General features: G+C 45.9%; 1 protein-coding gene and 2 non-coding genes across 11 annotated transcripts; 1 reads left to right on the top strand and 2 right to left on the bottom strand.

The window, feature by feature from the left end:
• Window positions 1–56,047: 56,047 nt before the first annotated feature.
• On the bottom strand, window positions 56,048–92,958 carry Mdm4 (MDM4 regulator of p53). 9 transcript variants are annotated; one of them, XM_059280878.1, is made up of 11 exons: window positions 92,813–92,953; window positions 85,131–85,238; window positions 79,951–80,028; window positions 78,430–78,563; window positions 77,060–77,115; window positions 72,710–72,777; window positions 71,851–71,950; window positions 70,007–70,167; window positions 63,230–63,376; window positions 61,349–61,429; window positions 56,048–56,843 (listed from the first exon to the last, which is right to left on the bottom strand). In XM_059280878.1, the coding sequence occupies exons 2-11, from the start codon at window positions 85,206–85,208 to the stop codon at window positions 56,274–56,276; spliced, it is 1,473 nt and encodes a 490-aa protein (XP_059136861.1). In that variant the 5' UTR covers window positions 85,209–85,238; window positions 92,813–92,953; the 3' UTR covers window positions 56,048–56,273. The 9 variants fall into 9 exon arrangements, 8 of the variants coding, with proteins under 8 accessions (XP_059136861.1, XP_059136862.1, XP_059136863.1 ...); XM_059280879.1 differs by having other exon boundaries at window positions 79,951–80,025; XM_059280880.1 differs by having other exon boundaries at window positions 85,140–85,238.
• A 6,933-nt stretch (window positions 92,959–99,891) lies between these two features.
• On the top strand, window positions 99,892–99,964 carry Trnak-uuu (transfer RNA lysine (anticodon UUU)). The gene has a single exon. It is a non-coding gene; the product is annotated as a tRNA-Lys (tRNA).
• Window positions 99,965–100,349: 385 nt separating this feature from the next.
• Trnak-uuu (transfer RNA lysine (anticodon UUU)) lies at window positions 100,350–100,422 on the bottom strand. Its single transcript has one exon. It is a non-coding gene; the product is annotated as a tRNA-Lys (tRNA).
• Window positions 100,423–122,692: the final 22,270 nt, after the last annotated feature.

Raw genomic sequence — 122,692 nt, 5'->3', positions numbered from 1 at the left:
GCCTTCCATTCTACATCAGTTGGGTCTGCTGTGAAAGTGTGTCACCAGGGAGAAGGCACCGCCACAAGCCAGTCACACCTGCTCTCCCACCGAACACTACCAATGCCTTATCTAGTGTGACTTCACCAGTGACTGCTCCTCGGGGCAGTCACAAGTCACTTGCCTCAGTCTACCTCACATGGTTCTCACCCATTTTTATTTCTGCCCCCCACCCCACCCCCGCAGCTTTCCTTTATTGAAGAGTCTCGTGTGTGTTTGTAGGAAGGCAAGGATGGCTGGCGTTGTGCGCTTCCTGTCTGCTAGTCACAATAGCAGGGATTTCCCGTGTACCCTGTCCTTTTATTCACCATGGCCTCATGAAGTGGCTACTATCATTTTGCAGCTTCAGACTAAGAGCTGAGGCAGGTTAAGTGGGGTCTCCACGGTCCCACAGCCACTAAGTGGTGCCGGGAATTTAAACGCTGTCTGATTCTAGAGACTCTTGCCTTAACCACTCTGCTCTACTTAGTGTATTCAAGTTCATAGACTTCTAGCTGTTTTTGATGGCTCACAGTTTTAATGCCAGAACTCCAGAAGCAGAAGCAAGCAGATGTTTGTGAGTTCAAGGCCAGCCTGGTCTACACGGTGAGAGTCCCATCTCAAAACACGAAAACAAATCCATACACCTTATTAGATTTTGGGTTTTATTTTTGAGAGAGGGTCTCATGTCGTCCAGGCTGACCTCAAACTCACTATGTAGCTGAGGATGACCTCGAATTTGCAATCCTCCTACCCCACCTCCCCAGTGCCGGAGTTACAGGTATGCACTACCATGCCCAGCTTCAAATTCATGTATTTTAAAAGTATGTCAAAAGTTTTTTGAGAACATGAGCCCTTCTCAAAGCTCTGTGCATTAGAGAGTTCCCCGTGCAGCCATTTTATTTTTAGATACTGCCCTCATTTTTTTTTAACTCAGGATAATTTGCAATTTTATTGTCGGGACTTCAGTTTTTCAACCCCTTGAACGATATTATCTTGAGAACCACAGCTGATGACCCTTTCCCCTGAAGTTCTGAACCATGCTTTTTAGAGCTCTTACCATCCTCCCTCACCTTCCCATCCCTGGTTCCTACTAACTTGAAGACTCTGTGGTGGCTCCTCTGGAGAGGCTCTCACTTCCTCATCAGATGAGCTTTGCTCAGGGGCTTCCTTGTGTCTGAGCTCCCATGTTGGCTAGGTATGTCTAGAGTTCATCAGGGACTGGAGACTGAGCAAAGCCATACCAAGTATGCATCTAGATGGCGGAAGGTCCTTATCGCTGCTTCCTCTGCCTCTGGGGCTCTGAGAGTCTGAGCTAGAAAACACAGTATCCATGGTTTCCTTGAAACCAACAATTCCGAAGCCCCCAGAGCCATCCCCTTTCATCCTCATCCAAAGGTTGCTGCTTAAACTTGACCTTTCATTGTCTTGTTATAGTCTTGAGTAAGGACCCCATCCTGCCTCCACCCTTCTGCAAGCCTCTCTGTTCCTCTAGGCTCCCTTCTGTGCATCTTCAGCCAGAGAACCCCTCAACCTTGTTTGTAGAAGCTTCCAAGCATTGCAGCACGCACGCACACAAGCACGCACGCATGCACGCATGCATGCACGCACGCACGCACGCATGCACGCACGCACGCACGCACGCACGCACGCACGCCCTTCAGCACCAGCGCACACGGAAGGACTGTGGTTTGTTGACCACAGTTTGTCTAGCTTCTGGATGCCTTAGAACTTAACAATGTCTTAGCTTCCTTGGCTGCAGGACACTGGTTGGTTGAAGGAGTACTAAGGGTCTATTCTTCATCCTGTTGCCACCCTCAGAGACCCAAAGGACCAGGATGTCAACCTGTGAGAAGCTGAGAAAGAGCCCAGATGCAACCTACAGGACAAAAGTTACATGAGGCCAATGTAGGCTGTGACTCAGCTCGCTGACAGGGATTCTCATTCGCCCAGCAAATCTCAATGAGTCAGCAGAACAGATATTATTATCTCCAGTTTACAGGTGAGGAAGGGTGAGGCTTAGAACATTGAAGTAACTTATCCAAGGTCACACTAACCAAAAAGAGTCAAACTGGAATTGAGCCCAGGTCTCTTGAGTTCACATTCACCTGCTCCGCTCCTTCTCCATGGAGATCCAGGAAGCAGCCTGGGGAGTGGGGTACTGCCTCGCTAGGCAAAAAGAATCAGGTGGTAACTACCGAGGAGAAAGAGACTTACTCTCATCTGAGTATAGGAGAAAGAATCCCGAGTGTGATCACAGGACACACAGGTATGGGCTAGCCAGAGCTGGGCCCCCATGGCTGAAGGATCTGAGAGGCACCCTCCCAGAATGAATTCCTCATGACCACAGCTCAAGTCACCTACTCAAAGACCCTTCTAAGGCAGGCCTATGCTGTATAAGTCTAGATACCTTCGTCTCTCATCATCCAGCAGTGATGAGGTTCAAGGCCGGGCAGGGTTAGAGGCAAGGGAAGATGGAGGGCTATTCCTCACAGCGCCTTCACAACACTGAGTGACTCACAGCTGAGCCATGGGCCTCCGAAGTACTGACAGACCTTCCTGTGTACATGGGTGTGTGAAATGTTCTGGAGAGAACATCTTGGAGTTAGTAGGATTCTGAACCGCCAAGAATGACTGCATTAGAGGTTTGAGAGTTACACTTGGTGCTGCAGGATTCAAGAGCATGGTTGTGAGCTGCCGTGGGATTCAGAGCCACCCACAATTTGAGAGCCTGTCAGAGAGGATTAGATTGATGAGTATCTCTGTCCCATCTCTGCACCAAAATGGGATTTACATTTACTTATATAGCGATCGCCTTTAAAATGAGGGAAATGAAGTGAAATCTCAGTGTTTTTATTAGCAAACCAAAGTTCAAGCTTTTAATCCATCGAAACCCACAAGCTTTCTGGAGCTCTGCTGCACTCGCCAACATCAGCCCCGGAAACCCATATCAAGGCTACCTTCTCCAGTCTGACCAGCATGCACCGGGAAAGGCCGAGGAGTCACGCAAACGCACGTGTAACCTGATGTAAGCCTCTTCCCTCCTTGGTCAAGGAGACCAGAAGCCATCATTGTCGTTCTCCTTACGCCCTTTCTCAACTCCTCAGCTCTCTGACTCACCCCCATGCAGGTGCACAAGCTGTGTGCACACATGCACGCCCATGTGCTCCCATGAACACATACACTTCGTAAATGTCACAGGCAGCTGTGAGCCAATCTCCCGCTCCACACTCCATCTGCCAGAAGCTATTTTAAGCACCTAATAAAACTGTTTTAGAAAGATTCCTGGGGTGATCTGCCCTTTGCTTCCCCGGGGCAAGAGCAATTATGCTCCAAATGGAGCTAAACTTTGCTACAGAGCCAAGACAGGAGAAAAAGACCCAGTGACCCACGGTGAGGAGCGTTTATGTCCTGTGAGGATTATGGGTAAAGAGGAAGGATGGATGGGTCTGGGCACGGGCATTCTGACCCCTGTTCTGAACCTAACTGTCCAGGTTCCCTTGAGCTAACATCTAAGTCTCTCCACCTCAATGATAAAGAAGTGGGTGACTCCTCAGTCTGGGGGTTCCGAGGCTTGAGCAGGCAGTCATCAAAATATCCTGAAGGCATTACATCACAAAGCCTGAGATTCCTATTCCCTAAGTGTGTGGCGAGGCTTGAAGATTTACATTTCTAACACAAGTTCCCAGGATATGGTGGGTTCTGGGACATTCTGTCAGCCACTGGCCTAACTCGTAAGCTCGTGGTGAGACATGAGTACCAGCAATAGGCACATAGTAAGCCTTGGCTGTGCATGGAATCACCTGGGGAGATTTAAAACTCACGATGCCAAGCACCACAGGCCAAAGTCTCTAGAGATGAGATACAGACATTGCTTCTGAATGCACAAGCGTGTTTGTGTGTGTGTGTGTGTGTGTGTGTGTGCACGGAGGCTCACATGTGCACATACTCACATGCACATAAGCAATGTGGAGGCCAGAGGTCAAAGTTACATGTCTTTTTTTGAGATATAGTCTGGTGCTGGGGCTCCGACTCAGGTCCTCACGCTTGTGTGGCAAGCATGTTATAGACTGAGCCGTCTCCTCATCCCCTAAATATTACTTCTTATTCAAACCCCTAGTGAATTACATATGCGGTCAAGATTGAGAGACCATACTAAGAGAGAGCTTAATACCTTTTGTGTGTGTGCCCACTGACACACGCACGTAGTATTTGTTCTGTTTTTTGAGATAAGGTCTTGTTGTGTAGCCCAAGCTTGCCTAGAACTCCGGATCTCTCCTCCCTTCAGCCCCTCAAGTGCTAGGATTATAAGTGGGAACCACCACACCTGGTTTGTAGAGCTCAATAAAATTTGTTTGTTTGTTTTTGAGACAGGGTTTCTCTGTGTAGTTTTGGTGCCTGTCCTGGATCTCACTCTGTAGAGCAGGCTGGCCTTGAACTCACAGAGATCCGCCTGCCTCTGCCTCCTGAGAGCTGGGATTAAAGTCGTGCCCCAACACCACCCAGTGAGCTCAAATTTTAAACGCCCTGTCTGAGATACTCGACCCCCCTCCTCTCAGGAGCTTCCTCCTCCTTTCTCCAGGGCTCTATGTTCCACTGAAGCGCCCACAGGAAGTACTGGAGGGAGGCTTTCTTTGGCTTTGGCACCTAGAGAGGTTACCAAGGATCACATGGAAGAGAAGAGCTAGTTCACAGATGCCCAGCCATATACACCCATAATACTAGCGCTAGGGAGGCTGAGGCAGGAGGATTGCCAGTTTAAGGCTAACCTGGGCTACATAGCCAGTCAGACCATGGAGGTGGGGGGCTGCTTCACCTATTCAGTGGCTTAACCACTCAGTTGGATGGTCCTTTACTCATTCATCAACAACCAGGCTGTGGTGCCTGTAACCACAAGGTACCCGGAGGATACAGGGGTGAATAAAACCCAACTGTATCTGCAGGAGTTTATAGTATAACACAAAACATGTAAAGTAATAGTGTAAGATTTGGAAAGGTCCAACTCTGCCTCCCAGTCAGTCATCCCATTCCCACTGAAGTGTCAGAAAGTGCCTTACCTCACAAAGCAGCCCCAGCCATCAGCTTAACAACTCTACATGTTAGAAAGAGCTTCCTCAGACAAATGGAATCCATTGCCCGATAACCCCCACTCCTTAGCTCTAACTCCGGCACCCCTCATCCCAGGCTTCATTTCCTACTTCTAGACTGACGTCTCGTGCTCTCTCCCTTGGCAAGGAGAGGGAACAATAGGAAAACCAAGGCACATTCCTTACTGACTACCATCAGCGAGTCAGGGCAGCATAGTGGTCCTTCCTACGAATGAGCTCACCAGTCACTGAGAAGAGAAAGTCAGCACACACAGAAATAGTTACCAGTGGACCAGATGCTCTGTAATCTGAACCCTCACGTGTATACACAACAGCTAACCCAGGCTCTGCCTGACCCAGGCCATGCTCTCAGGGGTCTTCGCCAGCTTCTGTGGATTGTGAGTGGCTTAGAGACACAAAAATCACAGGAACTAACTACAGAGCAAAACTGTACAGCCTGCCAACATGCGGATTTTAGTGAAGCTGATGAAATCAATGTCAGGCATCTATTTCAATCACCTGTGAAGCTACTAAAAAAATGTAAGGATCTGAGGAGACCAATTATATTAAAGAAGAAGAAGAAAAAATAAACAAGGATCATGACATAAGAGTCACCTTGAAAGGAAATGATGTGAGGATCAAAAGTCAAGAAAAGTGTATGGGAAGGACATGCAGGTGCATATTGTAGTAACACGAAGACTTTCTCTAGGATTCTGCTCCAGGGCTAGAGAGATGGCTCAGCAGTTAAGAGTGCATACTGCTCTTGCTAAGGAAGACCCAAGTTCAAATGGGGAAACAGAGGAGATCCCCATGAGTAAACTGGGGATGAGGGGGAGTAATGGGGGGAGGGGACGGGGGAGGAGAACATAAGGGAACGGGATGGTTGAGCTGGGGGAGGGACGGAGTGGGAGAACAATGAAAGAGATATCTTGATAGAGGGAGACATCATGGGATAAGGGAGAAACCTGGTGCTAGGGAAATTCCCAGGAATCCACAAGGATGACCCCAGACTAGACTACTCACAATAGTGAAGAGGGTGTCTGAACTGGCCTACCCTGGTAATCAGATCAATGAATACCCTAACTGTCATCACAGAGCCTTCATCCAGTAACTGATGGAAGCAGATGCAGAGACTCACAACCAAGTACCAGGCTAAGCTCCAGGAGTCCAGCCGAAGAGAGGGAAGAGGGATTATATGATCAAGGGGGGGTCAAGATCATGATGGGGAAATCTACAGAAACAACTGAACCAACCTCATAGGAACTCACGAACATTAGACCAACAGCTGTGGAACCTGCATGGGACCAGACTAGGCCCCCTGCATACGGGAGACAATTGTGTAGCTGGATCTGTTTGAGGGGGCCCTGGCTGTGGGATCATGATCTATCCCTGGTGCATGAGCTGGTGTTTTGGAGCCCATTACCTATGGTGGGACGCCTTCCTCAACTTTGATGCCGGGGGGGAGGGGCTTGGTCCTTCCTTAACTGAATGTACCAGGCTTTGCTGACTCCCCATGAGAGCTGTTACCCTTTTGGAAGAGGGGGTGAAAGGTGGGTTGGGGGAGGCTGGGGGGAGCGGGAGGAGGTATGAGAGGGGGATCTGTGGTTGGTATGTAAAAATCAATAAAAACTTTTTTCTAAATTAAACAAAAGACCAAGTTTGATCCCCAGCACCCACAGGATAACACACAACCCCCTGTAACTCCAGCTTCAGGGAACCCTCACCCATAACTACCACAGGCACCTGCACGCACATGCATATACCCACACACAAACACACACTCATACACATAATTTAAAATAAAATAGTTTTCAAATAAGATTCTGCTGTGAAAGTCAAGAAGAAATAGAGTCCATTGTTTGCTAAAGGAGTCTATTGTTAACCAGTAAAAGAACTTCTATATTGTGTCCAAGGCGCTTGTGATAATCAATGATAGATTAAGGAGAATGTGGGTTAAGAGTCGGAGAACCCAGAGATTCAGAAAGCCTTTGCCATGAGAAGGGAGCAAGCTTGTTTTTGAGGAAGACAGGCACCATGGCCACAGCCACCTGTCTCCTATCTCCTCAATAGACACCACTATATTCTAGTCAACTGATGCCCAGAATGCCCAGGCAACCAATGCCCAGGTACCAGTTCTGTGCCAAGTGTACTGAAAATCAAATTGCAGTGCTTATGGTCAATATCTCAAGAGCACAAACGTGGCGATGGATCCTACCACGGCAGATGAAGGCTAAGAACTGAAGGAGCTCTCGGTGGTGAAGGAAGCCAGGCAGGCCCCGTGGCACTTCCAGCCCAGCACACAGAGTGTGCTGCCAGTCAGCCTGTGCCCAGGGGCCTCAGCAGGTCTTTCACCAGAAGGGAACTGGGAAGGACAAAAATCACATTTGAGCAAGAAGAAGATCAGCAGCAATCAACCTTACCCTCCATACTGATGGTCCCATGAGAAGAAAAGGATTTCCTATCTAGCACCCCACCCATCCCACCTCCAGCCAGATTCCAGAAGATGAGCAGGTGGGTGGATAAAGCAGAATTCCTACTTGGGTATAGAACTCACTACTTTCACAGAGAGGAAATAGGACAAGATCAAAATTAAGGGGAAAATAGTTATGAATCTGTACATGGGGGGAGGAGGTACAGCTAGGGGGCGTAGTAGCTGTGATCCCTGACCGTCTGAGGACCAAAGACCCAGCTCTCTCTCCTTCAACTGCCTCTCTGTGTTCTCACCAGTCCCCAGTGAGTGACAGGTTCTGGGAAGCCCAGACCCTAGCCTGGGAGGCAGCACAGGTGTGGGGTCTGAGCACAGCTGACAGTCTCTCACTTCCTGTTGATCCCAGGAAGGAGCTTTGGGTAGCCCACCTTCACCCGGGCATCCTAGCCTCTGTTCTCATGGTTATTATTAAAATGATCTCATTTATTTTACTACTTTTTGGTTATTTATTTATTTATTTGCCTTTTTTTTTTAAAGACAGGGTTTCTCTGTATAGCCCTGGCTATCCTGGAACTCACTCTGTAGACCAGGCTAGCCTCGAACTCAGAGATCCACCTGCCTCTGCTTCCCAAGTACTGGGATTAAAGGTGCATGTCACTACTCCCAGCTACTTCATTTTATTTTAAATTGTGGCTACACACACACACACACACACACACACACACACACACACACACACGCATCATCTAGCCACTTGTGGTGGTACACACCTGTAATCCCAGCACCCAAGAGGCTAAGCCAGGAAGATCAGGAGTTCCAGGCCATCCTGGGCTACATAAAATATATATATATTCCAAACCCTCTGTAAGTGTATGCAATATTTGCAGTGAACCAGCTGCCTTACAATCTGAACCCTCTTGCCTACACTTTCCTCCTAGCCCAGCCTCCGCTTGACTTAGCCTATGATGTCAAAAGTCTTTGCCAGTGCTAATGTGCACGCTACAAACCACTTTCCCGATCGCCTTTCATCTTAAAACCTCAAACTGGGTCACAAAACAGCTCCCTGCTGTCTCCTGCGGCCAGAGCAACAACCATTCTACCTCCTGTCATTACAGATCTGGCTATTCCAGGTACCTCCCTTGCAGATGGACTCAAATCGTATTGTTCCTTTTGTGGCTGGCTTATTTCTCTTAGCACAATGTCCTCAGGGTTCACGTGTGCTGGGGCATGCCTCAGAACTGTCCTCCTTTTCCAGGCTGATCATGATCCCCTTGTGCAGTCACATGGTGTCATATTTATCCACTGTCCGTCAGTGTACAGGACTGCTTTCACCTCCTGGCTCCTGGCTCTTCCCGACTGCTTTCAGTTTCAGAAGGTGAACACTCAGGGGCAGGATTGCTAGATCACTTTGTTAAATGTTTTTAATTGTGGAAGGAGCGGCCATTCTGTTTCCCACAGTGGCTGCCCCATTTTACATCCCGTCCACACCACACAGGAAGGATTCCCCTGGCTGTAGCCGGCTTTGGATTTAAAAAAAAAAATAGTTGAGAGCCAAGGGCTCCCCAGACCTCGGGGCTGGAAATGATAACCCAGGACCTCAGCTGCTGTTCCAGCCCCTTCTCTGACCCTCTTCGGAGAACCCCTCACCTCCCCCACCCCCACCACTTCTGGAGGAATCTCCCGGCATTATTCAGCCCCTGAGGTGTCATGCCTTCCAGCAGGCTTGGGAGGAATAAAGAAAATGAAGGCCTTGAGGGCAATGAATAAAACAAACCCCCAAGAGCATGGCCACCCACTCCTGTGCTCAGCAGGCAGGCGGGGGGGCTTCAGGAGACAGGTGGGATCCCATCCTCCTGACCTTGCCACAGCGATGCATGGTCCAAGACTTGATACGGAGATGAAAGAGGAAAGATCGAGGCCTCTAAAATGTCTCAGCTGGTAAAGGTGCTTGCCATCAAACCTGATGGCGTGAGTTCAAGTCCCAGAACCCTCATAGAGGAAGGTGAGTACTAATTCCTGTGGGTTTGTTCTCTGACCTCCACATGTGTGCATGCACAAACACACAAACCCACCGAATATTCAAGTCTTAAGTTTAATAATTATTAGTCATCATTGTTGATGACTTTTTGTTTTGTTTTGGTGTTTACTGATTCCTTGACTTATTTATTATTTTATGTATATGAGTGTTTTGCCTGTATGTATGTTTGCGTACTGTTTGCACACCTGGTGCTGAAGAGACCAGAAGAGAGCATTGGTCCCTGGAACTGGAATTACAGGTGATTGTAAGCCTCCCGGTGGGTGCTAGGAACTGAACCCTGATCCTCCGCAAGAACATTTACTCATAACCGCCGAGCCTTATCTCCAGCCACGATTTTCTTTTTTTCTTCTTTTTAAATCTTTTAGGCTAACGGGAAAATTGAGCAGAAGGTACAGAATTCCCACCTAGCACCCCCTCCATGTCATGTCCTCCTCAGTGTCCAGCCTCAGGGTGAGCCAACTGTACAGCCTCGAGGGACACATCACTGTCACCCAGTGCTCACTCTCAATGCTTCTGTGCCTCGCTTGGGTTTGGGCAAATGTGTGACGTCACAAGCCTACCACGACAGTGCTGCCCAGGGCAGTCTCACTGCCTGAAACTCCACTGTGCTGAGGTGGAGAGCATGAACCTCATTCTGTGGACGGAGAACCTGAGACTCAGAAAGTGTTTGTGACTTTTACCCTGTCTCAGGCCCAGAGTGTGAGCCAGAGTCCAATGTTTCCAGAGCTATGGCCTCTGTGGCCTCTGGTACCTCCTTCCTTGTGGCGGGTGGTAAAATCTGTTCCCAAGCCACAGCTCACAAGGGGCAGTGTGGAACGGGGGACCAATGCTTCCCTGCCCTGGTGGAAACCCCACGCTCTGATGGCCTTTACCATCCTCTTGATGCCGGGGAGAAAACCTGGGATCATTCCGGCAGAGACGTCGGAACAGAAATCCTCCTGGGTTTGGCAGGAAACCCTGCCGCCCAGGGCTCCTATAGACTGGACCAGGTTTGAGAATCCAAGTCTTCCCTGCTCCTGGCTGCAGGGCCCCCAAGTCCAAACTCAGCAGAGCACAGCAGTCATCACTGTGCTGGAAGGGAGATGGCTACAAGCCTCAGAGCAGCTGTGTATTTGATGCCACAGGGTCCGGCCTGGAGACTGCCGTGCACAGTTCTGCCCACCTGGCCTGACCAGAGCTGAATTCTGCTCCCAATTCCACCTCATTCCCTAAAGTCGGTGTGCCTGGCACTAAGGAATTCAGAGTATTAATGCCCCAGCTCATGAGACTTCCTACTGGGGACCAACCTCACCACCATGACTCTGTAAGCAACCCTGACCCCCACCATAAACTCACAATCATTCTTAAAACTCACAATAAGGGGGCTGGAGAGATGGCTCAGCGGTTAGTTGTTCTTCCAGAGGTCCTGAGTTCAATTCCCAGCAACCACATGGTGGCTCACAACCATCTGTAATGAGATCTGGTGCCCTCTTCTGGCCTGCAAGCATGCATGTAGGCAGAACACTGTATACATAATAAGTAAATAAATCTTAAAAAAAAAAAAAAACTCACAATAAGCCAGAGTGAGAAGGGAAGCCACCACCCCACACCTGCTGGTACAACCACAGCACTGATGCTAATGCCCACCCTAGCACCTTCATCATCCCAGCACCTAACATTACAGACCCTTTCCCAATCCATAGCTCAATACTGTCAGGTGGGCAAGGCAGCATTTCTTTCCCCAGATAACAGATAGATAGGAAACCTCAGTCTCAGAGACATTGGATAATATACTCAAGGTCACACAGCGGAGACCCAAATCTAGACCTCTTCCTACTACCACACACAGACTTCTTTATTGCTGGCAAAGCTGCTCCCCAGGTCCAGGCAAAGCACCTAGCTACTGAGCTCTGATGCTTACAAACTCAAACACACATAATAAGAGAAAAAGCACCCCCTCGGGGGCAGGGGCTCTAAAGTTCTCTGAGGGGTCAGGCTCCTCAGACTCCCTCTCTCATTGGCCACTCTGGAGGCTAGACAGCATCCAGGGCAGAAAAGATGAGCAAATGCCAGAGAGGAGGAGAGCTGAAGCCTACACGACCTTCCTCTGCCTGCTGCACACACTAGGGTTCCCCCGGAACCCCCCATTGGAGGACTCCAGAAGGTCAATGGAGTCACCATCAGGAGCCACATGCAATCTCAATTAGGAGGAAATCAAAGGCAATTATCATAGGCTCCATGGGAGACATGCGTTACAGAACTGAAGCCACCTGCCGGCAGTCAGAGGCTGGACAAGACCTGTTCAGCGGTGCCGGGCCCTAGGGCTTGGAGCCTGCTCCAAGTCCTGCCACAGGCTGCCCTCTGGATGTCTGGGTTTCCGCACAGGTGTGAACAGCCATCTTTATCTCCCTGTGGGGTAAACGAATGTGGAGAACACAGTGCAGGTGCAAAGCTCCATTCAGTCTGGACTTTGGCTTTCAAGTGAGACTGGAAAGACGCGGGCAGATGAGGCTCAGCCGCTGCTCTGGCTTTTCCTGCTCCGCCGTGTGCGCATCTGCATACAAGCACCTGCAGACGCCTCAGAAAAGACAGTCGCCAAGTACCCCACACCAGCGCAGCACTTGGTTGTGTGCGGCCCACTCCCCTTTCCTCTCGCCCTGGTACTTAGATACCGGCTCCAGAATCGCAGCTGACCTGCAGGTCTTGTCCTCTCCTAGGACTTCCTGTTTGAGCCATGCTCTTCAGTGATTCAGTCAAGAAGGCCAGACCAGTGACGGAATTTCTCTTGCCAAGAAACCTAATGTGAGGTGAAATGGGATTAATGACTGCAGTGTCTAGACAGCAAATAATAAGCCTGAAACTGCACTGGCTAGACTTCACCTTGCTTGACCTGAGAACCACAGTCTGGGGAATTCGAGCTCCCTCGGTATGCAGTGGGGCTAGGTAGGACCAGGATGTACGGTGGCCTCTGAGACCCAGAAAGCCGTGGAGGAAAAAAGGAGGAAAGTTCTCAGCTGACACGTAGAACCGCACGTGTGAATTAAATAGGGAGGTGTATTTCCATTGAACAATATGGGAATGCTTTCTCTCTAAAATTTTTATGACATTTATTGTGCACGTGCACACACCTGGCATGGATGTGCGGAGGTCAGAGGACAACTTGCTGGAGTCACTTCTCTCTTTTTTCCATCATCCAGGTGCTGGCTCTGAACTCAGGTCATCAAGCCTGGTGACAAGGGCCTTCGCCCACCAAACCATCCTTCAGCCCAGGGGAGACTTTTTCTAACACGGGGCTCCCGGGAGGTGACAGCTGCAGTTTGAATATGTACTCGAGCAGTCCAGACAGCACTCAAGCTACAGAGTCCGAGGCTTTTTGTCTTGGTTCCTGGCTCTGTTGTTTACTAATTGTGCGACCTTGAGCAAGTCCTCGAAGCTCATCGTCACCATACGTGTGATGGGTTTGAGCTCACGTGAGGTTAGTGCACAGAGAGCAGGATGCCTCCGAATGTAAGCCCGGACAGATTTTCGGCAAAGGTGGCTTCTAACTGGGGAATGCTAACAAAGGACGTCCGTCCTGGCTGGGGACAGGCTAGACAATCCCCGCAGGTCAAAGGACATCTAGATTAATTCACTCTTTTATTTTTTTTACCACTCAATGTATGAACGGCTGTGGCAGAAACCATGCTAGATCCTGACTGGATGAGAGAACAGAAACTGCCCTCCACTCTCTTCCCTCCCTAGCACGCAGTACATACACTGCCCTCAACACACCTCACCATACTGCAACACTGAGCCCGTGCCAAGCATGAACAGAGCTAATGGCTTTTCGCTCACTCTGGTCACTGCTCCTGACTCACATGCCATCTCACCGATTGTCTCTGGGCTCTTTTAAGAAAATGTTTTATGTTTTGAGTGTTTTCCCTGCATGTATGTCTATGAACCACATGTGTGCCTGGTGCCTACAGAAGCCAGAAAGGTGTCGAATCCCCTGGAGCTGGAGTTATAGCTGGTTGTGAGTCACCATGTGGGTGCTGGGAATTGAACTCAGGTCCTCTGGAAGAGCAGCCAGTGCTCTTAATTGCTGAGCCGTCTCTCCAGACCTGCCTCTGGACTCTTGATCTATCTGTGGCAGCAAGGTCTCTCTGCCTAGTTAATGAGGAATCTAACCTTCGGCAAAGAAGCAAACAAAGACCAAAGGCGGGCAGACCCCCATCACTATAAAAGTCACTGGTTGATGGTGGCCTTATTCCACTGGGAATGTCTGTTCTAGGAGACCGTGAAACCCTTCCATGTCAGGGATCTCAAATCACCAGTTGGCTGGTGGTACCAAATCATGAGCTCAGGGTTGATTTCTGCTTTAGAAAGTTGAACATTCGAAAATGGCAGCATCTGGGTTTGTCAGTGAGTCCATGTGGTTAGGCCCAAGCCACTCCCTCAGCTGAGTCACCAGAGCCACTGTTTCTCAGCAGACTAAACAAACCCTGTGTCACTGGTGATGACTACCATAAAGTGGCCATCTTGTCTACCCGGTTACCAGTAGTAATTCAGTGGATATCGACAGTGCTCACTCCAAGAGGCTCATACACAAACCCTTTTTCCTAAAAGTCCCTGTCACCAAGCCCTGAATCTTACCCCTCCTAGATTCAGTCCATCTGGCTGAATCATTCACAACACAGAGGAATCAGTGAGACCCTTGCCTCGGGCTATCTGTCTTTCCGAGTAAATGAATCAACAACCCGTTGTGGCCAACTGGCAGATTTCTGTTTTCTACCCCATGGCTACTCCTGAGGAGAAATAGTACTAGAGTTGTTTACTTTGAGCAACTATCACCATGTCAAAGAATTCTCCAAAGCCATCTCTAGCCTCCTCCTTGGTCATTCTCCACACAGCCACAGGAATAGACGGAGGGAGACATGAAGGCACTGGGGTGGACACACTCGCAGCTACAGTGACACACTCCGATAATTCACAGGTGCCATCGGTTATCTGTGTGGCCCGCCACCTCCTTAACACTTGCCTTTGTCTATGGAGTACTGCATTGAAAGCTGAATTTAGAGCTACGTCAGTCACGATGGGCAGCTTGAATTACGTGCTCATGGTCTGCCCAGTGGCCAGGGGTTTAGTCTACCCATGGTCCCAAGTAAAGGAAAACTGAAAAATGTTAAAAACACAACATAACAAAATGTGGAGCACCATTAACACGGGTAGGAGAATTTCCATCACCAAATATCCATTTTAGAAAAGACACTTTAAACCAGTCCGACCCACCTCCGTCACTGCCTACTATGAGCTGGGTGAGGTTCTGTGTCCTCACCCAACAGAGAGTGACGTGTGCTCTGAGGATGTCATACCCCATCAGCCCTGAATCTTCAGAACTAACAGCTCCTCACCCACTGCTGGCCTCCTGGAGTGAGCGCCCTGCCATGAGAGCTGGGGGGCGGGGTGCCCTCTGATCTGAGCCTTCTAGTCTATCTGGAAGAAAGGAAGTTCTGGCTGTTACTGTGATGCTGGGAGAGTTAGTGCTGGAGATGGAACCATTTCTCAAGCCCAGTCTGTGAAAGGAGGCAGTTACCCTGGCCCATGAACACCTACTGACCCCTTTGCCATCACAGGGCTTTGAACTTGCCATTCTCTTCTCCCAGCTTTGTGCGTGTTGTGTGTGGCTCCTCTCTCAGCGTGGGTCCAGAACAGCCATGCTGGGAAAGGCCTGGTTCCAGCCAATGGTATTCAGCAGCCTCTGCACATGGCTTCTGCTTTGGCATCACAGATACCCACAGCTTGTTCCGGGTGACCAACCCCGCCCACTAGCTACAATCCTTTTTGGTTTTGGTTTTGTCTTCAGACAGGGTCACACTGTGTAGCCCTGGCTGACCTGGAACTCTTTACATGGTCCAGAATGACCTTGAATTCACAGAGATCCACCTGCCTCTGCCTCCTGAGTGCTGGGATTAAAAGCATGCCAGGGTGTCCTGCTATAACTTTGATGGAACTGTCAGTCAAAACCCACTGGTCTCCATCCTAGCCTTCCCTGTGAAGAGTGACAAACAGAGTCACTGTTAGATGTGTCCTGTCATGAAGACCCACAACACAGCCCAGTGCCCAACCGTGTTTTCTTTTGTCTTTTTCTCTTTTCTTTGATCCTCTGACCTCTCCTTATTCTTCCAGAAATGTCCAGGTTTTCCATAGCCAGTTTCTTCTTTTTTTTTTTCAAAGAAAAAAGTATAAAATATATTTTTAAATAAGATGGTACAGAACAAATTCAGTTTTAAAAAACTGAATATTTCAGTTATTATTTACATAATAATTCCATCACAAATTCTATTTTACATTTTTTACAGTTTACAGCCACGGTAAATGTCTGTGTGAAGGTCAGAGGAAACTTTCGGGAGTCTGGTCTCTCCTTCTACTATGTGGGGATCGAACTCCGGTCTTCCAGCTTGGAGGCAGGCGCCTTTACCCTCTGGGTTAGCCCATATCAAAAGTCAAAATTTCTTTATCGAATGGCTCTGATTTTTTTTTGCATTATTGCTATTACAAGCTGGATGACATTCATATGAATTTCTTCATAGTAAGTATATTTCGTTTATTTATGTACTTGGCATCCATTATGTTTAAATTCTGGTGTTTTGTTTTGTTTTGTCATTCGAGACAGGGTTTCTCTGTGTAGTTTTGGTGCCTGTCCTGGATCTTGCTCTGTAGCCCAGGCTGGCCTCGAACTCACAGAGCTACGCCTGCCTCTGCCTCCCGAGTGCTGGGATTAAAGGCGTGTGCCGCCGCCACCACCCATCGCATAGCCAGTTTCTACTGCTTGCAATAAGTAACTATAGGTTAGGGATGTGCACAGTGGCAGAGCACTTGCCAAGAGCGCACAAGACCTGCTTTCACCCCCAGAACGACAAAAAACAAAACAGAAGCAGAAAACCAAGGACTTTGTTCCTTCATCATTCGTGATCAAAAATGATTTCTTTTAAAAATCATTTCCGGGGCTGGAGAGATGGCTCAGCGGTTAAGAGCACTGACTGTTCTTCCAGAGGACCCGAGTTCAATTCCCACCATCCACATGACAGCTCACAATTGTCTGTGACTCCAAGATCTGACACCCTCACACAGACATGCATGCAGACAAAACACCAATGCACGTAAAATTAAAATAAAATAAATAAAAAAGGAAAAACAAAATGTTGTTCTGGAGCTGAAGATACAATTCCAGGAAGACAGGAGAGCCCAAGGCTTTGGCTCCACACGCTGAGAGGAGGGTGCACATTGGTTAGGAGAGACTGACCACGTACCCCAGTGGCCTAGGTCATCTATGTCATAAGCTCCCGAAGGAAGCTTGGGTGCGGCTACACCATTGCCAGGCCTTCCTCCTCACTCCTCAGGTCAGTTTGAGATTTCTGTCTGGAGGTTTAGACTCCAAGGAATGCTCAGCTAACAAACTCCCCTGGAAGTTCACTGACAACAAGTTACCTGAATTGGCCAGAGGATGATGTTCATGTCCCCGTGGACACCCTGAACAGAGTACACGGAACTGCAAAAAAAAAAAAAAAAAAAAAAAAAAAAGAAAACAAAAAGAAAAAAATCATTTCCCTATTTCTTGTCTCTGCCACTAAAATAAAAATTGCAAATCAGCAGAGGCCTTTTTCTGCTTTACTTCCTGCCACCCGCTAAAGGGAGGCAGAGTTCGGACACGTGGCCTGCGTTTTACCCTCCGTGCCCTATGCATTGAATACCTGTGGGAAGGAGTGGTAAAGGAAAGCCCCGTGGAGCCTTTCCCAGGAGAGCAACTCCAGTTTCAAATTCCAAACCGCAGATTCCAAGACCAGCTCTCTCTTCCCTTCCCCTGTAATCTCACCAAGCCTGGGTAAATCTCAGGCGGAGTCTTGTAAATCTTTAATTACATGAAGATTGCAACCCAACCAGCGAACACACAAACAGTGTTGATAAATATTTAAAATTGCTACAGCAGCAGATCTGAAGGGATTAAGAAAAGATATATTGGAGTGACAGTTATTAAACACTAAATCTCTGTAAACGTTACAGAGCAGATAAATACGCACACTCCTGACAGGCACTCTGCTCTGCGGCTGAAAGATGGGGAGGGGGCATCTGTTCAGGGGCATGGTGTCAGGGGAGGCAAGGGGATTGGGGAAGGGGCAGTCACTTCTCCAGCCCTGGTCCTCAGAGGCATTTCCTGCCTCAGTCCCCTCAACTACTGTCTGCTTGGAAGTGCAGTGGACAGTGGGATGGAGAAACAAAAGGAAGGAAAGAGGGACAGAGGGATGGAGGGACAGAGGGATGGAGAGACAGAGGGATGGAGAGACAGAGGGACAGAGGGACGAAGGAACTGAGGAACAAAGGGACAGAGGAACAAAGGGGCGGAGGGACAGAGGAACAGAGGGACAGAGGGATGGAGGGACAGAGGGACGGAGGAACTGAGGAACAAAGGGACAGAGGGATGGAGAGACAGAGGGACAGAGGGACGGAGGAACTGAGGAACAAAGGGACAGAGGGACAAAGGGGTGGAGGGACAGAGGGACAGAGGGACAGAGGGATGGAGGGACAGAGGGATGGAGGGACAGAGGGATGGAAAGACGGAGGGACAGAAGGATGGAGGGACAGAGGAACAGAGGGACAGAGGGACAGAGGGACGAGGGACAGAGGGACAGAGGGACGGAGGGACAGAGGGACAGAGGGACAGAGGGACGGAGGGACAGAGGGATGGAGGGACGGAAGGACAGAGGGACGGAAGAACGGAGCGATGGCGGGACAGAGGGATGGAGAGACAGAGGGACAGAGGGACGGAAGGACAGAGGGATGGACAGAGGGACGGGAGGACGGAGGGACGGAGGGATGGACAGAGGGACGGAGAGTCCCTCTGTCCATCCCTCCGTCCCTCCGTCCTTCCGTCCACCATGAGTACATATAGGGCTATCAGACCCTTTCCTAGTGCTGTCCGTCAGGTTGTCCCATTCTGGACTTCTCTGGACTCTGGAACTCGCCCATCTGGTCACCACCACTATACAATCGTCTAGAAGGAAGCCAATCTCCTCCCATGAATGTCTTTAATTCTTACTTATTGAGTCACCCTTCCCCACTTGCACACTTACTGACCCCCTCCTTCACACATTCACCGGAACATGCATCCTTTCAAGCATTTTGTCCTTCGTCGTGTGTGCTCTAATTCACCTCTCAGTTACTCACTGGCCAAGTGCTTACTGAACACATCTTATAATAAACAGGAGAGACGCAGAGCTGGGCAAGGCCTAGGCCTTGTCCCCAAGAAGTGAAAGCTGAGAAGGGAGTAGAAATACAGGTCTCAGAGGGTAGGAGGAGACGGAAGCTGTGTTAGGATTCTCTACAGAAACAGAACTGCTGGGTGGTGGTGGCGCACGCCTTTAATCCCAGCACTTGGGAGGCAGAGGCAGGTGGATCTCTGTGAGTTCAAGGCCAGCCTGGTCTACAGAGTGAGTTATAGGACAACCAGGGCTATACAGAGAAACCCTGTCTCAAAAACAAGAAATGATAGAATGAATATATAATATGCTAAATAATTTATTTATTACAGTGGCTTACCGCCTGTGGTCTGGCTAGTCTTGCAGTGGCTGCCTCGCCACAGAAAGGCGGAGAACCTCATAACTGCTGGATGTCTCAGCAGCCCGATCTGGTGCTGGACTCCTGGAAGATTCCTGGAGAGCTACTTGCCTTTCATCTAAGTTGGAATCCTGAAGAAGTTAGATTTGTCACTGGCCGCGGCAACAGGATAGACAACTTTGCCGGTAAAAGTGGTGTGGGGGGGGGGGAGGCAAGGACAGGGCCAAGCTGCCCTCCTCCATGTCCTTTTACCTGCAATGCCACCAGAAGGTGTGACGCAGACTTAGGGTAGATCTCCCTGTTTCAAATCATCCGATTAAGGAACTCCCTCACAGGAGTGCCCAGCAGCTTGGGTTTTCAGTTGATTTCAGATGTACTTGAGTTGACAACCAAGACTAGCCATCACAGGGACCACAAAGATACAATGTGGCAGGCTCTGGGTGCTTGCGGATTTATAGAATGGCTATCTGCCCAACACCACAAGGTTCTGTTCCTGACAGAGTACACTGTTGTCGACATGGAGGCCAGAATCACACACGCGCCAAAGCTGGTATGTGGAGGTGAGGAAGGCACGTGTAGAGGCCGTGGGAAGTCGGAGAAGGCTTCCTGCAGGAGGTAAATGAAGAATACTAGCAAAGTACTGCATGGGCTCCTGTGGTTATCACAAGCCCCGCCTCATCCCACCTCACCCCAGCCCAGGCCTTTTGTTTGTTTGGTTGGTTGGTTGGGGTTTTTTGTTTTGTTTTGCTTTGCTTTTTTTAAGACAAGATTTCTCTGTGTAGTTTTGGTGCCTGCCCTGGATCTCGCTCTGTAGACCAGGCTGGCATGGAACTCACAGAGATCCACCTGCCTCTGCCTCCCGAGTGCTGGGATTAAAGCCATGCGCCACCACCACCCGGCCCATTTTTTAGGAGTTAGAACACTGGAAATCCAATCATCTAAGATCACAATAGCAATGGCGGAACAAGATTAGAATCAAAGACTGAGTCAAAAGCCACAGACTTTCAAGTTCACCCAACTGCTTCCTACCTGGGGGCGGGGGTGGAGCAGGCAGCCATCCACCTCCCCACAGGAGAGAAGAAGAAAATTTTCCCCTCTAAACATAGTGTGATGAGATGATTTTGCTTATTTATTTGATATATGATTTATGTTCAGTAAGATGCACAGGTTTTAAGTGAGCAGTTTAATATGCTTAGGCAAGTGTATGCCCCAGATAACCAGCACATAAATCAGGATATGGAATAAATATTCCCATTGCCTCAGAAAACCCCCACTGGGTCTACCATGTTCTCATTTCTGCCACAGTGGATTCACACAGATGGTTCTAGAACTTACATCAATGAGCTTAATTGCATGCACGGTTTCTCTCCTTTAAGGTAATTAAGAGCAGGTTTCATATAGGGCACTCCCTAAGAAATCTCTAAACGCAGTGAGGTCAAAGGCCACCAAATTCTGGCTTACTGATGACTACGGCCACCCAAGTCGCTCCTTGCTCACCCGAACTCTCTGTTAGTCAAAGATGCAGACCTTCCATGCCCTGTCCTATTACCTCTTTTTGCATGAAAGGGACATCCTCAGCCTGTGCTGGCCATTGGGTGACTCCCTCCAGCCTCCCAAGCAAGAGAGGGCCCATTCCCATCAGCCTCAGGATTCCTCCCATCTTCACGCCTGCCTCATGCCTCCAGGAAGAGGATTCAAAACTGGCCCAGGGAAGCCCACCCACTTCCTCGGAGTCCTGGACGCCATCTTGTATCTGGCTTTCTCTAGCATGGAAGCCTCTAAGGTAGATACAGTCTTTTCCAGGGTCTCTGGATTCACCTCAGCTTCTGTGTGAACCTGCCCCTTGTCTCTGTCAAAGCCATCATCTCTACATCCCTGTTTCTCGCATGGAGTATCTGCTCCCTTGAAGGGCAGGAATGCTCTGACTCACCAAATAAGCATGCCAGCTCAGAGAACCAGCCTTGTTGATCAAAGGCAGGACATCAGGCATTCCCCAGGGAGAAGAACAAATCCTCAATTATATTTTCACTACCTGGGAAAGTGACCTTTGTACATCAGAATATATAGTAAGGTTTTCTGGCACAGGGTGTCTGGTAAGGCTGTGGGAATTCTCCAAGAGTATGTAACAGTGGGTACCACTGAAGTGGTCTAGGCCTGGGGGGGCGGGTAGGAGGGGAGTGCTGTGGATGATTGATTGATAAATAAAACACTGATTGGTCAGTAGCCAGGGACTAGCAGAGAGGAGAATTGGGAGAACAGGAAGGAGGAGAGGAGGAGACACCAGCCTGCTGTCCAGGGAGCATCATGTAGAGGCAGCAGGTAAAGCCACGGAACATGTGGCGACATATAGATTAACAGAAATGGGCTGAGTATAAGAGTAAGAGCTAGACAATGGTAGGCCTGAGCTAATGGCCGAGCAGTTTAAATAATATAAGTGTCTGTATGTTTATTTTATAAGTGGGCTACGGGACTGCCAGGGCTTGGCAGGGCCCGGAGAGAAAAACTCTAGCTACAGGGGAGCACTCAGGTCTCAGCGCCTCTGAATACCCTAGTGTCTTCCCCTAAAATATACTGTAACAAAGCTGGAGCCTCCAGGGATGGTTGATTGAATATTTTTAATTGATGTCCTAGACATCTCAAAGTGACTATCTGCAGTTCAGGCTACCTGTTCTTCAGGCAGCTCAGTACTAAAGTGCCCAGTAGTATCCTTCCAACGCACCCAGGAAAAAGACTCAGTCTCTGCCCCACCAATTATTTTCACCAGAATAAAAGCAGGAGCTGAGGCAGGATAGATGTTTCGGCTCCAGTGTGTATCAGTTAGTCAATTAACAACCACTCAGATACCCTTGAGGGCAAGCACTGATTGCATCCACTCTGCTTTTACCATCTGCTTCTCCTACCATTTCCCATAATGTGCTTGCTGTCTATCTCTCTGTCTGTCTGTCTGTCTGTCTATCTCTATCATCTCTCTCTCTCTCTCTCTCTCTCTCTCTCTCTCTCTCTCTCTCTCTCTCTCCCTCTCCCTCTCCCTCTCTCTCTCTCCCTTCTCTTCTTCCTCCCCCATCTCTCCCTCTCTCCCTGCCACTCATTCAGCAAAGATGGACCATTCTTGAGAAGCAAGTTGGCGCTGAAGAGCCCCCCAGTCTGGGTTTGAACCTCAGCTCTCCTACTTACTAGTTTGCAGACATGAGTCTCGTACCAGATCTGTAAACTGGCAACAACCCAATACTCTCATGAGCTGCTGCAGAGGGTGGATGAGGTACCAGCACCAGGCTGTGGGGCTTTGGAAGGGTCCTTTCTCTTAGAGTTTAATTCCTTCATTGGGGTGGAGATGATGGCTGCCTCTACGGCACAGCATCTAAAATGATATTAATTAGAAAACTATTTGGGTTTTGCTTTTTTTTTTTTTTTTTTTTTTTTGGTTTTTCAAGAAAGGGTTTCTCTGTGTAGTTTTGGAGCCTGTCCTGGAGCTCGCTCTGTAGCCCAGGCTGGCCTCGAACTCACAGAGATCCACCTGCCTCTGCCTCCCGAGTGCTGGGATTAAAGGCGTGCGTCATCACTGCCCGGCTTGCTTTTATTTTTGTTTCAAGACAGGGCCTGTCTGTGCGGCCCTAACTTGCCTGAAACTCACTATGTAGACTGTAGTCGGACTTTGCTTTGGGCCACCAGCTCACAAATAACGACCCAGAGACTTATCATTAATTATGAAAGCTTGGCCTTAGCTTAGGCTTGTTCCCAACTAGCACTTATAACGTAAATTAACCTGTTTTTATTCATTTACATTCTAGCACATGTTATTTACCTCCCCTCCATTCTGTATGTCTGACTCCCTCCTCCATGTCTGGATGGTGTCTCCCACTGCTCTCTTCTTCCCAGAGTTCCTCTCTCTTCCGGAAGTCTCACCTATTTTCTCCTGCCTAGCTATTGGTCACTCAGCTCTCTATTTAACCAATCACAGAGACACATCTTCACACAGTGTAAACAAATACTCTACAACAGTAGACCAGGCTGGCTTCAAATTCCCAGAGGTACGCTTGCCTCTGCCTCCCTAGTGCTAGGATTAGAGGAGGTTACCCATGAGTGTTTGGTCACTTTGGTCTACATAGTAAACTCAACACCAGGCCTAGACAGTAAGACCCTGCCTCAAACAAAACGAGACAAACAGCCCCAAAACAACCCTAAACAGTATATTGCAAGCAAGGCATGGTGGCATGTGCCTGTAATCCCAGCACTCAGAAGGATCACAATTTGGGGCCAGCCTGGGCTACATAGTGAGATCTTGTCTTAGGGAAAGCAGATGTACTGAGGAAGCTGCACACATCTTATTGCAATAAAGGTGTTTGTGGTCACTACTTCTTCAGAGAAACTCTGAACTCCCAAGTCCACCCATTGCTCAACAGATCGGGAACAAGCTGCTCCTGAGTTGTCCTTCTTCCTCAAGAAACCCAGGAGCCCTTTGATGAGTGGGGGCACTGGTGCTGGGTGATCATAAACATGGCATCTTCCTGAGCTCCAACCTCAGAATCTGTGAAATGACCACAATAAAAGCATTGGCTTTGTGGGTTATTCACATGTAACCTGGCACAAGGTGAGGCTCACTTATTGCTCTGCTGCACAATGTGTGGGGTTGGAAAGATGGTGCAGAGGTTAAGAGCACTGGCTGCTCTCTCAGAGGTCCTGGGTTCAATTCCCAGCACCCACAACCATCTGTAACTCCATTTTCAGAGGATCCGATGCGCTCTTCTGCCTCTGTGGGCACCAGGCACGTGACACATATATGATGCACAGACATTCATGCAGGGAAAACACCCATACACGTAAAATAAAAATAAGTAAATCCTTAAAACAACCACACTGCCCAAGTTCTGGGCGCAGAGGTGAAAAGATCATATTCAGCCTCTGGGATATTTATGGCTTGGCAGGAGGTGGGCAGTCCTTATAAAGCACTGTGCCAAAACAACTGGTGGTGAGATCCTGCAGCCCTAGGGCAGGGTCCTCTCAGGCAATAACCTGCCACCCAGGGGCTGGGCCTCAGGGCAGTCCTGATCCAGCACCAACTGCCCCCTTCCTGGAGGCGGAGGCTGAGTCCCTGAGTGCACAGGAGTAGTGTTCGCCTGCACTACATCCGTGTCTGCACACTCCAGCCAGCGCCATGAAGGCAGACTGCAGCGGTTCCCTACATAAAACATCTTTATGGACTTGCAAATGCCAGACTCTCAAGTTCTCTCTCTCTAGAGTGGACTTGCCTGAGTAAGCTATGCTGCCCCACAGAGACCCCTAAACCAAAGGCTGGGTGGCGTGGTAGTTGTCACCCATAGGCCTAGCTAGAAGTCTAGTGGGACTGAGGTAACAGTCAAGCTTGAAGACGGCCCCTGCCCTCTCTCTCAGGCACTGTGCAGCTTGGATATCTGCACACTTGTGCGTGAACTCGCTAAACCTCCTTCAAACATACACTGTCTAGGGGATTCCTACACCGGTGGTCCAGCTGCTTCCTTCCCGCTTCCTTTCCAGGAACTGCACATCTGCATAGCAATTACAGCAAGACTCCAAGGAGCCCTGTGTCCTGTGCTCACTGAACAGCAGCACCGACTGGATCAGCCATGCACGACCCACCACAGTCCAGGCCATCAGAGTCCCTCCCTACGATTCTGGATTTGGAAAGAGATTCTACCGAGGTCTTGACTTCACATTAGCTTCAGATCTGCTAGAGGTGTCCTTTCTCGCCATGCCCCGAAGCATGTACAGAAAGCCTGTCTGCAACAAGAGAAAAGAAAGAATCTGATCCACAAAGAGAAGGCCCATTGCATCCCTGCCCCTGGGTTCCAAGATCCCATTAAGATTCTTTGCACAGGTTCCTCTTGTTTGTTTTGAGTTGGTCCTATTACTTAAAGCTAATAAAGAGGTCATGCAGTGTGATGCAGCTGTTCCTAACTAGGGGTGGTTTTGTTGCCAGGGGACATTTGGGACTATCTGGAGGTATTTGGGGTTATGAAGATGGGGAGGAAGGCACCACCATCATCTAATGGTCAGCAGGGATGCTGAGCCATCTCACATATCAGGACAGATCATAGAGTTAGGAATCATCCAGTACAAGATGTCAAGAATTGTCAAGTGCTGTTGTCAAGGGCTCCTGGTGACTGGAGACACAGTGCCTCAATGGTGAGGCACTTGCCAGGATGTGCATGGCCCCAGCACCCACGACAAGCAAGACAGGAGCCCTCTTGTGCTTTACTTTTCCATTTTGAATATTATTTTGTCTTGAATGACAGTGTTCTGGTGGGGAGAATTCTCATACCGTCAACAGCAGAGCCCTGCAGATTAGTGCCTCTGCTCTGAAGAACCTTTAGTCTACATAGGGCCCTTAGCAGTCCACTCCTAAACCTGTGAATTATCTGGTAGAAATAATCTTTGGTAGAAAATCTTAAGTCTGAGACTCATACAAGGATTGATGCAGAAGGATGTTCAGGGCAGCTCTATTTAGACTGTCAATAAAAGGAACCAAAAGACTAGAGAGATGGCTCAACAGGTTAGAGCATTTTTGTTCTTGCAGAGGACCTGGGTTCAATTCCCAGTAACCACATGGTAGTATACTGTAGCAGGGTCCTTGCTGTTGTTCCCTTTGGGGGGCGGCGGCCAAGTAGGCACAGAGTCAAACCACACAGACTCTGAGAGAATGTCAAACAACAAGCTCAGTTTATTCAGGAAGAGGCCAATCTTATATACCCTCCACCCCACCCTGGGGGGAGGTCTGATGAATATGCATCTGCTGGTAATATGGCTGCCTCTCATTGGTCCAGGTCATCTCCAGATCATGTTTCAGCTGCTGTTGCTAAGACCATCAGGCAGACCCAGGCTGGCTCTCAGAAAGTATCTTTTTTACTTGTTTGGGCCTTCTGGCCCTCAAGCCGGTTAGGGATGAGTCATCCCACAGTATACAACCATCTGTAACTCCAGTTCCAAGGGGATCCAATATTCTCTTCTGACCTCTGTGGGCACAGGCATTCACATGGTGCACATACATCCATGCAGGCAAAACATTCATACACATAAAATTAAATAAATAAATAACCAAACAAACAAACAAACAAAAACAAAAACAAAAACAAAAACAAAAACAAAAAAACAGGCTGGAGAGATGGCTCAGAGGTTAATAGCACTGGCTGTTCTTCCAGAGGTCCTGAGTTCAATCCCCAGCAACCACATGGTGGCTCACAACCATCTCTAGTAGGATCTGATGCCCTCTTCTGGCATAAAGATGTACGTGCAGCTAGAGCACATAAAATAAATCTTAAAAACAAAAACAACACAGAAGCAACACAAATATCCACTCATCCGGCTCTGTTACCTGAGTCATGTTGTATTCATACATGGTGAATTCATACATGAGGCATTTATACATGGTGAATTCATACATGGTGAAATTCAACCAACATTTTCTACAGCTATTTCAAAGGAATGGACTAGTTTTTGTTTTCATATATTTAAAATGTTTCCAATTTTCCTACAGTAAATATGTATTACTTTCCTAAATTTTCTATTTCATGCCTGTGGGTGTCTTGCCTGCATGTATGTCTGTGTACCACTTGCATGCCTGGCGACCAAGAACTCCAAGAGAGGGCATGTGCTGCCATGTGGGTGCTGGGAACTGAACCCCGGTCCTCCGGAAGAGCAACCAGTGCTCTTAACTGCTGAGCCATCCCTACAACTTCATATATTACTTTTCTAACTAGAGTTTTAATACTAAAATAAATGACTGGCACTAGAATTGAGGGCAGTCTAGCTGTGGTGCTTTATCCAAAAATAAACACGTGCCAGACATTGTAAACAAGAGTGAATGGGGTGCCTGTCCCCAGAGCGCTTTGGGTGGTGAGGAGGAGTACTGAGAAGTTTTCAGCCACCTGCAAATTCACTGTCACAGAAAGCGGTGGTTTCACAGGTGACGGTGTGTGTTGAGAGTTCAGTAGCTATCGTGATCAGACACGCTCTAGTCAAGAGTGTCAACAGAGGGCAGCAGCCAGTTCAGTCAAGATCCATGTTCGGATGCCAGAGTCCATCAGCGGTCTATTCTACTCCCGTGGTCAGGAGAGGATTCTGTGAGCATGGTGCACTGGCAGACAGGTCATTTCCATGGGGTGGAAAAGCAGGCACCACCCAGAGAGATTTCAGGGTCAGGACACACAAATGGAAAGGTTCTTGCAGGGAACAGCGAGGCCACAGTTTGGGCATCTGGTGGCAGGGCCAACTGTTAGATTCTCTGTAGTGTGGAAGCTGGCCTGACCCAGGACTGGGCAAAGAGATGGTCGCAGATGCAGTCTCAATGGCCAACAGGAAGGAAGAGAGGAGAAAGTGACAACCATCGGGGGAAAAAACATCTTTATTTCAGGCTGACATAACTGCAGCTCTGGCCAACAAGGAAACTCCCCCTCACCCCCCAAGACTAGTATGTTAGGGAATCCAGAATGTGGGAAGCAGGGTAAGAACTGTGTCAACACTACAGACCCAATCCTGGGGACAAGGGAGACAGAAGGGAACCAGGATTCGTAAAGTCTCCTGGGTCTGACTCTTCCCTGAGGTGACATCAGGGAGGCCCCTGCCTTAGTAGTGACCACGAAGCCAGGCTGGCTATCAAAGGGCCAAGGCCAGAGCACAACTGACCGGCTTGGTAACCGGCCACACAAACTGGAATAGGCCTCGAGGCTAGTAGATGCCTGTGGCCAGGTAACCTGGGTCGCTTTCCCTGGAAGGCACTGGTTGTTACTCCTTCAATAGCTGGCCAAAAAGCTCCACTTGAAGAAAGTCGCTGCTGTTGGTGGGGACATTCAGGTCCCCTCTGTGACACGCAAGCTCGTGTGGAGGAAGTTTTAGGACAGCCCGAGCTGGCTTCTCTGTCTGCTTCTTTGCTCGGTTCAGGACTATCTGGGGTTGGAGACTTCTAGAAGAATACATTGCCAAACATGCAGTGCAGAGCCTGGGTAATCTGCCTGTCACAGGGTCAGCCATATATCCTTCACACACACACACACACACACACACACACACACACACACACACACACACACACCAAACATGTCTTCACTTCCATCACTCAGGGAAGTGAGGAAGTTGGCGATCTCCCTCCTCCTCAAGTTCTCTCTGGGCCTCCCCTGCTCAGAAGTGCGGTGTCAAGGTAACACAGGTAAACAGACCTCTTAGGAACAGCCAGCAGGCTGAGAGAGGGCTCAGAGGTGAAGAGCACTCACTCCTTGCTCTTCCAGAAGACTTCCCAGCCCTGACATGGCCAGCCCAAATAGATCGGTTCTAAAGGACCCAGTGCCCTCTTCTGGCCTCTGAGGGTACTGCATGAAACTAGAGCAGGTAAAACACAAAAACGGTGTGTTGTTTTTGTTTTTAAGAAATAGCCAGCTCCTGCTCATTGCTGCTCCTGCTGCAGTTAGGCTAATTTGAGATAACAGATGTAAAATGAAAAACATTCTATATTCAAATCAAAAGTGCTGTTTCACTCATCGCTCCCTCAACGGGAGCAGCAAACGACCAAACACATTCCATCCCAGATGTCCATGGTAGCCTGGTCCCCCTAGTTCACAAAGCCCAGCCCTGACTCATCCCTCCTGGGACCTCCCATGACCCTCCTCTCAATTTGCATATGCTCTTCTCTGTATTTTCTGCTTTTGCTTCGCCCTAACCCACGACGAATTCCTTGAGCACAGACAGGGTGTCTTGACATTTTTTTTTTCTAGTATAGTGCTGGGAACAAAACCCAGGGCTTGCACAAGCTAGGCTCCCATTGTACCAAAGGGTCACACCCCCAGCCAGGCATGTTATTGATGATTCAGCAAATGTGCATGAAGTTTTGTTTGTTTGTTTGTTTTTCAAGACAGGGTTTCTCTGTGTAGCCCTGGCTGTCCTGGAACTCGCTCTGTAGACCAGGCTGGCCTCAGAGATCTGCCTGCTTCTGCCTCCCGAGTGCTGGGATTAAAGGTGTGCACCACTATCGCCCAGCTCAAGGATTTTAATGAATGAGTAAATAACAGAATGTCCATGAATCATTTTTTACAGTCTCGGGAATGATCATTATTAATAGTTTACTCCAGAGTTTCTCATTAATCACCCACTAATCTCCACTAGGCTGTATGGGGCCTTGTAATGGAGTCCTGCCCTTGAGGACCTCACAAAAGAAAAGGGAGAGAAGTTGCAATGTAACCTTATCACTTAGAAATTACAAAACCTGGTGTGGTGACACACTCCTTTAATCCAAGCACTGAGGAGGCAGAGGCAGGCGGATCTCTGAGTTCGAGGGCAGCCTGGTCTACAAAGTGAGTTCCAGGACAGCCAGGGCTACATGGAGAAACCCTGTCTTGAAAAACTAAAAAAAGAAAAAAGAAAGAAATTATAATAACACACACTTATTAACACAAATGTGTGCCAGAAGGGGCTGGCTCTGAGCTGTGGTGGTGTGGCCAGGGATCCTCCTGATGGGAAGGACCCTGGAGCTCTGCCTTGTCTGGGACCCAGCTCTCCAAGCCCCACCCACTTTGGTCTATTCTCTGCCTCTAACTCCCTTTCTGCCCTGTCGCAGACACTCCCGCTCTGGCTACCAAGGCGTCACAAGGCCACATTAACCTGTGTTGCCCCTCGCCTAGGCCTCACCTGATCTGCAGAGATTATGGGTAGCTGAAGCTGTAGGACCGGGATCCCCAGACACTCTTGGGCGCCCACCACGCCCTGGACTGAGTCCTGGTTCTAGACCTGCTATGTGACCTTGCGTATTCACTTTATCCCAGCCACTTTATACTCAGCTTCCCAGAGCACAGAAAATGGACAACAGTCATCAGCAAGATGGCAACATTTACAGGAAAGAGAACTGGGCATGATTTCTAAAGCCCTCAGAAGATGACTAAGCCATTAAGAGCAGTAGCTACTCTCCAGAGAACCTGGGTTCCGTTCCCAGAACCTGTGTGGTGGCTTACAGCCACCTGTAACTCCAGTTCAGGGGATCCAACTCCCTCTTCTGACCTCTGGGGGCACCAGGCATGCACAGGGTACACATACATACACGCAGACAAAATGCTCGTACACGTAAAAAATAAAATAAATCTAAAGCTTTCTCAATAATGTAACTGTTTACCTCTAGGGTCCCTAAAATCCCAGTTCTGTGGGGGCTAGAGTGATGGTTCAGAGGTTAAGATACTGGCTATTCTCTCAGGCCACCCAAGTTCAATTCCCAGCACCCACGTGGTACCTCACAGCACTTCCAGGAGATCCACGGACACAAGGCACAAAAATGTTACCCAGACTATATGCAAACAAAATACCCATACACATAACCCCAGGACTGTGCAGCTAGGGCTGGGTTTGGTCTGGGCTGAGTGGGTTTGTTTACTCAGACATTTCATGGGCCCTCATTCTGGATTCCAGAGTCTCACATGGGTTGGTGAATCCAAGACCTCCCATATTATATAGGTACATTTCAGAATATTTTCTATGTACCTGAGTGAAGAATTAAATGAACTTACGAATCTATTGGGAAAATTGTCATATTTTAGCCTCTAGTCCAATAAGACACAGAGGCAAGTCTAGTTACCCCAGTGGAAGAAACCAAATCCAGGGAAGGGAAGTGATTTGCCAAGGTCATCAGCAAGCTAGTGGGATACCCCAGACCAAATCCATACCATCCTCTACCACATGGAGACGTTTACCATCTACTAGTCTGTCAGCACTCAGTATCCAGAGTTGTACCAAAGGCCTTTCTAGCTAATTCAGGTATTTGTCAGGTTTGGAGAAGACAGTTCTGGAAGATGGTCGTAAGTGTCGAAATCTGTGGGCTGGAAAGCTGGTTTAGTGGCTAAGACTGCTTGCCGTGACATCATGAGGACCAGGGTTCAGATCCCAGCATCCATGTAGCAAGTTGGGCATCCAATGCACACCTGTGACCCAAACTCCAAAGGAGACTGAGACGAGAGGACAGATGATATTTGCTGGGGTCCAGCTTAGCCAAGAAAATGTGAACCCCAGGTTCAGGGAGAGACCCTGACTCGAAGAAATAAGCTGAGGGTGACAGAAGAGAGCACTGGATACCTTCTTCTGCCTTCATGCTCACATAGGATCTAACAAGTATGCAATCTGGAACTCTGAGACCTGGAGGTTATTTTCCCTCGGCAGACCTCCCTATCCTCCCTGTGGAGAGCAAGCAGCTGTCCTCACAATCTCTAAAGTCCCTTCTACCCTAACTGTCATCCTCAGGGCTCCTGAGCACTGAGGGAGGAGGGTGAAAGGCGGAATCTAAAACCCAGCCTTCCCTCCCTCCATGCAGCCCCCGCCATCTTGCTTCCTGTTTCCACGAAGTCCTGTCCAGCCCCGGCTCTCAGCACTCCAGCTGGCTGGGGTCGAGGGAAGGGGCCACTGCTTGCACTCTAGCAGGCCTGTGCACCTGCGGGGCAGGTGTGGACCCCGTGACTTGTTTTGCCACTCTGTGTCGGTCAGCTGTTGTTGCTTTACCAGAGGACCCGATGGAAGCAAGTTCAAAGAAGAAAAGGGTTTTGTTTTGTTTTGCTTTTGGTTTTTTTTTTTGGTTTTTTCAAGACGGGGTTTCTCTGTGTAGCTTTGCACCTTTCCTGGAACTCACTTGGTAGCCCAGGCTGGCCTCGAACTCACAGAGATTCACCTGGTTCTAAGAACAGGTTTCTTTTGCTCACAATATCAGAGGCTTCAGGCCATTGTGGTGGGAAGTGGGGGAAGGGTGTGGTGGGGAGAAGGGTATGAAGGAGAAGGGTGTGGTGGGGGGAAGGGTGTGGCAAGAAGAGTATGACCGAGAACAGCTCTCTCTTTCTTTTCTTTTCTTTTTTTTTCTTTTTTTTTCCTGTAGAGCTGAGGATCGAACCCAGGGCCTTGTGCTTGCTAGGCAAGCACTCTACCACTGAGCTAAATCCCCGACCCCGAGAACAGTTCTCATAATGGAGGCAGAGAGGTCTGCTTTCTCTTTTCCTTTTATTCTTTCCAAGCCCACAGCCCACAGCATGATGCATCCACATTTAAGGCAGCTCTCTCTCTCTCTCTCTCTCTCTCTCTCTCTCTCTCTCTCTCTCTCTCACACACACACACACACACACACACACACACACACACACACACACTCCCTCTGGGAATGCCAACAGCTCCACCCTAAGGCATGTTTTATGTCCTAGGAGCTTCTCAGTACAATCTAGTTGACAAGAGCAACCGCTCCATACAATAACATCCAGTGTCCTCTCTCCTCCCATCCTCCAACCGCAGGAGCCCAGAGAGGCCAATGTAAAACAGCCAGAAACTCTTCGATGAGAGGCCCGAGAGGCTTGGGTACCAGGGAGAAGACCTCGGGCCTCTGCCTCCTGGAGTCTCTCGGTTCTGTATGTGCTGTGGCCCTTCTTTCTGTGGGAACTGGAGAGCAGTCAGGCCAGCCTGCCTGAGGCAGGTGCCAAAGCCTAGAACCTCTCAGCGACTGGCCCAGGCTCAGGATGAGGCATTCAGTCTCCTGCAGAAGTGGTTGCCAGGCTAGCCTCCTCTGCTTGCCAATAGTTGGTATCCAGAATGGTAGTCGAGTTAACAGTATGGAAAAGAGGGAACTTCTGATTCCAGTCAGTCCACTGGATGGATTCAGGGAGAACTCAAATATCAAAACTAGCACGGACGAACGTCAGGAGTAGCAAGGGGATGGACACACACACACACACACACACATTCTGCATCAAAGAGCAAACCCCAAAGGAAGAAGGCTTCCAAAGCACTCCCACGGCCCCCTGTCGCCTTCAGTGCTGGCACACAACCCCTCTCCTGTTGCATCTTTGATTAAAAGAATGGGACCTGCATCTGCATGCGAGGCATTGAGGTGGACTGGTGGACTTAATCTGCCCCGAAGACTGGAAGTCAAAGCTGCCTCCACGCAGCACTCTTCACTCTCGGGGGAGGCTGGTGGGAAGAAAACGGTTTGGAGACCCACAGAAAGATGAGGAAAGAGAAGATGGCTGAGAGGAGGAAGGTATGAAAAAGAGCAAAGGACATAATGCCAGGCCAGGCCCCGCTCCCGGTGCCCCCCTCATCCCCAGCCTCAGTGATAATTGGTGTCCCCCTCATCCCCAGCCTCAGTGATAATTGGTGCGCTATGTCAAGCCACTGCAGCAGAAGTCCCTTGCCTCTGTGCACATGAGCCAACTGAGGGTCCCTCCTGTGGCTACGTCCTTTTTCACTCTCAGGAACTTAGAACCTCGCTGACCACACGGTTTTCCTCTCGGGCTCCACACCTCACCCTTTGCTGCCGCCTTGCCTGGCACGTCCTTGGGATGGGGTTTGTCTCTCACAACCAAAGGGAGTCTAAGAGAGTGCTTTCGTGGGAGGGCAAAGTGGGTTTTTGTAAGCACGTGGACATTGGAAGTAGGCTGCCCGGAATCAAGTCCCTGTGCCGCTGCTTGCTAGTTGTGTGACCCCACGGAAGTCATTTAGCTTCTCCATAGCACATCTGTCAACCTGAGTCACAGCAGTCCCTCGCTCACAGAGCTGTGGTTAGTGAACTCTTTTCCCTAAAGGTCTGACTGAAAGACCACGTGAGCACAGCCCAGGCTCACTGCTCCAACCTCAGCTGCTGGACCAGCCAGCAAGCTCCCACCCAAAGCATTGCCGGCCTATGCCCTGGGCTGCTCCGATAGCATCCTCCCAAGGCCGCATCTGAGAATAGGAAGGACCACAGAATGAGGCAGGGATTAAATAGTTCAAGAGTGCTGGGATAGAGTGGAGAGAATTAAGAAGGTTGGGAGCCTGCACGTGGGGACACTCATCCCCTGTATACACCTAGGAAAAAGGATGTCTACTGGCTTCACAGAGAGGATGCTGAGCTATGGCATTGCAGGGAGAACCTGGCCCCTGAGTATGGCTGCCCATCCTCACAGTAGCTGCTTCCTCCAAAGAGTGGTTTAAGTTAAACGCTCCCTGACAGCAGAAGATTGATTTCTTTCTGTGTCCCTGCGTGGACTACTGAAGGAATTCACATTCCTCAACTTATCATAACTTTGTACTCAAGAACTTAAAATGTTACCAGTGGCCAGCATCTAGACCTGGTGTTTCCAGACTCTCGGCATCAAAGAAATGGAAGAAATGTGAACACCAAATGCAAAGTTGCAAGGAAGCTTTTTGTTTGTTTGATTTTGTTTTTGTTTTTCGAGACAGGGTTTCTCTGTGTAGCTTTGCGCCTTTTCCTGGAACTCACTTAGCCCAGGCTGGCCTCGAACTCACAGAGAACCGCCTGGCTCTGCCTCCCAAGTGCTGGGATTAAAGGCGTGCGCCGCCGCCGCCGCCGCCGCCGCCGCCGCCGCCGCCGCCACCACCACCACCACCACCACCACCACCACCACCACCACCACCACCCCGAGCAAGGAAGCTTTATTCAGAAGCAAAACAATGGTATAGATCAGGCACATAGCCAAAGAGCATCGGGTACCTGAGGGAGAGGGCTCAGGGCCCCAGGTTATTGCCTAGGACTTTCCTTATGAGGTCTTAGGAGGAGGCCCTGTTGCCAAGGTATGTAATTTAGGTGGTTCTCCACAGGATTGAAATACCTAAGTCATTTCTGGCTGCGTATCTCCCTTCTGATGATGCATCTGATTTTGACCACATGTACACAAAATTATGGATATAAGATGGTAAATAGAGGACTGGGGACTTGACTCAGCAGATGAGCACTCACTGCTCTCACAGAGGACCCAGGTTCAGTCCCTAGCACCCACATGATGATTCACAACGATCTGTAACTCCAGTGTCAGGGCATCTGACACCCTCTTCTGACCTTCTTGGGCACCAGACACACATACATGTGGGCAAAACACTCATGCAAACAAACTAATCTAAAAATATTTTTAGAGGTGGTGCATAAGCTTTCTTGTTTTGTTTTCCGTTCCTCCTTTCTTCTTTCCTTTCTCCCTTCCTTCCAGTTCACTCAGTGGACACAGTTGCATTGCTGTGAATGCATGCTGTCTTAGTGTCTGCTCTATTTCTGTGAAGGGACACTAGTCCCAAGGAAGGCAACTTATAAAGGAAAGCATTTAATTGGCAACTTGCTTACAGTTCCAGAGGGTTTGTAGTGGGAAGCGTGGCAGCAGGCAGGCAGACATGGCGCTGGAGCAGTAGCTGAGAGCTTACATCTGATCCACAAGCAGCAGGCAAGAGGGAGAGGGAGAGGGAGAGGGAGAGGGGGAGGGGGAGGGGGAGAGAGAGAGAGAGAGAGAGAGAGAGGGAGGGAGGGAGGGAGGGAGGGAGGGAGGGGGAGAGAGAGAGAGAGAGAGAGAGGAAGGACCTGGCATGGACTTTTGAAACCTCAAAGCCCACCCCAGTGACACACCTCCTCCAACAAGGGACACATGCAGCTGGATGCACCTGAGCATCCTAGGTTGCTGAGTGCATTATTAGAAGAGAGGTGTGGGCACAGTCGAAGCCAGGTGCAGTCCCCGGTTGCTGTGCTTGCCTGCCTCAGTATCCCTGGCCTTATTGTATAGGCAGGGTGCCCCCTTCCAGTTTTGTTTTGTTTTTTTTCAACCTTACCCGGCTTCCTTAAATCAAGTACACGCACTTTCAGTTGCCCTGTGGCAGAAGGCGGGGAGGCAAAGGCAGATGAAGTGGGTGCAGGGGAAAGTTTGACAGCGTAAGAGAGTGAGTGGAATAAAGTACGATCGTGTGATGCTCTCCCTGGAGAACTCCCATTATCTTCTGTGTCTAGTGAAGCTTTCTTGAATGCCTGCCTTAAGAGCATGCAATTCTGCTTCCCTTGCTTTGATAAATTATAAAGTCTATGTAGCTAAACTAGCTTCAGGTCTAGTTCATACATGGCTTTTGTGTTGGGACCAGATGCAGCTAAAGGACACGAAGATGTGCAGGCTGTGGCAGCGCCCATCTTTAGTCCAAGCTCTCAGGGGACAGAGGCTGGGGCATTTCTGTGAATGTGAGGCCATCACAGCCTACACAGAGAGTTCAAGGCCAGGGCTACATAGTGAGACCCTGTCTCAAAAAGAAGGAGGGGAAGGAAGAAAAGGAAGGAAGGAGGGAGGGAGGGGAAGGGAGAGAGGAGAGAGGAGGAAAGGGAATTGGAAATGGAAGGAAACAAAGGAGGAAATTCATTTCAGAGTGTTTGTTTTCTCTCCTTGGTATCCACTGTCTGGTGTAGGTGACTTGAGATAAGGCTTCCCGTCTCCCAATTGTGTGGTTTCAGATAAACGAGGGGTAGGCTGCTGCTTCTACAGGAAGTTAGGCTGGAATTCCACGGACAGTGTCAATGAATAGCCACCACATGAAACTCATTATTGTCCAGCCAAGCCCAAGAGTATGCAGGGCGGGAAGATGGGCAGTTCTTGCTCGGCAGGGTCTGCCTCAGCTGGCCTTGCTTTGCTCACAACAGATCTTAAGGTTCTCCATCATGCTGAGATTCACCTGCTTGTCCTTGATTCAAACTCTACAGGGAAATCACAGGCCCATCTCACTGGTCACTGCCTGCGTACTGCATGCTGAGAGTCTAGGGACAATAATTTCTAAGTGAATTACTTAAGAAGGGTCTGCCATGGGAACGTGGGGCATGGAGCAAGGACATGAGGTGCATTCATCATAAAGCAATCAGCAGATGGCAGGGGCCCGGAGCCACTGGGTACGTCCTTCGGGGAAGGCAGGAGGGAAGGCTGCTTCCCATGGAACTCCCATCCGTCATGAAGACACTCCTCTGGCTTGCACGTGCCCAGGACTCCTGGTTTCCTACTAACAGGGATATTGTCCTGCCCTCTGGCCTGTCCCAGCCTCCATCAGCCTTGCTGCAGTTAGCCCAGACCTTGCTGGTCAGATTTGGCTGGTCAGTTAACCTTCAGGAAGCCACCTATTGGATGTGGCTTCTCACATTTCTCGGGTCCTAAGAACTGCTCTGCCCTTCCGAGAATCCGAGAGAGGACAGACTCTTTGCTGCTGCCTCCCTCACTGACTTGTAAGATCTTCTTCTCCCAGCATCTCGGGCAATTGCTCCACTAAGCACAGAGGACTGTGCTGGAGAGGCCCCCCTCTTACCTCCTTGAGCTACCCCAGACTTTGCTTTAACCAGTTCGGGTCAAGGTAATTGACATTATTATTATTACTATTTTGGTTTTTTGAGACAGGGTTTCTCTGTGTAGCCTTGTAGCCTTTCCTGGAACTCACTCTGTAGCCCAGGCTGACCTTGAACTCACAGAGATCCTCTGCCTCTACCTCCCGAGTGCTGGGATTAAAGGTGTGCACCACCACCCGGCTATAACTGACATTATTTTCATGGCAAGTATGCCAAGCTTTCCAGTTGCCATTTTAACAGGAAGCAACCGCCAGAGCATGGAAGCACACACCTTTAGTCCCAGCACTTGGGAGGCAGAGGCAGGAGCGTCTCTGTAAGGTCGAGGCCAGCCTGGTCTACATAGTGAGCTCTAGGCCAGCCAGGGCTACAAAGTGAGATGCTGTCTCAAAAAAATTAAATTAACAGGAAGCAATGTCTTTGCCCAACGTCTTTGTAACTCTTGGAGGTAGACTTAAGCAATGATGATAATAGCAACGAAAATCCATCTTTCATTTATTTATTTATTTATTTATTTATTTATTTATTTATTTATTTATTTATTTATTTGGGACCGTGTGGGTGCCACAACCCACTTAGAGATCAGAGGACAACTGCAGGACTCGGTTCTCTCCTGCCACCATGTAAGTTCTGGGGATCGAACTCCAGACATCAGACTTGACAGCAAGCACCTTTACCCTCTGAGCCAGCTCACCAGCCCAGCCTTTTTTCCCTCCTGAGACAGGGTCTCAATATGTAGTCCATGCTGTACTCAAACTTGAGATCCTCCTGCCTCAGCCTAAGTGCTGGGACTGCAAGAACGTGGAAGCAGGAGGGTCCAAGACATCTTGACTAGAACTACAGCATGGCTCCAGTCACAGAGAACCACAGCCTGGGATTCAGACCCTGGGATTAAGAAACCCCAGAGAGCATTTTTCTATCTGTAAGTCATCAGGTTCTCCTCTGTCTCCATACCACGTCCCCCTCCCATACAACCGAGGAAAGGATTCGGTGGGAAGTGTTCAAGATGCCGATGCAAAGTCAGAACCTCCTTTGTGTATGAGCTGTGATCCCAACATTGAGGGTGGGAGAGGGTAGGAAACTTCCCTCTGTAATTAAATACCGGGAAGGCAGCCAGGCCCCAGCACCTGAAACACCTGTACACTGTACCTCTGCATCTTCTCCATTACACTTACCAATGCACTCTCTCAGACTGTGAAAACCCCTGTGAAAAGTTCTAACACCCTAATGCAGATTCTTTATTAAAAGATTTCTTGTTCCCAGACATGATAGCAAATGCCCTCAATCCCAGCACTTGGAAGGCAGAGGCAGGAAGATCACTGTAAATTCAAGGCCAACATGGCCTACATAGAGAGATCCTATCTCAAATTTGTTCTTATTGTTTATTTTGCTTGTAAAGACACAGGGGGCCCCCGAAGCATGGACAACAAGAGAAACATGAATTGCCCCACTATGGTCAGCCAGAAATCTGGTGCAGTCTTTCTCCTAGTCACAGATGTATTTCACCCTTACAACAACCTTCAAAAGTCAATATTGTTAAAGGGAAAGTTTCTTTAAAAGTAAAATCCAAGTCCCTCTTAAAAATCTAGAATTAGCCTATGCCATGGTTTGACTTAATTCGTCAATTAATGAAGGAACTGATTAGAGAGCAGAAACTATACAAGCTTCAGGAATGCTGAAAGCAATATGCTTAGTAGATGGAAATCAGTCAATATCTACGGAGCAACAATCAGTTGCATCTCCACTAGATATACCTTGCATGCCTCTAATACAATCATTTATTTTAACAGCTTTATCTACTTTACAGTCATAAGAAGACCCAAAGACAACGGAAGGCAAAGACAACCCAAAGGGAAACTAAAAATAGCCATTTCAAGGTCTTCCATCAATTACCTAACACTGCAATTACAAGCACAGAACGGGGGAGGGGAGCCACCTAGCCCAGTGGCTCCCAGAGCCAATCCCTTCTGAGGCCCAGGGCAGTCACATCTGGGATGAAAATGAGAAAAAAAAAAAAAAAAAAGAATGTGGAGGCTAGAGACATGTCTCAGCAGTTAAGAACCCTTGCTGTTCTCACAGAGTCAGGGTCTGAGTCCCAGCACCCACATCAGGCAACCTACAACCACTTATAACTCCATATCCAGGGGATCCAATGCCCTCTTCTGGCCTCCACAGGCACCAGCACTCATGTGGTATACACACACACACACACACACACACACACACACACACACACACACACAGACATACACACAGGCTCTCACACATACACATAAAATAAAAATCATTAAAAAATAAGAATGTTGGGATTAAAGGCATGCGCCACCACCGCCCAGCTCTCGGGAGGCAGAGGCAAGCGGATCTCTGTGAGTTTGAGGCCAGCCTGGTCTAGAGAGCGAGATCTGGGAAAGGTGAAAAGCTACACAGAGAAACCCTGTCTCGAAAAACCAAAAAATAAATAAATAAATAAATAAAAATGTAATAGTTTCCTGCAAGATAAATGATCTTCAGAGAATTTTACCTTATTGGAGATGATATCCTTTATGAGGCTTTAAACTATCCTTCATGAAAGCCGAGGAAATAACTCAGTCATCGAAGTGCTTGTCATACAAGCATGTAGACCTCAATTTGATTCTAAAGCTCCACACTAAAAACAAAACAAAACAAAGCCAGGGACCAGAGAGACCCCTCAGTGGTTAAGAGCACTTGTTGTTCTCACAGAGGACCCAGATTAAGTTCCCAGTACCCACAGTGGCTCGTAGCTATCTGAAACTCCAGGTCCAGGGCAGCCAATGCCCTCTCTGAGTTCTGTATGCACATGATAAGCATGCATACAGGCAAAGCAAAACACACATATGTAGTGATATTGTGTTCTCCAATATATTGTACATCTTAATAAACTTATCTGGGGTCAGAGAACAGAACAGCCGCTAGATAGACATAGAGGCCAGAAAATGGTGGCACACACACCTTTAATCCCAGCATTCTGGAGGCAGAGATCCATGGATCTCTGTGAGTTCAAAGCCAGGCAGGGTGACACACACCTTTAATCCCAGGAAGTGATGGCAGGAAGCAGAAAAGCATATAAGGTGTGAGGAACAGGAACTAGAGCCTGGTTAAACTTTTAGGCTTGCCGGGTGGTGGTGACGCACACCTTTAATCCCAGCACTTGGGAGGTAGAGCCAGGTGGATCTCTGTGAGTTCAAGGCCAGCCTGGGCTACAAAATGAGTTCCAGGACAGGCACCAAAGCTACACAGGGAAACCCTGTCTCGAAAAACCAAAAAAAAAAAAAACAAAAAAAAACAAAAAAAAACCTTTTAGGCTTTTAGCAGCAGTTCAGCTGAGATCCATTCGGATGAGGACACAGAAGCTTCCAGTTTAAGGAATGAGATCAGCTGAGGAAGTGGCGAGGTGAGGTGGCTGTGGCTTGTTCTGTCTCTCTGATCTTTCAGCTTTCACCCCAATACCTGGCTCCAGGTTTGTTTTTATTAATAAGACCATCTAAGATTCATGCTACATACATAAAAAATTAAATCAATAAATCTAAAAAAAAAATATAGCCCATTTTTTACTCTTTCCAGGTGTTCAAAGTGAGGACATGGTGTGTCCTTGGGAGTGAAATTCTGGATTTCCCTGAGTCTTCCAGTAAGAGCTATCTATGATCAACTGTCCCAACAACACAGGAGACAGAATTTCAAATATCATCTCTGTGAATGGGATCAAGGGACAGCTGAACAGATTTCCTGCTGCTGCTGCTGCTGCTGCTGCTGCTGCTGCTGCTGCTGCTGCTGGTGACACGGAGGTGGCCACAGTCAAGAAAGGAAGACCAGGCTGGGTATAGTGTCACGTGCCTTTGATCCCAGCACTTGCAAGGCAGAGGCAGGCGGATCTCTGTGAGCTTGAGGTCAGCAATCTACAAAGGAGTTCTGCAGTGGCCGAGGTTGCAGAGTGAGACCCTGTTTGAAAAAAAAAAAAAGAAAGAAAAGGAAAAAGAAAGAGAGAGAGAGAGAGAGAGAGAGAGAGAGAGAGAGAGAGAGAGAGAAAGAAAGAAAGAAAGAAAGAAAGAAAGAAAGAAAGAAAGAAAGAAAGAAAGAAAGAAAGAAAGAAAGAAAGGGGTAAAAAAATTGGACCTGCTGATTGACTCCTGGGATGCCAGAGTGGAGGTGAAGGGAACTCAGCGGAGTGCCTCTCCTGGGGCTGTGCTCCAAGGCTTGTATATGGTCTCAATGCCCACACACTCACTATAATCCTCAACATGAGAGTCTGAAGGCCCTTAAGAGGCAATGACACCATGGGGCTCTACCCCGATGAACAGACTCACCAGACACAGGGCCCACCAGCATCTTGAGCACAGGCTTCCATCTTTAGAACATTAACACACTGTTTACAAATTACCAGTCTTAAGACATTTTGTTGGGTCAGTCCCAATGGCCTTTACCCATATGGTCCTCTCTGGGGTTTTTGTTTATTTGTTTTGGAGTTTTGACTTGTTTTGAGACAGGGCCTCTCTGTGTAGCCCTGGCTGTCCTAGGACTCACTATGTAGACCACACTGGCCTTGAACTCACAGAGATCCTCCTGCCTCTGCCTCTCAAATGCTGGGATTAAAGGCCTCTGCCACCATGCCTTAAAGGCTATATGATCCTCTAACAGAAATTCTTTTTTTTTAGATGTGTACAGGTGTTTTGCCTGCCTATATGTCTGTTCCCACTATGCGCAGTACCCTCAAAGGCCAAAAAAGGACATCAGATTCCCTGGGACTGAAGTTACAGACAGTTGTGAGCCACCATGTAGGTGCTGGGAATTGAACCCCAGCCTTCAGAAAGAACAGCCAGTGCTCTTAACCACCAAGCCATCTCTCCAGCCCCATGTAACAGAAATTTCTGCAGTACCATCAAACCTAGCCTGCTAGCATGCAGGCAAGAAAGACAGACAACCAGGACCATCTCCCTCCTGGACCCCTACCTGGAACAAGCAGCTGGAGGAGGAGAGTGCTTACTGGCCTCAGAAAAGACCTGCTAGGGCCTGATAAACCCACATTTGCAACCCACGTTTACAATTCATCAGGAGTTTGGTTGCCCCGCTCTCTCCCCCACTTTAGATATCCCACTGCTAAAGAGTCGGAAGCACTCAGGGTAAAGGCACAATGCTGCTGGACCAGAAAGCAAGCCCCTGGCAACCCCTTCAGGAAAGTCCTGGAGAACATGCACACTGGAGTTCCAGGTTCCAGCTAAACTGGTGGCGAGACCCATCGTGCCCTAAAAGGGAAGGCGGGTTGAGACCAGGGCAGAGAACCTGGGCGACAGTGTGGGTGCAGCTGGCCTTTTCTGTTAGCAGGAGGAAAGACACAGCTCCCAGAGGGCTTCGGCAAAGGGACCGTGGAGCAGCTGAATAGCTGGGTTGGAAAATCAGTTATTTAGCTCTGGCAGTTGGATGCTGGGACTCACTGGCTGAGAGAGTAAAAGGTGCCAATGTTATGAATCAACAAGGCAAAGGCCCCTGGGGAGCACAGACTTGGGTGACTTCTTTTCCGGTTCCTGCACACCAGGTAGAATGACAGGATTTAGCTGACAGGATTTGGCCAAGGACCACTGCCCTCTTCTGGGCTCCATGGTCACTACATGCATGTGGAACACAGACATACATGTAGGCAAAACACCCATATACATAAAAATAAATCTTTCTAAAGAGATAAACTATGCTACTAATGAGGCCTTTGACCTGGCCGTGCCACTTCTGCTCTCTAAACATAAGGGGCTGGTGCTAATCTCTGGAGATTCTTCCCACCCGTCTAAGTATTCTCTGGTTCTCAGGTCCTACAATGCGCATGGCATTCCCCCCAGGCTTCCTTAGGGCACTTATCCAGGACAGTGGTTTCAGGCAGGATGCTGGGAGCTAACCTGGCACTGTATTTCCTTCCCCATCAGATTCAAGACTTAAGACAGATTTTAAGAAGCTGTGAGCCGGGCGGTGGTGTCGCACGCCTTTAATCCCAGCACTCGGGAGGCAGAGCCAGGCGGATCTCTGTGAGTTCGAGGCCAGCCTGGGCTACCAAGTGAGTTCCAGGAAAAGGCGCAAAGCTACGCAGAGAAACCCTGTCTCGAGAAACCAAAAAGAAAAAAAAAAAAAAAAAGCTGTGCGTGTGTGCATGTGTGCGTGCGTGCAGTCTGCTACATATTGCTCCCCTGAAGTCAGTGATATCTGGGGGAGACTGGTGGTTGGTGGCCTCATCTTTAAGTGTCTCCCAACTCATGGGAGAGTTTTCTCCTTGGGACATGGCTTTTTGTGGTGGACATATGTGGATCACTAGACTCTCACCACAGAGCGGGATCAAGGGAGGACTTCTACAGCTCTACAGAGTTCAGAAATAGATCCCTATCCCTGCTGCCTCCTGGGAGCAAGGCTGCCACTGTGGGGGATGGGAGACAAAGCAGGGGAAGAGCAGAGCAATGCGTTTGAATAAACTGGGAACAAAGGAACTACAATAGGTTATTACTGAGAATAATTTGTAGCTAGGCTACAGACAGGCTTGAGATGGAGATGGAAGAGTAAATGTAGACAAAATAGAAATTTTAGAGTATCGTGTTCTTTTACTCAGGGCTTTACTGGTGGACTTTAGAAGAATCTTACCAACAATCCCTCAAACACCATGACTATGGGTCTTTAAAGACTTGGACCTAAGGGGTTATTATCCTTATGAATATGTAGGAGGAATATGAATTTCCTCAGATTTTCAGGTTACTGGTGCCCTCTAGTGGAAGATAAAAGCTATGCCCACTGGGTAAAGCCACTCACCTGTTGTACCTTTGTCCAACCTGTTTATCAAATGAGGAGCTGAGGTTCAGAAACATTCAATGGTTTGCCACAGGTCACCTAGTAAGCAGCTAACTGGCAAGTCAAAATTTGTATTAAAGCTTTCAGGAATAGTGATAGTATGTCAAACTATTTGTACAATTCAGAGAACGATGAACAATACCCATGCTTTGGATTCTGATTAAGTATACACACAGCAAGTACTGCCAGGCATGCTGGCACACACCTTTAAACCAGGCACTCAGGAGGCAGAGGCAGGTAGATCTCCAAGTTTAAGGCCAGCCTGGTCTACATAGTGAGTTCCTGGACAGCCAGAGCTATGTAGAGAGACCCTGTCTCACAAAAACTAAAAACAGAAGGGCTGGAGAGATGGCTCAGTGGCTAAGAACACCAGCTGCTCTTCCAGAGGACCCAGGTTCAGTTCCCAGCACCCTCATGGCAGCCCGAAACGGTCTATAACTCCAGTTCCAGAGGATCTGGCACCCTCACACGAACATACATGCTGTGGTTAAGTTGGTTGCTCTTCTAGAGGACCTGGGTTCGATCTTCGGCACTGACACTGCAATTCACAACTTTCCATAAATAACAGTTCCAGGAGATCTAGCTCTTCTTTTGGCCCCTATGAGCAGCGCATGCATGAGGTGTAGACATACAGAGGCAAGAGAAACACACACACACTTATATTTACATTACAAAGCAGCCAATAGCAAAGAGAAGCTGCAGATAGATAGCAAAGGATAATCAAATACAGCACCAGCAACATCCATCCTTACTGGAGGAATCCAAGTGAGAGAGCAAAAAAAAGATAACATCAGAGGCAGGTGCACACCTTTGATTCCAGCACTCCAGAGGCAGAGGCAGAAGCAGGTGGAGCTCCATGAGTTCAAGACCAGGCTGGTCTACACATCCAGTTCCTGGACAGTCAAAGCTATATAGTGAGACCCTGTCTCAACACACACACACACACACACACACACACACACACACACACACACAGGTAACATCAGCACATCAGGGTCTTCCAAACAGCCAGCAGAACCCATGGGGTACATGAGGGAACCATGATGCAGTTCCTAGTGGGAGTTAGAGTTACAGGCAAAGCAGATGGGCATTTGGCTTTTCCTTCCTACTGGAGGCAGCTTTATATGGTCAGATTAAGTAATCTTGATTGGAAATAATTTACTTTTTAGCCATTCTCAAGGACACAGGTACTGTTTGTTTTAAGAGTTAACTCTGTGTATAGGAATGATAGATATGTGCATGTGATTGCAGGTGCCTGAGGAAGCCATAGATGTTGGATCCCCTGGAGCCAAAGTTACAGGCAGTTGTGAGCTATCAGACCTGACTCCTGGGAATAGAACTCAGGTCCTCTGGAAAAGCATCAAGGGCTAACAGCTGAGCCATCTCTCCAGCCCAACATAATACTGACTCTTAGGTGCTTCCTGTTTTCCATCCTCGTTACTAGTTAGAGGCCAGCTCGGCCAGGAGAAAACGGTGGGCCTCCTTACTCCCAGAGTCCACCTAAGCTTAACCAGTATATGACAATTTACCGATGTAATGTATATTACACACCACCTCAGGTTATTCATGCACACACACACATGAACATATATATCTATCAATATGTCTCCTATTGAAGTGGCAGCTTCATCCAGTTTTGAGCAGGGTACTTGCCAGAGCTTAAAGATCCCATTAGGGCAGTAGAAGTAAGCCTCCACTACAACTCAAAATGCATTGTTTAATGCCCACTAGTGGGTTTTTCAAAGGGTAAAGCCCCAGGTTGAGGAGAGGTCAGACATGCTCCATGGGTCACGTAATGCTTGATATCATTTCTTGTCTTGCAAAGTTAAGATGCTCAAGACAGCCGGGCGGTGGTGGCGCACGCCTTTAATTCCAGCACTCGGGAGGCAGAGCCAGGCGGATCTCTGTGAGTTCAAGGCCAGCCTGGGCTACAGAGTGAGTTCCAGGCACAAAGCTACACAGAGAAACCCTGTCTCAAAAAACCAAATAAAAAAAAAAAAAAAAGATGGTCAAGACACGCCAAGGTCACGTTAGCCTACAAGACATCTTTTTACACACTGGGCCCTAAACCTAAAACAAGCACTTGCTCCTCCGACACGTTCTCTGTAGCAGAAATATAGAGTATCTGCCTAACTAAAATCAAATCCCATAAAGCAAAACAAAAATCCACTTTGTCCCCCACGATGCTTTTGAGTCTTCCCCCTTAGCCCTCCATGGACTTCAGCAACAGTTCAGGGTGGTCACTAGCAGAGGACACCTACAGCACCTGGGGCCTCTGGGTGGCCCAACAATCTGTAGGTGCAGCCATCCAGGTGATTCTGAGCCCTGCCCAGGACTCACAGATGGCTGGAGGGTGTACCAAGTTTCTTGAAATAAAATACCAAGTTTCTTGAAATAAAAGCTCATACATCTTTTCTGGAGAAGACTTAAGGGCCTATTGACCCCTAACAACCAACAAACTAATATAGCAGCTTCAGTAAGAATTTCTACCAGCTTCCCTAACCAGGACTAGGGTATGCTCACACCCATTGCACACCACCACACACAAGACACTCATAGGCATTTATCATTCACAGTCCAGGTCTCTCCTAAGCTTGTGGGAGCACAAAGGTTTCCTAGTGAGAGCTGAGCTTGCTTTACACAGCAGGGCTGCATTAAGGGATGGCTTGACCACGTGCATGGTCCCCAGGTGTTTGGGATGGTCTCCACTTGGCTGTGCCGGGGCAAGGTCTTTTGCTCCAGCCCTTGGCATTCCTTTAAAACAGACAGAAGGGCCTGGTGGGTTTTGATCCCGGCCCTCCCAAGGCTATCCTGTGTTTCTGTCTCTCTCCTCTATACTATATTTCTATCTAAGTATTTCTCACTTCTCTCTCAAGAGTATCTTGGGGGGGGGGGGAGCTGGTCTCCCTCATAAGCTCCATTCCATTCTAATGTTCTCATATGAGCAAAACCAACACTCTTGGAACTCTTCTCCTTTTTATTTTTTAAGACTATCTTGAATTACGTGCAAGTGCTCATGGAGGCCAGAGGCATTGGATCCCTGGAGCTGGAGTTCCAGGGAGCTGTAAGTCACCTTACCTGAGTGCTGAGACCCAAACACAGGGCCTCTGGAAAGGAAGTATGTTCTGTCAGCCACTGAGCCATCTCTTTAACGCCTATTTTTTCCTCTCAATACCACCAAAACCTCTTCTTTTGTTCATAGTTACTGTTGGTCTCCCCATGTAGCCCACAATGGCCTTCAATTTACAGTCTTCCGGTCTGTTTCCCAAGTGCTGATATCAAAGGTCTGTACCAGGTGTGGATCTGGGTTTTTTATTCACCCTCATTTATGTTTACTTATTTATTCTTGAGATACGGTTTCACTATGTAACCCTAACTGGCCTGGAACTATGTTCCAGGCTGGCCTCAAATACAGAGATCTGCCTGCTTCTGTTTCCCAAGAGCTACGATTAAAACATGTGCCACCACACCGGGCTTTCCTCCTGTTAATTCTGCTCAGTGGCACCCATCGTCCCAGCAGCTGACTCTCCCTTTGCTCACTCCACCCATTCCTAAGTTGGCTGTGTTTTCCACAGCTTTCCCCAAAGCCAACCACTTTTTTGCTGTTTGTCTTGTTCCCTCGCTGACTGCAGTTCTCAGTGCCTTGGACATACATCTAATGTCTTTACACCTTTATCACCTCATGGACAACAGACACCAAGTGGTTGTTCCATGTTCTTTCCACTGCCTTGTCTTGGGAATGACACCACTTCCTGCTCCAGACTTTCACAGCCCATGGTCCCTGCTTCTGCTCTACAGCACTTCTCTACTGAGCAATGTACTTCTAAGTGCAAACATGTCTGTTTAAGACCCTTTCTCAGACAGTCTTTAGGATAAAGAAGATTCAAACTTCCTAGCATGGCCTGCTGGAGGGTATCTTTCTGTATGCTGTGAACATACGTTGTTCCCATTGGTTAATAAATAAGCTGCTTTGGCCTATGGCAAGGCAACTTAGAGGCAAGAGGGAAATCCAAGGACAGAGATAGGAAAGAGAAAGGAGGAGTCTGGAGAGAAGCCAGCCTGCCACCCAAGGAGCAACATGCCAGCAGACTGGTAAAGCCACAGAACATGTGGCAAAACACAGATTAATAGAAATGGGTTAATTTAAGATATAAGAGCTGGCCAGCAAGAGGCCTGCCATAGGCCATACAGTTGATAAATATTAAGCCTGTGAGTGATTATTTTATAAGCAGCTGTGGGACTGCAGAGCTGGGTGGGACGGGAGAAAACTTTAGACCCCAGTGGCCTATCACCTTCTGCCCTCAGCACTCCAGTGCCCTTGCTCCACCTCATGCAGGCTCCCAACACATTTTCTCACCTTCAAATCTTCCACTGCTGCCTCCTAGGTCCACACGGAATTTACCTCACATCCTAGTTTGCCCTTAAACACCAGCTAACTTGAAGGCAGCTTCCTTAGTCATTATTATGTTCACAGTACATTTAGTATTTACTGGATAAATGTATTTTGAAAAGGATGAATTAACCATGAACTCATGGTTGAGAACATGCACAGTTAAGATTACCCCCACATTCTCACGCTCTATGTAGTGGTACCATTAAATTTCCCTCTTTTTATTCATGTATAGGTTGTGTTTGGCAAATCCAGGAGGGCGGGTGGGGAGGAAACGCTGACTTCGAATCTAACAAGTCTTGCGAGCCCAGCACTAGGCTCAGCTTACCTTCCCTCCTGCATCAGGAACACAAATCTTCCATCTTCAGCACCATCGGCTCAAACAGGGCAGGTGTAAAAGCTCAGTAAGCAAAATGTTAGACACAGCCGCTGGAATTGCATCACAAAGTAACATCAACGGCAGTGCATACCTACTGAAGTTGAGGCAGGAGATCACAAGTTCAAGGCTAGTCTGGGCTACATAAGCAGACCTTCCACCCCAAACCAGTAATATAAAAGCACACCTTAAGGAGGTCACACATGTGAGACAACTGCCGGGATGAACTGGTCAGAACCGTCTCTATGGCTCCGCTGGCTGTCCCCATCCTAAAAGCATGGCCATCCCTGACATTTCTAGCAGCACACTGCCTCATCCCCAGGGTCTCACACAAGTGGAGGCTGCACACACTGAGACGATACCATTTGGCAGTCTATGAACAGTGCCCAAAGTTATGCCATACACAATCTGTATCAATTACATGGCAGCCCAACCTCACCAAAGACTCAGAACCAATTTTAGTGGTATTTAGGTATTCAGGTAAACAGTCTCTTAAATAGTATATGCAGTATCAAGCTATCCCACCAAAGAGCAGAATATGAGGATCATAGACCAATAGCTTTAAGACCGTCCTGAGATTCAATATAAAATATTTACACCAGACAGGGTGGCACATACCTTTCATCCCAGCACTTTAGAGGCAGAGGCAGGCAGATCTCTGTTCCAAGTTCCAGACCAGCTGGGGCTATATAATGAATATCTCTCTCTCTCTCTCTCTCTCTCTCTCTCTCTCATATATATACACACACACACACACACACACATTATTTATAAAGAGCTTCCATAAATTTCATTAGTTTTCCAAGAACTCTAATCTCCAAATCTTCAAGAACTGCTGTGCTGGACACTCAGCAGATGTTACGGACATATATGTGCAGACATAGTAAGCTCCATATTTAATATTACTTCTGCCAATTTTGAGTTTCATAAACGGGAAGCAGAAATGAATACAATCACTCTAATAGGCAACTTAGGGGGGAGCGCTACTGACTAATCGGTTCCCCCAAATCATGCCAAAGATAACAGAAAATGGGTTAGCTGTACATAAACAAAATTACATTATTTCCAATAATGACAACACAGAGTGAAATGAAAACTGTTTAATCACACAAAAACAGGATAAAAAGGCCTTGGAAGCATTACATAGTGCGAACACCCAGGTACAGGGCTATTAACTCAGTGGTACTGTAAAAAGTTACACAAGGACACACGGAAACACTTCCCTCTCGTTAGTAAGCTGCTATTCTTCTCAATTTATTACCCCCCATTTGCTACTACACTGGCCACTACCCGACTGGGATGCCAGGAACTACCTGTTTCTTCTCGCCAGCAGAGCATCTTACGCCACCTACTCAAGTGCATGCAGAAAGAATTGCTATACAGCAAGCCCACGCACGGCAAGGGAGTTCCATGAGGATAGAACGTGCTATCGAAATCTACACGCACTTCTCAAAGCATCTGGAGACAATGCTTCCTAATCAAGAACCTGGTGTCAAGGAAAGGACAGGCATGTGGGCAAAGGACTTACAGCAAGCAACAGGCCCTGCCAAGCAGGCAAAGAGAACTGCACATATTTCCAGAACATGAGGGAGTCTCAATACAGACCTCAGAGTACAGTCCACCAAGACTACTAGCTTATTTCATCTTCTTCAAGGCAGTAAGTTTGTAAGAATTGCTCCCCAAGAGTCTCCACAACAAACTGAGGTAGAAAGGGGTGGGTGTGTATGTTGGTTTTAGAGGTTGAGAAAAATGGCAGCTTACAACTTCCAGACTAGGCTACAAGCTGCTGGGGTAATCTTTCTTCACCCAAGAGGTACCAATTCACAGCAAGCTACAGACAGTCCTGTTCAGACACTGATTGAAACTTCTACTATGCCAAGTGCTGCGAAGACCAAGAACATTGCATTTTCTACTGTTGTCTTAATGGGGTGGGTGGTGTGCTTACGGAAAGGGACTGAAGACTACGGAGAAGACAAATGGGCATGAAGAGGGGAAAGACTGACCTCAATTCCTCAGTGCTCAGGCAAATAACCGTGACCTAATCACCAACCCATCATTCACACAAAGGAAACCAGATGACAGCTCTGACCTCCCAGCCTTCCCTCCTGACTGAGCTCATGGTCCTCCGCAAACACAGCATTGCTCAGGACTGGCTGAAGAAGGACCGTACATAAGTACAATGCAGGTCTAACCACCCAGAGTTACCGGTGGTCTCCGGCATAAAAGCAGTGTCCAAACCCAGCTAACTTCAAACTAGGAGAGCATAAGAGCAACAATAAAGGGGGGAGGGGGGATATGTCTACACACATCCAAGCACTTGCTTTTTAAAAACACCAAATGCCTTTGGGTAACAAATGAAATGCTCAGCTTGGCCCTCAAGGTCACAACACAAGGCTGATCTTCAGTAACGCATTGCCCAACTCTAAAACCACTGAAGGAACTGTCCTGGCAGCACTGCTTGCCCTTTTAGCTTATCTGAAGAAGTGGGGAGTTCTCCTGGCTGTGATGCACCCCTAACAGGGACTGGTGGCCTCTGCAAACACACACAAGCAGGAAAGCAGCACCATGGATGTGAGACAGGTTTCTGTAACATCGGCCATTCAAAAGGCTACTGAGGATGGGGGTGGGGGCACACGCTTTTAGGCCGAGCACTCAGAAGGCAGAGACAGGCAGATCTCTGTGAGTTTAAGGACAGCCTGGTCTACAAAGCAAGTTCTAGGTCAACCAAGGGATACACAACGAGACCCTGTCTCTTCAAAAAAAAAAAAAAAAAAAAAAAAAGCTACAGAGGGTAGATAGAAATAATTTATAGTAAGTTTCTTTACCAATAATGGCATGACTTGGGATTGCACATTTATTACATCAAAAGATCTCAAAATGCCTAGAAGACATTCTCCCACAGGAGGGAGGGCTGGCAGCTCCTCTAAAGGAAGCACATAGTAACTGCAGACAACCAAGTGCTGTCAACAGGAAGAACATCTCCAAACAGACAGGAAACTACTCCCAAGCTAGGGCTAGGGAGTCACTTTAACCATGGGTCTCAGATACTCAGTTCCAGTTCAGCCTGACAGGGCTCAATAGTTCCTCCTCTCACAAGCTTTACTGCAACTATCTACTCATAAATCTAAGGAATCTGGTGCTATAACCTCACCATTCCCTATGGCAGTGCAAAATTCCACCCATCTGTAAACATTGTACACTTCACTTTTGGCACAGAGGACAGCTTCTGGGTTTATCTTTTTAGTGCAGATTCTAAACAGCTAATTCTTTATCTAAAGATTTTTTAGCAAAGGGTAGCATCAATCTAGATATTATACATATACATGAATAGTTGGAGGCATCAGAAAATAGTCTTTAGGCTTCAGCAACAATTTAGGCTAAAAGGAAAAATAACAGTCACAGTATCTAAAGCCACGTTAGGTAAGTTCACAGAACATCATGGGAATAGAACCAAACAAATGGAAACACTTCCAAATAGCTAGGCCCAAAAGCGTCTTCCTTTCTAATGAGAACCAAACGGGTAACATTAGGGGACTGGGAACATTCACCAATTTCACAATCGTGACTTTTCAAGGGAACCATTACATTGAACTGACATACAAATGTTACAAGCGATCCTGGCTTTCAGAATAAATTCTTCCAAACCATACAAAGTATCACATCTAAATATACATAAATAATGAATATATATATATATATATATATATATATATATATATATATATCACACAATCATAAATGCTTGGCAGTAAAACGTGCTATTACACAATTCTGTGGCAGTTAGGAGGCTGGACTGGCTGCTCTGATCCACCAGTAGCAGCCCTCACTGGGAAATCTAGGACATCCTAGAGGGGCCGGGAAGGCAGTACTGCCTGTGTGAAAGCGTGGTCTCAACTTCTAGTCTGACAAAGTAGTAAATACAGAAGCATACCAACAACCACGAAGTCCTGGGTAAGGAATACAGTAACAGTGAGACTTTTCTAACAACCTATCATCTCTGCTCTGCACTTTCTGTCGAAGATAGCATGATCACAAATACTAATTTAAATGACAACCAAAGTAAGAAATTTAGCCAGCACATGCCTATAATCCCAGCACTCGAGAGGCAAAAGCAGGAAGATCACTGCAAGGTTGGGGCCAGCCTGAGATATAGGGTGAGGCCCGGGCCAGTCATAGCTGAACAGCAAGACCCTGCCCCCAAGAAAGGAGCATTAGCATGCAGTAAAATGACTTCCTTTAACACATTCTATTTTGAATACAGTGCTTAGAATTGAAAATCTTAAAGACCCAATTCCACTCAGGAGGTGGTCAACATCCTGCCTAGGAAATGACTGGAGTCCAGGGTTGGATACATCATAGCCTGTTCTGAAGCAGGGGTTGTGACTGATGACATCTGTGATCACCTTTATGCTCCTGTTATTGTCACCACCAAGGAGATGTGGATAAAGACGTCTGTTATTATCAGTCTCTCAAAGAGCCTACACATCAAGACAAACAGGAGTTATAGGATTGTTAATACTGGCAGAAGCTCTGGACTAGCAAGGACTTGTCCACCAAGGAAAGGAAAATCCTACTCAAGTTTGCTACACCTAGTGAAATTATCAACTGGGAGCAATGTCAAGGTCCGGCTAGGAAAGCACTCCTTTGCAAACTGGTGGTATGAATGAGAATGGCCTCCACAGGCTGTTTGGCTTTTAGTCCCCAGCTGGAGAAACTATTTGGGAAGATCTTGTTGGGAGAGGTGTGTCACAGGTGAAGGCTTTGAGGTTTCAGAAGTCCATGCCATTCTCAGGATTCTCCTCTGCCTCCTACTTGCAGATGAAGATGTGGAGCTCTCAGATGTTCCTGCCATCATGAACCAACCCTCTGAAACCAGAAACCCAATAAATGCTTTCTTCTATACTTTGCCTTGGAGTGTTCTGTCACAGCGACTGAAGAGTAGCCAAGACACCAGTTGGTACCAGGAAGTGGGCCACTGCTGTCAAAGACCTGACCATGTGGTTTTTTTGAGGAATGTGGAAGACTGGGACTTTGGACTAAGAAAGTGGTTAAAGCCTGGAAGACAATAGTGTCAAAAGCTATGTGGTCTGTGGAAGCCGAGATCAAGAGGCTTCAGCGGATAACAATTATTAGCAACTGGGTTAAAGACTATTCTTGGGATGTTTTGGCAAAAATGTGGCTGCCTTCTTCTGCCCTTGTCCTAAGAATCTGTCTAAGCTTAAAGTGAAAAGTAATAAGACTAATTTCTTTGACAGAGACTTCCAAATAGCTGAATTAAGTTAAGCTTCCAAACTGTGAAAGGAAAAGGCCCAAGGAAGTTCCAGCTCCTAAAATGCAACAACCAAGTACAATTGCTGCAAGTGTGAGTCAAGGTGGCCAGGCTCCTCCCAAGCAGGCAGCAGAACTTGGCAGTGTCTCTGCTTTAGATTCCTGGGTACATGAGGAAGGGGGTTGTGGAACCTTCCTCCAGTTCAGACCACCACTGAGGCCACACAGGGAGGAGCCTGTCACTGTGGAGGTGTCAGAGCCATGTGATTATCTGCCAAGGAGAGCTGCACACGAGAAAGGGAATCAGAGAAAGTATGTTGCAGTCAGCAAAGCAAGAAGGGTGGCTTTATCTTTGCTCTTTGACACCAGACACAAAGTCACAGGATTTGGAATTTGCTCTGCTGGGTTTCAGTCTTGCTTTGGTCCATATTTCCTCACTATTCCTGGAATACAACTCTTTAGAATGGTGATGTATATTTTGGACCATTGTGTATTATAAGAATGTAATTTGCTTTTGATTGTGGTTTCACAAGACTCTGACTTGACTTTTAAATTATGTCAAAACTAAAAGACTATGAGGATTTTTGAAGTTGGGCTAAATGCATTTTGCATTATAAGATGGCCAAAAGCCTATGGAGGCTAGGGAGTGGAATGTGGCAGTTTACATGAGAATGGCCACCATAGGCCACTGAATACTTGGCCCCCAGTTAGTGGAACTGTTTGGGAAGAATTACAAGATATAGCTTTGTTAGAGGAAGTACGGCACTGTGGGACAAGTTTTCAGGTTTCCTGGGGTTCTTTCTCTGCCTCCTACTTGCAGATCAAGATGTGAGCTCAGCTGTTCTGCAATCATGGAATCTAACCCTCTCAAAAGGCAAGCCCAATTAAATGCTTTTATATTTTGCTTTGGTCATGGTTTTTGTCACAGCAGTTGAAGAGTAACTACAATAACTAACCCAATAGGCATTTGGTGGGGTCAGGTCTACTGGTAGACCAGGGGGGCAGACAGGAACATAGGGTCAATGCAAGAATGTACACATGCTAACATCTCTCGCTTTAGTAGTCATTACAGAAGCCCCAATGGTCCTGGTCCAGCAGGGCCATCATGGGATTAGATACCATGTATCTCCCCATTTCTAAGAGCAGGAGCCATAGGAAAGGCTGAGACAGCCCCCCAAGTTCAATAGTTCTAGATACTTGGTCTTTAAAATGATTTACTTATATTTCTGGGGAAACACCAAGACATAGACAGGTTCAGTAGACATAGATAAGTATAAGGGCTTCAGTCTGAAGAACTTCAGTTTGTATACTGGTATTATACTAAATTGATGTGGTCTAAAATGACTAAGCAGAATTAAAGATCAATTTGTTTCACTCCCTTTTCACAGATGCTACACTCCCTCTTCTCTCCACTTGTTCAAACCCTACCATAGGCCATTGCCTCAGAGTGTGAACAACTCTAGAGGCTGAGTACAAAAATATCTAGCCAGCTTCCAGGAGACAAACACAAAGTGTTGACTACAAAGTCTGTACCTTCTCTTTGAGAAGGCTGTGCAGAGATGTACACTCCTGTTATTTGATCTAAAGCTGAGAGATTTCAGCTGGGCATAGTAGGACACCCTGTAAGCATAGCACGTAGAAACGATGGGGGAATCAGGAGCTGAAGGTCGTCCTTGGCTATACAATGAGTAACTAATCAATTTGTTTCTTCAGTGTTGACCCTAGTATTTTTCTAATAATTACCTTAGATTTTGATGTCCCAAGAACATTACATAACAGCAGGGTAGAGAAACAAGTCAACTATGCTCTTGCAATAATTTGCCAAGTGAATAAAAAAAATGCATTGTTATGTTTCTATTGATATTATTCCGTCTCAGATTTGAGATTTAGGAGAACACAGTGATGTACCTATTTTGTAATAGTAATGAAACCCTCAAACTGACCTTCTGAAATTCCATATATGCTATGTTTATATTTATATTGTTTATATAAACAAACACATACAATGGGTCACACTTATAAAAAATGCTCAATACTGATGCTTTGAAAAACAAGGTCTCACTATATGGCTCAGACTGGCATCAAAATTGGCGATCTTCTGCTCCTACCTCTAAGAATACTGATTTTTAAGCAATGACCTGGTCCTAGTATTTCTCTGCAGCTGATTCAGCTATGCTATAAACACTTTAATAACCAACTGAATCTCTTTCTTACAAGCAGGACATAAAGCCCCAGCCTTCTTTAGTCTTCTGGCACAGGGGAAACAAGTCGTCAGATGGCCTGTCCTCCCATGAATAATGTTCCCATCCCGAGGCCTTTTTTCACATAAGCTGCACGGCTTCAAGATGTTTTGATAATCTTCCATAGTCTCTGTATCCGTTTTCTGCTCAGAAAGGATATCTGCTTGTTCTCTCATGCTTGAGATGGTCTCTTGGCTTTCAGAACTATGAGCCAAATCCAAAAATTCCACTGAGTTACAAGGGTCAAACTTGGTATTTTCTTCCTTTAAACATACATCTTTAGGCCTAACAACTGGAGCTGAAATGGTTCTCCGACAATCGGGGACATCAACTCCTTCATTCTCTTTCTTTTCAGGTATGGCAGTAATATTAGATGTGGAGAGAGAATGAGTTAATTTAGAACAATCCGAATACCAATCCTTCCGCAAGGCCCAGCAACGAAAACAGTACCTCTTGCTTGGAGAATTAAACTTCTTGCACTCCGTACACTGCCACTCATCCTACAAGAGGTTAAGTGAAGCCAATCAAAACAGTGGTAAAAAAAATATGCTAAGAAAATATGTTCACTGACCCCCTCCCAATAACAACAAAAAAAACAGGAAGATAGGCCAAATTCGAATTCTCATTTCACTAAGTATTTCTTTAGACATCCCATATCAGTGATTCAACCTGAGACCTGAACAAATTCTATACTCACAGGAAAGAGGATCTTTGCAAGGTTTTTTTTTTTTTTTTCCCTGAGACAGGGTTTCTCTATGTCATTTTGGTGCCTGTCCTGGATCTCACTCTGTAGACCAGGCTGGCCTCGAACTCACAGAGATCCTCCTGCCTCTGCCTTCCGAGTGCTGAGATTAAGGTGTGTGCCATCACTGCCCAGCAATCTTCACAAGTTTTACACTGATAGTGCCACAACTCTTTTCAGATCTAAATTTGGTATAGTTATCTTTTTAAAAAGTTCATTATTTTGGACTAGCCAGGTTGGATGACATATTTCTTTACTTGCCTTCTTTCAGGTCACTTTTCCACTCACAATTTATTCCTTGTCTGGCCAGTGGCTAAAAAATAAAACTTACAAAGGGCTGGAAAGATGGCTCAGTGGTTAAGAACACTGGTTGTTTTTCCAGGAGTCAGTTTTGGCTCCTAGTACCTACATGGCAGCTCACAATTCCCTGTAATGTTAGTTCCATGGGATCCAACACCGTCTTTTGGCCTCCAAGAACAACAGACACACAAGTGGTACACAGACATACATATAAAATAAAAATAAATCTTAAAAAAAAGTCAGGTGTAGTGGTGCACACCTTTAATACCAGCACTTGAGAGGCAGAGATAGGAAGATCTGTGAGTTCAACGCCAACCTGGTCTATAGAGTGAGTTCTAGGACAGCCAGGGCTGTACAGAGAAACTCAGTCTCAAAAAACCAACAAAACAAACAAACATCAAAAGAGCTGGAGAGATGGCTCACCAGTTAGGAGCACTTGCTATTATTGCAAAAGACCTGAGTTCAGTTCCCAGCACCCAGTAGGGCAGCTCAAAACTGTAACTTCAACTTGAAGGGATCAGGATCCAAAGCCCTCTTCTGGCCTCTTGAGGGTACTGAAACACATATGAGCATAAACACACATGCAAAATTTTAAAAGTAAAAAATAAAAACTGGGGCTGAAGAAATGCCTCAGCAGTTAAGAATACTTGTTCAGCCAGGCATGGTGGTACATGCCTTTTATCCCAGCACTCAGGAGGCAGAGGCAGGCTGATCTCTGTGAGTTCAAGGCCAGCCTGGTCTACAGAACTAATTCTAGGACAGCCAGGGCTGTTACACAGAGAAACTCTGTCTTGAAAAACAAAACAAAAAACACTTGTTCTTCAAGAGGACAGGGCTCAATTCCCAGTACCCACATGGTGGTTAGCAACCATCTGTAACTCCAGTTCCAAGGGAACCAATGCCCTCTTCTGACCTCCAGAGGTATCAAGCACTCATGTGGTATACATATATACAGACAGACAGACAAAACACATACATATAAAATAAAAATGAATAAATCAAATAAATAAATCTAAAAAAAAAACCACAAAAAAACAAACACCTTATCAATGAGAAAACCAAAAAAAAAAGGAGACTTGAAAATGATTTTCCTCAACCTCTCACTGTTCCAGGGTCATAAGTAGCTAATGGCTTGCCTAAATCACACCTTGGAAAAATGATGTCCTTGTCCTTGAATGCCAAGCAATTTTCCTTCTACTTCTCTCTATTAGAAGACCTACAGCTCAATGAATTTTAAATGCCTTGCTTAATTCAAAGGTAGCTATCTGGAATGAGCCAAGAGTATTTAATGTGAATGATTGCCTGGTTCTGACAGAATCAATGATTTGACACAGGCAGACTGGATTTCTTTCAGGACGTGGTGGTCTAAATGGATATCCCTCATAAGTCTCTGGCATTTTAATATTTAGTTCCCAGTTGGTGAACTATTGGGAAGAATTAGGAGCTGTGGCCTGTGGTGATTTGAGTAAGAATGGCCCTCATAGGCTCACAGATTTTGAATGCTTGGTCACCAGGGAGTGGCAGTAATTTGAAAGAGTTAGATGGTGTGGCCTTGTTGGAGGAAATGTGTCGCTAGAGGTGAGCTTTGAGGTTTCAAAAGCCCATGTCATGCCCAGTGGCTTTCTCTTCTCCTGATGTCTGCATTATCCAGATGTAGAGCTCTCAATTACTTCTCCAGCACCATGTCAGAGCATGCTGCCATGCTCCCTGCTGTGACCAGAATGGACTAAACCTCTGAAATGGTAAGCAAGCCCCAATTAAATGCTTTTTTCTAAATCAGAGTTGCCATGGTCATGGTGTCTCTTCACAGCAATAGAACACTGACTAAGACATGGCCTTATTGGAAGAGGTGTAACTGGGAGGCAGCCTGAGGTTTCCAAAGTCTCCAAGCTTCCTCAGCTCTCTACTTCCTGCTTGCAATTTATGATGTGAGCAATCAACTGTTCATAACGCCTTACCTTCATTCTGCAATCTAACCCTCTAGAACTTTAAGAGTGATTAAATGCTGTCTTTGTAAGTTTCCCTGGTCATGGTGTTTTTTTTCAGAGCAATGGAAAAGTAACTGATATACAACACAAAGGCCAAGCACTGCAAATGCAGAGGTCACAACTCAACTGCCTAGAATGAGAGGCAAGAGGCATAGACCATTTGTTAAACTACAACACTCACCAGTTTAGGACCCTTCAATCTCGCCTGAAACGCTATATAAATACTCAAAAGACCGTCATAATAATTTGGAATTCATAATTGATAGTATGCTACAGTTTAACTGCCATTGCTTTTTTTATAGTACATAAAATAGCAGGGCTTATTAAGTCCAATGGCATCTTTGATTTGATGAAATATCATCTATTTGCTTAATAGCTTTTCTGTGCCCAAGTGCCACAGAAGTCTGATTAAGATGAGAACATTTATCTCAGCTATTTGTATTATGGTCAAGAACACTTACTAGACCAATTATGTTCCACTTTATCACTTATCTTTGCAAAGAGATGATTTTGCAAAGAATTACCATAATAGTCAACAGCAGTAGGGACAGAGGGTGAGAATCAACACAAGGGACAAACTAAAGTTCTATCTCCAAGCAGCAAAATGTGAAATGCCCTTTTTATTCAACTCCTAGCATGTTTCCACAGTGAGTAAAGTTACAGCGGAAACTTGATTTTAAAAAAAAACAAAACTCAAAGTATACATTTAGGCTGATTTAACTTGTCACTTGGCAACAAACTTGCCCTATTACCTAAAAGCTTAATCTCAACTCTTTAGTAACCCTCCATTAATATTAACTGTGTGGAAATTAAGCTAGTTTTCATTTGCATATTTTTGTTTGTTTCTCAGGACAGTTTCTCTGTGTAGCCCTGCCTGTCCTGGATCTCGCTCTGTAGACCAGGCTGGCCTGGAACTCAGAGATCCACCTGCCTCTGCCTCCTGAGTGCACTGCACCACCACTAGCAGATTCATTTGCATCTTTTTAACAGATGCTGGTAAAATTGTTTTTTTTTTTTTTAACTCAAAGATTTTACAAAACTTATGAACGGTCCTTAGGATGAGAAAGGTGTTAAAATGAGGGAAAGTAATGGAGGACTACTCTGGGTGTGTGTCGGGAGCTGGGGTGCTCGGTGTGGGTTTGTGCCATGGCATATATGTGGAGATCAGGGAGTAACTTCAGGTTGTTGTTCCCCTTCCATCTTGAGACAAGGTCCCTGTCATTAGCTACTGCACATGCCAGGCTAGCTGGCATGTAAGCTTCCAGGAATTCTCTCTTCCTTGTTACCACGAGAGCACTTGGATTACAGACACGCACTACTAAGCCTGCCTTTCAAGGGTTCTGAATAATGTCCTCACGCTGTCACAGCAGGTGATTTACCCACAGAACCATCTCCCCATGCCATCCTGTTTTGTTCTGTTTTTTTTGTTTTTGTTTTTGTTTTTTTTTATACAGGGTTTCTCTGTGTATCCCTGGCTGTCCTGGAATTCCCTCTGTAAACCAGGCTGACCTCAAACTCAGAGATCCACCAGCCTCTGCCTCTTGAGTGCTGGGAATTAAAGGTGTACGCCACCTTTAATTCTAGAGTTTTGATAGTGGGAACAGAGGTATTTGATCATCTTTCCAAAGGTAGGGAAAATATTAGATCAAATCATTGTTTTATAGCCTGGCGGTGGTGGCACATGCTTTAATCCAGCACTCAGGAGGCAAAGGCAGGCAGATCTCTGTCAGTTCAAGGCCAGCCTGGTCTACAGAGCAAGATCCAGGAAAGGCAGGGCTACACAGAGAAATCCTGTCTCGAAAAACCAAAAAAAAAAAAAAAAACAAAAACAAAAACTTCTTAAGAAGCTGAAATGTAAAGAACCCAACACATTTTAAAAGTAGGAAAAGTAGACAGAAACAGTAAAAAGTGACAGTCTTCAATGCATGGGAACTACGATTCAGCTAAAAATTGGCCACAGCCAAACAGTTTTTACCTCAGAGGTTAGTTCCACATCAGTATCCTCACTCAAGGACTTAGGGTCCTCAAGATCATCATCTTTTCCCACTCCAATCATCTGTGAAGGTAAACAGACCACATAAGAAATGCTATCCACAAAGCACAAGTGATAAACAACTTCAATACAAAACTCACTCTATCCCATATCACTACCACTTAAAAAGGATATAACATAAACGTAAGATCAAAACCTTGATCCTGTGACATATAGTTGACAATTTATTAACACTAATGACGGAAAAGCAGCCAGAGGGTTACCAAATATCTTCTATTTTCAGAAAAAGGTGTCCAAATTTACAACTTCAAAGAAAACAAATGCCAGTAATGTAAAAGCAGCAACTACTGGCTGGGGGTGGTGGCGCACACCTTTAATTCCAGCACTCAGGAAGCAGAGGTAGGTGGATCTCTGTGAGTTCTGGGATAGCCAGGTCTACATGGCAAAACTATGATTTTCTCTCAAATGTTCAAGTATTTTAAGACCTGTTCTACTTTATATAAAAATTTCCAAACTGTCCATCTTCATTTTAGTCACCAACATTCCTTCCAATGTTGTCTATAATTGGTTTAGAGAGTCTAACATATTTATAGCGAAAACCCCAAATTCCTATGAAAAACTTTATGAATAAGATGGCCCGATTTAACCCAGCATTTATTTTTGTTGTTGCATTTATCTACTGCTACATTTATTCAGTATATTTTTTCTTTCATCTTTTTTTAAAAATCTTTTTTTTCACTTAGTGTACAAAATAATGGGTCTCGTCTATTTTCACACACATAATCAATAGGTATTACTGAGACTTGTCTATGTGCTAAGCACTAGCACTGCTGCCAAACTCTTCAGAGAGCTGAGCTGCTGCTTTAACAGTGTGTGTTCATACCACAGTACTGACAGTCCAATTCCTTCAAGGTTTTTTCAAGACAGAGTTTCTCTGTGTAGCACTGGCCAGCCTGGAACAAGCTCTGTAGACCAGGCTGGCCTCAAACTCAAGAGATTCACCTGCCTCTGCCTCCCAGTGCAGGGATTAAAGGCATATACCACTACCCCCAGCTCTGACTCCTTTTATGACTTATTTTTAACTACGTGTGTGCATACAGGTTTATGCATGTGAATACAGTGCCCAAGGAGGCCAGAAGGGAACATTAGGTCCTCTGGAGCTCGAGTGAGAAGCAGTGAGTCACCAGACACCAGTGCTAGAAGTGAACTCATCATGTCCTCTGGAGAGCAGGAGGAAGGGCTCTGAAGCACTGAGCTATCTCTCTAGCCCCCATCCCCAACTCCCTTAATACAGGAGAAAATCAAACTCACTTTAAATATTTTTTTTTAAAGATTTATTTATTTATTATGTATACAATGTTCTGCCTGCATGTCTGCCTGCAGTCCAGAAGAGGGCACCAGATCTCATTACAGATGGTTGTGAGCCACCATGTGGTTGCTGGAAATTGAACTCAGGACCTCTGGAAGAGCAATCAGTGCTCTTATCCTCTGAGCCATCTCTCCAGTGCCTAAGTACGTTTTAAACAATAGCTTTTTCCAGTTTAGTTATAAAGTGGTCACAAAGCTACCAAGGTTCTTAAAACATAAGGATATTTCTCCTGTAACAGAAACTGCTGAGGCCATTTATAGCTTTGCCTTATAAGCAAAAGTTTCTAGAAGAAATACTCTAAAATGGACCAGAGGAGGGAAGGGGCAGCATGTCTCTAAAGCAACAAGAGCTTCTCCATGAATCCTGGCTCAGTTCTAAGGAAGCCTTGTCTAACTTAATCTAAATCTGAAAACTGGATCAGAGAAATACTCAACACCTAAACAGACAGTTCTATGAACGCAGTTCCAGTGCGGAGGGAAAATGTTCACACATACCTTTTTGTCACTTGCTTTCCCTACTTCACTTGCTTGCTCAGAATTAGCAGCTTCAACTTTTATTCCAACACCTAGTTGCTCTGACACTGACTCATTTAAAAACCACAAATCGTCCGTAGTGTCTGAAACAATGGCAGTGCCTACATCCTAACAGAGAAAAACAAAAGTGAGCTTTGTAATCAGTGACTTATGAGAGATGCTGAACCAACTCAATGTCCTCTCATGCCACCCAGAGAACACCATGACTTTCCTCACAGACATGTCTTCATTCAGCAGGTCACCTTCTAAGGTTACAAAATGGGTAGATATACAGGTACCTGACAAGAAATTTTTTAACACTAAATGAGGTACAATATACAAAAAATGGTACAAAAATAGCTCAAAAGAACTTACCAGTAGCTCTACTAAACACAATGCATTCAACAGTCGTCATCTCCACACATGGGAATCTAGAAAAGTTCTATGCTTTCTGACATATTCCTTCCTAATTTAATGATCAGTAACTGCTTTCCAGAAAAATATTGATGGCAGTCCCACTCTCTGAACATGATACTCTTGAAATCTGTGTTTCTTTTTAAAAAACAATTTCATTATGTAGTCCTGGTGAGCCTGGAATTCACGCTACAGCTCAGACTGGCCTCAAACTCAACATTCTCCTGCCCCCAACCCCTTCAGTGCTCAGACTATACACATGCACCACCACATACAACTACTTTCTGAAACTTTAAACACATAAACATATGCAAACTTAACTTTTACATTCACCTATAGACATCTGTTAACGATTTTTTTTTTTTTTAATTTTATGTCTATAGGTGTTTTGCTGCATGCAATGCAGAGGCCAGAAAAGGGGATCCTCTGGAACTGGAGCTGTAACAAGATGTGATCAACCATGTGGATGCTGAGAACTGAACCCAGATCCTCTGCAAGAACATCTTAACCTCTGAACCATCTTTCCAGCCCATTATCCATATGACATTTTCTAGAACTTTGTGTTTTGCTACTGTTCTATGACCTTTTTTTAAAGAACACTCACTGAATGCATATTAGGTACTAGATACTATTCTAGGTACTCAGTAAGTGAACAATGCAAAAGCCCTGGTCTTACATTTCAATGAGAGTAAACAATAATTACAAATATAAAACTTAACAGTAGCCGGGCGGTGGTGGCGCACGCCTTTAGTCCCAGCACTTGGGAGGCAGAGGCAGGCGGATCTCAGTGAGTTCGAGGCCAGCCTGGTCTCCAAAGCGAGTTCCAGGAAAGGCGCAAAGCTACACAGAGAAACCCTGTCTTGAAAAACCAAAAAAAAAAAAAAAAAAAAAAAAACTTAACAGTGTTTCTATAAAGTGGCAAGTGCAATTGAGAATATCAACTAAGATAAAAGCAAGACAACAAACAACAAATGATGAAAAGGAATGCTGGTGGGATAATAAACTAACGCAGTCTCACACTCACACTCACACTCACTCACACTCACACACACACACACACCAGTAACAACAAAACGAATGGAGTCACTATGGAAATCCGTGTGAAAGTTTCACATACAATTTCCCCACTCCAGTATATACTCAAAGGACTCTAAGCCCTACCACATAGATAACTTGCACATCCATGTTTATTGCTGTACTTCTCACATTAGCTAAGAAACGGAACAGATGAATGGATAAAGCTATGGTACCTACAGACAATAGACTCTTACTTAAACATAAGGAAAAATGACATTTTCAGGAAAACTGATGACCCAGAGAGTATTTTGTTAAGTAAAATAGCCCAGGCTCAGAAAGACATACAATGAATGTTGCCTGTCATATGCATGTTCTAGGTGTTAACTGGGGCAGGGAGGCCTCATGAAACTATCAAGGACAAATAGAGATATTAAGGGGTTGGAAGAAAGTCATGGAATACATGTGACATGAAAGCAAAAGAGAGATACTACTAAAGGGGAGAACGGGCCACCAGGTGGAGGACATAGGGAGGGAGTGGGAATGGAGGACCATTAAGAATAAAATATGGCCGGGCGGTGGTGGCGCACGCCTTTAATCCCAGTACTCGGGAGGCAGAGCCAGGCGGATCTTTGTGAGTTCGAGGCCAGCCTGGTCTCCAAAGCGAGTTCCAGGAAAGGTGCAAAGCTACACAGAGAAACCCTGTCTCGAAAAACCAAAAAAAAAAAAAAAAAAAAGAATAAAATATGAAACCAGGCATAGTGGCACACACCTTTAATCCCAGCACTTGGGGGGCAGAGGCAGGCGGATCTCTGAGTTAGAGGCCAGCATGGTCTATGTAGTGAGTTCCAGGACAACCAAAGCTGCATAGTGAGACCCTGTCTCAAAAAACAAAACGAAACAAATATATGAACCCTCTAAATCAATTGAGCAAAGCTCATATGAACTCCCAGAGATGGAAGGAGCAAGCGCAGGGCTTACACAGGTTGCACCAGGTCCTCTGTGTACATATTATAGCTTTCAGTTTAGTATTTTATGGGACTCCTGTGTGTGTGAACAAGTGGGTCTCTAATTCTTTTGTCTTCTCTTGGGAGTTTTGCTGTGGTAGTATTTTGTTTGTGCTTTAACAAATAAAACTTGCCTTAAGATCAGATGGTGGAACTAGTCATTAGTTAATCATAGAGGTCTGGACGTCTGTATAGACAGGAGGCAAGAAGTGATATGCCTGGGCAGAAAGAGGAATATAAGGTGGGCAGACACAGGAGCTCAGCCTTTTTTCAGTAGGAGGATTTGGAGAGGTTAAGAGGTGACTTTGGCTGCTCCTTTACTTCTCTGATTTTTCAGCATTTACCCTGGTATCTGGCTGACTCCAGGTTTTTATTATTAAGACCACTTAGAATTCGAACTACAGAGACTGGAGAAATGGCTCAGTGGTTAAGAGTACTGACTGCTCTTTCAGAGGAGTTGGGTTCAATTCCCAGTGCCCACGTGGCAGCTCACAACTATGTGTAACTCCAGTTCCAGGGGACCCGAGACCCTCATGAAGATATACAAGCAGGCAAAACACCAATGCAGATAAAATAAAAATAGGAAAAAAAACCCTTTAGCCAGGCGGTGGTGGCGCACGCCCTTAATCCCAGCACTGTGAGGCAGAGACAGGTGGATCTCTGTGAGTTCGAGGCCAGCCTGGTCTACAGAGCAAGATCCAGGACAAGCATCAAAACACAGAGAAACCCTGTCTCAAAAAAAACAAACAAACAAAAAAAAACAAAAAACAAAAACAAAAACAAAAAAGATTCGCACTACACTTTTCCTTCTGTTCGTTTGCCCTGTCCAACTTCAATATAACGGTTTTTATCTTATATTTTATTTTGTTAAAACAATATAAATAAAAGTGCTAATTACTTATGCCATCACTGTCTTAAAAGTTGATTCACGGCCGGGCAGTGGTGGCTCATGCCTTTAATCCCAACACTCAGGAGGCACAGGCAGGCAGATCTCTGTGAATTCGAGGCCAGCCTGGGCTACAGAGTGAGTTCCAGGAAACGTGCCAAAGCTACACAGAGAAACCCTGTCTCAAAATACAAAAACAAACAAAAAAAGGTGATTCACGTTCTGAATATCCAGCTTATTTGTTTACTCACTTTTGTTATTAGTAAAAGCATTTTTTACTCAAAATGATATATAGAAATGCCATAATGAAATCCATTACTTTATATACTAACTTTTAAAACTTAAAAAAGTCTTAAGAAAAAAAAGTTGAAGGACTAGGGTGGCTGTAGAAGAGGCACTTTTGAGGATGGGTTTTATAGGGTTACTGCTTAGAAGTACACATTTACAAAATGAGAAATGGATCCCTCTGGAATTATGCAACATAGTAATCTTGGAACTAGTGATAATGACCTCTAAAAAGAAACTATCTTCAAGTCAAGTTCTAAATCATGAGAAGGAAATAAAAAGATTTGGGCGAGAAACGTTTCACAAAGCAGAAAACAAATTTAAGTTGCCTGGGGGAGGAAGGAACGCTGAATTTCAAGGATTATACAGTCTTGTGTGTCTAGAAGGCAGGCAGCAAACAATGAAGACTGATGAAGATAAGCTACAGCTATGGTAAGATGTGGGAGTCCACAGAGGCTCTAGTGAGAACTTAGAGAGTATGAGCTTGCTTTACCCAGCAGGGCTGAGTAAGGAGATGATTTGGCCACTGGCGTGGTTACCAGGTGTTTGGAAGCTACACTTGGCTGTGCGGTGTGCTTTGATCTTGCAAAGGGAGGTCTTTTGCCTCTCCCCTTGGCATATTATAAAAAGCCCTTTTCAATAAAGGACGAGGCTGTTGGGTATTGATCCAGGCCCTCCCAAAGCTATCCTGTGTTTCTGTCTTTCTAGGTCTCTCTTTCTACCTAATATTTCTTTCTTATTCTTCCCCCCCCCCCCCCAAACTGAGGACCAAACCCAGGGCCTTGCACTTGCTAGGCAAGCGCTCTACCACTGAGCTAAATCCCCAACCCTATCTTTCTACCTAATATTTCTTTTTTTTTTTTTTTGTTTTTTTTTTTTGTTTTTCGAGACAGGGTTTCTCTGTGTAGCTTTGCGCCTTTCCTGGAACTCACTTGGTAGCCCAGGCTGGCCTCGAACTCACAGAGATCCGCCTGGCTCTGCCTCCCGAGTGCTGGGATTAAAGGCGTGCGCCACCACCGCCCGGCTACCTAATATTTCTTAATTCCTCTCTCCTCCACCTAAGAACCCTTCAAAAGGTGGGGGCTGGACCCCTACAGTAAGGAGTCTAGATCTTATTCTTCTTGTTTTCTGATCCCACAGAAGAATTATAAACATAGCAATAATGCAAGTTATTCATTAAAAAATTTACTCTTGCCAAGAACTCAGGAGGCAAAGACTGGCAGAGCTCTGTGAGATCAGACTGGTGTGGTGGTATTGTGTTCCTCAAAATATTGTGCACCTTAATAAACTTATCTGGGGTCAGAGAACAGAAAAGCCACAAGATACTTAGGCTAGAAAATGTTAGCACACGCCTTTAATCCTAGCATTCCAGAGACAGAAATCCCTCTGGATCTCTGTGAGTTCAAGGCCACACTGGAAATGCCAGGCATGGTGACACACACTTTTTTCTTTGTTGTTTGTTTTTCGAGACAGGGTTTCTCTGTGTAGCTTTGCGCCTTTCCTGGAACTCACTTGGTAGCCCAGGCTGGCCTCGAACTCACAGAGATCCGCCTGGCTCTGCCTCCCAAGTGCTGGGATTAAAGGCGTGCGCCACCACCGCCCGGCGGTGACACACACTTTTAATCCCAGAAAGCGAACCTTTCATCCCAGGGAGTGGTGGTAGAAAGCAGAAAGATATATAAGGCGTGGAGACCAGAAACTAGAAGCATTTGCCTGGTTAATCATTTGGCTGGTTAAGCTTTCAGGCTTTGGAGCAACACAGTTCAGCTGAGAGCCATTGGGATGAGGACACAGAAGCTTCCAGTCTGAGGAAACAGGACCAGCTGAGGAACTGGCAAGGTAAGATAGCTGTGGCTTGTTCTGTCTCTCTGGTCTACCAGCATTGACCCCAATAACTGGCCTCGGGTTTGATTTTATTAATAAGAACTTTTAAGATTCATGCTACAGACTGGTCTTTACCGTTAAGTTCCAGGGCACACAGTCAGGGCTATGTAGAGACCCTGTCTCACAAAAACCAAAAACAACAACAAAAAATGTACTCTTGGGGAGAAATTCATCAATAGTCTTTCCTAGATGAGAAGAAACCTATAATACCAACTTATCCGGTGAGATGTACCCCTGGTGCAATAATGGTCTGCTATGGGGGTAACCAACTATCTCTATTGCTACAACACCACACCATGAAAAAAAAAAAAGCAAGTTAGAGAGGAAAGGGTTTATTTGGCTTATGCTTCCACATTGCTGTTTCTCACTGAAGCAGATAAGAACTCAAACAGGGCAGGATCCTAGAGGCAGGAGCTGATGCAGAGGCCATGGAGGGGTACTGCTTACTGGCTTGCTTCACATGGCTTGCTCAGCCTGCTTTCTTATAGAACCCAGGACTACCAGCCAGGGACAGCACCACACACAAGGAAGCTGGGCCCTCGCATGCTGATCAGTAATTGAAAAAAATGCCTTACAGCTGGATCTCATGGAGGCATTTCCTCAACTGAAGCGCCTTCCTCTCTCATGACTCTAGCTTGTGTCAAGTTGACACACACAACCATATGAGAACCACTCCACAAGAGGGAATTCATGCCTGGAGTACCAGGTTCAGTTCCCAATACTCACATGAAGTTTACAACTGTTGAAACTCTAGTTCCAGGAGATCTAATCCACCCCTCCCAGTACACACACAGTACACACAGTACACACAGTACGTATACACACACACACACACACACACACACACACACACGTTTTTAAAAATCAAAAATATTAAAACCAAGAAATGAAGCTGTGGTGTAAAATTGCCCCACCATCTACATGAAAAACAGTAATGGCTTAATTGGGTTATGACAGTTAAAGCAGTAAAAACAAACAAACAAACAGGCTAGCTTCTGATGTGTTCTGGATAAAAGTCCTGACAACCTGAACGTATAGGACAGAGAAAGAAGTCAGTATCTCCTGTAGCTTGGCTAAACTACATCGATTTCATGTCCAAGATCAGATTTTATTAGTGTCCACCACTTATGTACAGCGTTCACTGTGGAATTTGGAAAAGTCTGTAGAGATCTAGGCATCATTCATACAGATAAAACAAAGCAGTAAGACCGCAATACAGTCCGAGTAAGCAGGAACCACACAGCAGCTTCCCTCAGACTGGACTTTTACCTGGTTGGTCTGTAAGTCAGTCGAGCCATTACTTCTAGGTATATAGTTGTTTCTCAAGTTCCCTAAGAACCACCACGGCAGGCCAGCAACATCCCACTCCTCAAAGTCAAGGTCCAGCCTAGATGTCTCATCTTGAGTTAAATGTTCTATTAAGTCTTCATCTACAGAAATCAAATGAAAATAACTGTAGGTAATAAAGAACCACCAAGATTTTCTCAGAATACTGAACAATCTTTGTAAAAATAAGTACAAAGAAACTCCTATTCTCGGTAAGAAAGAAACAAATACCTTAGTGGCATGGCTCAAATCCCCCATTTAGGTTCCATTAGCAAGCAGTAATATGATGAGCAGAAGATCACTTCAGGACAAGAAACTCTAGAAGTATCTGAATGTACTGTTCTAAAAGGATTTCAAAAATTGCCATTTTCTGAAATGTTAAACATTTTTTTTTTTCCTTCGAGACAGCGTTTCTCTGTGTAGCTTTGGAGCCTGTCCTGGATCTCACTCTGTAGATCAGGTTGGCCTTGAACTCACAGAGATCCACCTGGCTCTGCCTCCCGAGTGCTGGGATTAAAGGCGTGCAATTTTAAACACTTCTAACACTATAATAAACAATGATAATGACTTTAAAGCCAAGCATGTTGGCACATACCTGCCTTTAATCCCAGCACATACCAAGTTCCAGGTTAGCCAGGGCTACATGGTGAGATCTGGTCTCAAAAACACATAATAATGATGATGACTTACTGTAATACATGTTTTGATAATGGCTTAGTCAGTGTATTACAAATGTTAATAATGCAGTAGCCAAAACCAAGATCAAAGCAGGGGGGGTACAGATCCTAACGGGGAGTCACAAGGTTCAAGTCTTACTGGTGCCACATATTTAAGATATTTATCAGTAATGCATATGTTTTATTAGGCAATAACTATCAACTGTCCAAATAAACATGTATTTGTCCTTTCTGGATCAAAGGCTCCTAGAAGGACCACAGATGACAAGGCCCCACGGTTTAAGTAGAGACTCAGACAGTTACTAAGTTCACTTTTGTGGCCATATGTAATCTTTTAGTACGTTACTCTTCCCCTACTTTCTCACTGTCTTCTGTCTCTTTCCAATGTACTGGACCTGGCGATGGCAATCACAGAGGCATAAATGTGCCCAGGCACATGTGGGTTTAGTGTCATTTTATCAATCATGCATGGGACAGATGTGATCATTCCTGGAAACTCCATTTTTTCTCTAATATCTTCCCCTAAAATTCTTTGGGATGCTCCTCAGGTTTCTTGTCTGGGGATGGCAGCTGTCACTTCAGACCCCAGGAGCTGTTCTGATTCAGTGCTCACAGGATCAGAGGCAGATCATCCCTATTTCTGTAAATGTTTTGAACGGGATTGTTGTTCTTAAAAATGTGTGCCTATGTCAATCACCTTTTAGTTTTGTAAAGACAGGATGTACCTGGCTCAGTATTTGGTGAAGCTAGCAAAATGATAAGTGTTGCTTTTTGTTTAAAGATGTTTTGATGTAAAACTTGAGAGAAAACATATCTGACATTTGTTTTTCCTGTAGGTTAACATTGGAGGATGGAAAAAACTTGTTAATATGGAAAAACATGCTTGATGCTCGTTTCTAATGTAGAAATAAAGACAGCTGGAGCTATTCCCGGCCGGTCACTTGTGTGAAACTCATCTGGTGGTCGGGAAGCACATTTCTTCGTGCCCACACCCCTTCCCCATCTCAGAACCTGAACCCAGGCTGCAGCTGGACCACAGCAGATGCCATTTCTAGAAGAACAAATGAAGGAGGAAGAAGGAGGGAGAGAAAGTCTTAATCCAAAGCTTACCTCCTCTAGAATCTCTGCGTTTACGTTGTGAGGTAGGCAGTGTATACGTATCGTCTTCTTCATTTCTTTTTCTGGAACTGGAACATTCTGATGCACTGTGCTGAAAGGGAAAGGTGTCTATCAGGACAGCAGAAATGACTAAGACCAGGGGATGTAGCAGTTCCATTCTGGCTCACCAGTTAGTGTGCAACACAATGGGTTACGCACGAGAAAGAGAGAGAGCTCTGCAGTTGACAAGAGGTGTCAAGTAAAGCAGCAACACAACACCTCTCAACACCACGACAAGAACTAGCAGAATCCCAAACTTGGGGAAGGGGAATAACCTCTGTACAAAGGACAAAATACACTATTGAAAAACAGGTTGTCTGCATAGCCTACTTCATATTAGGCATAATTCAGAAAACATGTGACATCCTCACCATATTCCAAGATGATCTTAAGTTTCCCCAGGTTTGAGGAAACTTTAAGAAATGTCATGACATGAACTTAACTGCAACGAGCCTGCTAGAGTCTAATACAGCAATTCTTCAAAAACTCGAATATGTACCATCTTAAACACATGCATGCGCAAACACACACACACACAGAGACAGAGTGAGAGACAGAGAGAGAAAGAGAGAGAGCAACTGGAAGAAGTGAAAATCAGAAGTGCTACATCCCAAAGACACATTCAGAGACTGGAACTCTGGTAAGGGCAGAACAGAGAAGGTTCACTCTGTCCCTGGACTGTGAACTCCCAAGGACTTTTCTTACTAAATTCTTACCACAGTCACGAAAAGGCCTTGGGAGCCCCAGGTCCACAGGTACAGAGAAGGGGCCACTCTGTACAAGAAAAGAAGTCACCGTGCGGTGAGTTTACCTTCAGTTGGTCTTGACTTGGAATATCCATACTGTGATCCTGTGCGAGAGCGAGAGTCTGAGCAGCATCTGGATAGCAAGTGAAACAAAAGGAAAACCTTCCCTGGTAATAACCATTCTTTCCACAAAACCTCAGCACACAGCCCTGAGGAGACTTCTTCTCTCTAGATGAACTTCTGCCTGGAAAAGACTCTCATTCCCAAGATGGGGGAAAAAACCAAAACTGCTAAAAAATGACAAAAACCAAGACAGGCCATGGTAAAAGATGACACCAGAACAATCTGGGGGAAAGCAAAATGGCTGAATATGCTCTTCCATGGCACGTGTTCAGATTCTTACACAAAAAGTGACCTCAAGCAGAGAACAATGTAGTGTTCGTCTCTTCCTCTATCAACAAACTGCCTACATTATAAACAACAACAAAGGTTGTTTAGTTTGTATTTTTAAGTGTTGTATGACAAGATCTAACTAAAACCAGAAATGCCAGACTTCTTTCAGAAAACAATTCCATCTTCAAGCAAACCTTAAACCTGCATGCTTAAATGCCAATGATGATTTCATGATCTGAATTCCAATCCCCTGAATACAGACTGTCACTAAGTCTTACTCTTCTCAGACTACAAACATTTTGGAAGAAGAAAGAAGTGAATGTTTCTCTCCGAGAAATCAACAGAAGTAGAGAGAAAAGAGAGGGGGAGAACATAGTTGAGAAAAATTGCTTATAGATTTTTCCTATCTGCTATTATTGTGTATAATGGGCATGCATGTCACACTTGCATTGTGAAGGTCAGAAGACAACTTCAGGAGTCAGTTATCTCCTTCCACAGTGGGTGCAGGTCATCAGGCTTGCACAGCAAGTCCTTTAACCCACTGAGCCACCTCACAGCCCAGACAGACATCCCTATATGCATCAGCTGAAGAGGGAAATGTATCCCAAGGACTTACGTAAGTCTTAAGTGAAACAAAACCTAAAAACATGACTACAGAAAAGAACAAGCTACTGAGATGCTAACCTGATCTACACTATTACTATAAGCTCTGTGTAACTGAGACACATTCAAGTGTGCCTGCTGAGGACTGGGTTCACCAGCCACTAGCAGAGCCAGAAAGACGAAATCACAGAAAACAGCAGCAGCATCCAACTGACTGCTGAGAATCCAGATCCAGACTAACTATTCTCACAATTCAGTCGGTTTACACAAAACATTTTTTAAAATTGTAACATTTCTAGAAGCATTTTTATAGCTAAGTGAGGACAAGTTCAGGGATAGAGTTTCCTTGCCAAAGTCATCTTCAAAGCAAGATCAAACTAACACAATGCAAGTGAAGCTGTTCTCTTTTTATTTAAAAAAAAAAAAGCAATCTGTGATCACTTGTACTACTAAAGTCTTATACTTTAGCTAAACTAGTTAAAAGCAAAAGAAGAAATTATCTAGACAGCTACAATGTAGAAAGAAATTTAAAACTACAAAGCTTATTATATCTACTTCATTTTATTAGTATACCTGGGGAAAGTTGGAGAAATTATTTAGAAAGAACCTCCTTCATTCTACATAATGACCATTTTCTTCAACAATCAAAATAGATAAAGGTCTAACCCACTTGCAAAGGTGCAAGTTATAAGAAAAGCACTTTTCTTCATTTGTCCTTTCAAATAAAACACATGCAATCCAATTTATTTTCAGGTCAACAGAGACATCCAACCACAAGCACTAACTATAAAAGCAAGTCAGAGCAGACAATCCAAAGTCCTTGCAAAATTCCCTATGAAACCCTACATACATACATACATACATACATACATACATACATACATACATACATACATAAAAAATCCTTGAAAAAGTTGCAACAATTTCCTAGGCCATCATTAAGCTATGATTATGTTACATACAGCCAGTGAGGGAATGTGGGTAAAGAGCAATGTACTTAATACTTGTTCTTTTTCCCCGAGACTCGGTAGCTCTGTAGCCTGCACTAGACTGCAACTTTAGATCCTCCATCTCTGTGCCTCCTAAGTAATGGGATTATAGGTGTTCACCACTCTATAAGGATTCTGTAGCTTATAAGTACAAGATTTCTTCAGAATGACAAGTTAAATAAAGTTTAATAACAATATTCAGAGGAAAAATGTGTGTCCAAAAAACTGGGAGGGTGGAGCAAATTCTGTTAGTTCAGAAGGATTAAGGACATATCGGTGTGTGGCATAATGGAGAGTGCAAGGACTAGCCAATGGCCAGTGACCGTGAGTCTGGTACGGGGAAAATCACTGATTGGACTTAAAAATAACGATAAACCTTCTGTTTCTTTACCTCTAGAACCTCTTCAGAGGGTGGCTGTAAAGATGAACTGAATTGTTAAAGAAATACTTTATTTTTATAATACACAATAGAGAAAGATATATGCAGAAAAGGTACAAGAAAGAAAATAAGGAGGGGGTGAAGTAAGAATGTGTTCATTCTAAATATTCAATGGCTGGGTCAGCAAACAAATTTAACTAACTATACAAATCAAAATTATAAAACCCTTCATGTATTTCAAGCCATCGGTGACTTTCCAAAGGAAGTTTTAGTTCATAAATGACCTCTCGTTTGAAGCTCCCCCTCTCAACGTCTTTCACTGACACAAAGAGATTTAAGAAGATTCTTTGCAGTCTATTTACTTCTGTGAACATAAGCAAAATCTAGCAAGATAGTGTAACTTGGACGGTGTCTCTCAAATCTATCGAGGCAAACAGGAAGAAGAGACAGTTTCATTGTCCAGAGTGAGGGAGAGTGTCACACACATTTTAGCAGCATCTCTACCCAACCACTTTGGAAACCAGACTCCAAAATAGCCAGTTTTCTCCTCATAACTAATAAAATCAAAGGCAGTATTTAAAAGGTCTGGGAAGAGTCAAACTGGCTTGCAGATAACAGTTTATTGAGCCAAGTGTAGTGGCTCATGACTGGGATCCCAATATTCAGGAGGTTGAGATAGGCAGGTATTCCAAGTTTGAGACTAGCCTCAGGTACACAGCAAGTTCCAGGCCAACATGAACTACAACGTGTGCCTCTGCCTCATAAATAAGTAAAGAAATGCACAAATAAATTACTAAAATTATTAAGGTGAAAGTTTCTTGGGAGAACCTTTACTAGATGGATCAGAGCAATACTAACAAGAGCCCACAGATTCGATATGAAAAAGGGACAGGCTAGTAACTAATGTGAGACACACAAAGGGGAAAAGAGAAGTCGAAAGCACCATCAATGAAGATCTGTCAGCAAAGAAATTTAAATGAATCTATTCAAGCATTACTCTACAACATCAAGAGTAGAGAAATACAACCACAAGGATACAATCTGTCAATTCTACAACACAGGCAATCCTATAGGACAAATGACCCAAATCTTCAACCAATATGATGAAAACCAAAAGCAGTAGCCTACACCACAATACGGTGGACACAGTAGTTTACTGATTATTTCAATAGCTAGAAATGGAGATTTTTGAATGCCTCCAAAACACAAAAAAAAAAACGATAAACTTGAGATGGTAGATATGTTAAGTTATCCCAAATTGATCACTGAACATTCTATATGTAACAAAATACATGATACCCCACAAATACATACACATATTATGTGACATTCAAAAAAAGGTATCAATTTAACGTCAAACCAAATCTCTCTCTCACACACACCCACACAAAGAAGGCAGGTAAGTTTGTATTTTGCAATAATCCCAATGCAGTGTATGGACTATGGATCCTCACCTGAACAAACCAAAAATGAATGGTATTTTTAAGATGACTGAGAGGAAAAACAAACTACAAACTAGCTTATTCAACAGGATTAGGGAACATTTATTAATTTTATTATTACTTAGGAGTACAGTAATGATATGGTTATATAATTACTAAACTTAAGCTGGGCCTGTTTCCATACACCAAGAAATACAGCTGCTGGGAAGACAGAGGCAGGGGAACCCCAAATTCAAGGACTGCCTGGGCTACAGAGTGAGACACTAAGGCCAGCTGGGCAACTTAAGGAGAAACTGTCTCAAAACAATAAACAGAACACTAGAAATATAGGTCAGTGGTAGAGCACATAAATACAGGCCCCAATCCTCAGCTCAAAAAAAAAAAAAAAATTTACATCTAGGATGTAGGCCTCTCCTCCTCCTAGCTTCAGTATGATTGATTACCAGTGAGAAGTTACTTAACAGTAAAACCATTCTATGTGACAGTCATACATATATCCCTCCCAGTCATGTCACAGACAGCACCCCATTTTCATCTTGACCCTTGTTCCCACCATTTGCTCCCTTAAACTCAAAGCTTCAATACAGACTGAAGAAACATATAACATACCTGTGTTAACAGAGGCTGACGTGACAAGATTCTTTCTCAACATATCATAGAGAGGGCTGTAAAAGAAATAATATATAAATATTTGTGGGGTTTTCTTATATATAAATTAAATATATCTGTGGTATGTTACCTTCCTGCTTTCTCCTAGAGACACACAATCTTTTTCCCATAAATTTTTTTAATAATTTAAACATTAGGAAGGAGCCAGGTACAGTAGTGCTTGTCTGAAACCCCAGCATTTGGGAGGTTCAGACTGGAAGATCAAGTTCAAGGCTACTCTTAGCAAAACACTGATTTTGAGCCTCCCTTCGGCTAATGTGAGAACCTATTTAAAAAAACAAAGAAGTCAATGTCCAGCCCCTGCTATCTTGTCCCAATAAAAATCTGATCAAATTTTAATTTACTGACTATTAGCAAGCCAATTAGGGAGACTGCCTTTGAAAATTATTCTTCCCTTCTAGATGTCAAGTTTTCTGTTTCTGATTGAGAAATGGGAGAGTGAAAATAAGACCAGAAGAAAGCAATCACTATTGGAGGGTTACTGGAGAGAGTGGGTGGGGCAGTCAGATGGCTCAGCTGGAAAGCACTGACTGCTCTCACCGAGACACAGTTCAACTGTCAGCACCACATGGTGGCTCACAATCAGCTGGAGCTTCAATTCCAGGTGAGTTTATGCCCTCTTTGGGTTCCTTCAGCAAACATACACATAGGGCACAGACATATACACGCAAGCAAAACACTCATACACATGAAATAAAACTTTAAATTAAAAAAAAAAAGTTGTTTTAAGAACCCTAGCTTCTCAGTTACCGACTAGCTTGAAAGGATAAGCCAATGACTCTATTCACCCCCATGTAAGCAGACTACCACACAGGTCAGATTTACTCTACTTGACTCTTACTAGCCTCACCATGAACCTCAAACTGCCCTGTAGTTCTATATTTTCTTATCAGCTCACACATCCTCCTTTCTAACACCTCACAAAGTTCTAACTTAGTAATGACTCCCTCCTATTCAACCTATCTACAAGATATTCAATCAGAGGCTCTCCTTCCAATTAGTCCCTCTAAAAGTACTCCAGCTCAGCTCAAATTTTGTTGCTCTTAAGAACTTTTGACACTCTGAGTCCCAGCCATTTCCCATTTCATGTACTTCTCTTCTATGGCTTATTGTCATGTTATTTTACCATGTATGAAGCTGATCATGGTCTGTGTGTCAAACTGTCCACACTGCTCACTACTGTACTCTGCATGTATCTCACTGGCTAGATAACATGCAGCCCCTAAAATACATACTTAAAAAAACAAACTATACAGCTCAAGTGAGCAGGCATAAGCACTAAAAGAGAGATAAACCATCATCCTTTTTACCTTGGATCTTTCACAGAAAAGCTCTGACATCCCAGCAGATCTCCCAAAAGATCTCCACCACAATACACCATATGTTGCTCCTGTTGATCATAGAGCTGCTTCACCATTATATACTGGCCTAGATAGTGCATTACCTACATGGAAATAAAAACACCATGAAATGATAAGCCTGACTACTACCAAAATCACAATTACCCATGAGTGACTAAGCTATTTGCTAGAAGAGAAAGACATAGAAGACTGCCAGTGTTTGAATGCTGATGGTAAATAAGCAATCCCCAAACTAGATAGACGCTTCCTACTACTAGGTTCATCCACTCAACCATCAACAGAGCCAGAGATTTTTGCACCAAAACAGACTGATCTGACAGTGAAAAACCGTGGCAATTCAGTATTCTATTGGCAAATGTCCAAATGTCAAATGTAACTAGGACCATTAGTCCTAATATAAAAACCAGAGCTGGGTGGGCGCATGCCTTTAATCCCAGCACTTGGGAGGCAGAGGCAGGTGGATCTCTGAGAGTGTAAGGCCAGCCTGGTCTACAGAGTGAGTTCCAGGACAGCCAGTACTGTTACACAGAGAAAAAAAAACAAAACCAACCAGAATCTAGGCCTTTAACAAATAAAAGTGTATTCTACCACTTTTTCTTTTCAGAAACTCACTTCAAAAATTCCTGATTATCAACTTGAAAAGTGCCCTTTTAAATGTAGATGAAGCATGTCATAGAACCTTTTTATCTAGGTTGATACACTGGATACATTTTATGACAAACAGAAAGAGGGAGAGGATAAAAGGGGAAGGGATGGGAGAGAAGAGGAGATACAGCTACTGAAATATCTTTTAATGCTTCATTGTTTATTTCCCTTCTACCCTCCCAACTGACCCTGAACTGTTTTTTAAAGGTAGGTTAAGAAAACACCAAACCTTTTACTCTAAGTTCTTGTTGAACCTCATAAGGAAATCAAAGACATCTGTAATTTCAGCAGTAGTACTGATAGATGTGGCATTTCTAAGGGAAAACTAGAGAGCTCCATAATTTTGTTTTCTGCTTAGGGAAAGTGAAGGATCTACATACCTTACTAACTGCAAATTGTTCGAGTAATTAACATTTTAATACTAATTGCTGCTTAAAGAATTCAATGTACTTTGATAGTTTTAAGCAAGTTATTTAAATTCCTAAATGTTCAAAATGATTTAGTGCTCAGAAAGTATCTGACAAATGTACAATGACAAAGTTACTGCATCAAATTCCTGCCTGGCAGCAAATCTGTGACCTTTTTTTTAACCCACACACTTTGCTATATTATAACTCCCAGGTCAATGAATTTGTGGTTGACCACAAATATATACACTACAAAAGGAACTCTAAAGAAAACAGGAAATTAATGTGGCAGTCTTTACACCAGCAAAAGCTCTCGTTCAGCAGCACAACTTCCTTTCTTAGCCTAGATTTCAGAACTGCGCATATGATGGCCTCTACTAAACTGTTCTTAAAATTGGGACTGTCTTTGATGACTTACCTCTTTCATGGTGAATACTTCACCCTGAGCACCTGCTGCCTGCAAAATCTTCAGAAGTGGCAGTTTTGGTCGTACCTGCTGTAAACATCAAACATTAAGACAGAGTGTTGATGTAGCTGACAGGCCTGGAACTTAGTATGTAGTAGAGGATGACCTTGATCTCTGGATCCTCCCACACAAACCCAGCATAAACCTGCTATTTATATTTCAATTACATTGGTTTCTGAAAATCAAGGAAGAGGAGACCTTCCTTTAAAGACTAAAAAAACAAACAAACAAAAACTCCAGGAGACACTTGCTGCCTTTCTGATAAATCACTTACAACAGGGAATCTATTCATACCTACAAGGATGACAACAATGATACATTTTAAAAGAAAACTGCTGTTGGCAAGAAAACAGGAAAATTAGAATCTTTGTGTATTTCTGATGGAAATAAAATGGTATAACTGCTGTGGAAAAAAAAAAATTTAGCAGTCCTTGGAAAGATGGCTCAGCAGTTAAGAGGACTGGCTGTTCTTGCAGGGGACCTGAGTTCAATGCCTAGCACTCAAGCACCTCACAACTGTAACTCTAGTTCCAGGATTATCTGACACTCTCTTCTGGCATTGGTTAGCACCAGACACACCTGTGAGGCACAGACATACATGCAGGCAAAACACTAAAACAAAAAATTTGTATTAAAAAGTAAATGAATAGGGGACTGGAGAGATGGCTCAGAGGTTAAGAGCACTGACTGTTCTTCCAGAGGTCCTGAGTTCGATCCCCAGCAACCACATGGTGGCTCACAACCATCTGTAATGAGATCTGGTGCCCTCTTCTGGCCTGCAGTCATACATGCTGCATAATAAATAAATAAATCTTTAAAAATCTTTAAAAAAGCCGGGCGGTGGTGGCGCAAGCCTTTAATCCCAGCACTCGGGAGGCAGAGCCAGGTGGATCTCTGTGAGTTCGAGGCCAGCCTGGGCTACCAAGTGAGTTCCAGGAAAGGCGCAAAGCTACACAGAGAAACCCTGTCTCGAAAAACCAAAAAAAAAAAAAAAATCTTTAAAAAAAAAAAAAAGAAAGAAAGAAAATGCATATAATGTCTCATACTGGGCGGTGGGGAATGGCTCAGTCAGTGGAGTGCTTGCACACAGGCATGAAGACCTGAGTTCATTCAGATCTCCAGCACTCACAGAAAGCCACATGTGGTCAGCAGACATCTATAATCCCAGCATTGGGAAGGCTGTGACAATGGGACCCTCCTGGAACTCACTGGCCTGTCTAGCTCAATCACTGAGCTATAGATTTAAGCAGACCCTGTCGCAAAAAATAAGGTGGAATACAACTGAGGAAGGCAAGCCACTGCCTTTAACTTCTGGTCTACACAGAACCATAAACACACATATACACATACACATGGGGGGAATTCAAGTAACTTAATGTAGTTTATCCATATATATTTATTTTTTACACACACACTAGAATCTAAGTTGCCCAGGCTGTCCTTAAATTAACTCTGCAGCCCAAGCAGGCTTTGAACTTTGGTCCTCCACCTTTAGCCATCTAGGTAGTTGAGATTATAGGACGATACCAACAGATCCCTCAATAAAGACATTTTAAGGCTAATACTACCTCCCATCTTCCCTAATGCTTTAGCTATAAGAATGGTAGTAAGAATGAAAAAGACCCAGTACTCTTCAATAATTCTCTACTTCCTATTAATTTAGATACGTAATTAAACTTCTTTTCAGGTGGAAAGAATCCATGAAATTCCATTCCAATCTTGCTGTACTGTCCAGAAGACAGAGTGCCGAGTAAGGAAAAGTAGCAGTTTCAACCATGAGCTAGCTAGCAGTGGGTGGCAGACATGACAGAGGCAAGTATGACTGCGGAATAATAACACACACACACACACACACACACACACACACACACACACACACACACGAGACTGGGGAGATAGTTCAGTGGTAGAGCACTTGGCTAGCATGCATGAGACCTAAATTCAATCCCTAGCATAGGAAGGATAGGGAAAAAAAATTTTTTTTTTTAAGGAATGGGGCCATCTTAAATTAATCCTATCTCAGGTGAGTGGTGCACACCTTTAATCCCAGCACTCAGGAGGTAGAGGCAAGCAGATCTCTTGAGTTTGAGACCAGCCGGTCTACAGAGCCAGTTCCAGGACAGCCAGGGCTACACAGAGAAACCCTGTCTCAAAAAAACAAAAAAAAATTACCTCTATCTCTGAGATGAAAGACAAAACAGGCTGATGAGTCTCAGATACAAATTTGTTTGGAAAAAATAAGCACTAGGAAAAAAAAGATGTCATTTTCTAGAGGAAAGAGTCTGAGATCTTGGCAGTATTAGTAAGTTATTAACACACTACTGTATTATAGAACTGGAAAACCTATTTTTGCGTTAGCTTCAATACTTCCTCATTGCTACACATCTCCCTTCCCCACTCTCTATCAACAAGATAGATGAGGTAGGGCACCACTCACCTGAGATAGGATTAATTTAAGATGAGGTAGGGCTTTTCTAACTCCAGTTTGCTTCATGCTACATTATCTTCTATACCAATAAACTGTATCTAATATCATCATCTCCAAACACTTAGGCCCAGACTATAACCTACTACTCTCCTCCAAGCTGGCCCCTGTAGCACACCCATGTTATACAATTTTGTTATTTTTTTATTTTTGTTTTATTTAAAATAGGGTCTATTATTATGTAGCTCGGACTGGCCTCAAACTCAAGAGATCCATCTGCCTCTGCCTCCTGCTGGATTATAAAGACCTGCACCACTCCACTCAGCCCAATTTTTTTTTAAGATTGTTTATTATCAAGTTTGTATCTTTTCCTTTTATAGCCATCTCAAGGATAAGACCTCTTTCATTCTAAAGTTTCAAAAAAAATTTTTTTCTTTTAAAGATTTATTTATTGGCTGGAGAGACGGCTCAGCAGTTAAGAGCACTGACCACTCTTCTATAGAACCAGGGTTCAATTCCTGGCACCAACATGGCAGCTCACAACTGTCTGTAACTCCAGGATCCAACACCCTCACACATACAGGTAAAAGACCAATAAAATAATAATAATTTTATTTATTTATTTTTATTATGTATACAGTGTTCTGCTGCATGCATGCCTGCACGCCCAAAGAGGGCACTAAATCTCATTACAGATGGTTGTGAGCCACCATGTGGTTGCTGGAAACTGAAGTCAGGACCTCTAAAAGAGCAGTCAGTACTCTTAACCTCTGAGCCATCTTTATAGCCCCATAAATATTTCTTATATTTTTCTCTCAATGTCTTAACTTTTTATATTTAAATCCTTAGTCTACCTGGAATTTGTTTTTCCAAAGATGTGTGACTATCACAAAATAATAATAATTTTTTTTGTTTTTGTTTTTTGTTTTTTTGAGACAGGGTTTCTCTGTGTAGCTTTGGAGCCTATCCTGGAACTTGCTCTGTAGACCAGGCTGGCCTCAAACTCAAGAGATCCACCCGCCTCTGCCTCCCAAGTACTGGGATTAAAGGCATGCACCATCACAGCCCAGCGCAAAATAATTATTTTATATTGTGAGATCCAGGATAGGCACCAAAACTACACAGAGAAACCTTGTCTTGAAAAACCAAAAAAAAAAAAAAAAAAAAAAAAAACCCCCAATAATTTATATTACATCTTTCCTTCATCAATTCCAAATTCTACTTTTACCATATACTAAGGTACAGAAACATGAAGAAATGTTTCTGAAAACACAAAAATAATTTCTTAACAAAATATTCAAGGAAAAGGTCTAGGGCTGGAGAGATGGCTCAGCAGTTAAGAGCACTGGCTGTTCTTCCAGAGAACCCAGGTTCAATTCCCAGCATCCACATGGCAGTTCACAACAGTCTGTAGCTCCAGCTCCAGGGGATCTGACACCCTCACACAGACATCCATACCAATGCACATAAAATAAAAATAACTATATTATTTAAAAAAGAAAAAAAGAGCACTTGTTGCTCTTCCAAAGGACCTGAGTTTGGTTCCCAGCACCCACACAATGGCTCACAATCATCTGTAACTCCAGTCCCAGGGGACCCAATGCCGTCTTCTGGCTTCCAAGGGACCACACGCATGTGGTTCCCAGACATACATGCAGGCAAAACACCCATACACATACAATAAAAATAAATAAATCTTAAAAAAAAAAAAAGAAAGAAAAAAGTCTGTCTGCAATAGGATACACCAAATCTGAGAGGAGATAGTCAATAGTCTGTATCCACAAACGCCTAAAGATAAACAATGGGTTTTATAAGAATATATTTGCGGGGGGGGGTGGGAGGGGGTGGGGAGGGGGGGGGGGTACACGCCTTTAATCCCAGCACTTGGGAGGCAGAGGCAGGTGATCTCTGTGAGTTGAGGCCAGCCTGGTCTACAAAGAGTTCCAGGAGAGCCAGAGCTGTTGCAGACAGAAACCCTGTCTTGAAAAAAAAAAAAAAAAGGAAAGGAAAAAAAAGAATATATTTGCTATATTCACAATTTAAGGCAGTCTTTTAAATAAAACAAACTAGCCTGACCTGGTGGCAAATGCCTAGAATCTCAGCACTTGGGAGAAAGGTGAGAGGATCAAGCGAATTCAGAGCAGGCTGGTCTACAAAGGATGGTCCAGGTCAGCTAGGGCTGTACAGGTTCACCCTGTCTATGTCTGTCTTTCTCAGACCTCAAAAGTAAACTGCACAAACAAAAAGAAAACCAACTAATGTCAACCAGCCAAGACAAAAAAGAACTTAGATAACCTGGCCAAGTTCCCTACTACCCACTTCTAAAACACGTGCCTAGTGTAACAAACTTTAAGAATTAAATAAGTAGAGGGGCATAGGGAATGAAAACTCAGATCCCCAACCTTGGCCATTTCAAGCTGTCTGTAACTTTCAAACAGGTAATCTAAGATTTTTACAACATCACTGGGCAACGGTGGCGCACGCCTTTCATCCCAGCAAAAGCAGGCAGATCCCTGTGAGTCCAAGGCCAGCCTGGTCTACAGTGAGTTCCAGAATAACCAGGGCTGTGTAATACTATGGGGGGGGGGGGGGGTTTACAGCATCACCAATTCTGCTTTAAGCAAATTCTAATAGATGAATTCAGCTATAGGCCCCAATTCAATTTCTTAACATTTTAAAGAGAAATGAGATGCCCAATAGCAATTACCTGACTCACTCTTTCTGAAGAGATTCTGCAAGCACTGTCAGATGTTGAGCACTGGGCAGAGGCGGGATGTGAAGTCATTTTGGCAGTGAAGATTCTGCAGTCAGCAAACTAAAAGGGAAAAAATTATATATAAATGTAGAGTAGAAAAATCTGTATTTAGCATTTATTAATAAATAATCTGGGCATGGTAGCACCCACCTTTAATACCAACACCCAGGAGGCAGAGGCAGGTGGATCTTGCTGAGTTCAAGATCAGCCTGGTCTACACAACAAGTCCAAGGACAGCCAGGGTCTATATATAGAGACTATCTCCAAAACAGAGTAAAAAAAAAAAGACAAAACTTCCAGCAACAGTTTAAAAAACAACAAAATCTGACATATACACATGTATCTCTGCAACAAATGCAAAACAATCACTCACATGTGAGATTCTCAATCTCTATTTCAGATCCAGCACAAAAGCTGGAGACTAAGCCATCCATGCCTCCCTCAGGTGAATCCTGAACTAGAGAGACAGGTTTGGACATGTTCCACCTTCAATGCTGATGCTAATGAGTAAATTGTTCTAGCTGAAAGTCCAATTTACAATCACTGCTTCCCACCGGCTGTCAGGTGGTACCAGTTACTCCAGAGCAGAGTGCTTAAGATAAGAGGGAAGAGACACACACAGCTGGAAATCACCAAGACCCTGGCGTTCCAACATGCCTGGACAAGAAACCACACAGGAAAGTGTCAACTTTTACCTGGTAATCAGGGTAGGGCACACCGGTAATCTCAGCACTTGGGAGTTCAAGACCAGCCTGAGGTACACAGACCCTCTCCAAAAAAAAAAAAAACAAAAAAAAAAAAAAAAAAAGTTTTTAAAAATACATTTTCAGTATCACTTACAGGAGCTTTTTTCTTTTTCTTTTTGGTTTTTGGTAAGTTTTGACTCCCTGGTTGCTGGATTCCTCTGCCACCGAAAATAAGCCAAATCAAACTGAATTAATAAATCCAGATTTGATAAACAGGGCAATGCAAAGCAGAGCACTCCCGGGTGGCTCTCAGGAAGGCAGGAGACAGAGCACAAGAGGGCCAAGTCTTAAATAGCTGGTAGGCATGGTCCTGGGCATCTGGGGGGAGGAGTCACCAATGGCCAGCTTTCTGGAATGGGGCAGGGTCTGGGGAGAGAGAGGGGTGGGGCTTCCACCTAATCAGTTTTTCAAGACAGGGTTTCTCTGTTTCCCTGGCTGGCCTTGAACTCAGAGATCTGCCTACTTCTGCCTCCAGGGACTTCAAGATTTTAACTCTAAATCACTTGAAATTAAGTATCTCCCTAGCTGCACTCACTATCTGCACAACCACTTCTACTTCCCAAGTGTGATTTCTTGGAACTATATATCACAAGAGAATGCCTGTCTAGCATACATAAGGACTTTGGTTTAATCCCTACTACTCTACCAAAAAGGGGGCAGTGGAGCTACAGCAACACTAATTATGCTCAGGAACTTGCTACTAAACACGTGGTGTAGCTTCTTGGCATGTCTCTAGTCTTATCTTGCCTGCACTGTTCTCCTTGTTTCTCAGACCACTTGCTTGTTGCTTCAAGGCCTTTGTACACATTGTTCATTTGAAGCACTGTGAGTTTGACACAAGACTGGTTCACCTTAAACCTTCAAATATAAGGGTAAATACCATCCCCTTAGCAGTCATTAATACCTACTGTGGTGGTTTAAGGCGAATGGCCCACATATTTGAATGTCTGGTCCCTAACTGGTGGAACTGTTTGGGGGAAGGATTAAGAAGTATGGCCTTGTTAGAGGAGGTGTGCCACTGGGGTGGGCTTTTGCCAGGCCCAGTCTCACTCTGCCTCAAGCTTGTGAATCATCAAGAGTATACTGCTCCAACGCCATACCCGCCTGCCTGTCGCCTTGCTCCCCACCATGATAATCATGAACTCACCTTCTGAAACTGTAAACAAGCCACCAATTAAATGCTTTCTTTTTTAAGTTGCCTTGGTCAGGGTGACTCTTCAAAGCAATAAAAAAAGTAACTACTAAAAAAAAGCCATTTAAGTAAAAGACTGATTAAAATGTGGGTGAAGACAGGAACTTTGAAGGAGGCAGATCTCTTTCCCCTACTCCAAACATGTCAGAGTCTCATCACTGGTTACTGAGGCTAAGAAAAAAAAGGGCCAGGCGGTGGTGGCGCACACCTTTAGTCCTAGTACTCAGGAGGCAGAGCCAGGTGGATCTCTGTGAGTTCGAGGCCAGTCTGGCCTACAGAGTGAGATCCAGGACAGGCACCAAAACTATACACAGAAACGGGGGGGGGGGGGGGGGGGGGCGCGGACGACCACACGGACGGACACGGACACACTGCTCCTCCGAGGTGTGGTGGAGAAGGAAGTTTACCCTAGATAAAAGGGAGAGCATAGCCAGAGGCATGGACATCTAGGAGATTCCAGAGTGAACATGACCCTGAGCCATGTAAGGAGATGGGGAGGGGACAGCAGAGAGCAGCTGCTGACCAGGAGGGGCAGCCTAGGCCAAGAGACTGGCCAAGAGAGTAGACAAAAAGACCAGGTAATTCAAATGGCTGGATTATCTAGGAAGGGACAGTTGGGGAAGGGCAGCCCAGCCCCTGGGCTGGAGAGGTTTAGGGCAGGGAGTGGGGTATGCCAGCCAATATATCCTGTAACAGTAGGGACTAAGGGATGCAGGGAGAACTTGGCAGCCAACATCCACTCTAGTATGTAGACACCTCAGCTGTCTGTCCAGGTTTGAGACCTAACATGAGGATTATGGCAACTTTTACAACATAAACCTAATGAAACACAACCATTTTATGTGAGTCCTAATTCAAGCAAACAATGTGCAAAGTATGTTTTTAAATAATAAATCAGGAAATGGCAGGATGTGGTGGTGACATGTGTCTTTAAGTACAGCACAAGGAAAACAGATGCAGGTAGATTTCTGTAAATTCAAGGCCAGCCTGGTCTACATGAGTTCCAGAATAGCAAGGGAGGGCTATGTAGAGACACCCTATTTCAAAAAACAAAATAAACAAATAATCAGGATGTTTTTAATTGTATAATAGACAGTACTAAGCTACTGTTAAAATCAGGCATAGTTAGGAAGAACAGCTGAAGGCCAGCCTGAGCTACCTTATGAGGGCCCATCTCAAAACATGGGGTTCTTCACTTGGCTTTTTCCCTTTCTTTGCCTTACTCAATTTTAGTATGTAAAACATGGTTGTTGTTTTACAGAGGTATATAGTATTTTATTATATTTCATGTATCCTAAAACAGTGTATTCTTTTTTTTTTTTTTTTTTTTTTTGGTTTTTCGAGACAGGGTTTCTCTGTGTAGCTTTGCGCCTTTCCTGGAACTCACTTGGTAGCCCAGGCTGGCCTCAAACTCACAGAGATCCGCCTGGCTCTGCCTCCCGAGTGCTGGGACTAAAGGCGTGCGCCACCACCGCCCGGCAAAACAGTGTATTCTTTAAACACTATTTTTGAGACAGGGTTTCTATGTAGCCCTGGCTGTCCTGGAACTAGCTCTGTAGACCAGGCTAGCCTTGAACTCAGAGATCCACCTGCCTCTACTTTCAAAGTGCTAGGATTAAAGGTATATGCCACCATCTCGAAACAAAACGAAACAAAAACTTTTAACTAAGGGCTGGAGAAATGGCTCAGTGAACATCCTGCTCTTGCAGAAGACCCAAGTTCACTTCCCAGCATCCATGTAAAGAGGCTCACAACCTTCTATAACTACAACTCCAGGGGACCAGATGCCCTCTTCTGGCCTCCAAAAGCACTACACTCATGCCATGCACATATCTACAGACAGACAGACATATACACACATAATGAAAAAAATAAAAACTTAACAAAAGAAAAATAACTGTTAACTGTAGTAGAAAGGCCTGTGGTCATTTTAAAAATCCTTAACTATGACTTTTAAAGAATTTCTTATCCTTTCATTTAAGGACAGTAATATAACAAGACTCACTGCCAATCAAGGCTAAAATAGTGGGGGGAAACTAAACAAAACCTAGAAGGAACATATTTCAGCCCTACAGTAGGCACTCTCATTTCCACAAATATCCCCCTCACTGGGTATTGAGAATGTAAGTTTTTTTGACTTTCCAACCTCCCATTTCACTGTGGTAGTCTCCAAGTCTCAGTTTACACCATTTAATATCCATCATATATTCAGGTACTGAATTTTCATAAAATTACCATTCCTTCTCAGTGTTTTCAGTACTGAGTTTTCAAAATGCAAATTGTACCCCCAACTGATCTAAACCCTCCCAAAAATAGAAATAAGATAGTGCATAACCAAGTTAAGTTTTGTGCTGTAGAACCTGTTTCTGCTTATACAACAGCCAACACCTTTGGGTCAGACACTCTTCAAGGCACATTAGACACAACTCATTTGATCCTTACAGGGTGTCATGAAGTAGAATACTGTCCTTATTTCCAAAAGAAGCAACCGACACAGACAAGAAGACAGCCTGTCCCAAATCTTGAGTTCTCCCACTACAGCTATTGAAGCCTGAACTCTAATCTGAAAGCCACTGCCTTAACACCTACGCTTTCTCCTCTCTCCATGCTTTAAAAAGGACTTACTCTGGATGGAGAGACTGCTCGGTGGGTAAAAGTGCCTGAGAAAACAGTGAAGGAAAGAACTCTTGACGGACTCCTCAGCCTCTCCTCACGACAGACAGACAGACAGACAGACACAGACAGACACAGACACACATACACGCACACACATACACACACACACTCTTAATAGAATAAATAAATGTAATAAATTAGGGGGTGGGGCTGGAGATGGCTCAAAGGCTGGAGATGGCTCAGTGGTTAAGAGCACTTCTCTTCCAGAGGACCCGGGTTCAATTCCCAGCACCCACATGACAGCTCACAACTGTCTGTAACGCCAGTTCCAGGGGATCTGGCACCCTCATGCAGGAATACATGCAGCCAAAACACCAATGCGCATAAAAAAATTAATTAGGGGGGGTGTCTTAGTCAGTCTTCAAATTAGGTCAAAAGTTGCTTCCCTGAAGGTTTTGCTGACTCCAAAAAAGGGAAAGCGATGATACCAGAATTAGGACATTTATCTGAGGAGTTGTGAGAACATATGCTTAACAACACAAGGCCCTTAGTTAAATCCTCACCAATGCTGACCCCTGATGATCCTGAGAAAAAAAATTACATTTGTTTTTTCATATGCCCCTATTAGCTTGAAACTGGAGTAGAAAGTCTAATGTTCTCAATGGTAAGTGGTTCTACCCTACATTTAGTCCAAAGGACTCCTACACCTCATCCTGAAATGCCTGCCTTTTAAAACAACGGTAATTTCTTTCTTTTTTCAAAGACAGTCTCACTATGTAGCCTTGACTTGGCTGGAACTCACTTTGTTGATCAACCTAGCCTTGTTTTCAGAGATCTGCCTGCCTCTGCCAAGACTAAAGGTATGCACCACACACCCAGCAAAGACAACCGTTATTTTAACACTAAAATGTAAAACTCCTTAAAAAAAATATATAAAAATGAAGACTTGTAATTATCAATTCTCTAAGCTATAAGATTCTTGAGGTAACATGTTCAGTTCTTTTTAATGACATGTCCTTGTGGGGGGGGGGGGGTGCAGATGTCCACAAAGGCCCGAGGCATCAGATTCCCCTGGAGCTGTAATTATAAGCAATCCTTAGTTGCCTGGGTCCTCTCCAAGAGCACCAAGGCTCTTAACCACTGAGCCATCTCTCCTGCCCCTTGTTCAACTAAACTGGACAAACAAGAATGAACACTCATTTTCAAAAGAGAACATGCCCAAGTACAGTGGCACATTCCTTTAATCTCAGCACTTGGGAGGCAGAGGATAGCCTGGTCTACACAGTGAGACCCTGTCCCCAAAAATAAATCAGATGTTGGTGCACTTCTTACCAAGTTTGCTACACATTTAAGATGAGTGTGCAGGAAAAAAAAAAATGCACTGCAACAGTTTGCCAGGAAATAACCTAAAAGTACACCAAAGAGGACCCAGCTAAAGAAATGGCTTCTGTAGCCTTTTTAAAGGACTACAATGCAAAACACTTTAAAAGAAAGTCTATCTTATAGAAAGCTGCTGTTATCTGAAAAATTTAAGGTGCATACCTGCAAAATGATCCCTCTATGGTTTAAAACTAAGAATATGTGTAGAGTAAGTCAGGAAAGCTGTAAGACCCTGGTGGTTATAACACTAGGAAACTTGAGGGGTTAGGGATGCTGGCTGGCCTGTCAACTTTACACATTCACACTTTTTTCAAACAGGAGTTTGTTGTGGTCTTGACCAGTACAGTGAAAGTGTGTTGTATATAATACTTTAAAGCTAAAATACTTTTTCCTAGCAGGAATGGATGAAGGGGTAGATTAAACCTGAACTGATATTCAGCAACTGACATCTAGTATTATATTAGTAAAGGTTTCAAGTATTACGGGGCGTTTACCCACCAACCCCACTGTTTCCCAGTTTTCTTGAGTGAGAGCAGCAAGAAAATATTAGATAGAAGGATTTAGAGTGTGGAGATAAACAGATAGAAAATGCAGGATAGCCTCGAGAAGGCCTGGAACCTATTCCAACGAGCCCTGACTGTCTCTGCCCTAGGGTGTTTATAGAAATGCCAAGGAATGGAGCAAAAGACCTCCCCCCAGCACAGCCAAGTGCAGACCATCTCAGACACTTGCACTCAGGCCCGTGGTCCTAACCATCCTCTCTATTCGAACCTGCTGGGTAAAGCCACAAGGAACCTGAAAATGGGCTCCCACAAAGTATCTTTGACAGACACACCCCATGCGTGGTGGAGCTTCCTAACCCACACAGGCCTTTCTAGAAAGGGACCACGGCGGGCCTTTTATCCAGGTGTGGCTTAATAGAGTGGTTTCGAAATGTGGGGACGTACAAGAATCATTGGGAGGTGTGCTAATTAAAGTTCATATTCGTGGGCCAGGCGAGGTGGAGGCGCAGGCTGGGCGGCAGGGCCAGGTGGCTCTTTGCGAGTTCGAGGCAAGCCTGTCTGCACAACAAGTTCCAGACTAGTCGGGGCTGTTTACACAGTGACATCTTGTCTCAAAAACCAAAAACAAAATAATAAAATGCATATCCGTGGAGGATAATAAATTAAAAAAAAAAGAATACCCGAGGTCTGTATGTGGACCTCCAACGAACATCTTTCAAACACTAGGACAGTCTGCAACCCTAAAAATGATTTAACTCTTGAGTCACGTCAATGTCAACTCTCCCGGCCTCCCTTTCTCCGACCCCTTTCCTTCGAAGTCCCTCAATAGTCCGCAGATTTGAGGTGCAGCTGAAACCCCAGCACCACCACTTCACTTTTACTCTGGGACTGTCCAACCCGCTACGCCGCACTCCATTTTCCTCCTCCGCGGGGCCGGAGCGCCACCCTTCCCCCACAGCCTCTCCCGTGAGCGGCTCCGCGGCCCTGGGCGCCCTCCCCGGCCCTGGCCGCCCTCCCCGGCCCTGGCCGCCCTCCCCGGCCCTGGCCGCCCTCCCCGGCCCTGGCCGCCCTCCCCGGCCCTGGCCGCCCTCCCCGGCCCGGTTCCTCCCGCCCGCTCGGCCAGCCACACGGCCTCCGGGCCTCCCGTCCGCTGGCCCCCCGGCCCCGCACCCCGGGGGTCAGACCCCACCGCCACACCTTACGGTCGCTCGACGAGTCGCTTCCCCTCCGAGCTAGGGGAGGGGCGGCAGGAGCGGCGCCTAAGGCCTCCACCGCATTTTGAAACTGCGAGCAACGGCGGCGGCGCGACTTCCGGTCTCTCCAATTCAGCGTTCGCGAGAGCTTCCGGGGAGGCGGTCAAAACCATAGAGGGGCCCCTGGAGGACTCGGGAGCTAGAAAGGCTGAAGGACCTACCATCGAGTACACGCTCGTCCGGGAAGAGAGTGTCCGGTCATGGAGCATGGCCTTTGGAGATGGTGAAGTGTTTTATTTTACTTTTGAGTCAGGAACTCTGTGTGTAACCCTGGCTGTTCTGGAACTCACTATGTAGCCTCGAATTCACAGAGGTCCACTTCGTCCGCCTCCCGAGTGCTGGGATTTAAGGCATACCACACCATGCCCTGCATAAAGAGGTTTTGAAAGACTAGGAAGAACTCCTGGGATCCTGCGATATGCACAGCGATATCCCCGGCGATCCAAACAGAAGGAAGCTAGCCAGGCCGTGGTGGTGGCCGCCTGGGAAACAGCATCCCAGTTGTTACTCACTGGGGAACATACAACTGGTTTATTCATGAATGACTACAAAATAAGTGATACATGCTAAAAGAGAGGGGCAAAGAACAGTGAGACGGAGCTTAACGTGGGTCACAGAATCAGGTCATGCTTCCCCACCACCCTCAAGGCTCGACAAACTATCTCAAGCAAACTGCCTTCAACTTATGCCGGGGCCAAACGGTTTCACCTCTCCCGACCACCTCATTTATTTCAGTACAATCCCGAGCGAGAGAATTTTCTAAGCTGAAATATTTTGTCTTGTAATTTCTATTAAAAGCTGGGTATTTTGGAGGACAGTACGAACGCATTACTTTCAATGTAAATGTTACCCCGTTTTTTATTTTTGTTTCCTTTGCTTTGTTTCGTTTTGAGACAGGGTCTCTATGTATCCCTGGCTGTCCTGGAACTCTACGTAGACCAGATTGACATCGAATTCACAGAGATCCTCCAGCCTCTGCCTCAATCCAGAGTACAAATTCATTATTTCCAGTGTAAATATTATCCCATTCTTTTTGTTTTGCTTGAGCAGGGACTTACTATGTAGCTCTGGCTGTTCTGGGACTCGCTATGTAGACCAGGCTGACCTGGGAATAAAGGTGTGAGCCATTGTGCCCAGCTCCTACTTAGAATTTTTCCGCACTGGGAGATTCAGAGTTTTCTGAAGGCACTGAGGAAGTGATTCTCTTTGTACAGTCACTGACAATGAGCTTGAAGTCCACAACGTTTCCTCAAAGGAGGGGGAAGGGCACTTTTAGGTAAACCCTGTTCAAGTATTTCCCCTCTCTTTGTGCAACTCCTTTCTGTTTGGTTGATTTGGTTTGGTTCTCTTCTGTTGGAGACAGGATGACGTTCTGTAGTTCAAGCTGGTCTGTAATTCATTATATAGTGCAAGCTGGTCTAGAACGAGAGTCAGTCCTCTGGAATGCAAGTATGACCCACCATGACTGACATAGCAAGTTCTAGGTCCACAAAGGTGATAACCATGAGATCCACTCTTAAATTAATCAATTTCCCAAGAGCAGTTTGTTTTCTATCTTTTAAATAGTATCTGGCTAACTTAGACTCCTTCCTACTGTCTGCTGGAATCTTGGACTTACAATTAATCCCCTCATGAAATTCTGATTCTTTAAAATGAACAATCTAGTCTAGTGGTTCTCAACTTTCTAATGCTGCAACCCTTTAATACAGTTCCTCACATCGTGGTGACCCCCAACCGTAAAATGATTTCATTGCTACTCCATAAATGTAATTATGCTACTGTTAGGAATCACAAATATCTGATATGCAGGATATCTAATATGTGACTCTTGTGAAATGGTCATTCAAGTCTCTCCCTCTCCCCCCAGAGGTCTTGACCCACAGGTTGCAAACAGCTGACCTAGAGGCTTCTGAAAAAGACCTGGGGGTCAGCCAGCTGGCTCAGCAGATAAAGACAATTGCCCAAGCCTGAGTTTCAAATGTAAAAAAAAAAAAAAGAAAGAAAGAAAGAAAGAGGGCTAGAGAGATGCCTCAGAGGTTAAAAGCACTGGCTACTCATTCAGAGGACCTGAGTTCAATTCCCAGCACCCACATGGCAGCTCACAACTGTCTGTAACTCCAATTCCAGGGGATCTGACACCTTCACACCAATGCACATAAGATAAACTTAAATAAATTATTTTTTAAAAATCCTGTCTCAAAATATCAAAAAAAAGAAACAGCCGGGCAGTGGTGGCGCACGCCTTTAGTCCCAGCACTCGGGAGGCAGAGTCAGGCGGATCTCTGTGAGTTCGAGGCCAGCCTGGGCTACCAAGTGAGTTCCAGGAAAGGCGCAAAGCTACACAGAGAAAGCCTGTCTCGAAAAAACCAAAAAAAAAAAAAAAAAAAAAAAAAAAAAAGAAAGGAAGAAAGAAATACCTGGAAACTGGTCTAGCAAAAGAGTCTGATTGTCAGGTAAAAAAAAATGTAGTCAGTCCAATTATGAATGAGCTGCTGTTACCTTGGTGCATGTGCAGGCCAAAAGTCAGCCCTTTCTCTTTTTCTTTTTCTTTTTCTTTTTTTTTTTTTTTTGATTTTTTTTAATAGTTGCATCAAGCTCTAAATGTTCTACTGAAACTTATATTCTTCTTGTTGTTATTTGTGTGTGTGCATGTGTGTGTGTGTGTGTGTGTGTGTGTGTGTGTGCCACATGTGTTCAGGTGCTCACAGAGGCCAGAGAAAGCATCAGATCTTGGATCTGGAGTTACAGGTGGTTGTGAGCTGCCTGATGTGGGTGCTAGGAATGGAACTCTGGTCCTCTGCAAGAGCAGTGAGTGCTCTTCACCACTGAGCCATCTCTCCAGCCCTGTAACTTACACTCTTATTGATCATCACCCTCAAGTTTGATGGTGGTAAATCACATCATTATGGTTAATTCCTTTTCACTGGTGTACAGTAATATTATTGTTCGGCAATAAGCAGAATTGTACACAGGCAGAATGAACCGTGGAGCACCCGTGTTAGCTTTCCAGGGTAGCCATAACAAACTAGTACTGGGGGTTATACAGCTCATGGTCATTTCCTCTCAGTTCTGGAGACTTAAACCACACGGTGAGGGAGTCAGAGACTTGGTTCTTTCTGATTTTTCTCTCCTTGGCTTGCAGTTGGCTGCCTTTGGCTATGTGCACATCGGGTCACTCTTTAGTCTGTGTGTTGTCTGTACTTTTGTTTTATTTTATTTTATTTTTTTCTCAAGACAGGGTTTCTCTATGTAACAGCCCTGGCTGTTTTTGTAGACCAGGCTGGCCTCAAATGCAGAGATCCACCAATGTCTACCTCCTACATGCTGGGATTAAAGGCCTGTGCCAGGCTCTCTCTCCCCCCTCCCCCACCCCGAGACAGGGTTTCTCTGTGTAACAGTCCTGGCTGTTGTCCTGGAACTCGATTGGTAGACCAGGCAGCCACCACTGCCTGGCTTATTTTTTTAATTATAGCAAACTTGTGGGGGGCAGAGAACAGCCCATGGCAGTCAGTTCCCATGGGATCTGGGGATCAAACTGAGTTAGTAATGCTTCTACAGCAAGCACCTTTACCTGTCTCACTGGCTCTTGCCTGGGTTTTTATCTCCTTTAGTCAGATCAGGGCCCACCTCTATGCCCTTAATTTCCAGTAATCACTCTGTTAAAGGCATTGTCTCCAAGTACAGTGACATCGTAAGATGCTGGAGGTGAGGACATCAACAGGAATATGCAGGGGACACGATGCAGCACCTAACATTAATATTGTGAATATTTTGAGATAATTCCCCAGCGTTATTCCGGCTGGTCATGAACTTGGGAGTTCCTGTCTCAGCCTCCCTACTAGCTCAGACTGGAGGCGTAGGCTTCTAGACCCAGCTGCATTCCATTTTAATTTTTTTTCCCCCTCTCTTCACAAACATGTAAGGGTTGAAATTATAGCTCAGTGGTAGAGACTCAACTAGCATGTACTGCATCCTTGATAGAATTTCCAGCATCACAATAAATAAGTAAAAAACTTTCCTATTGCTCGTTACAAACAGTGCTGTATTGACCTTGTAGTGCTTGTCTCCTTATATATAGCTCTAGGGAAAATTATTAGGCCACAGACAATACTGTGTAGCTCAATAGATAATGCCAGGGTGCTCTGCAAAGTAATTATAGGGTTAATTATACAAGGACATAAGGGTTCTGTTGCTCCATGTCTTTGCCCATCATTAGCCTTTGCAGATTACACAAAAACCAGACATATGTGAAACGATTACTCACAGTGATTTGTTTAGTAAGGCTGAATGTTCTTTTTCTTTTCTTTTTTTTTTAAAGTCAGTAACTTATCAGTTGCAATTGGGAAAGCAGTGTTGAAAATGGGTCAGGGTAAAAACAAAACCCTAGTTGTCGACATCGTTTGTTTACGCTTGGCGATGAGGCTGTCCCCACATCATGCAGAGCAGCTGCATTTGCTGGAGGCCTCTTTGCAGGTGCAGCCCCTGGGCCCACTTCACACAGCCTCTCTGCAGCTTTCGCACTAGCAGGAGCCTGCAGGAGAGCAGCTCACAAGACGGATTCTCACAGTCCAGCTAACAAGTGGCACGAGTTTTTCCACATTTACTGATCCATGGCTGTTATCTAAGAACTTCCCACTCCTAACCTTTATCCATTTTTTTTTTGGCTTTTCTTATTAATTTGTAGGAATGCCTCCGATAATGGGGCTCCTAACCCTTGGTTATGTGTACTATGATTACCCCTCCAGAGCTTGTTTTCACTTTTTACATTTTGTCTTTTAATAAACAGAAGTATTTTGTTGGGTTGGTTTGGTTTTCGGTTTTATTTATTTATTTTTGTGACAGGAACTCAAGTAGCTTAAACTGGCCTCAAACTCACTACCTCCCAGGGGATGGGATTACAGATGTGTTACACTATGACCAATTTAAAGGTTTTTTTTTTAATGAACATATATTAAATTTTGTAAAATTTAATACTATTTCCCTTATATTTTACGTTATTTATGTATTATTTAAGAGACTTTTCTCTGTCTTTAGATAAGAAACATGTGCTGGTATGTTTTCTTCTAAAACTCTCAAAGATTTCACAGCATAACAAACGCAACACATCTTAAAACAACATTCCATAACAAACCTGTTTAGAATTGATTTTTTGCCGGGCGGTGGTGGCGCACGCCTTTAATCCCAGCACTCGGGAGGCAGAGCCAGGCGGATCTCTGTGAGTTCGAGGCCAGCCTGGGCTACCAAGTGAGTTCCAGAAAAAGGCGCAAAGCTACACAGAGAAACCCTGTCTCGAAAAACCAAAAAAAAAAAAAAAAAAAAAAAAAATAGAATTGATTTTTTTTTTTTTATTGTGCATTGGTGTTTTGCCTGCATGTATGTCTGTGTGAGGGTGTTGGATCCTGGAATTACAGACAGCTGTGAGCTCCCATATAGGTGCTGGGAATTGAATCCTGGTCCTCTGAAAGAGTAGTCAGTACTCTTAACCACTGAGCCATCTCTCCAGCCCCTAGAATTGATTTTGTGCATGTTGCTGCAAAGCAATTCAATTTTAGTTTTTCAACGTGGAAAATAATTGTTATGGCTCCATTACTGAATGTATAAACTGCATATGAATCTACAGCTCTTAATATTCCTATTTGACATAACCACTGAAGCCTTTGTAAAAGAAGTATTTTTAATTTACTTTTATGTGTTGTGGGTAAATGTGTGTCTGTACACAACGTGCCTGGTGCCCGCAGAGGACAGAAGAGGGCATTAGATACTTTTGGAATGGAGTTACAGTTATACGCTACCATGTAGGTGCTGGGAATTGAACCAAGGTCCTTGGAAGAGCAACCAGTATCCTTAACTACAGGGGATATCTCTCCGGCCCAGAGGTAATTAAGAGTTTTTCATTATTTTAAATTATGTATGTGTGTATATGTCTGGATGTATGTGCATATGAGTGCAGATACTTAGGGAGGTGTGAGGCATTAGATCTGCCTGGAGCTAGAGTTACAGGCAATTGAGAGTCACGGGTATGGGGGCAGGGAACTGAACTCTTGGCCACTGGAAGAGCAGTATTCTTAACTACTAAGCTCAAACTGGCCTCAAGCGAGTTCCAGGCCTTGGGTTAACTGAGATTCTATTAAAAAAAAATCTATATTAAAATTGAATCATAATTTACATAGCCATTTATATCGTTTCCAATCAAGTGCTATCTCTTCCGTAGTCAAATCTTTTACACATCTCTATTATTTTTCCGTTTTAGGGATGGGTGGGTGTGTGGGTGTGGCGGCCGGTGGCTGTGAACTAGTGTTCCCTGGAAAAGGAGCATGCAGGCCTTACCATGTAGCCGGATGCCTCCAGCCCCCATCGCTATAAAGGTACATTTCTTCGAGTGGCGTTGCTAGACCAAAGCCATCACTCTGAGGACAACTACGAAGGCAAAACCGGCCACCAAAAGACCCTGACCCTCCCATTCTCGAGCCAGCTCCCCAGCAGAGAGCTGTGCTCAGTTGCTAAGGAAGAGAAACAGCATCTCTTCGCGGCGGTGGCGAGCTTCCCCTCTCTGGCTTAGCTCAGCTTCTGCCCCAGGGGTCGCAGCTGGTGACTTCTGTGGTGCCTCGAGGGTGGAAAATTGTCTGAACACGGTCAGGGAGTCACAGAATAAATTCAGCACCCCTCTTCTCCCCCCATTTTATACTCCACAGCTCAGCCCATCCCTTCAGAGCAGCATGTTTGAAGTCGCTCTGAAAACTCCCTTTTTCCAACCCTGCTGCAAGGGTTTTTGTCGTCACTGGTGTCAACGGCAACATAGAGCTTCAAAGTACAAACTACAAACTACAGACAGAGCTTTCGAGTGTAATTAGTTTACAGATCAAAGTCTCCCTAACGAGAGAATACACGAACCCCGTGTGAAGGAGTCAGAAACACAACTGGAAGAAGAATTTCGACTGCTTTTATTCTCGCGAGAATGCAGGAACAATTGCACAAGGTTCCTTACTCTTATGTAAAGAACTGTAGGAGCGCTGCTACTCAAGAGCCCGGATAGCTCAGTCGGTAGAGCATCAGACTTTTAATCTGAGGGTCCAGGGTTCAAGTCCCTGTTCGGGCGCTTGGCTTTTTCGTTGTGTTTTTGCTAAATAGTTGAAAGAGAAGTGGCCTCTTCCCAGGAAAGATAACGCGATTCTTGAAAGAATACTCATTATCCTATAGACATTGCTAACCACGGCTAAAGGAAAAGTGGTCTCTTAAAATTGTACAAAATTAATAGTCCAAGCTAATTAATCTATGTCTTCTGTTACTCTTTCTGGTGAGGATTTAGGATTCCACCCACTCAGTACCCAGCCCTCCGTATGCGCGGAAGATTAAATTTTGCCAGTACTTTTCCTTCCCTTAATTCTATGAAAAATACACCTAACTGTATTTTGAAAGTCACCACTAACGTCTTTAAGATGTTCTGAAACTATTTAAATATGACTTGACTCAAAATTTCCAGCCGCCCGAACAGGGACTTGAACCCTGGACCCTCAGATTAAAAGTCTGATGCTCTACCGACTGAGCTATCCGGGCGCCCTGTAGTTTTCCTTTCTCTTCTATTTACTTGATATAACGGTAACCCATTGCTTCCCACCCCACACCCCCACCCCCACCCCCCACACCCCCCACACACACCCACACACACCCCCACACCCACACCCCCCGCAAGTTAAACTTAGGTTTTAGTTAGCTATCAAGTATATTTTAAATGTATTGAATCGGTATTTACTTTCTCACATTTTTTTCCATTTACCTAATATATGTGTTTTCCATAGTCTTTTCATATTTGATGTTTGATAAATTGCCAGTATTACTAAATTCTCTAAAAAATGCTAATCAATTACAGAAAAGTGGACAAACAAGGCGTACATTGACAAGTCAGCATTTAATGATCTTTTTATTACACATTTTCTCTTCTATCACTCTTGATTTCATTCCTCTGAACCACATTCCATTTCTTCCACTGATGAAAAATAATACTTTCATTCTCCCAATGATGGAGCTGTTCAATCAAACACTCCTTAACACACAGGCCGGATTTGCTGACCAGAGGGTCTGCTGTTTCAGGAAAATAGAAGTAAACGGGGATGAAAAGGCAGCTCTGAATCTAGATCATAAGAAAGTAAGTTTAGAGCCAGGTGGATCTCTGTGAGTTTGAGGCCAGCCTGGGCTACCAAGTGAGTTCCAGGAAAGGCGCAAAACTACACAGAGAAACCCTGTCTCGAAAAACAAAAACAAAAAAAAAAAAAGAGAAAGTTTAAACTTTTTACATTTTGATTGAGGTTTTCTTTTCTTCTTCTTTCAGACTCCCAAAATGAATTCTTCCAAAGCAAGATTTGTACACCTAAGGGAACCGAACTTTAGTATTGAGAGTAAAAGTTAATAATCAACTGGATATGGTAGAGTACACCTTAAACCCAGGATTCTGGAGGCAGAGGCAGGATGATCTCTGAGTTGGAGGCCAGCCTGGTCTACACAGGGAGCAACTTGCCCTTCTGAACCCCACAGGCACTCACATGGCACACACTTACAGAGACATAAACATATGCACATAATTAAAGATAAAATACATCTTAAAAATGTCATTAGTTTCCGGATCTGATGCATGGGTTGTGGAACACAGAACTATGAAATGTCAAACACTGATAAGGGAGTTCATCTTTGTTTCTCAGTACTTGAAGCTCCCAAACACAAACAACAGCAACATAGCTCAGCCTTGATTGGAGAAAATTTCCTTTCCTAGGACTGTGTGGTTCTTTAAGAATAGTGACCAGCCAACTGTCGGATCCTAAATAGACCTGGGTCTGTACATACACGAGGGGGGTTAGTCAGGTGACCTCTATTAGTCAGGTGACCTCTAAGACCCCCTTCTGCCGTAGTCAGGTTTTCATTGCTATGTTAAACGCCGTGTCCACACACAACTTGGAAAGATTTGTACCAGCTTCCAGTTCCATATCATAGTCCATCACTGGGGGAGTCAAGACAGGAACTCAGGCAGGGCAGGAGCTGATGCAGAGACCATGGAGGATTGTTCCTTACTGACTTGCTCAGCCTGCTTGTTTTTTTGTTTTTGTTTTGTTTTGTTTTCTGAGACAGGGTTTTTCTGTATACCCCTTGGCCATCCTGGGACTGACTCTGTAGACCAGGCTGGTCTCGAACTCAGAGATCTGCCTACCTCTGCCTCCCAAGTGCGGGGATTAAAAACATGCGCCACCACTGACCAGTCTCAGTCTGCTTTCTTATAGCACCCAGGACCACTAGCCCCGGGTGGCACTGCCCACAGTGAGCTACGCCTTCTCACCCAATCACCAATCAAGAAAATGCTCCACAGGCTAGCCCACAGGCTAATTCAGCTGAGGTTTTCTTTTCCAGTTGACTCTAGTTTGTGTCAGGTTGATGTATAACTAGCCAGCACACCCTCCAAATCCAAACTTTCATTTAATATTCTGTTATATTTTCCATTGCAAATTAAGTCTGAAGTAAGAAGCTCAAAATGTACAAGGATGGCTGGTTAATGGTGGAGCGGGTAAAAGGTACTTGTCACTGAACCTGATAACATGAGGGAGAAGACTCCCTCACACTGGTATGCATGCATCCCCCCACACACACACACACAAATACACACAAAAACTTGTAATTAAGAAAAAAAATTAGGGGTTGGGGATTTAGTTCAGTGGTAGAGAACTTGCCTAGCAAGTGCAAGGCCCTGGGTTCGGTCCTCAGCTCTGAAAAAAAAAAAAAGAAAAAAAAAAAAAAAGAAAAAAAAAATGAATGCACAAGAAATGATTGAACTCAACCAAGGTTTACTGATAAACTGTTGTGTTCAGGTGCTGTACTCCCTATGAAGTAGGAAGTAAACAGGACGGACCTGGAGCCAGCAGCAGCCTAGGAAAGATGAGCCTAGAAGCAGACACGATCAGCATAAAGAACTAAACACAGTAAGGGCTGAGAAGACGGCTCAGTGGTCATGAGCATGTCAGTTCTTGTCAGTTCTTGCATAGGACCCCACGTGGCAGCTCACAACTGCCTGCAACTCCAGTTCTAGGGGATCCCACACCCTCTTCGGTTCTCCTCGGGGCTCCTGCATGCACCTGGTGTATACAGACACTCGGGCAAACACACAGACACCATACATGGAAGGAAATACAGCTTTGAAGAAATGCACACAGCGAAAGATACAGGAGCTGAGGTGCAATGGAGTAGGACTTCTGAAAACTCTAACCCTGGCCCTTTTATAAGAAAACCACATTATCAGAGTGGAGCTGAAGCAGTGGCCAGTCATATGGAAGAAATCGTAAAGAGTCAAACAGGCATTTGTTCATTAATTATTTGGATATATTTCTTGAGCAAGTCAGATGTATATCAAGCAAGAAAAACATTCCTTGCTTTGCTCTGTCTCTATGCATGAGATGTGGGGATGAATCACACTTCTGAATTTTTGTAGCTCTAGGTGGCCTGGAACTTGCTATATAGACCCGACCGGCCTCAAACTCACAGAAATCTGCCTGCTTCCGCCCCGGAGGGCTAGGATTAAAGCTTGGGAGCACTACACCTTGTGTGCCATATTTTGAAGGAAGGGACATGGTGTCTGTCCAGGCTACCTGAGAGGAACAGGAATAAAGAGACTTTCATGGTTTTTCCTACCCAAAGGCCTTCTCACTGCTGGAGGATAAAGCCAGAAGTTTCAAGTTTAACCGACTAAATGGGATTGGCCAGTCAGTAAACTGCTTATTGAATATCTCCTATTGCCAAATCTAAGCAGGGTGGCAGGGAGGAACACGGCAAATCTGAAAGGAACTTGAATAGCACACGTTGTACCTACTACTGGCAGAAGGGAGGTAGAGAGAGGTGGCCAGGCTTGGAGCAGGCTAAGGAGAACACTTTTATTTTATTAGAAGTTTGGCTCATTCAAACTGGAGGGCCCAGCGGAGGCAGCAGGAGATGGCTCTGCTTCACATATGTTGTGTGACAACACCATCCCAGGTGCCGTCTCAGACCTTGCCTGGCACACACCTTCCTGGGTGCTTCCTGAAGCTGTTCCACACAGTGACTGTCGGATTTCACGTTTCCACTAGAGGGCAGGCTAAACTCGCAGATTCTGGGCATGGAGTTTCTGCGCGTGGAGCTTCCCATTCCTTTTTAAGTTTATTTTATTTTTAAATGTATGTGTATGGGTACCTGTTTGTCTCTGCACCAAGTGGAGAACATGCCCGAGGAGGCCAGAGGAGGTTTTGAAACCCTGGAACTGGAGTTACAGATAGTTGTGTGCTGCCCGATGTGGGTCCAGGTCCTCTGAGAGCAGCAAGTGCTCTAACGGCTGGGCCAGCTCTCTATCCCTTGTTTTTAGTATTATTTTTGAGACAGGGTCTCATCTATCCCAGTCTGGCCTTGGGCTCGTCATCCTCCGGCCTCTCCTCTGGACTGCTGAGATTACACACATGTGATGTCAGGCCCAGCGGGGGCTGTTAGAGGTGTCATGAGCTTAATTTCACTTACTAATAATTTTCAGATCTCACTCTGTAGCCCAGGATGGCCTCAAACTCACAATTCTCCTACCTCAGCCTCCGGAGGGCTAGCATTACAGGTGTGCCCAGTAATTCTTTTAACGGTGGTGCATGTGAGTGCATTGTAGCACTATTAACTATAGTCACTCTGCTGTACATTAGATTCCCCCAAATGTGTAACTGAAAATGTCTTTCCTATGAGTAATAACCCCTCATTCCCTACCACCGCCACCCTCAGTCTCCACTTCTGACAATCTGACTTCTGGAATTCCACATAAGTGAATTCATACAGTGTTTGTCTTTCTGCATCTGACTTAATCTCCGGAGTGTGATATCCTCCCCATTCATCAGTGCAGGTGCAAATGACAGTTTCCTTCTCAGTAGACAAGGGTCACATTTTCCTTACACATGCCCTTAAGGTGGGGATGTGGTGTCACCAATAGTGATGCAATGAGAAAGCTGGCCTGTGTTGATCTGTTGAGCTCAAAGGTACAGCAATCCCCCTGCCTCTGTCTCCTGAGGCTGAGATTACAGATGTGGGCCTCTGGCCTCTCCTGTGTTTCTTTCTTTCTTTTTTTTTTTTAAAGATTTATTTATTATGTATACAGTATTCTGCCTACAAGTGTCCTTGCAGGCCAGGAGAGGGCACCAGATCTCATTATAGGTGGTTGTGAACCACCAGGTGGTTGCTGGGAATTGAACTCAGGACCTCTGGAAGAGCAGCCAGTGCTCTTAACCTCTGAGCCATCTCTCCTGTGTTTCTAATATTAGCATCTAGCCTTCTAAATTTTGTTTTGTTTTGTATTTTTTTGTTTTTCAAGACAGGGTTTCTTTGTGTAACAACTGTGGTTGTCCTGAAACTTGCTTTGTAGACCAGGCTGGCCTTTCACTCACAGAGATCCACCTGCCTCTGCCTCCCAAGTGCTGGGATTAATGGCATGTCTGGCCCACGCTAGCCTTCTAAACCCACTGTTTATTATTAGGACCTGAAGCCATTTACAAGGCATGAAGAAGTTGCTGGTTATATATAGAAAAGACCAAGGGGCTCTCAGAGAGATGGCTCCACAGTTCAGAACATGGGCTGCTCTTCCAGAGGCCCTGGGTTTGACTCTCAGTACCCACAAGGTGACTTACAGCCAACTGAAACTCCAGCTCTAGGAGATCCATCCTCCTCCTCTGGCCTTTACAGGCACCAAGAATGCATGCAGTTCACAAACATACACCCAACCAAAACACCCAAACACAGAAAATAATGAAAGATGTTTCATGCTGGGCGGGGTGGCATACACCTTTAACTCTAGCAGTGGGGGAGGCAGAGTTCAAGTCCAGCCTGGTCTACAAAGTGAGTTCCAGGACAGCTGGGATGGTTACAGAGAGAAACCCTGTCTCAAGAAGGGGGAAAAAGAAAAGAAAAAAGAAAAAAAGACATTTCAAGAAGTCTGCAATGGAACCAAGTGTGGTGGTGCAGGCCTGGAGTCCCTGCACTCAGGAGGCAGTGGCTGGAGGATTGGGAGTTTGAGGCCAGATCTGACTATAGTGAGACCCACTCTTTCAACAAAAACAAGCAAGTTGCCCTCCCCCAAAAGAGGGGGAAGGGTAGAGGAGAGTAGAGGACAAGAGAACCCAGGACATAGCTCAGCTGGTAAAGTGCTTACCTTGAAAGCATGAGGACCTGAATTCAGATCTCCAGTATCTACAATAAAAATACCCAGCATTGTGTTTCTCTTGTAATCCTGGAGATGGCAAGATGGGAGTAGACAAGGGAATTCCCCCGAGGTCCCTGGCCAGCTAGTTTCAATGTGGGCCATTGAGGGACCTTGTCTCAAATAAAAAGAAAAAAAAAAAGCATGTGTATGGAGGTCCTGTAGAGAAGCTTCTCCTGGGGACCACTGTTTTCACTCTATAAAATTTAATGAATTAAATTATTAAAATAAATATATATTACTAAACATAGTATTTACTGTTGCTACCATAACAAATCACCCCCCACCCCCCACCCAGTTAAGTGGATTTTAGAGCATACAGAGCTAGGACTAGGGCATGACATCCTATGTCCAATCCCCACTACTGCCAACCACACCAAGAGCGAGCCGAGTGTGATGTGCCATGGCAATAATCTCAGCACTTGAGAGGTGCTGGGCAGGAGGATCCGGAGTTCAAGGCCACCCTTAGAGCAAGTTTGAAGCTAGTTGGGCCACATCACACCTTGTCTCAAAAACAACCGCCGTCCCCCGCCTCCACCAAAAAAAAAAAGCCTGACCGTACAGCTCAGCAGGTTAGAAGTCTTAAGTATTTCCTTGAGGCAAGGCAGGGGATGCTTGGCAGCTGATTCCATGGGAGCTTTGGCTGGAGGGCATGGGCATCAGACCTCAGATTCCCCAACGCTTGAAGGGGATTCAAGAGAAGGAAGGCTGAGAACCATATCTTCACAATATGACTGGGGGGAAAAATAAAGCAAGAAAAGAAGGTAGCAGAGAACAAGATCTATGGTTGAGGAAAGGGTGCTTGGAGATCCCGAGCTATTTTGCAGACCAGATGCAAACGTGGAGCTGGCCAGTACTGACTGGGTGGAGCCTTTAGTAAAATGCTTGACACAGGTGCTTTAAGGGAGGTGCTCAGAGAAAATAACAGTTTCAAAGTTTTCTTCCTATCTTAATTGGTTTGGAGGCTCCTCTGCTTCTCCTCCCCCCTTCAGGTTGCAAGACCGCCCTTGGGCAATCGGGAGAGAAAAGTGCCAACACAGCCTCCCCTCCTGCACCTCCTCCATCAAGGTGGTAGTTCTTTCGGGCATCCCTAGCATGCATAATTATGAAGAGAAATTCCTCAAACCAGTAACTGAACGCCCACCCCGGGTCCCTTCCAATAGGGTGATCTGGCTTGCTTTCACCTGACCTCAGAGCAAAGGGTTCCAGCTCGGAAAGCGACGACCATCTGCTAGCGAGGAGTGGGACTGCTGGCCCTGGGGTCCGGGGTCCGACGCCGAGCACGGTGCGGAGGCGGGAGGCGGGAGGAGGGGAGGAGGGAGGGAGGGAGGGAGGAGGGAGGGGGCCCGGGTTCCCGCCGCCCCGCCCTCCCGGCTCCGGCGACGAGGCTATTCGGCGCTGCGGCTGCTGCCGGCGGCCTGGGCCGCGCGGTCCTGGCAGGAGCCGGCGAGCCTCGCACGCCGTGCAGTGCGCCGGCTGTCCGGGAGATGGCTTCTCCCCGCTCGCCCGCCGCTCGCGCTATTGTCTCACCCGGGGCCGCCTGACTGCGAGCTCGTGCACGCTCCCGGCAGACAGCACCGGGCCCCGGACCGGCCCCCCACACCCGTCGATTGCCTTGTGCATCCCCGGCGGCGAGGACCCCAGAGCCGGCGTGGGGCGGGAGGCACTGAACATCACGCGGGGGGCCGGCGCCTCCTGGAGCCTCAGAGCGAGCTGGGGCGTGGGAGCCCAAGTCGCCCAGCTACGACAGTCAGGGTGTCGCGGCGGAACCCGCGGCCAGCGCAGGTAGGACGAGCACTCGGCAGTGAGCACCGCCCCGGGGTTGCAGAGCGCCCTGCTAGCCGGGGCGGCGAGGGCAGGGCTCCCATCCCGAAGCACCAGCGCCAGGGCCAACAATGGAAGCGCCGAGAGCCCAGCCGGGTCCCCGGCGCCCGGCAGGTTGCTCGCCCCCACCCCATGGCGCGCCAGCGACTCGCGGCCTCGCGGGCAGTCACCCGCCGCCTCCCCCGGAACACACTTCTCGGGTGCAGCTGCAGGGCGAGCTGAGCCAGGGGACCGCTTTGGAGTCGATTTGTTTATTAGTTTGCTTAAGAGCAAAACCTGTCCTGGAGTGGGGGTGATGGGAGTGGTGCTTCCTGTGCAGCGGGTGAGAAGTCAGAGTCCACCCTTGGGACTGTATACATTTTTCGGCCAGGAGGAGGGTAGGATTGGCCTTATAAGGATACTACTGCAGCAGCAAAGAGACTGAAAGCTTGCAGGAGAGACTGGGACCCTCAGGCCCGAGTCCCCAGCCCCTCTAGAAAGGAGCTCCTCTTCGGGGCCGTACGTGTGTGCCTCATTTTTTCAGCTCCATACAGCAGCAGCTTTGGTGTTGTGGTGTGATAGAAGCTGGAAGCCCCGGCAAGGCTGCCAAGCTGGGGTGGGGAGTCCAGGGGCTTGGCAGGCTTCTGGGATGTGGAAAGAGGTTACCAAATATATGAGGTTAGTGCATACACCCTTGTTGGCTGAGGTTGAAGTGCGTGGGGAATCTGCCATTGCTCTTGCTCCTTCAGGGCAACCTGGCGGTACATCTCACCTCCCTTTGGGGATCTTTGTGGTTGCCCTGTCCTAGCCCACCCGGCATGCTTAGGGTGGAAGTCCTATTATCTCTGGCTGCCCTGGTATTTTTTATTCAACTTGGTCAGAGAGTTCTGCAGTCTGGACTGATGAGGAGCCCCAGCAGGCCTGAGATTCTTTAGCAGGCTACCTGGGCTACCAGAAGTGAGCTAACACTGCCTCTCCTTTCTTTAAACTACCTGCTTGTTCTGGAACGGCCAAGCAGATGTAAGCAATTTGCACTGAATTCCAGCCCCGAAACAGTCCTGAATGAAAACTTACTCTATTTGCTTCCCTTAGGCCTTGGAAAGATAGATATTCAGGAGAGAAATGGTCCAGGAGTGGCCACCCTGACCCACAAATATTCTCCCTCTCTCCAGCCCTAGCTGTAGCTCTTAGAGGACTGTCAGTGAGCCGAGGAACTGCAGCTCCTCTGGAGCCTGGCAATCCCATTCGGGACCACGTCCACGGAAAAATTAAGTTGAGGCCCATTTTATAGCCCTGTCTGACGGCCAGCGTCTGAGGAGGCAGTGGCTTTGAGCGAGAGCCCTGGACCCAGGCTCTGACTGCTTCTCCTTTGGCTTTTGGGTAAGCTCAAGGTTTGGCTTCTGTAGTTCAGAGCTGACTGCTGAGGACATGGGTGTGTACGTCTGAACCTGATCGAGCTCCCAGGCCTAGTAGCCTATTGGTTTTCCTTTCCACTGGAACACTGGGTAAGGGATGGTCAACTAGTTTATTTGGGGCCCTGGGTATTTTTCTGGGGTGTTCCTTTGGATGTGCCTGGTTGTCTGGAATGTCTGCCCCCCCCCCCACGACCTAATTGTGCTCTTATAAAAACTCCACACCCTTGTGGGCCTTTAGGTCTCTTGTGGAGCCCTGTCCCTGCATTTTACAGGTGTTGTGTGACTGCTGGGGCCATAGGAGAGAAAAAATGGAGGAGTGTCTGTTTGTTTAGGGGTGTTGTGACTCATCACAAACTTCAAGTTCCTCATACTTCCGGGATGTACACTTGGTCCACACAATGAGGGATGGTAGAGAAGAGCTGGCTTTGAGTGAGTCCTGGTGAGACTTACTTTCTAGACATGTGAACATGGACAATTTGTGAGTTTGATTCCATTGTCATATCTGTGACATGGTAGGAAAAGTATCTGTGGCTCATGGGATTGTTTTAAATGCGTTGCTTACCCATTCGAAATTATGCGTGCAAAAGCCGTCAGAAGACTTCAGAGGACCCCACAGTGTTGGTTACAGCATCTATCCTAAGAGAGGAAGAACAGTCAGGGGTGTAGATGGAGTAGGTTGAGGGGAATATGGAGTAGGGAACATTCCAGAACCGTTCCTTTTTGAGGAAGGGAAGCATGGCGCGATAATATAAATACTATTCCTTGTGTGTTCCTCTTTAAATAGAGCTGACAGATGGAGACTGGGAGAGAAAGACTGTTTCATATTTGCAGGGGATTGGGAGAAAGACTTTCCAAAGGCTGCCTGCTGCCTGCAGACAGGGTAATGCTGACCTGGCGAAAAAACAAACCCATACTAGCTAACACTGAGTGGTGTCAGCCAGCCAGTACACGACAGAGGTGGGATAGGAAGACTCCCGTATCCCATGCTCAGAGCTCAGTGTCACTGCGAGAGACAGAACAGGCGCAGCAGGAATGCAGGATGCATTTGTTATAGATTCCCCCAAATGCCCAAAAGATGGCACCAGACTGGAGCCACCTCAGGTAAAAAAAAGCTGGTCAAGGACAGGGGCCCAGGAAGATGCTTCCCACACCCAGCCCCGGCTCTGCTGAGCACCTCTGTAGTTCCCTGTTGTTAGGAAGTGGAAACATGAGTGTGAGAATTCCTTGGGCTCCCACCTCACTGCTTCTGCCTTCAGGATAACCAGACCGAATTATTTTGTCATCTTCTGGGCAACTCTGGTAGTAGTTCTGGGCTTCGGAGGCTCTGGGAAAATTAGGATGGCTTTCTTGTTTTAGTATATTCGAATTGGATTTGTTTGGTATTTCTGTGTGTCTGTGTCTGTGTCTGTGTCTGTGTGTGTGGCTGTACCTATGCCACAGCATGCATGTGGAGGTCAGAAGACAACCTTCAGGTATCAGTCCTGCCTTCCACCTTGTTTAAGCCTGGGTTTCTTTGCCCATGAGTAAACGCCGAGCTAGCTGGCTCCTCCTGGAGATCCTCCTGTTTCTGCTCCCCGTTGCCCAGCACCAGTGCATTACCTGAGGTCTCAGCTCAGCTCCCAGGATAGTGCATCATCCCCCACCCCCACCCCATTGAGCCATCTCCCCAGCCCCTGGTGTCTGGTTTTCTAAAATAAATGTGATGCATGATTTCTTCTTTCTTCTGATCCGGCAAAAAAGTGTTAGAACTGCGAAGACCTTGAAGATAACCTCCCTGAGAAGTGGCTTCAAGGTCACAGTTTTGCTAGCCGCCCTGGAACTTGATGCTGGCTCCAGGGCTCAGGACGGAACCTGCTCTTCTGCTCTTCCAGCTAGCTCTTTAGCCAACCCCGTCACTGGCTTCCTTGTTGGGAAATTCCCCTCAGAACACAGGGAATGGAATTTACTCGCCCTGGTTAAGCAGACTCGGAACGTAGCTGCTATTCCTTCTTCCTGAGAACTCCCTAGAGGAAGCCTCACGCAGTATCTCATTTCAAAGAGAAGTCAAAGATCACTTGCCTCTTTGGAAATATATCCTCTCACTGTACCTCCATCCCTCCCTCTCCTCACTATACCTTCTTCGGAACATTGCTTCTCTCCCTGTCCTGGGCCTTCCCATCCCCTTACAGACACTAAGTATTGCTGTCCCCACAGACCACTTTTTTGTTTTTGTTTTTATTTATTTGAGACAGGGATTCACTCTATAGCTCAGGCTGACCTCAAACTCACTATGTTACCTAGCCTGGCCTTGATCCGCCTGCCCCTGTCTCCCTAGTGCTGGGATTAAAGGCATGTGCCACTACATCGGCCCAAGGATTTTTCTTAGCTGTACTTTGGACCCCACAAAGAAGGGGGGAAAAAAAGGATGGCCTTGGGCAAAAGTTCAAGTCCACAGAAAAGTGGGAGCACATGATTAACGATGACACCTAATGTCTCCCCCATCTGTGGTTCTCACCATCGTCTCAGCATCCTCTCCCTGTGTTACCTCAGAGGAAATGGGGGAGGTGGCTGGTAATGAAACTGTTCCCCTTTACAGGAAAAGACCAGACCTAGCAAGATTAGTTAGCAATATTAGGAAACATGCCTAAGTCAGGTATGCTGGCCTGTGTCTTTATTTAATTTTTGTTTGCTTTTATGTGTGTGAAGGCATATATGTAAGTGCACTACGTGCCTGTGGAGGTCAGGTGAAGGCATCAGATCTCCTGGAACTAGAGGTACAGATGGTTGTGTGTCACCATGTGGTGCTGGGAATTGAACCCGGGTCCTCTGCAAGAGCAGCCAGTACTGTCACCCACTGAGCCAGCTCTCCAGCCCTGGCTTAGGTTGTTGTTGGGGGTTCTTACTCCTTTTTAGGGGGCCCACCACCCAGCTCCCAACTAAATCACACATGGAGGCTTATTCTTAATTATGAATGCCGGGCCTTAGCTTGGCTTAGTTTCCAGCCAGCTTTCCTTATCTTAAATTATCCCGTCTGCCTTTTACTTTCTGGGCTTTTCCTTTTCTCTAACTTCTGTAACTCTTACTCTTTCTCTGTGGCTCGCTGTGTAGCTGGGTGGCTGGCTGGTCCCTGATGTCCTCCTCCTCCTCCTCTTGAATCCCTCTCCCCAGATTTCCCCTTCTATCTATTCTCTCTGCCTGCCAGCCCCACCTATCCTTTCTCCTGCCTTGCTATTGGCCGTTCAATTCTTTATTAGACCATCAGATGTTTTAGACAGGCACAGTAACACAGCTTCACAGAGTTAAACAAATGCAACATAAACAAAAGTGACACACCTTAAAATAATATTCTGCTACATCATTTCCCCTTTTTTTGTCTAAAAATGAAAGGGTTTTAACTTAAACATAGTAAGACTATATACAATAACGATTATCAAGTAAGGATTGCAGTCACAATATTCTGTCCATGTGTAGTTAGCATATTCAGAGAAAATAATGTGTTATCTACCCTATCTTAGTGAATCCAAAATTTTACACCTAACTTACTTTCAATCATAACTAAGGAAAACCTCGACTATAACTAGTCTTCAACTCCATCAAAGACCCAGAAGGACAGTATTATCTGAGTAAACATTATGTCTTTAATCATAGTGCTTGGGAGGCTGAAGCAGGATTGCCTCCTATTCAAGGACAGTTTGAGATACACAGTGATTTCCAGGCTAGCCTAGGCTGTAGTCTGTTTCCCGCAAACAGAAACAGTTTAGTGGACTAATACCTCTGAAAATGCTTTTTAACAGTAAATACCTACAGGAATAAAAGTTATTTTTAAATTCTAATCACTAGTACAGTACCATGTATAAGTGTGTAAGGAGATGTTCCAAAGAGACAAAGCAGCTTCCGTGAGGGAAGCTGAGCTCAAGCGCTGTAGTAAGGGATGGTACTTGCAGAGGGAGAGCGGGTGCCCAAAGAGGGGCCATATGAGTGAATGGCAGCACGTAGGACAATCTAAAGTCTTGGAAAAGCCGGGCGGTGGTGGCGCACGCCTTTAATCCCAGCACTCGGGAGGCAGAGCCAGGCGGATCTCTGTGAGTTCGAGGCCAGCCTGGGCTACCAAGTGAGTTCCAGGAAAAGGCGCAAAGCTACACAGAGAAACCCTGTCTCGAAAAACCAAAAAATAAAAAAATAAATAAATAAATTAAAAAAAAATAAAGTCTTGGAAAATGCTTAGTAGCTGTCATGGTTTGGGGGTGGGCCATACAGGGAACTGACCTGGGACTCTAAAGGAAACTTCCTGAGTGCCTGATAAATAAGGGAAGAGACAAATGTTTTCTTTTCTTAATTAAAAAAGAGTTGTCTATTTCTGCGTCTGTGTATATGTGCGCATGTGTGCCGCTGCCAGGGGAGGCCGGAAGAAGGCACTGGAGCCCCCGACCTAGAGTGACAGGCAGTTGTCAGCTATGGATGCTGGAAACTGAACGGCAAGGGCACCAAGTGCTCTTAACCGCTGGGCCGTCTCTGGCCCCTGTTTTCTAGTCTGTTATTTTTTCGGTTATTTTGTGACAGGGTCTCATATAGTCAGACGCCTGGAACGCACCATGTGGCTGAGGCTGGCCCGGAACTCCTGACCCCCTTGCCTCAAGCTCCTAAGTGCTGGGGTTCCAGGCCTGCCCTGCCCAGTCCTGGTCTGGTTTATTTGCTTTGTGGGGAGGATCTGAATGTTGAACAGAGGATACCTGGTCTTGGTGGTGGTGGTTGTTTGTTTTGGTTTTGAGAGAGGGTCTTACACAGTACAGGCTGGCCTCATACTCCTGCCTCTCCCTCTCCAGGGCTGAGATTTACAGGTGTGTGTCAACATGCCTGGTTGGGGCCTTTTTTGAGTGGCCTGATCAAGTGAAGGTATTCTGGTAGTGTAGAGGGAGTGCATGGGGCCATGTTCCAGAATGACTGCCAACATTAGTGTGAGCCTTTGGTCCAATGCGGTGAGCCTGGGTTTCCATGTGAGCCGTTTCCCCTGTTGGTTGGAGAAGCGGGGAGGATGAGGAATTTTGGGTTCACACGAGTTTCAATTTAACTCTTGATCCTATCATTTCCTGGTTGTGTGACCTTGGGCAGAGTGCTTAATCCCTTTCCTGTTTTATAGTTTCCTCACCCGTAAAACAAGCATAATAATATCCACATTTAAGGACCGTTGTACAGATCAATAAGACAATACCCAGCGCAAAATACCAGAGGAATAAAAGGCCAATTTCCTCCTTCCTTCCACTGCTGACAAAGCGCACTGGCATTTATGTGTTGTGAGATATTTCCCTGGCTCATGGATTTCCTTGCTCCAGTGTGCCTGGCCTTCGGTCACACCCTGCCTGGGTACACTCACCTAAACTGCAAGCCTTATCAGCTGATCCCCGCTGAGAAAGGCCTGTGCTGCTGCTGCTGCTTATCTTGGGAGACCCTGGGTGATGGTCCCATGAAGAAGGGGCTTGTGAGTATGCTCTGCTGAGCCAGATGGGCCCCCTTCTGCTGAGGTACCCTTTTACTGAGTGTAGATTTAAGCTCTTTCTCCCTTGGAACCTTCTTATGCAAATTGGGGGTGAGTGGATGGCAGGAAGGTGTTAAGCCACGTACATATGAAGAAGCCCCAAACTGTCTGACACCTCCCTCCCACACCGCCCATCACTTTCTTCTTTGAAACTCTTTATGACCTTACTGCAGAGACTCGAAGCAGTCTCTTGAACACCAGGCAAAGGTGTGGATCCTGTTTAGTGGTCATCAAGGCTCACACTGAGCAAGTGTTTATGGCATACGTACAGAGCGTGAGGAGGCTGAGAACAAGATTGGAAGTGGGGAGTGTCTAAGGATTTTGAGTGGTAGGCGGGAAGGGAAAGAGAAGGAGAAAGTGTGTGCGTGTGTTGCGCACACGTGCACACACATGTAGGAGGACAGTAGTAGCTAGGCTTTGAGGCCTGACTCAGGTGTGGATGGGAAACAGGGCTTGGGCAGGCCCTACCCCTCTGTAACTACAGATGAAAGGTTGGTTACAAACTGACCTATCACTGCCCACATGTCCAAGGTTAGCCAGGTGGATCTGGTACCCCCTGAGGTCTGGTACCCTCACAACCTTGCCTACTCCCCAATCCTAGCACTTCCTGTTAGCATTCCCTTCCTGTGGCACGGAGGTCTCGGACACTAAGGATCTCCAGAATATCTTCTCTCTTAGATTCTCCTAGGGCTCTATACCCCAAATGCAATTCTCTATTAGAATGGATACAGCTGAGTTCTTGGTCAACACTCTAGTTTGGGTCCTTGACTGACTTAGGAGTCTCTGATGGGTGATCAGCCCTCTTCCTCCAAGGTTTCCAGGGCCTGGTGGGCTGGGCATTCTCCTTCAGTCTGCTTTTTAAATGCAAATTGCCCTGGAGAGACTCACACCTTGGCCTCTAACACCTCAGTGTAAATTAGTATCTAATGCCTGGTGGTAGTCTGTTTTAATGGGGACTTTTTTCTGAGTGAAAGATGCAAACTGGTTCACTTTCTTTTCTCATGTCTGTGTTCTTCTCCTTGTCTGTGTTGATGCTGTGGTTTCCTCAAGCCTTCCTGAATCAGGAAATAACTAGCCATTCCTGGCACTTACAAGAGGCCCTGGAGACCTCTGGGGACAGGCTCTTCGGGCACAGAGAAGCTAGCCACTGCATGGGAAGGGCCAGGGCTGCCCTGAATTTCAGGTGACTGTCTTTTTCTTCAGGGCTAACCTACTTTTCTTCGATGACTTCTTGCCAGTGACACTAAGGATGTGACCTCAGAATCTAGCCATCTCTCCTTAGGAAGCTGATGAGGGAGGGAGGGAGATGGAAGGTGTACAGATGTGGATACAGGAAGTGGAGGTGTAGGGATTTAGGAAGATATAAGGAGTGGGGAGAGGCAGAGTGATTGAAAGGTGTGGGGGTGCAGGGATTGTGAGGCAGTATACAGTGTGAACAGGGGAGGATGTGGGATAAGCATGGAGTAGGAGGAGATACAAAGAGTACGTTTAGGATGGGAAAGATGTGGGGGTAGGGGGAAAGGAGGTTTCGGGAACATGCTCAGTGTATGTGATCCCTACAGCTTTGGTTGCCTGGGGATGACTACAGTCTGTCAGAGATTGTCATGGTGTGAGGAAAGTGGGCACGGACTGAAGAGACTCCACGGTGTGACCACTTGGCTACACCACTGATTTGGGAATGGTGTAGTAGGAGTGGGAAGACAGTGAGCAGGGCCTGGAAACCCGTGAGAGAGAGCTACCCAGTGAAAGGGGCTAGCTTCTGGCATGGCATCTGGGCTGGTCAGCTCCCCTTCTGATCCTCATGAATGGTGGCTTGGCCTGCAGCCCTTTTCTACTCAAAAGTTCTTTTCCGGGCCAAGCAAGTGGCAGCCAGCTTTTGGCAGCCCACCGCCCACACAGCCTGTCACTGCCCACTGCTTCCCACATTCAGACTTATAGGCAGTCACCTCCGCCCTTCCTACAGATAGGACTACCACAGGGGGATGCCTGCTGGCTTTCTCTCCTCTATGTGCCTGGTTATTCTGAGTCTCATTGTAGCTAGAGTTTTCCTGCCTGGCCCACAGTCAGGACAAATCTCTCTCACCTGCCAGTCCCACAGCCTCTCAGACCCGACCAAGTAAACACAGAGACTTATATTGCTTACAAACTGTATGGCCATGGCAGGCTTCTTGCTAACTGTTCTTACAGCTTAAATTAATCCATTTCCATTAATCTATACCTTGCCACGTGGCTCGTGGCTTACTGGCATCTTCACATGCTGTTTGTCATCATGGCAGCTGGCAGTGTCTCTGACTCAGCCTTCCACTTTCCAGCTTTATTCTCCTCCTTGTCCCGCCTATACTTCCTCCTGCCTGACTACTGGCCAATCAGTGTTTTATTTACTAACCAATCAGAGCAACACATTTGCCATACAGAACATCCCACAGCATCTCACCTCATGGGGCTTCTGGTCCCAGAGCTCTGGCACGTGTATACAGAGTGTGTGCTTGTGGAAGAAGAACACAGGGCTGGGAGCAGAGTCCCCTCCTCCACAGAAGTCTGTGGCTCTTTCCCAACCCTGCAAGCAGTGCAGTGAGAGCCTCACAGCCCTGGCTCTCCTGGAACTCGCTTTGTAGACCAGCTGGCCTCGAACTCACAGAGATCCTCCTGCCTCTGCCAAGAAGGGAGATTTTCTTAGAAAGTTGTTACCAGAAAACAGTCAAGGAATTGTTACAATTCAGTGAATGTAACACTAGGCTTCCCCTAGGTTGGATGCAGCAAAGATGTTCACCTTCCAAAGAAGGTCCTCCAGGCATTGTCTCTCTGTCCTCCAGCTAGTCCCATGGCTCTGCAAGTGCCCCCAAATACGTTCCCATCCTCTTACCTGGGGATGGACCCAATTTGACATTAACCCTTTAACTCTGTCTCCGTGCTCTGCGCAGGCTCGAATGGGTTAGCATAGCCAGTGTGGGGCTCAGAGGCCTCCGGGAGCACAGTGAGGGGGCTAGCTCTCTCCCTCCCGTCCTTTCCTCTGGGGAAGCCTCCAGTCCAAGCAGGGTGTCTGTCTCTTCTGGCCTCTGCCCTGACTGGAGAGGAAGGAGCAGCTGTAACCTGTTGGTGGCCTCTGTGGCTGGCTTTTTCCTGCGAATGTTTTCCACCCATTAAAGAATCCCAGAGAACTGGCTTCCAGAGCGTATGAGCTGGGGAAACGGAACACGAGCTGCAAGTGACACAGACAGGTGACTGTCTGGGTTTTGTAGGAGGCCTCCGTTTGCACGAAGCGGACAGTGTGTGGAAGCTAAGCTGGGGAGGAAGATGGCAGACGGGGAGGAAGATGGCAGACGGCAAGGCAAAACAAAGAGCTCCTGTGTCCTGGTCCCCCAGTACCCGTCTTTCTCTGTCCACCTCCAGAGCACAGTCCCTAGAGCTCTGGCGGTGAGACCAGGGCTCTCCCTGTCAGTATATGGACACGGACACGTGGTGGTACTGTGAGGGATTAGGGATGGGGCGGTGTGGGAGTTGCTTGGACAGGGCCCAAGAGTTCCCTCTGCTGGAGGCCATGTTTGGTAAGAGGTAGTCCTCCTGGGAACTCCCCTCTTGCCCTCCCCCGGTCCCACCACTCTTCTCTGGAGGCAGAGGAATGGGAAGAATCCTGCACTCTTTAGAGGGCATCTGAGGCTGGACTGAAGGATACACAAGGTTTGGGGAACCTTGGTGAGGGAAGAGAGGGAGCAGAAAGCAGGAGCCATGGAAACAGGGAAGCAAATGAGGCCGCTTTGATTGGGCTAAGAGGACGCTAGCGAGGGAAATGGTGCACATCCTCATCGCAGGGGTTAAGTGAGCACTGCCGAGGGGAATATAGGCCAGCTAAGAGAATGACCTTGGTGTGTGTAAGGCAGCGTGTGCTTGTCTTTGTTAGGGTCACCGTTGCTGTGATAGAGCATTATGATCAAAGGGTTTATCCTGCTTATGCGTCCTGGTCACACTCCATCACTGAGAGAAGTCAGGACAGGAACTCAAACCAGGCAGGAACCTGGAGGCAGGAGCTGATGCAGAGGCCATGGAGGGGTGCTGCTTACTGGCTTGCTTTCCTGTAGAACCCAGGACTACCAGCCCAGGGATGGCACCATCCACAATGGCCTGGGCTCTCTTATATCAATCACTAATTAAGAAAATGCCCTACAGGCTTGCCTACAGCCTGATTTTATGAACAGAGTTTCTCAATTGAGAGTTCCTCTTCTCAAATGACTAAAGTTTGTGTCAAAAACTAGCCAGGACAGTCCTTAAATACAGAAGCAGGAATTGGTCCTTTCTGATCTACCTTCTGGGGGAAGCGTTGGATTCCTGGCAGGAGACCCAGGGACGTAGGGATGGTCCCTGTTCTTGCTGGAGTTGGGGAGGATCAGGAAGAGCAGGGCGGCAGGTGTGTGGTGTGAGGAGTGAAGAGTGGGGCATGGGCTCCTAAGGAAAGCCCCTGAGATTCTGTGTGGGTATTGGATAGAGCCAGTGGTCTTTGGAGAGAGAAATCTGGAGGCAAAAGAGATTAAATTCTTATGGCAAGCCACATGTGGTGGGCCATACCTGAATGCTCAACATTTGGTAGGTAGAGGCAAGATGGATCAAGAGTTCGAGACCAGCCTTGGCTACATAGTAAGTTAAAGGCCAGCCTGAGCTTCATGGGAACCCATCTCAAAAACAAAACAAACAAACAAACAAACAAGGAAAAACAACACAGGACGTGGTGGCACACATCTTTAATCCCATCACTCGGAAGGCAGAGACTGGTGGATCTTTGTGAGGTTGAAGCCAGCTTAGTGTACACAGCAAGTTCTAGGCCAGTCAAGGCTATATCAAAAAAAAAAAAAAAAAAGAAAAGAAAAGAAAAGAAAGAAGATGGAGAAGTAGAAGAGGAGGGGGAGGAGGAAAGAATCAGCCAAGCAAACAACAACAAATAACATGAATGGCCTCCAGTCCCTGGACCCTGTGTGTCCTGAGGGAGGTGCTTCCTAAAACAGTCCCAGAATGAATCCTCATCCCTGAGTAAAAACTATGAAAAGTTGGGGTGCTCAAGGCTTCATGGGCCTAAGGCCCTCCATATTTTTACCATCTTGTTTGAGAGCACTCCATTATTCTTGCCCTGTGAGGTAGCCCGGGATGTGTAGTGCCTCCCTGCTCCATGCCCCAAGGAGGAATTGAAGTATTGTTTTGGTTTTAACGTTCCTTTTTACTTATTCTTTGTGTCTTTCACATCATGCATCTCCATTCTATTCATTTCCCCTTCGTATCTGCCCTCTGCCCTTGCAACCTCCCCCTACAAAATAAAATAAACTTTAAGAGGAAAAAAAGAAAGAAAGAAAGAAAGAAAGAAAGAAAGAAAGAAAGAAAGAAAGAAAGACCAATCTCGTCATGGAACCTGTAGTGTGACACAGTAAATCATGCAGTAGACCCTTTTCTCCGTACATCTTTACTTGCAAGTGCTCATTACAAAGAGTCATTGTTCTGGTTCGAGGCCTCTGGTTTCTACTACACTATCCATGTGATGCTACCGGTCTTGTAGACCCAAAGCTGCAGGATCTCCACAATATAGGGCAACAACAGGATAAACAAGAGGAGTTCCAGTGAGGGTCCAGCATCATAGGGGTTGAATTATTTGTATCTGTTTATCACCTTTGCTGGACTAAAAGCTCCCTGGAATTACATTCTGGTTGCCTGAATATTTCTTGTTTTTGTCCATTTTTAGTACCACTGGGGTTCATTCTGTGGCTTGGAGGAGTTTGGGGAGGAAATAACCCAGGCCCCTTAGGTTCCTCAGATCTTGAGCAGAGAGCTACAGTGAGATAGTTGGAAGCTTCTCTGGCTGCAGGGTACCTCCGCTCCCCCTCTCTGGCACAGGCACACAGGAGGGAGGGCTTTCTCCCTGCTCTCTGACTCTGAACCATTGTGTGGTTCTGGCTTGGCTGCATTGCCTCCCTGCCTGCCTCTCGTCATTTGTGGGCCTCTGTATAGACTGAGTGTGCTGCCTGGTTCTGCTTGGACCCTGGCACCAGTCTACTTGACCATGAGCATGTTCTCTTCCTGCACCATCTGACTGCCCTAGGTTTCGGGGGGGAGATGTCTTTTTACCCAGTTTTTGTCTTCTAGAGAACCCCTCAGCTGTGGTGTCCACCTAGCTACACCTCACATCACCTGAGACACTACTGAAGTACACGAAAGCCCAGGGACTCGCCCTACTGAATCAGGACCTTTAGGGGAGGGGCCAGGAGTTTATGTGTTTGAAACGCTTTCCAGATGGCAATTACTGGCGTTCGAATATGGACTATTGGACTATGGAGGAGGCTACGTTGTCCTGTGAGTGTGACATTTTGTGGGTGTGCTAGAAGCATTCTGTTTACATAAATTGCCCTGGTACTTAGGAGAGCCAAGCTGAAGTACTGATAGCATTACTTTCAAATGCTTGAGCAGAAAAAGAACACAAATTGGTATGTGCAGGTGGGGAGAGGATTCTCCTCTTTCCTGAGACCTAAATGGCCATTTGTTCCTTCCCTCTTCCGTTCCAGTGCTGGGGATCAAACACAAGGCCTCTTCTAGGCTAGGCAAATTCTCTACCACACACTCAGCTCTACAGACCAGGCTCCTGTTTGCTTTTTTAATAATCTATTTATTTTTATTTTATGTACATTGGTGTTTTGCCTATAGGTACATCTGAATGAGGGCATCATATCTCCTGGTGCAGAGGTTACAGAAAATTGTGAGCTGCCATGTGGGCGCTTGGGAATTGAACCCAGGTCCTCTGGAAGAGCCGTCAGGGCTCTTCACCACTGAGCCATCTCTCCAGCCTCCTGTTTGCTTTTTTAAAGAATTCCTAGTACTCTTTAAAACCAGTGGACCAGAGCAATTTCCAATGCATCTGCCCAGCAAAGGCTAGTAGAGAAGAAATTCCGCGGGGGAAGGGAAGAGCGGGGAACATGAGACCCTCGTTGGTTGAATAGTTGGTCCCCACGCCTGGAAAATGTAACTCTGAGTTCTTAGAGGAAGCCGGTTCACACCGTCTCCTGACTGATCGCTGTGTTCTGTCCCCTCGGACCTCCCTGTCCTGTGCTCCCTGAGCCTCACTTCACCATGGAGGTCGCAGGGATCCCTTCCTTCCATGCTGACAGCCAGCCTAGTGGCATTCTCGCCCACAGCCAGGAGTGGTTAGAGAGGATAACTCATCTTTCTTCTATCTGAATTCCAGAACGTGAAGGGCCTGAGGAGTGGGGCTTGCTTGGGCTACCCCTAGGCTTTTCCTGTGACTTTGGAATTCTTAGAAAATCTCACTTTAGGAAACCAGAAGGCATGTCTGACTCTCTTGGTTTTTTTCGAGACAGGGTTTCTCTGCGTAGCTTTGGAGCCTGTCCTGGATCTTGCTCTGTAGACCAGGCTGGCCTCCAACTCACAGAGATCCGCCTGCCTCTGCCTCCTGAGTGCTGGGATTAAAGGCATGCGCCACTGCCGCCCCGCGGGCATGTCTGACTCTTAAGAATCTCAGAAGTAGAAGGCACTTTGTATAGTTTTTTTGTCCATCTGTGATCCTCCCTGCCTTACTGATGCCACGGCCTAACCCAGCCCCATTTTGTGTTGGAAGGGCCCCATGAAAGGATACCATTTGTGTTCTGGTTACCTAGCTCCACGTCTACAAAATTCCCACTGCTAGAAAGTTCCGTCCTTACAATCTAGTTCACAGCCATTCTCTTCAGAAGGATGTTAATTTGAACTTGAGGAGGTTAGAGGGAAGGAATAACATGTAATTTTTAAAATCTTTACTTGTTTATTTAGTTTGTTTTGAGGTCTCATGTAGTTCAGGCTAGCTTTAAACTCATTATGTAACTGAGGCTGGTTTTGAACCCC

Source organism: Peromyscus eremicus, chromosome 15 (genome assembly GCF_949786415.1).
Source record: "Peromyscus eremicus chromosome 15, PerEre_H2_v1, whole genome shotgun sequence".
Taxonomy (NCBI): Eukaryota; Metazoa; Chordata; class Mammalia; order Rodentia; family Cricetidae; genus Peromyscus; species Peromyscus eremicus.
Note: the sequence above shows the minus strand (reverse complement) of the source record. Positions and strands in the feature narration are given on the sequence as shown.

Bases quoted from the DNA above. Each gene is read 5' to 3' on its own strand.
- Mdm4 (XM_059280878.1), bottom strand. From the start codon at position 85,208: ATGACTTCACATCCCGCCTCTGCCCAGTGCTCAACATCTGACAGTGCT. The intron at 71,951-72,709 runs GTAAACTCACCG...TTTCCCTTTCAG, and splicing joins CAAGTCAAGACCAACTGAAG to CACAGTGCATCAGAATGTTC. The intron at 63,377-70,006 runs GTAAAAGTCCAG...TTTCTCTGTTAG, and splicing joins CTGACTTACAGACCAACCAG to GATGTAGGCACTGCCATTGT.